This window comes from Conger conger, chromosome 9, assembly GCF_963514075.1.
Source record: "Conger conger chromosome 9, fConCon1.1, whole genome shotgun sequence".
In the NCBI taxonomy this organism is placed as follows: domain Eukaryota; kingdom Metazoa; phylum Chordata; class Actinopteri; order Anguilliformes; family Congridae; genus Conger; species Conger conger.
The window spans coordinates 428,550-572,728 of record NC_083768.1 but is presented as its reverse complement, the minus strand read 5'-3'; the positions used below and the strand labels follow the sequence as shown (position 1 = coordinate 572,728).

Sequence of the window (144,179 nt, the reverse complement as noted above, 5' to 3'; positions counted from 1 at the left end):
TGTGGGATAGAGGGGTGACAAGGCTCAGAGGACAGACTGTCTACTCATGCTGGTAGAAGGGCGATACGTTGGCCAACGCCCAACCCTGCTGCTGCCCAGCGGGGCCGTGAGGTTGTTGCTGTGGTGTGAGAGCGCTTGTTTGCGTGTTTGTGTAACAGGTCATTCAGAGTCGAATCAGCAACGGAACGGTGGAGCCCCCAGGGCCAGCTGCAGTGGGGAAGAGGCAAAGATGACAATCTAACCTTCTGTTCTCCCAGGACAAACACGCTCAGAGAGGAGCATATGTGCAACTGATGAAGAGAGGACTAACACTGAGGCACAAGACCTGGAGCCCACTCCACGAGTTTCTTGAGAGGCCTAACACAGAGCTCTCTAGAGCGGCCTAACACAGAGCTCTTTAGAGAGACCTAACACAGAGTGTTCTAGAGAGGCCTAACACAGAGCACTCTAGAGAGGCCTAACACAGAGTGTTCTAGAGAGGCCTAACACAGAGTGTTCTAGAGAGGCCTAACACAGAGCACTCTAGAGAGGCCTAACACAGAGCTCTCTAGACAGGCCTAACACAGAGCACTCTAGAGAGACCTAACACAGAGTGTTCTAGAGAGGCCTAACACAGGGCACTCTAGAGAGGCCTAACACAGAGCTCTCAAGAGAGACCTAACACAGAGCTCTCTAGAGAGGCCTAACACAGAGCTCTCTAGAGAGGCCTAACACAGAGCTCTCTAGAGAGGCCTAACACAGAGCTCTCTAGAGAGGCCTAGTGCCGAGTGTTCTAGGGAAGCCTAACAAAGATGTTGCAAGTTTCTTCCAGACAGAATCCAGGATGGACAGTCTGTGTACACATGCTGTTGAGTCATAAAACAAAAAACTCCACTTCACATGACCTTTGTGTGCATTTATAAATCCATTATTTTACAGTATAATTGCGTAAGGAGGCTAGCCAGCCAAATAAAGTTGCACCAGGTACGACCTTTTTTATGTCCACTTTTCTGTGCAACTAGCAAACAGTATCACCTGGTGGCCAAGCAACGTAATTACAGGATCTCAGTGCACGAGGGCCAATGAGGGTGATGTATGTCGTGCGTGAGTTTGGACTGGTTTGGATAATATAACACACAGACACTATAATAAGCAGTTAATGTAAAACAGTACATATGATGGTACATATTTGTTTAGCACTTTTTAAGTATCCATAAAAATAATAATTTTAGGATATCCTCTGTCAGACACCTCTCAGCTCTAGTATGAGGGGTATGATCTTGGCTCTAGATGCTCTTGGAGAAACGCAGGGTCTGCTGTATTTTGTGTTACTCAGTGGCGTTCTAGAATAAGTAAGAAATCCAACAATCCGTGGCACTTACAGGAATGCCCCTTACTTCCAAAGGAATCTGCTAATTATGTACAAACAATTATGATCTGAAGTACTCTACAGGCACCTAGGAAGTCTAAACATAAATATTTCGTAAAATAAACAGAAAAAGAAATGGCAATATCTGTTAAACAAATCCAGTAATACATAAAAATAATAGTGAGAAAAATAAGTTCATAAATAAATAAATAAATAAATAAACAAACACGCAGACGAAGGCCTCAGAGGAGTTGATCTCCATTTTCACCACTAGATGGCAGACCTGGCATTCTCCTGCGTTTCCGGCAGCGCAGACGCTTTGAAACGGGAGCGAGACGGGTGCCCCGGCGGGTAGGAGCAGCCCTTCGGTCAGAGAGAATTAAAACACAAGCTATCCTGATGCGTGAGAAACCGTGCAGCTCTGCGTATAAAGTAAATAATTGCTCCGCGTATTGTACCTTGATGAACCACATTTAGCCTACACTACGTCTTATTACATTACACATTACACATTACACTACATTACTGATTTCACTAAGCAGGAGCCAATCCCCCCTGGAGCAGTATCGGGTTAAGGGCCAGCATCCCCATCACTGCTGGATTTTTTATTGCGTCTAGGAGGAAGAGCGCCCCCTAATGGCCCACCGTCACCTCCTCCAGCATCAAATCTGCTTCCCAGGTAAAAGAGACAACTACTGGTATAAAAACCTGTGTCCAGCCAGTTTCTGTAGTTATTTTACCCCAATAGTGTATTTTAGGGCATGTGTTCAACATTCTTTGTCAGGAATTAATTTATTTAATCTCAGTTTGGGGGTTATCTACGTTTCCATATTAACAACAATAGATATTAATTTCATATTTAATATTAATATCAGTAAGTGTGTGAGTGTGTGTGTGTGTGAGAAAGTGTGTGAGTGTGTGTGTGTGTATGTGTGTGAAAGTGTGAGTGTGTGTGTGTGTGTGTGTGAGAAAGTGTGTGAGTGTGTGTGTGTGTCTGTGTGTGAAAGTGTGTGAGTGTGTGTGTGTGTGTGTGAGAAAGTGAGTGAGTGTGTGTGAAAGTGTGTGAGTGTGTGTGAGAAAGTGTGTGTGTGTGTGTGTGAAAGTGTGAGTGTGTGTGTGTGAGAAAGTGTGTGAGTGTGTGCGTGTGAGAAAGTGTGTGAGTGTGTGTGTGTGTGTGTGTGTGTGAGAAAGTGTGTGAGTGTGTGTGTGTGTGTGTGTGAGAAAGTGTGTGAGTGTGTGTGTGTGTGAGAAAGTGTGTGAGTGTGTGAGAAAGTGTGTGTGTGTGAGTGTGTGTGTGTGTGTGAAAGTGTGCGAGTGTGTGTGTGTGTGAAAGTGTGTGAGTGTGTGTGTGTGTGTGTGTGTGTGTGTGAGTGTGTCTTTGCCATTTCACACCAGGGGCGTCGGGTGCGACACGTGTCGTGATGATGGACACAAGTGAATACGAAAGAGCAAGTGCCTAAAATACAAATAGGTCTATATGCAGTCTTCTTTCTCCAAAACACACTACTGCCAGATTATGTGGCTTAATGTGTTGGAATGGAATTCAAACTGGTATTTGGAAAACAAACTTTAGTGACCATCAGTCAGCACAGGCTGTCACCAAACCCACAAAAAGTGAAAATTAGGAGCCATTTTAACTTCATTATCATCAGTTAGACAGAGACCGCCCCCTCCCAGCCCGTCAGGCAAAACGGCAGGTTGTGTTTCTCTCTCTCACAGGCTGGGGGATTCATATCATCTTCAGACCTGTGGCAGGAGACAGCATCCACACGCGTGCAGCACGCAGAGGTGACCTTTCCTTCCCACGGTAAACACGCCCTGGCCTTCCCCAGCTGCATGGGCCCTGTGCCATTCAGATACATGTGTGTTACGGGATATACATAATTAATTTGTTGTGCAAAGAAAAGCGAATGTTTAACCCCCCCTAGGGGGCGCCAGACATAAAAAGCACAGTCCAACGATATTATTTGTGGGATATTTTTCTGCGAGAGACGGGGTGCTCTCTGAGAGACGGGGTGCACTCTGAGAGAGACGGGGTGCACTCTGAGAGAGACAGGGTGCTCTCTGAGAGACGGGGTGCACTCTGAGAGATGGGGTGCACTCTGAGAGACGGGGTGTTCTTTGAGAGACGGGGTGCACTCTGAGAGACGGGGTGCACTCTGAGAGAGACGGGGTGCTCTCTGAGAGATGGGGTGCACTCTGAGAGAGATGGGGTGCACTCTGAGAGACAGGGTGCACTCTGAGAGAGACGGGGTGCACTCTGAGAGAGACGGGGTGCACTCTGAGAGAGATGGGGTGCACTCTGAGAGACGGGGTGTTCTTTGAGAGACGGGGTGCTCTCTGAGAGAGACGGGGTGCACTCTGAGAGATGGGGTGCACTCTGAGAGAGATGGGGTGCACTCTGAGAGACGGGGTGGTCTCTGAGAGACGGGGTGCACTCTGAGAGAGACGGGGTGCACTCTGAGAGAGACGGGGTGCTCTCTGAGAGAGACGGGGTGCACTCTGAGAGACGGGGTGCACTCTGAGAGAGACGGGGTGCACTCTGAGAGAGACGGGGTGCACTCTGAGAGACGGGGTGCTCTCTGAGAGAGACGGGGTGCACTCTGAGAGAGACGGGGTGCACTCTGAGAGACGGGGTGCTCTCTGAGAGAGACGGGGTGCACTCTGAGAGACGGGGTGCTCTCTGAGAGAGACGGGGTGCACTCTGAGAGAGACGGGGTGGTCTCTGAGAGACGGGGTGCACTCTGAGAGATGGGGTGCACTCTGAGAGACGGGGTGCACTCTGAGAGAGACGGGGTGCACTCTGAGAGAGACGGGGTGCACTCTGAGAGAGACGGGGTGCACTCTGAGAGACGGGGTGCACTCTGAGAGAGATGGGGTGCACTCTGAGAGACGGGGTGCTCTCTGAAGACGGGGTGCTCTCTGAGAGAGACGGGGTGCTCTCTGAAGACGGGGTGCTCTCTGAGAGACGGGGTGCTCTCTGAGAGACGGGGTGCTCTCTGAGAGAGACGGGGTGCACTCTGAGAGAGATGGGGTGCACTCTGAGAGAGATGGGGTGCACTCTGAGAGACGGGGTGCACTCTGAGAGAGATGGGGTGCACTCTGAGAGACGGGGTGCACTCTGAGAGAGACGGGGTGCACTCTGAGAGATGGGGTGCACTCTGAGAGAGATGGGGTGCACTCTGAGAGAGATGGGGTGCACTCTGAGAGAGACGGGGTGCTCTCTGAGAGACGGGGTGCACTCTGAGAGACGGGGTGCACTCTGAGAGAGACGGGGTGCTCTCTGAGAGAGACGGGGTGCACTCTGAGAGAGACGGGGTGCACTCTGAGAGAGACGGGGTGCACTCTGAGAGAGACGGGGTGCACTCTGAGAGACGGGGTGCTCTCTGAGAGAGACGGGGTGCACTCTGAGAGACGGGGTGCTCTCTGAGAGAGACGGGGTGCACTCTGAGAGAGACGGGGTGGTCTCTGAGAGACGGGGTGCACTCTGAGAGATGGGGTGCACTCTGAGAGACGGGGTGCACTCTGAGAGAGACGGGGTGCACTCTGAGAGAGACGGGGTGCACTCTGAGAGAGACGGGGTGCACTCTGAGAGAGACGGGGTGCACTCTGAGAGACGGGGTGCACTCTGAGAGAGATGGGGTGCACTCTGAGAGACGGGGTGCTCTCTGAAGACGGGGTGCTCTCTGAGAGAGACGGGGTGCTCTCTGAAGACGGGGTGCTCTCTGAGAGACGGGGTGCTCTCTGAGAGACGGGGTGCTCTCTGAGAGACGGGGTGCTCTCTGAGAGAGACGGGGTGCACTCTGAGAGAGATGGGGTGCACTCTGAGAGAGATGGAGTGCACTCTGAGAGACGGGGTGCACTCTGAGAGAGATGGGGTGCACTCTGAGAGACGGGGTGCACTCTGAGAGACGGGGTGCACTCTGAGAGAGACGGGGTGCACTCTGAGAGATGGGGTGCACTCTGAGAGAGATGGGGTGCACTCTGAGAGAGATGGGGTGCACTCTGAGAGAGACGGGGTGCTCTCTGAGAGACAGGGTGCACTCTGAGAGAGACGGGGTGCTCTCTGAGAGAGACGGGGTGCACTCTGAGAGAGACGGGGTGCACTCTGAGAGAGACGGGGTGCACTCTGAGAGAGACGGGGTGCACTCTGAGAGACAGGGTGCACTCTGAGAGAGACGGGGTGCTCTCTGAGAGAGATGGGGTGCACTCTGAGAGACGGGGTGCACTCTGAGAGAGACGGGGTGCACTCTGAGAGAGACGGGGTGCTCTCTGAGAGACAGGGTGCACTCTGAGAGACGGGGTGCACTCTGAGAGAGACGGGGTGCACTCTGAGAGATGGGGTGCTCTCTGAGAGAGACGGGGTGCACTCTGAGAGAGACGGGGTGCTCTCTGAGAGACGGGGTGCACTCTGAGAGACGGGGTGCACTCTGAGAGAGACGGGGTGCACTCTGAGAGACGGGGTGCACTCTGAGAGAGACGGGGTGCACTCTGAGAGAGACGGGGTGCACTCTGAGAGAGACGGGGTGCTCTCTGAGAGAGATGGGGTGCACTCTGAGAGACGGGGTGCACTCTGAGAGAGACGGGGTGCACTCTGAGAGAGACGGGGTGCTCTCTGAGAGACAGGGTGCACTCTGAGAGACGGGGTGCACTCTGAGAGAGACGGGGTGCACTCTGAGAGATGGGGTGCTCTCTGAGAGAGACGGGGTGCACTCTGAGAGAGACGGGGTGCTCTCTGAGAGACGGGGTGCACTCTGAGAGACGGGGTGCACTCTGAGAGAGACGGGGTGCACTCTGAGAGACGGGGTGCACTCTGAGAGAGACGGGGTGCACTCTGAGAGAGACGGGGTGCACTCTGAGAGAGACGGGGTGCACTCTGAGAGACGGGGTGCTCTCTGAGAGACGGGGTGCACTCTGAGAGATGGGGTGCACTCTGAGAGAGACGGGGTGCTCTCTGAGAGAGACGGGGTGCTCTCTGAGAGAGACGGGGTGCACTCTGAGAGAGACGGGGTGCTCTCTGAGAGATGGGGTGCACTCTGAGAGAGATGGGGTGCACTCTGAGAGAGACGGGGTGCACTCTGAGAGACGGGGTGCACTCTGAGAGATGGGGTGCACTCTGAGAGAGACGGGGTGCTCTCTGAGAGAGACGGGGTGCACTCTGAGAGAGACGGGGTGCACTCTGAGAGAGACGGGGTGCACTCTGAGAGACGGGGTGCACTCTGAGAGAGACGGGGTGCTCTCTGAAGACGGGGTGCTCTCTGAGAGAGACGGGGTGCACTCTGAGAGAGACGGGGTGCTCTCTGAGAGAGACGGGGTGCACTCTGAGAGACGGGGTGCACTCTGAGAGAGACGGGGTGCTCTCTGAGAGAGACGGGGTGCTCTCTGAGAGAGACGGGGTGCACTCTGAGAGAGACGGGGTGCACTCTGAGAGAGACGGGGTGCACTCTGAGAGACGGGGTGCACTCTGAGAGAGACGGGGTGCTCTCTGAAGACGGGGTGCTCTCTGAGAGAGACGGGGTGCACTCTGAGAGAGATGGGGTGCACTCTGAGAGAGACGGGGTGCACTCTGAGAGAGACGGGGTGCTCTCTGAGAGACAGGGTGCACTCTGAGAGACGGGGTGCTCTCTGAGAGACGGGGTGCACTCTGAGAGATGGGGTGCACTCTGAGAGAGACGGGGTGCACTCTGAGAGAGACGGGGTGCACTCTGAGAGAGACGGGGTGCTCTCTGAGAGACAGGGTGCACTCTGAGAGACGGGGTGCTCTCTGAGAGACGGGGTGCACTCTGAGAGATGGGGTGCACTCTGAGAGAGACGGGGTGCACTCTGAGAGAGACGGGGTGCTCTCTGAGAGAGACGGGGTGCACTCTGAGAGAGACGGGGTGCACTCTGAGAGAGACGGGGTGCACTCTGAGAGACGGGGTGTTCTTTGAGAGACGGGGTGCACTCTGAGAGACGGGGTGCACTCTGAGAGAGACGGGGTGCTCTCTGAGAGAGACGGGGTGCTCTCTGAGAGAGACGGGGTGCACTCTGAGAGAGACGGGGTGGTCTCTGAGAGACGGGGTGCACTCTGAGAGAGATGGGGTGCACTCTGAGAGAGACGGGGTGCTCTCTGAGAGACAGGGTGCACTCTGAGAGACGGGGTGCACTCTGAGAGAGACGGGGTGCTCTCTGAGAGAGACGGGGTGCACTCTGAGAGAGACGGGGTGCACTCTGAGAGAGACGGGGTGCACTCTGAGAGAGACGGGGTGCACTCTGAGAGACGGGGCGCCCTCTGAGAGATGGGGTGCCCTCTGAGAGATGGGGTGCACTCTGAGAGAGATGGGGTGCACTCTGAGAGAGACGGGGTGCACTCTGAGAGAGATGGGGTGCACTCTGAGAGAGATGGGGTGCACTCTGAGAGACGGGGTGCCCTCTGAGAGATGGGGTGCACTCTGAGAGAGATGGGGTGCACTCTGAGAGAGACGGGGTGCTCTCTGAGAGAGACGGGGTGCACTCTGAGAGACGGGGTGCACTCTGAGAGACGGGGTGCACTCTGAGAGAGACGGGGTGCACTCTGAGAGAGACGGGGTGCTCTCTGAGAGAGACGGGGTGCACTCTGAGAGACGGGGTGCTCTCTGAGAGAGACGGGGTGCACTCTGAGAGAGACGGGGTGCACTCTGAGAGACGGGGTGCTCTCTGAGAGACGGGGTGCACTCTGAGAGATGGGGTGCACTCTGAGAGAGACGGGGTGCATTCAGCTTTCATATCAGTGGAAGAAGGGCTCTTTGTTGGCCGTTTTTTTGGGTTTGAGTGCGTTTCCCCCTCCCTCACTGGGGGGTTCCGGGACAGGTGTAGGACCAGAGTGGGCCAGCCCAGCCGAGGGGTACCCCATGCTACTGGGGAGATCACCCCCAAACCACACCCCTCTCACACTCTCCTCCTCTCTGCAATTCAAACTGGAAGGAAATGTATTTATTTGGTCAAAGTGTATTTGAGAAAAAAGTTCAATAACTGTAGTAACTGTAGGATACAAAAATAATTCCTAATAATAGTAACATATGCATTACTCATTTATTGAACATGTCATGTATTGGCCATTATCTTGTTGATATTTGAGTGAACTCAAGCTCTTCAATCAAAGAAAAGAAAGCAGCAAAATAAGGCCAATAACAAATCTAGTGGAGGACAAATCAGCGTTATCGCTTCTTCTTCTTCTTTCGTGTGTCATCATCAGATGTCCAGCTCAGTAGGGTACAGCCACGCCCTCGTCTCAGGTCCCACATCGAAGAGGCCGGCCTTCAAGGGTGGTTTATACAGGGGACAGGTGGTGACTATGTGGTCAGCGGTCTGGGTGGTTTATACAGGGGACAGGCGGTGACTATGTGGTCCACGGTCTGGGTGGTTTATACAGGGGACAGGCGGTGACTATGTGGTCAGCGGTCTGGGTGGTTTATACAGGGGACAGGCGGTGACTATGTGGTCAGCGGTCTGGGTGGTTTATACGGGGACAGGTGGTGACTATGTGGTCAGCGGTCTGGGTGGTTTATACAGGGGACAGGCGGTGACTATGTGGTCAGCGGTCTGGGTGGTTTATGCAGGGGACAGGCGGTGACTATGTGGTCAGCGGTCTGGGTGGTTTATACAGGGCACAGGCGGTGACTATGTGGTCAGCGGTCTGGGTGGTTTATACAGGGGACAGGCGGTGACTATGTGGTCAGCGGTCTGGGTGGTTTATACAGGGCACAGGCGGTGACTATGTGGTCCGCGGTCTGGGTGGTTTATACAGGGGACAGGCGGTGACTATGTGGTCAGCGGTCTGGGTGGTTTATACAGGGGACAGGCGGTGACTATGTGGTCAGCGGCCTGGGTGGTTTATACAGGGCACAGGCGGTGACTATGTGGTCAGCGGTCTGGGTGGTTTATACAGGGGACAGGCGGTGACTATGTGGTCAGCGGTCTGGGTGGTTTATACAGGGGACAGGCGGTGACTATGTGGTCAGCGGTCTGGGTGGTTTATACAGGGCACAGGCGGTGACTATGTGGTCAGCGGTCTGGGTGGTTTATACAGGGGACAGGCGGTGACTATGTGGTCAGCGGTCTGGGTGGTTTATACGGGGGACAGGCGGTGACTATGTGGTCAGCGGTCTGGGTGGTTTATACAGGGGACAGGCGGTGACTATGTGGTCAGCAGTCTGGGTGGTTTATACAGGGGACAGGCGGTGACTATGTGGTCAGCGGTCTGGGTGGTTTATACAGGGCACAGGCGGTGACTATGTGGTCAGCGGTCTGGGTGGTTTATACAGGGGACAGGCGGTGACTATGTGGTCAGCGGTCTGGGTGGTTCATACGGGGGACAGGCGGTGACTATGTGGTCAGCGGTCTGGGTGGTTTATACAGGGGACAGGCGGTGACTATGTGGTCAGCGGTCTGGGTGGTTTATGCAGGGGACAGGCGGTGACTATGTGGTCAGCGGTCTGGGTGGTTTATGCAGGGGACAGGCGGTGACTATGTGGTCAGCGGTCTGGGTGGTTTATACAGGGGACAGGCGGTGACTATGTGGTCAGCGGTCTGGGTGGTTTATACAGGGGACAGGCGGTGACTATGTGGTCAGCGGTCTGGGTGGTTTATACAGGGGACAGGCGGTGACTATGTGGTCAGCGGTCTGGGTGGTTTATACAGGGGACAGGTGGTGACTATGTGGTCAGCGGTCTGGGTGGTTTATACAGGGGACAGGCGGTGACTATGTGGTCAGCGGTCTGGGTGGTTTATACAGGGGACAGGCAGTGACTATGTGGTCAGCGGTCTGGGTGGTTTATACAGGGACAGGTGGTGACTATGTGGTCCGCGGTCTGGGTGGTTTATACAGGGGACAGGCGGTGACTATGTGGTCCGCGGTCTGGGTGGTTTATACAGGGGACAGGCGGTGACTATGTGGTCAGCGGTCTGGGTGGTTTATGCAGGGGACAGGTGGTGACTATGTGGTCAGCGGTCTGGGTGGTTTATACAGGGGACAGGTGGTGACTATGTGGTCAGCGGTCTGGGTGGTTTATACAGGGGACAGGCGGTGACTATGTGGTCAGCGGTCTGGGTGGTTTATACGGGGACAGGCGGTGAGTATGTGGTCAGCGGTCTGGGTGGTTTATACAGGGGACAGGCAGTGACTATGTGGTCAGCGGTCTGGGTGGTTTATACGGGGACAGGCGGTGACTATGTGGTCAGCGGTCTGGGTGGTTTATACAGGGGATAGGCGGTGACTATGTGGTCAGCGGTCTGGGTGGTTTATACAGGGGACAGGTGGTGACTATGTGGTCAGCGGTCTGGGTGGTTTATACAGGGGACAGGCGGTGACTATGTGGTCAGCGGTCTGGGTGGTTTATACAGGGGACAGGCGGTGACTATGTGGTCAGCGGTCTGGGTGGTTTATACGGGGACAGGCGGTGACTATGTGGTCAGCGGTCTGGGTGGTTTATACAGGGGACAGGCGGTGACTATGTGGTCAGCGGTCTGGGTGGTTTATACAGGGGACAGGCGGTGACTATGTGGTCAGCGGTCTGGGTGGTTTATACAGGGGACAGGCGGTGACTATGTGGTCAGCGGTCTGGGTGGTTTATACAGGGGACAGGCGGTGACTATGTGGTCAGCGGTCTGGGTGGTTTATACAGGGGACAGGTGGTGACTATGTGGTCAGCGGTCTGGGTGGTTTATACAGGGGACAGGCGGTGACTATGTGGTCAGCGGTCTGGGTGGTTTATACAGGGCACAGGCGGTGACTATGTGGTCAGCGGTCTGGGTGGTTTATACGGGGACAGGTGGTGACTATGTGGTCAGCGGTCTGGGTGGTTTATACAGGGGACAGGCGGTGACTATGTGGTCAGCGGTCTGGGTGGTTTATACAGGGGACAGGCGGTGACTATGTGGTCAGCGGTCTGGGTGGTTTATACAGGGCACAGGCGGTGACTATGTGGTCAGCGGTCTGGGTGGTTTATGCAGGGGACAGGCGGTGACTATGTGGTCAGCGGTCTGGGTGGTTTATGCAGGGGACAGGCGGTGACTATGTGGTCAGCGGTCTGGGTGGTTTATGCAGGGGACAGGCGGTGACTATGTGGTCAGCGGTCTGGGTGGTTTATACAGGGGACAGGCGGTGACTATGTGGTCAGCGGTCTGGGTGGTTTATACAGGGCACAGGTGGTGACTATGTGGTCAGCGGTCTGGGTGGTTTATGCAGGGGACAGGCGGTGACTATGTGGTCAGCGGTCTGCTCCGGCTCCCCACACTCACATGCTGCTCCGTCCGCCAGGCCCCACTTCCTCATAGATGTTTTGAAGCAGCCGACCCCAGTTCGCAGGTGGTTCAGCAGGGTCCATTGCCGGCGTGGCAGTTCCTCTCCTTTAATGCGGCCTCCCAGGTCCTGGATGTGACAGTGGAGGCGTGGGGCCCGGCCCACTCCTGCTTCCAGGCTCCCGCCAGCCATGTCTGTAGACAGGTCCTCAGGGATGGACCTAAGCAGCTCTTGTGCCGCCTTGTTGTATGAATGGCGGGACTTGAGTCTATTTAGAGGCAGCACTGTTGTGGTGGTGTTGTGCAGGATATGCCAGTCATGTCTCCGGGATTTCCTTGCTAGGGCGAGGGTAGCAGCCTCTCGTCGGAGGCCGGCCGGGGCAATTCCCACTAGTAGTTCAGTTCAGTTTATTCTTTGTCCCAAATGGGCAATTTGTCCGCAGCAGGACCACACACATACCACACAACAATAGGCATAACACAATACAGACAGACAGATTCTGCACAAGAAGCATAATAAATAGTACTGGCAGGTGGAACACGGGGGTGGGCTTCAGGCAGCCATTTATGGTCCGAAGAGTGTTGTTTATAGCTATGTCGACCTTCCTGGCGTGTGGGCTTCTGCAGTATTCAGCTGCGGAGAAGACCAGGGCCTGCGTGGAGATTCGAAGCACCTTGGCAGATGCACCCCAGCTAGTACCAGCGAGAGGTCGGATTAGTGAGACCCTTGATGACGCTTTGGCCGTCACTTCTTCAAGGTGTTGTTTGAAGGAGGGTGTCCTATCCAGACGTACACCAAGGTACCGCGGGGCTTGCTGGAACTCCAGGCGCTTGTTGTCGACGAATACATCCAGTTCCCTTTTTGCTTCACTGTTGTTGAGGTGGTAAGCTGCTGACACTGTCTTGCCAATGCTAAGCTGTAGGCGCCATTTGCGCAGGTAGGCTGCCAAGATCCCCATGTCCTGGTTTAGGCAGTCTTCCATCGCCTCCCATGTTGTTTGTCGCATCATGATGGCCAGGTCATCAGTGTAGCCATATTTCCGGGATGTTGTCTCAGGTGGATCGTAGATGTATATGTTGAACAACATCGGTGCGAGGACAGACCCCTGCGGAACGCCATTCCTCAGCCTCCTGAGCCTGCTGCATTGTCCATCACTGGTCTGTAAGGTGAAGCTGCGGTTCGTCAGCATCTCCATGATGAACTTCACCATATGCCGGTCGGGGATGGTCTTTAGTAGCTTTAGGTGGAGTCCACGGTGCCAGACGGTGTCATAGGCAGCTGTGAGATCCAGCAACATTACATTACATTACATTATTGGCATTTGGCAGACGCTCCTATCCAGAGCGACGTACAACAAAGTGCATACCCATAACCAGGGATAAGTGCGCTGAAAGACCCTAGAGGGAAGTACAATTTCAACTGCTACCTGTACAACAAAGATAAGGACGAGGGTCCAAAAATTTTAATTTTTTTTTTCTTTTTTTTTGAACAAAGAAACAAACAAACAGAGCAAAAGTGACCAAAGTTAATTATCCAAACACTGCTTACCTAGCCAACTAAAAATACCGATACACAAAGCAAGTCACAGAGACAACAATTAAGGTTCACAGGGAGGTAGGGAGGGATGGGGAGAGGTGCTGCTTGAAGAGGTGTGTCTTCAGCTTGCGCTTGAAGGTGGGGAGAGATGCTACAGTTCTGACCTCAACGGGGAGTTCGTTCCACCACCGTGGAGCCAGAACAGACAGTAGTCGTGAGCGTGAGGTGGAGGTTCGGAGAGGAGGAGGTGCCAAGCGGCCTGTGGAGGCTGAACGAAGAGGTCTGGCTGGGGTGTAGGGTCTGATGATTTTTTGTCGATAAGCCGGGGAAGACCCTTTAACTGCTTGGAAGGCTAGCACCAATGTTTTGAATTTGATGCGAGCCATGACAGGCAGCCAGTGGAGGGAAGTAAGCAGGGGGGTGACGTGTGAGTATTTGGGAAGGTTGAAGACCAGATGAGCTGCTGCATTCTGGATGAGTTGGAGGGGTCTGATGGCGGACACTGGGAGGCCAGCCAAGAGGGAATTGCAGTAGTCCAGGCGGGACAGAACCATCGCTTGGACCAGGAGCTGGGTCGAGTAGGGGGTGAGAAAGGGGCGGATTCTCCGTATGTTGTATAGGAAGAACCTGCAAGACCGGGTCACCGCCGCAATGTTCTCGGAAAGGGACAGTCTGCTGTCCATCACCACGCCGAGGTTCCTTGCACTGGGTGACGGCGTGAGTGTGGTATCCCCGAGGCAAATGGAGAGATCCAGATGGGGAGAGGTATTAGCAGGGATGCTAATGGCACCGTAATGGCACTTATGTATAGATATCATTACTTGTATAGGTATTGTTGTTTTTATTGGCTGTTGTTGTATTCTAGCTGCCAACAGTGGTATGCTAGTTTGAATGTTGATTGTACTCTTCAAGGGTTCTGAATTTCTGTTTGTTTACACTAGGACTCGGAACTGTACTGTCCTCTCAGGTCTACTTTTGCACTTGTTCTTGTGATTGATTTGCACTTTGTTGTACGTCGCTCTGGATACGAGCGTCTGCTAAATGTAATGTAATGTAATGGATGAATATCATTTCAGTCTTGCCTGGGTTGAGCTTTCGATGGTGGTTGTCCATCCAGCTCTGGATGTCCCTCAGGCAAGCAGAGATACGGGCTGAAACCTGCGTATCAGATGGCGGGAACGAGACGAAGAGTTGGGTATCATCCGCGTAGCAGTGGTAGGAACTCCGCAGTGCAGTGATCATAGGGCCAAGGGAGCGAGTGTAAAGAGAAAAAAGAAGCAGGCCAAGGACTGAGCCCTGGGGAACTCCTGTGGCGAGGGGCCGAGGTGACGATACCGAACCAGCCCAGGCAACCTGGAAGGAGCGACCAGAGAGGTAGGACTCAATCCAGTCCAGGGCTGTGCCACAGATGCCCGTTGCTGACAGGGCAGACAGGAGGATGGAGTGATCCACAGCAACACTACTCCAGCCTTCTCTTTTTGCTGGAAGTTGTCCTCAATATCTTGAGTGAGCAGTGTCACCTGGTCGCCTTGTTTGGCTTTGGAAGAGCTATGACAGCAGCACGGCGCCAGATCTTCGGGAGCTTGGACCTCCGGAAGCATGCTGAGTATAACGAGCAGAGCCATGCGGATGTTTTTGCACTCTGGTGGGTCACAAACTCAGGGTAGATGTAATCATGGCCTGGTGCCTTCCCTTGTCTGAGTTTGCTTATGGCCGCCTGGAGCTCAGCTGTTGTGAAGTCTCGTGACAGGTTAGCATCCAAACTGGCTGCCCAACACAAGGAGGATACCTTGTGTGATGTTGTGCGGGCAAAGTTTTTATCTGCACCCGGGAAGCAGCTGGGACACGATGGCACTTGGGGGCCCATGTTGTTCTGCCTGTCAGCTGGTTGTTGTTCTGCCTGTCAGCTGGTTGATTGTCCGCCACGCCTTGCGACTAGAGTGGGTGAAGTCAATTGACTCCACAACTGCAGTCCACCTTGTCCTTCGGGTGGCGTCCAGCTTCTGCAGGAGTGCCGTTGCAGACTCATCTTCCCTGGAGCTCGCCTGCTGGTGGACATGCAGGAGGCAGCTGCACTCTTCATCCCAGCCCGGGATGTAGTTTGCGTTATAGCCTCGGGGAATGGTTTTCCTTGCTGCCCCAAGGAGTACTTCGCAGTAGGCTGCGTACCCGGTGTCCACATCGGCAGTATCTCGGTCTGGGAGGCAGACTGATTTTCTTTCCGTCTCCTCAGTGAATGACTGCCAGTTTGCCTTTCGGAACTTTTATGATGGACGGTCGATGGTGTGAGCGGGGGAACCTTTCCAGAACTCGTCTCACTGGCTTTTGGGCCGTGTGACACACAACGAAGGCCAGGTCCGGGTTGGTGTGGGTATTCCAACGTGCGGAAAAGAAGCCTGGGGGCAACAGCTTAATGTCTCTCCGTTTGGTGTTGTATGGCTGTAACCCCAATCTGTGTGCTGGCAGTTGAAGTCCCCTGCGTAGATGGCGGGTGCAGGTGCCAGGAGAGTGATGCCATGGTCAGCGTTGTTGGTGGGGGCTTGTAAACATTGACAACCGATGTGTCCTGCACTTTAGTAGACAGCCACTCGATGCTCAAGCCTGGTGGAGATTGGCCAGTGGCTCTCCAGCTAAGGTTCCTGACAAAGGTTGCAAGTCCATGCTGTTTGCTGTGGATGGACCCAGCAAGTTGGAATCCGGGCAGTTTGAGGATGTTATCACTGTCACAGTGTGTCTCCTGAAGGAGGACGGCTGCTACTTTGTGGGAGTCGGCGAGGTGGTGAGTGACTTCCAGTTTGGCGGTGGTGAGGCCCTCTACATTAAGCTGGAGCACTGACAGAACCTGGTGCTCGATGGTCAGGATGGCCACCCGTCCTGACGTGGACCTACTGTGTCCCTCCGGCCTCCTGCACCCCGGTCTGCCAGCTAGGTGATGACTGATTGGCGACATTAGTTTCGTAAGCTGGTCTTGCACCGTGTCCTGCTGCTCACAGAGGAGGCCACGCGTGTAGGCTGTCGTCGTCTCCCCCAGCGTTATCGCTAAGTAGCCTAGTAGGCCTAGATGTTAGCTTGACTCAAAAATACAAAGTGGTATGTATTGGTATGCTGGAGGCTACCGGGGCCGCGATGTTCCAGCACACTGCCAACAATACCGGGGTTTTAAATGAGTAGAAACGAGTCAACTGAAGTGCCATCAACCCGCCGTTTCCGTCACGGAGAATGGCATGTGAAGCTAAGTTCTATTCTCAGAGATCGCTCAACTTCACATTCACATTTATGTTCTGTTGTGGTTATTTTTCAGGAGGGCAGGATATTCATTTTGTTCCCCCAGCCAGCAAATATTTGTACCTTTTTTGCTTGGAAAATGTAGCCTACTCATGTTTACCCAAAGAGAACATTATTGTATTCTCAAGGAACATTTGGGAAAATTCATCCTTGAAGAACAAATCTGTCACGTTATAGTGTTGCTATAATAATATAATCATTGCGCAAATGATGAAAATAAAACATGACATCCATATATCCACATCTACTCTTTCACACTACAGAACACCCGTGATTCATCTGCCGTTCAAAGCGGCCCCAGCAGATCTGACAACCGTCACGTTGAAGTAAGAGTGAATTCCAGGGTTACCATAACCCAGCCGTTTTAAAAACATAGTATTAGCCTACCTGGTTTACTTTCAAAATCTAGGCTACATTGTAATAACGGAGGGGGAAAAACTTATTTCCTCACTTGACACATTCAACAAGAAACAATCTACCTTTTTCCCCCAAATGTCTTTGGTATTGACGTGTGTTGTATAAGACCTTGGTGTTGCCGTAGCAACAGAACACGGAGCCATTTCGCTCTTTTGTCAAAGTGTTTTTTTAGGGTTTTTTTTACATTTGTCAGTTTCAGGAAAGGATGTAGAAAGGTCAGGATATGTTCTGATTCGAACAAGAAATGGATGCATTTCCTGAAAATGTGTCTCAAAGTCATACTCTGTACAGGATGATATATCTGACATGATCTACTGTAGCCTCGGCCACACTCAGTTCTGACAGTGTTAAAATATATTTGCGGGGGTTGGGCGTCTCTGTAATGCACTCAATACAAATAAAATGCAAAGTTCTGCAGGGAAGCTCTGTTGAAAACTAATGCTATTCCCTGATGGGTCTCCAGTGAGTCAAAGCATCCAACTGGATCGGATCAATACCCACTACAGCCTCAATCACTGAAATATGATACATGAGTTTCCAAATGCCTCTTGTGTAGCCAACTTAGCCCTAAAAAATCTCACTCGGTTTTTAAATCAATTGACGAATATTCTAAACCATTCCATCGCTCTCCTTAAGGCCATATTCACATTCCACTGAATAACTTACCATGACAACCCCTCCAGGCACCATCAAAAACAACGACAGTTCGATTCAAACAGGTGATTTATACACCTACTATTTATATATAAAAATAAAAATGAACCTTTTGAGAATCAAGCCGACACCTCAGAGCTTACTATGGGTAGGTGAGCACGAGGGAGTGCTTCCGTTAGATTTCACAAAGTGAGGTGAAGCGCGTTTGAGTGCTTATTTCTGTACACACACAGAGCCTTCACTGTGGAAGCGCTCAGCAGCCTGAGTAGAGGAATACGCTCTCCGGGGGTTCAGGCCTGGGTTTGACGCGGCGCTGGACACTACTGTAGATGAGTGGGCAAGTCAGGATTGTGCTGAACGAGCCATTCGCCTCGTTCTAACGTTCTTAAGCTCTTTTCTCTTATGCTCTGAAAATCAGAATCTCCACACTTCAGAAGATACCTTTTAAACTCCGATGTACTTATTATGTGGCCTACTTTACGATGTTAAGTGTCTTTGGGTTCCACGAAAAGCGCTATATAACATACATATTATTATTTTTACTGAGTGCTACTCCGGGGAAAGAAAGATTAGAAAACATGCCTGCCTGTTCCACCCTGTTAACTCATTACAGAAGGAACAGTAAACGCCGGTAAGCAGGAAGCCGGTCCGCAAGGCTGGGGAAATGAGTAAGACTTAGTAATGCTGCAGAGATGCAGACAGAGACCGCCAGGCCTCGCATCATAAGAGAATGAAAAGGGTGCAAGCGTGGGGCATTACGTGGGGTAAGGGTTGGTGTTGAGGTTAGCGGGGTCTGGGTACACCGGTAACACGTTGAACAAACCCAGGCAGGTCGCGTCGTTGAGACCAGAAGCAGCAGACCTCTGCCCGCAGACTCGGACTGACTCACGGCCTCTCCGCTCCGGTGCGTCTGTGCTTCACGGTTGTGGAGAGCGTTCATGAAAGCGTGGGAAAAACAGAGCGGCGCTTCTTCCCAGAAATCGACCCATTTCCTGTGGAACTGCCCTCATCCCAGAGATAACGGACCCCGCGGAAGTCGGGAAACAAACGCTTCTTCCTTGATTTCGCACATTGATGAGATTTTTACTCCTATATGAGCTTCAAACTGAATGTTTTAATATCTCATTGGCTTAAAATGAACACTGGCTATAAACACTAAAAACATAGTGTCCAGTCGAAACAATAAACTTGTGTTTATGATTAGAAAGTTTAATTGTAAGCAGACCAGAGAAAGTGTTAGAAAGTATTATTTGATGATGAGCTCCTGGGAACATGCTTGCGTTCCAGGAGCAGGTGTTTTTGTCGTCAATAGGCGCTTTTTGACCAATTAAAGCAGTCGGGTAGTTAACCCACCTCACCCGGTTTCTTTTGGGACTGACTTGATTCTCAGCAGCTCCCCAGAGCGTCTCAGAATATTCATCAGTTCCTGTTAGCGGATCCTCAAAACCCTACCATTTACCTTTTATTTCATATTCTGTTTCTCTCACCAAAAAAAATTAAAAATAAAATATTTTAGCGTTCATCGATGAAAGGTATAAAACTTCTGGTTAATTGCACTGTTGCTTACTCATGTTCCATGAAGCACTACGTTATATATCCCATGTACAAAATGTGCTAACAAATAGTTCTTATGATTAAATAAAAATAATGAATGTCAGTTGTAAAGAAATATCACTGTAGATGGGATTACTCCAGAAAGGCTGTTCCGTCCTCGTTCCCGTCGTGCAGGAGGACCCAGGCGAGGTTCGGCTTTCAGGCTCTGGATGTGCAGGGCCGACCGGCACCGGCGCGTTTCTTCAGGTGCACGCAGAAAAAGATGTTTGGCATTTGATGCAGGAACTCTCGAAAGCTCTGTAACTATGGTGTGTGAAACGCACTGTAAATGAGCTGGTCTCCGCTGCAGTATCGATAATCAGGACAATCGTAATCATTAATATGGATTTTAATACGAACCCCGAGGAAGCGGCTGGTCGTCACGCAGAGAGAAACGCTTCACCGTGTATTCTGCAGGAAACGTCCATTTCAAATCTAAACTAACCGCACAGCTCCAAGATCCTCCACACACGCACAACTGAAACCAAGAACACTCGATTTCTATGGACAGGTACAACGGCAGTTAAACTAACCAACGGACTTAACGGAAAATTTGAATTCTGAGGATAAGGCGAAAAACAAAACAAAGTACACGACACATCTGCTGGTCAACATATAATGCCCTGGGGTTTCTTTATTTTTTCATTTGGAGAGAGTTCTGCCACGTTTCCATCTTCCAGGCGGGACGAAGGAACCTCCAGGATTAGGTCATGCCAGTGGACAGGGCATTCAGCTCCGCTCCCAACACCACCAGCGCTAGCCCTGCTTGGTACCGTACTCTTCACAGAAGAGAGCTCAGTTTCCAAAGGAAGGCACCGACACGAGGGCTCGGGCCACTCCGCCTTCCGCATAATTTCAGAAAGGGGGGGGGGGGGGGGGGTAAGAAGTCTGGCTGTTTTCTTTATCCTTTTCTATAAACTCAATTGATGAAACACATACAGCAATTACTGCCATTCACCTGCCTCCCTTATATCCTATTTTATCAACAAGTAACAAAAGAGAGAGAGAGAGAGAGAGAGAGAGAGAGAGAGAGGTCTTTCAGCACAAGGAGCATACAGTCATCACAAGAAAGAGGTAAAAAAAATTTTTTTAAGTTCTTACAAAAAGAAACTGGGATAAAAACAAAAACGAACAAAAAAGATAGACCGAAATTATATAAAAGCAGCAATTAAAACAAGAAATAGTGCTTAATTCAGAAGCCCCAGTGGCTTCTGGGAAGTGACTTCATCCCAGGTTTGTTACTTATCGGGACAAAGGCCTTGATTATCCTCCCTCACCCCCACACCCCCCCTCCCTCTGTATGTGTCATCATTACCTCCATGACGAGGGAACCTAGTTATGTTCACAATATACAAATGACTGAGGAGTCCATAGCTACCGAACACATTTAACTACGTCACGGGAGTCAAAGATGGTACAGTGTACAAAGAAACAAAAACAAAACAAAAAAACAAACAAAAACAAACCTGTAAACACGGCACAATAAATAGTTAAAACAGCAGGTTCCGCACCATGCACCAAGTGATGACAGCTCTTCGCTATACAAACTCACATCTCTCTCACCAGTTGCACATTTTTTTTCCCCAAGTGCAAAACATCACAATGAACAGTTTCCGTATTCAAGTAACGTATATACAAGGGGGGGGGGGGGGTCATTACTGTACATATAATAGCCATATTTATAATTTACAGACGCTTTGATACCTCTTATTAACAGTAACAAAGAATGGACAGAGAAAAGCATGAGAGATGAGCATTGCAATCGAGTCCCAACGAAGTTGCCATGGAAACAGAACGTGCCGCATTCCGTCGTCGCTTTGCATTCACAATGCTACGATGCATAGCGCCCAGGCCCCGCCCCTGCGCCCAGGCCCCGCCCCACCCCCGGGGCCCGCCCCTACGTGACCTCCATGGCCACTGTGGTGTCTGCTATGCTGCTCAGGGCTGTCTTCTCTTTCTCACGGTTTTCCCTGAGGGACGAGACACACAGACATACAGGCGTTAGACACACACGTGTTGCAAACACCCTGCCGTACCCAGCAAACAGCCACTTCCCAGAGATGCAGATCTACTTAATACAATGGGCCTGTGTAGTTTTTATTTTTTAGAAAGGAAAATTCATATAATTTTTGTTCATGAACTACTAGAGTGGCACTTAGTTTAGTGAGCCATTGAAATTATGAGTGAACACTGAAAGGCATGTGCCCTGACGCAGGCCCCCTGACGCAGGCCCCCTGGCGCAGGCCCCCTGGCGCAGGCCCCCTGACGCAGGCCCCCTGACGCAGGCCCCCTGGCGCAGCTCACTCACCTGGGCCCCAGGTCCATGTTGGGCGTGGCAGAGACCTTGGAGATCTGGCGGTTGGCAGCGGCGGCCAGCTTTAAGGCAGACGGGGCGACGGTGGTCAGAGCGCGGGGCAGGTGGCGGGCGCTGAGAGAGGCGATGGCGTTCCCCACGGCGGCCCCGGCGGGAGAGGGCACACGCAGACGCACGCCGCTGCCCATCAGAACCTGAGTAGTGGGGGCGGCGGCGCCGTGGTGACCGGCCGGCTGCGTGGGCATCGCCGGGGCGGCACTGTTGCCGTGGTTGCTGTTGCTGGAGGGATGGAAAAAGGCGGGGCCCCCGGGGGCGGGAGACTGGCTCAAGGGGGCGAGGGCAGCGGGCGTGGCGCTCGAGAGGTGTAAGCCCTTATATACTCCTGCCAGGGAAACAGACACACCGTTACACACTGAGGCCCTAAACACTAAACACCGTTACACACTGAGGCCCTAAACACCGTTACACACTGAGGCCCTAAACACCGTTACACACTGAGGCCCTAAACACCGTTACACACTGAGGCCCTAAACACCGTTACACACTGAGGCCCTAAACACTGTTACACACTGAGGCCCTAAACACCGTTACACACTGAGGCCCTAAACGCCCTAAACACCATTACACACTGAGGCCCTAAACCCTAAACATCATTACACACTGAGGCCCTAAACACCGTTACACACTGAGGCCCTAAACCCTAAACATCATTACACACTGAGGCCCTAAACACCGTTACACACTGAGGCCCTAAACACCGTTACACACTGAGGCCCTAAACACCGTTACACACTGAGGCCCTAAACACCGTTACACACTGAGGCCCTAAACACCGTTACACACTGAGGCCCTAAACACCATTACACACTGAGGCCCTAAACACCGTTACACACTGAGGCCCTAAACACTAAACACCGTTACACACTGAGGCCCTAAACACCGTTACACAGTGAGGCCCTAAACACTAAGACACACTGAGGCCCTAAACACTAAACACCAGGACACACTGAGGCCCTAAACACCATAACACACTGAGGCCCTAAACGCCCTAAACACCATTACACACTGAGGCCCTAAACACCATTACACACTGAGGCCCTAAACCCTAAACACTGTTACACACTGAGACCCTAAACGCCCTAAACACCATTACACACTGAGGCCTTATACACCGTTACACACTGAGGCCCTAAACGCCCTAAACACCATTACACACTGAGGCCCTAAACCCTAAACATCATTACACACTGAGGCCCTAAACGCCCTAAACACCATTACACACTGAGGCCCTAAACCCTAAACATCATTACACACTGAGGCCCTAAACACCGTTACACACTGAGGCCCTAAACACCGTTACACACTGAGGCCCTAAACACCGTTACACACTGAGGCCCTAAACACCATTACACACTGAGGCCCTAAACACCGTTACACACTGAGGCCCTAAACACTAAACACCGTTACACACTGAGGCCCTAAACACCGTTACACAGTGAGGCCCTAAACACTAAGACACACTGAGGCCCTAAACACTAAACACCAGGACACACTGAGGCCCTAAACACCATAACACACTGAGGCCCTAAACGCCCTAAACACCATTACACACTGAGGCCCTAAACCCTAAACATCATTACACACTGAGGCCCTGAACCCTAAACACCATTACACACTGAGGCCCTAAACCCTAAACACCGTTACACACTGAGGCTCTAAACCCTAAACACCGTTACACACTGAGGCCCTAAACACAGTTACACACTGAGGCCCTAAACACCGTTACACACTGAGGCCCTAAACACCGTTACACACTGAGGCCCTAAACCCTAAACACCGTTACACACTGAGGCCCTAAACCCTAAACACCATTACACACTGAGGGCCTAAACACCGTTACACACTGAGGCCCTAAACACTAAACACCAGGACACACTGAGGCCCTAAACACCATAACACACTGAGGCCCTAAACGCCCTAAACACCATTACACACTGAGGCCCTAAACCCTAAACATCATTACACACTGAGGCCCTGAACCCTAAACACCATTACACACTGAGGCCCTAAACCCTAAACACCGTTACACACTGAGGCTCTAAACCCTAAACACCGTTACACACTGAGGCCCTAAACAGTTACACACTGAGGCCCTAAACACCGTTACACACTGAGGCCCTAAACACCGTTACACACTGAGGCCCTAAACGCCCTAAACACCATTACACACTGAGGCCCTAAACCCTAAACATCATTACACACTGAGGCCCTGAACCCTAAACACCATTACACACTGAGGCCCTAAACCCTAAACACCGTTACACACTGAGGCTCTAAACCCTAAACACCGTTACACACTGAGGCCCTAAACACAGTTACACACTGAGGCCCTAAACACCGTTACACACTGAGGCCCTAAACACCGTTACACACTGAGGCCCTAAACCCTAAACACCGTTACACACTGAGGCCCTAAACCCTAAACACCATTACACACTGAGGGCCTAAACACCGTTACACACTGAGGCCCTAAACACTAAACACCGTTACACACTGAGGCCCTAAATGCCCTAAACACCATTACACACTGAGGCCTTAAACACCGTTACACACTGAGGCCTTCAACACCGTTACACACTGAGGCCTTCAACACCGTTACACACTGAGGCCTTCAACACCGTCACACACTGAAGCCTTAAACACCATTACACACTGAGGCTCTAAACCCTAAACACCGTTACACACTGAGGCCCTAAACGCCCTAAACACCGTTACACACTGAGGCCCTAAACACCATTACACACTGAGGCCCTAAACCCTAAACACCGTTACACACTGAGGCCCTAAACCCTAAACACCATTACACACTGAGGGCCTAAACACCGTTACACACTGAGGGCCTAAACACCGTTACACACTGAGGCCCTAAACACTAAACACCGTTACACACTGAGGCCCTAAACGCCCTAAACACCATTACACACTGAGGCCTTAAACACCGTTACACACTGAGGCCTTCAACACCGTTACACACTGAGGCCTTCAACACCGTTACACACTGAGGCCTTCAACACCGTTACACACTGAGGCCTTCAACACCGTTACACACTGAGGCCTTCAACACCGTTACACACTGAGGCCTTCAACACCGTTACACACTGAGGCCTTCAACACCGTTACACACTGAGGCCTTCAACACCGTTACACACTGAGGCCCTAAACGCCCTAAACACCATTACACACTGAGGCCCTAAACCCTAAACATCATTACACACTGAGGCCCTAAACGCCCTAAACACCATTACACACTGAGGCCCTAAACCCTAAACATCATTACACACTGAGGCCCTAAACACCGTTACACACTGAGGCCCTAAACACCGTTACACACTGAGGCCCTAAACACCGTTACACACTGAGGCCCTAAACACCATTACACACTGAGGCCTTAAACACCGTTACACACTGAGGCCTTCAACACCGTTACACACTGAGGCCTTCAACACCGTTACACACTGAGGCCTTCAACACCGTTACACACTGAGGCCTTCAACACCGTTACACACTGAGGCTCTAAACCCTAAACACCGTTACACACTGAGGCCCTAAACGCCCTAAACACCGTTACACACTGAGGCCCTAAACGCCCTAAACACCATTACACACTGAGGCCCTAAACCCTAAACATCATTACACACTGAGGCCCTAAACACTAAACACCGTTACACACTGAGGCCTTAAACACCGTTACACACTGAGGCCTTCAACACCATTACACACTGAGGCTCTAAACCCTAAACACCGTTACACACTGAGGCCCTAAACGCCCTAAACACCGTTACACACTGAGGCCCTAAACGCCCTAAACACCGTTACACACTGAGGCCCTAAACACTAAACACCGTTACACACTGAGGCCTTAAACACCGTTACACACTGAGGCCTTCAACACCGTTACACACTGAGGCTCTAAACCCTAAACACCGTTACACACTGAGGCCCTAAACCCTAAACACCGTTACACACTGAGGCCCTAAACCCTAAACACCAGGACACTCCTCCAGCCTGCAGGACAGGCGGGGGTCTGACTCACCGGAGGCCTGCAGGACGCCGTTGACCCCTGACCCCAGTGCTGGCTCCTCCTTGGCCTTCAGGAGCACCAGATGCTCAGCCGACACCAGAGCGGTGGCAGCAAACTGCGCTCCAGCAGAGTCCAGAGTCTGTGACACCAAACCCTGCAGGGAGAGAGGGGCATTAACACCAACCCTGCAGGGAGAGAGGGGCATTAACACCAACCCTGCAGGGAGAGAGGGGCATTAACACCAACCCTGCGGGGAGAGAGGGGCATTAACACCAACCCTGCAGGGAGAGAGGGGCATTAACACCAACCCTGCAGGGAGAGAGGGGCATTAACACCAACCCTGCGGGGAGAGAGGGGCATTAACACCAACCCTGCAGGGAGAGAGGGGCATTAACACCAACCCTGCTGGGAGAGAGGGGCATTAACACCAACCCTGCAGGGAGAGAGGGGCATTAACACCAACCCTGCAGGGAGAGAGGGGCATTAACACCAACCCTGCAGGGAGAGAGGGGCATTAACACCAACCCTGCAGGGAGAGAGGGGCATTAACACCAACCCTGCAGGGAGAGAGGGGCATTAACACCAACCCTGCAGGGAGAGAGGGGCATTAACACCAACCCTGCGGGGAGAGAGGGGCATTAACACCAACCCTGCAGGGAGAGAGGGGCATTAACACCAACCCTGCAGGGAGAGAGGGGCATTAACCAAACCCTGCAGGGAGAGAGGGGCATTAACACCAACCCTGCAGGGAGAGAGGGGCATTAACACCAACCCTGCAGGGAGAGAGGGGCATTAACACCAACCCTGCAGGGAGAGAGGGGCATTAACACCAACCCTGCGGGGAGAGAGGGGCATTAACACCAACCCTGCAGGGAGAGAGGGGCATTAACACCACCCCTGCGGGGAGAGAGGGGCATTAACACCAACCCTGCAGGGAGAGAGGGGCATTAACACCAACCCTGCAGGGTGAGAGGGGCATTAACACCACCCCTGCAGGGAGAGAGGGGCATTAACACCACCCCTGCAGGGAGAGAGGGGCATTAACACCACCCCTGAGGGGCAGAGGCAGGGCGGGGGGGGGCAGGGGCAGTGGCAGGGTGTAGGGTGGGGGGTCAGGGCGCGGGGCAGGAGGGCGCGGGGCAGGAGGGCACGGGGCAGGAGGGCGCGGGGCAGGAGGGCGCGGGGGCAGGGCGGAAGTGGCGGGGGGCAGCTCACCTGGATGCTGCAGGGCACGGTCGCCCCACTGCTCGGCTGCAGCTGGAGCTGGCTCTGCTCACGCTGCTGCTGGCTCTGCTCACGCTGCTGCTTCTGCATCAGAGCCAGCTGCTCCTGGTGCTCCTGGTACTGCTCAGCCGTCAGCGCTGCAGGGAGACGGGCAACGCCGCGTCAGAACAGGGCCACACACCGTCCCCCTCTCCCCTGGTGGGTCTGCAGGACCACACACCGTCCCCCTCTCCCCTGGTGGGTCTGCAGGACCACACACCGTCCCCCTCTCCCCTGGTGGGTCTGCAGGACCACACACCGTCCCCCTCTCCCCTGGTGGGTCTGCAGGACCACACACCGTCCCCCTCTCCCCTGGTGGGTCTACAGGACCACACACCGTCCCCCTCTCCCCTGGTGGGTCTGCAGGACCACACACCGTCCCCCTCTCCCCTGGTGGGTCTGCAGGACCACACACCGTCCCCCTCTCCCCTGCTGGGTCTACAGGACCACACACCGTCCCCCTCTCCCCTGGTGGGTCTACAGGACCACACACCGTCCCCCTCTCCCCTGGTGGGTCTGCAGGACCACACACCGTCCCCCTCTCCCCTGGTGGGTCTACAGGACCACACACCGTCCCCCTCTCCCCTGTTGGGTCTGCAGGACCACACACCGTCCCCCTCTCCCCTGGTGGGTCTACAGGACCACACACCGTCCCCCTCTCCCCTGGTGGGTCTGCAGGACCACACACCGTCCCCCTCTCCCCTGGTGGGTCTGCAGGACCACACACCGTCCCCCTCTCCCCTGGTGGGTCTGCAGGACCACACACCGTCCCCCTCTCCCCTGGTGGGTCTACAGGACCACACACCGTCCCCCTCTCCCCTGGTGGGTCTGCAGGACCACACACCGTCCCCCTCTCCCCTGGTGGGTCTGCAGGACCACACACCGTCCCCCTCTCCCCTGGTGGGCCTACAGGACCACACACCGTCCCCCTCTCCCCTGGTGGGTCTACAGGACCAGCCCTGCACCCAAAGCCTCCACTAGACCCTCTCTCCTGGTCTACAGGATTATGGCACCAAGCAATGCCATACATTGCTGGTCACACATTTATTCATTTCAATTGGCAGCCAAACGAAGCCTCCCTACAGAGACTTTGGTTTCAGCAGATATAGTACACACATTCCCTTCTGATCGTACCCCATCAGGGCAATCCAGGGTACTCCAGGGATTACACCCAGGGGGAAAATCCTGCCCATTTTTACGCAGAGATGAATTCCACCAAGGCCAGATGAATTCCATACAGAGCCAAATCAATTCTACAGCAAAGCAATACCCGCCCGCCCCGACCAGCTCGGCAGGAGCATTTGGGGGTTAGGTGTATTGCTCAGGGACACTTCGACACAGCCCGGGCGGGGGATCGAACCGGCAACCCTCTGACTGCCAGAAGACTGCTCTTACTGCCTGAGCCAATGAGACGACTGCTCTTACTGCCTGAGCCAATGAGACGACTGCTCTTACTGCCTGAGCCAATGAGACGACTGCTCTTACTGCCTGAGCCATGTTGCCCACATCATGCACAGGACAGGCCCCCTCACCCTGGCCCAGGCCCCCTCACCCTGCTCCAGGCCCCCTCACCCTGCCCCAGGCCCCCTCACCCTGCCCCAGGCCCCCTCACCCTGCTCCAGGCCCCCTCACCCTGCTCCAGGCCCCCTCACCCTGCTCCAGGCCCCCTCACCCTGCTCCAGGCCCCCTCACCCTGGCCCAGGCCCCCTCACCCTGGCCCAGGCCCCCTCACCCTGCTCCAGGCCCCCTCACCCTGCTCCAGGCCCCCTCACCCTGCTCCAGGCCCCCTCACCCTGCTCCAGGCCCCCTCACCCTGCTCCAGGCCCCCTCACCCTGCTCCAGGCCCCCTCACCCTGCTCCAGGCCCCCTCACCCTGGCCCAGGCCCCCTCACCCTGCTCCAGGCCCCCTCACCCTGGCCCAGGCCCCCTCACCCTGGCCCAGGCCCCCTCACCCTGCTCCAGGCCCCCTCACCCTGGCCCAGGCCCCCTCACCCTGCTCCAGGCCCCCTCACCCTGCTCCAGGCCCGCTCACCCTGCTCCAGGCCCGCTCACCCTGCCCCAGGCCCGCTCACCCTGCCCCAGGCCCCCTCACCCTGCTCCAGGCCCCCTCACCCTGCTCCAGGCCCGCTCACCCTGCTCCAGGCCCCCTCACCCTGCTCCAGGCCCCCTCACCCTGCTCCAGGCCCTCTCACCCTGCTCCAGGCCCCCTCACCCTGCTCCAGGCCCCCTCACCCTGCTCCAGGCCCCCTCACCCTGGCCCAGGCCCCCTCACCCTGGCCCAGGCCCCCTCACCCTGCTCCAGGCCCCCTCACCCTGCTCCAGGCCCCCTCACCCTGCTCCAGGCCCCCTCACCCTGCTCCAGGCCCCCTCACCCTGCTCCAGGCCCCCTCACCCTGGCCCAGGCCCCCTCACCCTGCTCCAGGCCCCCTCACCCTGCTCCAGGCCCCCTCACCCTGCTCCAGGCCCCCTCACCCTGCTCCAGGCCCCCTCACCCTGCTCCAGGCCCCCTCACCCTGGCCCAGGCCCCCTCACCCTGGCCCAGGCCCCAGACACACATCAGGCACCCTCTCTGCCTCAGGCACACATGCTCGCCTGCGCTGACCAGAGTCAGCAGAGGATGAACAGAAAAAGAATACACTGCCATACATGAGTCATTAACAGCTCCCTGGCCTGCGGCTGTTTCCTGCAAGAACCTCTCAGTCACTGCCCATTGGTCACCACAGTCTGACCAGCACCAACACCCAGACCTGCTCCAACACTACTGCTCCAACACCCAGACCTGCTCCAACACTACTGCTCCAACACCCAGACCAGCTCCAACACTACTGCTCCAACACCCAGACCTGCTCCAACACTACTGCTCCAACACCCAGACCTGCTCCAACACTACTGCTCCAACACCCAGACCTGCTCCAACACTACTGCTCCAACACCCAGACCTGCTCCAACACTACTGCTCCAACACCCAGACCTGCTCCAACACTACTGCTCCAACACCCAGACCTGCTCCAACACTACTGCTCCAACACCCAGACCTGCTCCAACACTACTGCTCCAACACCCAGACCTGCTCCAACACTACTGCTCCAACACCCAGACCTGCTCCAACACTACTGCTCCAACACCCAGACCTGCTCCAACACCCAGACCAGCTCCAACACTACTGCTCCAACACCCAGACCTGCTCCAACACTACTGCTCCAACACCCAGACCTGCTCCAACACTACTGCTCCAACACCCAGACCAGCTCCAACACTACTGCTCCAACACCCAGACCTGCTCCAACACTACTGCTCCAACATCCACTGCTCCAACACTACTGCTCCAACACCCAGACCTGCTCCAACACTACTGCTCCAACACCCAGACCAGCTCCAACACTACTGCTCCAACACCCAGACCTGCTCCAACACTACTGCTCCAACACCCAGACCTGCTCCAACACTACTGCTCCAACATCCACTGCTCCAACACCCAGACCTGCTCCAACACTACTGCTCCAACACCCAGACCTACTCCAACATCCACTGCTCCAACACCCAGACCTACTCCAACACCACTGCTCAGGAGTGTCCTCATGTCAACCGCCCAAGAAAAACTCATTTCCATCTAGCACTGGTAAGTTGACTTCTATCCATCTTGGAGCTGTATTTCTTTACCTTATCTATTGTTTCATGTGTTGCTAGTAGCCTGACATACCATAGCTTACCAAGTGATTCATTACGTGAACTAGATATGATGGTTCTGGCTAGAGACTGACCCTTTATGCGATAACTGTACCTGTGTTTTGAAGTTGTTACCGCAACCTTTGATATGCACTCATTGCATGTTGTTTTGGATAAAACATTCTGCTACATAAAGTTAATGTAACTCAAGACAGCACCTGTGGTGATGTGCCACACACACACTGAACTTGCAGTGGCAGGCAGGTGAAGAGTTAAACCTCTCAGCTGCTATTAGAATGAGAGTCTGCCAGTTATGCAATCATCTCTCCCCTTAAAGGACAACAAAATAAACACACACAAAGCACCCTGGGAAATCTACATGCAGCAAGGCATCCACACCACCTCCCAGCCGGACCAGACACCAGCGCCTTATGAGTGGGTGAGAAATGAAAAAAGAACAGAACTAATTTCAACTGAGTCTTCCATGTAAACGACACACGAATGCAAAACCGCCCAAAACAGAGATTCAAATGACAATGACAAGAAAAGGTATCTAACCAAGCTCTGCATCACCACCCAGAAAAAGGCTCAATTTCTCTGGAGGCAAAACTAAACAGAGAAAACTGAGGCAGGGGGCTTGAATCAATGAACAGAACGTAAAACCCGAATTTCATGCTCGGATACAGTTTCCAATTACACTCTTCAAACACCTCCTGACATTCCAAATCAGCTGTCCTTTACCAGCTGCCGCAAAAACTGAAAATGGACGACCCCTTCCATGAACAAACGTAAGAACAGACTCACCAGGGACGGGCGTGGGGGCCCCTCGGCTGGGAGCGGGGGCCCCTCGGCCGGGAGCGGAGGCGCTGGACTGGGTCCCGGGTTGGGTGGAGGACAAACGGTATCCGCGGGAGTTCCTCCTGGAGGCGTGCCTGCAGTCTGAGTCGTGCAGTGGGAGTGTCCGGGGCCTGAAGTGTCTCCAACGACACGCTTTAATGTTCAACAGTATCTGTCTGAGGTCCACAGAGGCGGCTCTGTCCGAGGTCTGCTGTGTTTCTGAGGTACCGCCCAGCCGGCCCGCTGGCGAGAGGGGCGGGGAGGCCAGCATTTCCGGATCCAGCCCATGAAATACCTGCTCAAAGTCCGAGTGCGCTCTGTCCAGCAAAACCCTGCGGGAGGGCAGAGGGGGTCAGTGCACAGGACAGCTTCTGCAGCGCTCTGGGGTTACCAACCATCTACAGTTTCTCTGGGGTTACCAACCTTCTACAGTTTCTCTGGGGTTACCAACCTTCTACAGTTTCTCTGGGATTACCAACCATCTACAGTTTCTCTGGGGTTACCAACCATCTACAGTTTCTCTGGGGTTACCAACCTTCTACAGTTTCTCTGGGATTACCAACCATCTACAGTTTCTCTGGGGTTACCAACCATCTACAGTTTCTCTGGGGTTACCAACGATCTACAGTTTCTCTGGGGTTACCAACCATCTACAGTTTCTCTGGGGTTACCAACCATCTACAGTTTCTCTGGGGTTACCAACCATCTACAGTTTCTCTGGAGTTACTAACCATCTACAGTTTCCCTGGGGTTACCAACCATCTACAGTTTCTCTGGGGTTACCAACCATCTACAGTTTCTCTGGGGTTACCAACCATCTACAGTTTCTCTGGGGCTACCAACCATCTACAGTTTCTCTGGGGTTACCAACCATCTACCGTTTCTCTGGGGCTACCAACCTTCTACAGTTTCTCTGGGGTTACCAACCATCTACAGTTTCTCTGGGGTTACCAACCATCTACAGTTTCTCTGGGGTTACCAACCATCTACCGTTTCTCTGGGGTTACCAACCATCTACAGTTTCTCTGGGGCTACCAACCTTCTACAGTTTCTCTGGGGTTACCAACCTTCTACAGTTTCTCTGGGGCTACCAACCTTCTACAGTTTCTCTGGGGTTACCAACCTTCTACAGTTTCTCTGGGGTTCTACACACCCTCCACCCGAGTGAGGGCACACTCACCTGCCCCCCCGGCCCACGCGTCTCCGCGCCAGCCCCACGCAGCGGTGAGGTACGGTCAGAGTGGTGAGGCAGTATCTGTAGCGGGAGTGTCCAGGGCCACCGCCCACGGGACTGTCCCAGGGCCAGCTGCCGCTTTGGTCCAATCGAGACTGCCAGAGAGAGAGAGACGGGGGTCAGGGGCCAGGGGTCAGTGCCAGAGAGAGAGAGAGGGGGGTCAGGGGCCAGGGGTCAGTGCCAGAGAGAGAGGGGGGTCAGGGGCCAGGGGTCAGTGCCAGAGAGAGAGAGGGGGGGGGTCAGGGGCCAGGGGTCAGTGCCAGCACTGGGCATCTCAACACCCCGTCAGATCTTACCCGCTTTTTCAAACGGGAAAATATTTCCTTTTGACGTGAGGTGCAGCACCAAGCACACATCTGTACCATGATCTGGTTTTCATTCACCACAGACTACAGAAATAATTCCAAATCGGTAGAACAAATGTTTCATATAATATTTTTTACTTTACTTCAATATTTACAAAATACGTACATGAAATACACTGAAAGAGGGAGTGATTTGGGAGGTACTCAGTGAAAGAGGGAGTGATTTGGGGAGGTACTCAGTGAAAGAGGGAGTGATTTGTGGAGGTACTCAGTGAAAGAGGGAGTGATTTGGGAGGTACTCACAGTGAAAGAGGGAGTGATTTGTGGAGGTACTCACAGTGAAAGGGAGTGATTTGGGAGGTACTCACAGTGAAAGAGGGAGTGATTTGGGAGGTACTCACAGTGAAAGAGGGAGTTATTTGGGTGGTACTCAGTGAAAGAGGGAGTTATTTGGGTGTTACTCAGTGAAAGAGGGAGTTATTTGGGTGGTACTCAGTGAAAGAGGGAGTGATTTGGGAGGTACTCACAGTGTGGTATTGACAGCCTGCCTTCCGTCGGAAAGCGAAAGGACCGTCTGGATCGTTCTCCTCCTCCGCGTCAGAGGAGCCTGAGAGCATCTGTACGGGAGAGGAGAGGAGGGGGGAGAGTCAGAGAGGAGGGGAGAGAGTCAGAGGGGAGCAGGGAGAGTCAGAGGGCGCGGTCGTGGTGCGGGACTCACCTGGGGCTCGTCGTCAGAGCTGGGGAAGTCGTACTGGTTCAGGTCCTTGGCGTTGAATATGGAAGGTCCCGAATTTGGGGTGGAGGCGGATAAAGGCAAGACTTTGGGCTTCTTCTCGTATTTCCTCTTCGTCCTCACGACTTCCGTCTTCTCCGGCTGGGAAGCAGACAGTGCACGTTACAGCAGCGAGTGATCGGACGCACAACGCTGGCAGTCATGCAACTGAACACCGACTCAGAAACATGAGACATAATCAATGTGGGGGTGAAAACTTGGAAGACGATATAATGGCACACTAAAACCGCAAACAAAACGCCCTGAAAATTCTTAATAGCACAAACCAAACATCAGCCCAATCCATGGGTTTTTGATGACAGGCCCAGCATGTGCAGCTTTGCTTTGTATCCTTGTGAGGACAGGCCCAGTGCGTGTACTTTTCTGGGTTGTGAGGACTGGGTTTGTACCCTTGTGGGGACCGAGCCAGTGTGTGTACCTTGGGTTTGTACCCTTGTGGGGACCGAGCCAGTGTGTGTACCTTGGGTTTGTACCCTTGTGGGGACCGAGCCAGTGTGTGTACCTTGGGTTTGTACCCTTGTGGGGACCGAGCCAGTGAGTGTACCTTGGGTTTGTACCCTTGTGGGGACCGAGCCAGTGTGTGTACCTTGGGGCTTGTACCCTTGTGGGGACCGAGCCAGTGAGTGTACCTTGGGTTTGTACCCTTGTGGGGACCGAGCCAGTGTGTGTACCTTGGGGCTTGTACCCTTGTGGGGACCGAGCCAGTGTGTGTACCTTGGGTTTGTACCCATGTGGGGACCGATCCAGTGTGTGTACCTTGGGGCTTGTACCCTTGTGTGTACCTTGGGTTTGGACCCTTGTGGGGACCGAGCTAGTGTGTGTACCTTGGGTTTGTACCCATGTGGGGACCGATCCAGTGTGTGTACCTTGGGTTTGTACCCATGTGGGGACCGATCCAGTGTGTGTACCTTGGGTTTGTACCCTTGTAGGGGCCGACCCAAATGTGGGCGTACTTTGGGTTTGTAGTCCTTCAGCTCCATGTGGTCCTGGTGGCGGTACGGTGAGGGGATGATGGGTACGGTGTAGAGCGGCTTCACCAGCGCCCTCTGGGCCAGGACCTCCGCCATTATCTCACCGCCAAAGTCCGCCATGCTGTGCCTGCAATGGCGGAAATCACCATGGTGACCAACCTGCCATTCATGTATCCATGTAACCAAACTGACATCCATGTACCCGTGTCTCATATTTACACTTAAAACCTCACATAACTGCCATGTCTCACATTATAACCAAGCAGCAGACTCGTCACTTTATTCCCCTTCTCATATAATTTGCAGAACACAGTGTGACTTAACACCACAGGTGAGGAGACACAGCAATTGTTAAAGGCAGATTTGAAGCAAAATTCTCCAGCAATGTTGGCAGGAAATGTTCTCACTGACCACATTATCAGTTGGATATTGAGCCAAGCCTGAAGTTACAGAGAGGAAAGCTAGTGAGGCAAGCTGTGCTCAGTGTGAGGAGAGCTGTGCTCAGCGTGTGTGCTCAATGTGTGGAGAGCCGTGCTCAGTGTGTGCTCAGTGTGAGGAGAGCTGTGCTCAGTGTGTGTGCTCAATGTGTGGAGAGCTGTGCTCAGTGTGAGGAGAGCTGTGCTCAGTGTGTGTGCTCAATGTGTGGAGAGCTGTGCTCAGTGTGTGGAGAGCTGTGCTCAGTGTGTGTGCTCAGTGTGTGGAGAGCCGTGCTCAGTGTGTGTGCTCAGTGTGAGCAGAGCTGTGCTCAGTGTGAGGAGTACTCCGCGATGGTTCTGCATACATTAGACCGCATTGAATGGTTTGTCAATTTATGTTCCCCGAAAAATAAAGTGTGGTGTGCAGCCACAGGCAGTAGATTAGTGGGTGTGTAGGTTAACAGGCGTTCGGTTAGTGGGTGTAGGTCAGCGGGTGTAGGTCAGCGGGTGTAGGTTGGCGGGTGTGTAGGTTAGCGGGTGTAGGTTGGCGCTCACCTCTTCTCGATGATCTCCAGGGTCAGGTGCAGCAGCTCCCTCTTGCTCTTCTCCCGCCTCTTGATCATCTCCAGGATGGTCACGGCCCGGCTCAGGTCCCGACGGAGCTTCAGCATCTTCTCGTACGACGCCTCGTCGTTCTTACGGTTCTGCCGACAAAACGCCGTCAAGTTAAAACAGCCGTCGCTGCGACCTCACCTCACATACAAGGGTTTGTAAGATTGTAATATGCTAACCTGAGTGTTTATAAGCATGTAATAGGGTACGCTGCATGCTTATAAGCATGTAATAGGCTACCATGTGCATTAATAAGCGTGTATAGGCTACCTTGCGCGTCTGCATCTTCTCGGTCCTCCTGCGGAAGGCCACGTACGGGTCGTTGGTGCTGGAGCCGTCGCGCTTCTCCTGTTTGACGGTGGGGATGAGGGAGGCGCTCTTGCAGGTTTTCCGCTTGCGGGTCCAGTACTCGAACACCTCCCGGATCAGCTCGTCGTCCTCCTTCAGGAGCAGCTTGGCCTCCGGCAGAGTCACCATCTGAGCAGGGAGGAGACTGGGTCAACCACACAGCGCTTAGGGCCGGGTCAACTAACCCCAGGAATGGGTAACAGGGTTGTGTCTGTGGGTTTTACCTGCTGCCCGCTGCCCTTCTCCAGCCGGTCGATCATCTCCTCCAGCTGCAGCGGAGTCAGCTCCATCTTCTTCTTCAGCTTGTTCAGAAACGCCTCGTCCTCCGAGTCCAGGTCATAGTCCGGCTGCTCCGCATCCAGACTGAAAGCTGCAGAGAAGAGCGATACATCAACCCTATATACTAACCCTATAGACTACCCCCATACACTAACCCTATACACCACCCCTATACACCAACCCTATACACCACCCCTATACACCACCCCTATACACTAACCCTATACACCACCCCTATACACCACCTCTAAACACTAACCCTATACACCACCTCTAAACACTAACCCTATACACCACCTCTAAACACTAACCCTATACACCACCTCTAAACACTAACCCTATACACCAACCCTATACACCAACCCTATACACCACCCCTATACACCACCCCTATACACTAACCCTATACACCACCCCTATACACCAACCCTATACACCAACCCTATACACTAACCCTATACACCAACCCTATACACCAACCCTATACACCACCCCTATACACCACCCCTATACACTAACCCTATACACCACCCCTATACACCACCCCTATACACCACCCCTATACACTAACCCTATACACCACCCATATACACTAACCCTATACACCACCCCTACATACTAACCCTATACACCACTCCTATATACTAACCCTATACACCACCCCTATATAGTAACCCTATACACCACCCATATATACTACACCTTTACACTAACCCTATACATCACCCCTATATACCAACCCTATACACCACCCCTATAGACTAACCCAATACACTAACCCTATACACACCACCCCTATATACTAACCCTATATACACTAACCCTATACACCACCCCATACACACTACCCCTGTACACCACCCCTATATACTAACTCTATGCAAGCCTACATGCTAACCTGTCACATCACCCCTTTTTCAGCCCCAAGCCCAATATGAAGAGTCTCCACCCAAGCCCCAGGGGGTTTGGCTTTGGTCAAGAGAAGTTGGTCATTTAGTACGGTTTTAACCCCTTAAATACGAGACCTACACATCAGCCCCATACATTATGCCCAAGCACTACCCCCATACATTACGCCTTCACACTCACACACTGAGTGGAGATCAGGTTCAGGGATAATATAGTACGGTCAGAGGATTGTTTTCAGTTCTGCACTTAATTATTCAATCTGCCATAATGGTTTATGCAATTAGACACTTTAACAGTTTCTTGGCAAGCTGAGCACCACCATCTGAAGACCATTCCTGAGTGTTCACAGTGACCTACAAGCCATCAGAGACTGCTGTACACAGCCAATCAGCTTCAGAGCCAGGGGAGAGGGTAGAGCCAGAGCTAGACATGGCCACACCCGGAATCAGCAGCTTGAACAAGGCATTGTGGGATATGATCCTGGATTGTCTAGTTCCAGGGTTAAGCCACACTGCTTCCATGCTAAATTATCAGAAAGAACACCTCAGCCTAATTCCACTCTAGAAAACATGAAAACACAACACACAGCAATGAGAAAGTGTACTGAGGCAGACAGCACCTGTAAGGGTCAGGTGAGGGAAACCGTTTCCACTTTAAATAAACGCCAGAGAGAACAAACCATCCTTTACCTTCAGATACATGCTGAAGCAAAACAGCCCCAAATTGCAGCCTATTTCTAACCTCCAGACAAAACTAAATAGTGCAATTAACAGTGCAATTAACAGTGCTCAAAGTAAGGAATATTGATAACTTGTACTCCATAAAGCCTGGATCTAAATATGGATCTTTCTCCTTTACCAAGTCAGATTTAATAGAGATTGATTTTTCCAAGTGCTGCACAATATTCTCATACGTTCACACTTAAATAAAACCATAATGGCAGCGTGTTTAACGGTCGATAGTCACTCGGGGCTTTGGTCGCCCCAACGCACACGTGGCCTCTCCTCTGGGCCTGGTGTGGTGAGCAGAGAGAAAAGCTCTTTCTGGATCTCATCTGGAACAGTGAGAGACGTGTGGTGAAGCATGCAAAACCTAATCACTGGCAAATTCGCTCATTCCAGCCAATGGACCTGCTTCAACCACGTCTGACTTTCATTCTTAACGCTCCACAGGTCCAAGCCCAAACCAGTCAATAACATTCCTGGGTCTGCAAATATAGATCCTTAGGGCAAGTATAATTCATTTGTTGCACAGAGTAAAAGCCCTTTTAAAATTTAAAAGAGAAAAGCCTTTTAAAATCTGCAGTCTGTGGGAGCCTGCACAGCTTCAGTGTCTCATTACTGCTGGGCGGCAGCCACAGGAAAAAGCACACGCTGTGTTAGCAAACAGCCTGCTGCCCCACTGCCCCAGTTACCCCACTGCCCCAGTTACCCAGACTCAACTCTACTCCTGCAGATGGACAAGACACACAACCATAACCAACCAATCTAAAAATCTGCTGCGGTTACCCAATCATAAACCAGCACCTGCCATGGTTACCCAATCATAAACCAGCACCTGCCATGGTTACCCAATCATAAACCAGCACCTGCCATGGTTACCCAATCATAAACCTGCGTTTGCTGCAGTTACCCAAACAGAAACCAGCATTTGCTGAGGTTACCCAACCAGTGGTTTACCACAGTGCAGTGTAACTACATGCGTATTCACGCATGAAGAGAAAATGATTATTCTGTCAGTCGTCGGGCGGAGTAACTCACGCTGCAGGTGAATGAGCTGCTTGGGCATGTGGAACTCCCCGGGGTAGAGAGACTCGTAGTACGCGATGTTGCTCTCTGCTTCGGGCACGGGGATCACCATGCTGTCTCTCTTCTCCCCGTAGACCTGCTGCGCCGAGATGGCTCTCTGGAGATGGTGCTCCTGCAGAGAGAGGGAGGGTTAGAGAGCAGGTACGTGCACCCGCACGCTCACACACACCCGCACGCTCACACACACCCGCACGCTCACACACACACGCACGCTCACACACACCCGCACGCTCACACACACCCGCACGCTCACACACACCCGCTCTCTCACACACACCCGCTCTCTCACACACACCCGCTCTCTCACACACACCCGCTCTCTCTCTCACACACCCGCTCTCTCTCTCACACCCGCTCTCTCACACACACACCCGCTCTCTCACACACACCCGCTCTCTCACAGACACCCGCACGCTCACACACACCCGCACGCTCACACACACCCGCACGCTCACACACACCCGCTCTCTCACAGACACCCGCTCTCTCTCACACACACCCGCTCTCTCTCTCACACCCGCTCTCTCACACACACACCCGCTCTCTCACACACACCCGCTCTCTCACAGACACCCGCTCTCTCTCACACACACCCGCTCTCTCTCACACACCCGCTCTCTCTCACACACCCGCTCTCTCACACACACACCCGCTCTCACCCGCTCTCTCTCACACACACACGCTCTCTCTCACACACACCCGCTCTCTCTCACACACACACCCGCTCTCACCCGCTCTCTCTCACACACACACGCTCTCTCTCACACACACCCGCTCTCTCTCACACACACCCGCTCTCTCTCACACACACACCCGCTCTCACCCGCTCTCTCTCACACACACACGCTCTCTCTCACACGCCCGCTCTCTCACGCGCCCGCTCTCTCTCACACACACCCGCTCTCTCACACACACACCCGCTCTCTCACACACACACCCGCTCTCTCACACACACACCCGCTCTCTCACACACACCCGCTCTCTCACCCGCTCTCTCACACCCGCTCTCTCACACCCGCTCTCTCACACCCGCTCTCTCACACCCGCTCTCTCACACCCGCTCTCTCACACACACCCGCTCTCTCACACACACCCGCTCTCTCACTCACACCCGCTCTCTCTCACACCCCTCACACGCCCGCTCTCACACCCGCTCTCTCTCACACCCGCGCTCACACACACCCGCTCTCTCACACACGCTCTCACACACCCGCGCTCACACACACCTGCACGCTGGACATCTGCACAATCATGTACCTGAAACCCGTTCAAATACACACGCAAACATACATCAGACATACATCCAAGTGTGTTCACAGGATTTACAACCCGCGGATCACATTACTGAAAAAGTGTTCGGACTGCATACCAGCCATGAGAAATGCAGTATCCTGTGGCTGCCACGTGCACATTATGGGATGGATCTGTCAGCAGAAGGCCGGTGACAGGAGACGGTGCATGCTGGAGTGTTTACATTGAAATCAGATACCAGTAGAATCGCCATGACTACGGCCCTTACAGAAGCCATAACTCACACCAGGTTTAGCATCTCCTGCACACGCGTTTCTACAGCTATGGCAACCAGGTGCTCCGCATGGCAACCAGGTGCTCATGAATACCTCTGCACCACCCCGGTGCCCGTTTTACTGCAACACTTCCAGACACTAATGAACACAGCTGCTGAATGGTGGCCTAGTTATACAACTTTCCTTGCAGGACAGACACCATACATCAAAGACACCATATTCTTCTCTTTGCCACTATTGGTTCCACTCACACAGCATGTAGCACATTTAAAAATGGACAGGGCTTTCAAGTCACGCAAATAAAATTATTCCACAAATGTGCAGAATGAGAAGAATAACCTGGAGAAGTAGGCCCAGCCCTGGGGTTGAGCCCCTCCCTGCTTTTTCACTCCCTCTTCACATCATGCCTTCTTTTTACAACATGGAAACAAACACACAGAAAGTACCAATAAGGGTGTTGCCCCCTGTAAACTTCCAAAACTTCCAAGGCATCGTCAATCCAGACTCACTGAAAATGCAATTGGTAAAAATTAAATCATTCTTTCCCCATCAGGTTCCTTTTTGCTTTCAATAGCAACTTGCTTTCCAGCTGCCTGACAGCAAAGATTTAACAAAATGCCTACATAGCTTAAACCCCTTCTCTTAAGGAGGAGGATCTGTTGAGAATGGAATAATTTGACCATTTAAGTGCAACATTTAACTGTCTGTGGACTGTAGCCAATGGGCCTCATTTCCCAGGCATAAAACCTGCAGACACTGCGGCCCCCCAGGACTGGAGTTAAAGCCCATAGGGCTAAGGTTCAGAGAGGGGTTAGCCGGTAGGGCTAAGGTTCAGAGAGGGGTTAGCCGGTAGGGCTAAGGTTCAGAGAGGGGTTAGCCGGTAGGGCTAAGGTTCAGAGAGGGGTTAGCCGGTAGGGCTAAGGTTCAGAGAGGGGTTAGCCGGTAGGGCTAAGGTTCAGAGAGGGGTTAGCCGGTAGGGCTAAGGTTCAGAGAGGGGTTAGCCGGTAGGGCTAAGGTTCAGAGAGGGTTAGCCAGTAGGGCTAAGGTTCAGAGAGGGGTTAGCCGGTAGGGCTAAGGTTCAGAGAGGGGTTATGTAATGTAATGTAATGTTATGTAATGTAATGGTTAGCCGGTAGGGCTAAGGTTCAGAGAGGGGTTAGCCGGTAGGGCTAAGGTTCAGAGAGGGGTTAGCCGGTAGGGCTAAGGTTCAGAGAGGGTTAGCCGGTAGGGCTAAGGTTCAGAGAGGGGTTAGCCGGTAGGGCTAAGGTTCAGAGAGGGTTAGCCGGTAGGGCTAAGGTTCAGAGAGGGGTTAGCCGGTAGGGCTAAGGTTCAGAGAGGGGTTATGTAATGTAATGTAATGTTATGTAATGTAATGGTTAGCCGGTAGGGCTAAGGTTCAGAGAGGGGTTAGCCGGTAGGGCTAAGGTTCAGAGAGGGGTTAGCCGGTAGGGCTAAGGTTCAGAGAGGGGTTAGCCGGTAGGGCTAAGGTTCAGAGAGGGGTTAGCCGGTAGGGCTAAGGTTCAGAGAGGGGTTAGCCGGTAGGGCTAAGGTTCAGAGAGCCCTTGCTGCAGAGCCCTGGCACACTGTAACCCCCAGCATGGACACAGGCTTTTATAACCAACAATACGAGCAGAAGCAGCCAATAGCAACATGACTAAAAACAAAACATGCAGCCTCACATCCGAGCGCGCAAATGCTCTGTCTCGTGAATGAAAAGCTATTTCATGGTTCAGACAGGTGACACCGTTTGCTTTAGATGAAACCTTTTTTCAGTCTCTGGCGAAAGCAGTCAAGCTTGAGTTACTATTGAAGGCATGCATTTAATTCATCCGGTATTTAATCTGAAGCGCAGTGCAAAACCTATCTGGATTCTAACAATTAATATTTGAAGAATACAAGCAAAGACCTAGAGAGTGAAAAAACAGCACTGCAATGCACCATAACCAGTCTTCAGAGACTAACAGGATGAAATGCACTGAAAATATTAATCTGAAAAGAAATGCAAAAAGTATGAAGATTGAGCACAGGCATGAGCATGTATGGACCACAGCCAGCCGTGTTAAAGGTGAATCCAAAAAGCGCCGCTATAATAATAAAAAGGTGTTCTTTAGCTGATGCTTTCATCCAAAGCGACTTCACTAGACTAAGCAGGGGCCGACCCCCCCCTGCAGCAATGCAGGGTTAAGGGCCTTGCTCAAGGGCCCAAAGCTGTGCAGATCAGCCGACACCGGGGCTTGAACTAACACGCTTCCGGGTCCGAGTCAAGCACCTTAGCCACTTGACCACAGACTGCCCCACCACACCAGGCAGACTCAACAGTCTCCATCCCGGGGTACACAGACCAAAACCTTTCCCATAACTCACTTACTAACCATACGAGTAGAATACATTGAACATGTATTGTACACAACATAATTCAAAGCTATGATTCCTTATGTGATTCCTTAAAGCGAAGACATCTGCTATATGAAACACAGCACCATACACATCCTCTATATGAAATACAGCACCCTACACTCCTCTATATGAAACAGCACCCTATACATCCTCTATAAGAAACAGCACCCTACACATCCTCTATAAGAAATACAGCACCCTACAAGTCCTCTACACGCAATACAGCACCATATACATCCTCTAGCACAGCATGAGATTTGCAGGGTCTGAAAGGATTCCTGAATAATCAAGAATAATTGCGGTACAAACCAGTCACACTCAACGCGGAGACAGGTGCGTGCTTATGCGACAGAGCGCACCTGAGAAGCCTTCTTCCCTCACAGAGGTTTGAGTGGAAATCCATTAAAGTCCAAACCGCAGCAGCAGCAGCGGGGGAATCCAGAGCAGGCCAGGAACGTGGCTCGTTTCTGATGTTAATGAGACAATAATGCCACTGTGGACTGATTCAGAAAGAGCAGTCATGCATTCCTGAATTATACACAACCTAATTCAGCTCCACACTTTTCCATTAAGGGTCACTTTAATGAAAAATACTCAAAACAGCTCCAGCAAAAACATTACCAGCTTAAATGAAAATTATTTTTGCTGCTAAAACACACATTAATTTTTACGCCTGCACAAAAGCCACACTCAGTGTAAAGGGACATCTGTAAGGTTCTCGGGTGTAAATCAAAGCCCTGAGATTGGGCAAGCTCATGATGGCGCTGCTGAATACTGTGCAGATGGTGGAAAGGAAGATTCTCCAGGAGGTCATATTATCGGTTAGTATGAGGGACAGCCCAGGTTCATCCACGACCCACTCCTGGAGCACCAAGAGCCAGCAAGAGTGCACAGTGGGCACAGCCACTGAAACAATCCGCAAAGTTAATAAAAATGTCCTTGAGGTCGCAGAAATGTCAGACTGTCCCCAGGAGCACCACGATCCAGATCCCAACCCATCTGAGCACGCTCTGGCTTCCCAGGGTGCAACCTGCCATCGAGCTAAGCCTTTCTAAAGGAGTGCAAACGACCCAAATCCACTTTACCTCTGCCGAAACGACAGATTCATTTTCTACAACTACCCCGTTCTCCGAGCAGCGGAGTGATGCAATGGGATGCAGCACAGCCCAGACACCGCTCCACACAGCTGGAGCGCAGGGGTCACGAGGTCACCTTTCACATTACATTACAGGCATTTAGCAGACGCTCTTATCCAGAGCGACGTGCAACGAAGTGCAAATTGAACACAGGAACAAGTGTGAAGAGGACCCGAGAGGACAGTGCGGTTCTGAGTCCTAGCGTGACCAAACAGATACAATTGGAACCCTTGAAGAATACATCAACTTCAGAAATAGCATACGATGGTCGGCAGCTAGAATACCCCGAATACATCAATACAATATCTAATACATTACAACAATATCAATATATGACTATATATAAGTGCCATTATAATCTATGGCATATACTAGGCCAATCATAGTGGTGAGGTAGGGAGGGAAAGGTGCAGCCTGAAGAGATGAGTCTTCAGTCTGGGTTTGAAAGTGGTCAGAGACTCTGCTGTTCTGACATCCACAGGAAGGTCATTCCACCACCGTGGGACCAGGACAGACAGCAGTGGTGACCGAGAAGAGCAGGTGTTGCGAGGGGAACGTAGGGGTCTTGCTGGTGTATAGGTCTTGATAAATGAATATATACAGGAGCTGATCCCTCAACAGTCTGTACTGTACCGCCAAACCGCTAATTCACATAACCAGGAGTCTCACACACAGACAGACACTGGTTCAGGAGGCAAGAACAGTCGTCTGGCAGTCGGAGAGGTGCTGGTTTGAACCCACCTCGGGCGCATCAGTGTCCCTGAGCAAGACGCCTAACCCCCAATTGCTGAGCTGCGACTGACTGACTGCTGACTGTTCAGCTGCCCACGATGCGCGGTCACACGGATGGGTGTGATGCAATCACTCAAACCTCTCCTGGAGCAGAAGGCTCTGGAAACTTAATCCCTGTGTGTACAGTTCCGTCACCCAGTAAACATCTGTGAGTTCAGAAACTACTGCCAAATTCATTCAGAACAACTCTTCAGCTCAAAACTAATACTACAGTGGACAATGAGAGCTTCAGTATAGATGCAATCATGGGTCAATGAGGTTCACCGGGCACTACACATTTAATTGACTACATTGTACGGTCAGTGGATATTTTAACAGTACGACTGAATTAACTGGCAAGATGATTTAGCAGAGGCGAGGTCTCAACTAAACAAGACTTCAAATATCCTCCAAGGAGTTTGGCAATCGATCACCTCCACAAAGTTGGCTTCATATCTGAGATATTGTGTTGTGTACATCAGACAACCAGGCCATGTCCAATTTCCTGAGTGTTTGCCTAAATCACCATTTATAATCGTGTCTGGAATGGAAGACGCAATAAACAGCACTGTACAAATTTCATAAAATCATGGGATGCAGACATGAAATCAGTGCACTGGACCTTTAAACTTTAAAGCGCAGCGGTTCCCAAACCAGTCCGGAGCTGAAGAGACCATCCACACTGCTTCTCTTAACTGGGCAGTAATGTCAACCTGAGCATTAAAAATAAACTTACTAATTTCCCAAATAAACTTATGTCCCAAACAGTAAAATTGTGACCATTTTCAAATCTGATAAAAAAAAGTAGACCAACAGGAAAATGCTTAAAAATGTATTTATTAGTCCCATTACTATTGAAATCAATGCTATTTGGCCACCATCTTGAAAACATTCAAAACCATTTCAGATGACAACAAATGTGTTATGATAAAATTTGATTGGGAAGTAGATTGTCCAACAATGTGCATTTCAGACGTGTCCATAACGCAATGGAACGCAATGGCGTCACATCCATAACGCTGGTATCTCCTTCGATTTTTCTGAGAAATAAATATTTTCAAAATTGGTATTTTTATGTTCAGCCAATCCTCCTGCATTAGACTTCGAAATTCACAGAATTTATATAGTGTATAGTCTTCCCAAAATACCTTTTTACATCACATCCATAACGCAAGTTATTTGTCATATATCATTCCCCTCCCCCTTTCCCCACAGCCAAATGGGTGCTATGATAACATGCATTACCATATTTTATCATGCAAGAAGAGTAATTTTCTGAGGGATTTTATTTGTCATCTTGTGTCCGAATGGCACATCCATAACATTGGTATTTCCCAATTACAGTTACTGAAATTATGGTGTGAGGTTCCGTCCTGAAACTGGAGAGGTTTATTTGTCCTGAATCTGATTTCAACACCAGGTTTAACATTATCATTCATAATTCAGGAATTGCAATCAAGGTTGGATAGAAAAGCAGAATAGACTGAGTTACTCCTGAACCAGGGCTGGGAACCCTACATGATAAATGTTATACCTTAAATAATATTACAATGTCACTCAACTCATCTTTACAGCCACCTACTGAGTACCCATGAGACGACTATAATCACCACACTGTTAAAGTTCCTTTAAGTGCGGCAGCAAGGACTACTAAAGCGAGAAACCAAGAACAGCAAGACCTATAAATTCAAAGAAACTGTCAGTTCTGCATCAGATCAAAATTGGCGCGATCTGTGCACCACTTAAATAGAAGCACACCTGCCAAAATAAAAACAACTAAAGTAACATTAAACCATGTGGGCTTTCCTGAGCGGTAAAACGCAAACCGCCCTTTACAGCTGGGAACTAGGACCAGCAGAACTGAATTAACCGGTCTGGCCGGCTGCGATCTGTCTCGCATCAACAATTACAGTCATTAAAATATACTGACCAAAAGGCAAACCCCTCCAAAGACCCTGGTCAGAACAAAGCCTGCCCCATTCTCCTGTACTGGGGCAGCTGCAACAGGTGGCCCACTGACAGTCTACAGGGGAGCCTGTGCCTAACACGGGTCTACAGGGGAGCCTGTGCCCAACACAGGTCTACAGGGGAGTCTGTGCCCAACACAGGTCTACAGGGGAGCCTGTGCTCAACACAGGTCTACAGGGGAGCCTGTGCCCAACACAGGTCTACAGGGGAGTCTGTGCCCAACACAGGTCTACAGGGGAGCCTGTGCCCAACACAGGTCTACAGGGGAGCCTGTGCCCAACACAGGTCTACAGGGGAGTCTGTGCCCAACACAGGTCTACAGGGGAGTCTGTGCCCAACACAGGTCTACAGGGGAGCCTGTGCCCAACACAGGTCTACAGGGGAGCCTGTGCCCAACACAGGTCTACAGGGGAGTCTGTGCTCAACACAGGTCTACAGGGGAGCCTGTGCCCAACACAGGTCTACAGGGGAGCCTGTGCCCAACACAGGTCTACAGGGGAGCCTGTGCCCAACACAGGTCTACAGGGGAGCCTGTGCCCAACACAGGTCTACAGGGGAGCCTGTGCCCAACACAGGTCTACAGGGGAGCCTGTGCCCAACACAGGTCTACAGGGGAGCCTGTGCCCAACACAGGTCTACAGGGGAGCCTGTGCCCAACACAGGTCTACAGGGGAGCCTGTGCCCAACACAGGTCTACAGGGGAGCCTGTGCCCAACACAGGTCTACAGGGGAGCCTGTGCCCAACACAGGTCTACAGGGGAGCCTGTGCCCAACACAGGTCTACAGGGGAGCCTGTGCCCAACACAGGTCTACTGTTGCACAGGAACCAACTATTTAAAAGCTTAAAATGCTTCTTTCTGTGAAACTGCACAGTGACAGAAGACCGGGGGGGTAAATAAGGGACTGGTTATGGCACAGAACAGGAAAGATTCACCTGTGCTGTTAATATGCAGAGGGACATAAAATGTGAGAATTACGAGCAGAGTGGCACATCAGCAGTGTCTGTCCTGTTGGGCACTAAATGCTGGACCACTGAACACAGCAAATTCAGCCTTGGACAAGGCACAATAAAGAGCACTTATTCTAAAAATAGGATTAGTCCCCATGACCTGAACCCCATGTCCCTTTAACATTAACTACACATTTGAAAACCAGGAGGTTGGCATTTTGGCCATCTTATGCCAATTAGAGTTGTTTGACAACAACCTAAAAGCAATCCTGAACTAATGTAAATCTGGTCAACCACTATGTAATATGGTTCAGTCACTACTGATTTCACTAGCAGGGAATATGGTGTAATATTTGAAGGCAGTGAGGCCATTTGATGAGAATGTTTATTTGGACAATGGGTAAGGTGTTCTGTTGGTAATAAATGGGAAAGGAGAATGATTAGAATGGTACATGTTTCTGACACGTTATGGAGCACACCGGGCCACATGGCAGTAGAGTACCCGTGGGAAAGTGACAGGTCACTGGGTTCGTTTGCACCAGGGCGCAAGCAGTCACGTAAATGCTTCGGAAGGTCCAATTAGAAAGTTCATCGGTCTGAACACTCAGTCTATCAGACCCCACCCCCCTTTCAACCCTTCTTCTGAATCTCCACGAACGCACAAATTTTAAGACTAGAAACGGTAGCTATTAACATCGCGTGACATTAGACCCTACGCATATTCGAATGCATGCTTCAAAGGAAAAATAAATGAAAACGAACAAAAACTAACCGCAAAAAATAAATGTCCTGAGTGAACTAGGTAGCGAGCTAGCTAAGTTAGCCTTACTTAAGCATAAGGCGATAAAGTGGTCCGAGCCATTTTCAGGCAGGCTATCCAGAATTACAGCGCGACCACATGGCACAACTTGCTTTCGTTTAAAAAAAATATTATTCAAGTCAGTTTACCAATTGTCCACAAATAAGGTTACGTATAAGGTTAAGGCATAAACAGTAAGTTGTTAGCCAGTTAGCTGGAGCTATATCTAAACACGCATGTCGACTGATCTGGCAAGCTAGCTACACTGTCACAAGTTAGCTAGTCAATTGGCTAGCTAGATATGACGGGATGCTATCTAACAGCTATAGCTATAGCTAATAACACACAGAAGTGAGTTACCAAGCATTGGGATAAGAGCATCTAGCTCTAGACTAGCTAACATTAGCGAGCTAACGTAGATAAACTTGCCGCTATCCGAGCAACGTTAAGCTTTCCACTCCTGCTTATTTGAATGACAACTGTTAGCTAACAAAACTAGAACATATTCTAAAGGGGTAAACTAGAAATACACCCTTAACTTAAAAATATAGTTTGTGATTGAGCAGGCATTTACTACAGACACGTGCGCTACCCAAAGCAACTGCAGCTAGCTGTCATCGCAGATGCACTCGGACATTAAACTCATGAGCGCCCCCTGCCCTCGCTTCATTGCACCTGCACAAACACAAGGCCCATCCCAAAGCAAAAAGAAAGGCAACAAAATGGCGGATTCGACCGTGGTCACGTGACTCCTTTGTACTTTGAAAACCAGTTCTACGCAACGCAAATGGCTACAACCAGTCCGAAGTACATGAAATGGAACCAGTGCAGTCTTATATTTCAGAAAATGACATTTAATTCGACGTAGCACGGCGACAAAACGGCAAACTAGCAGTCTTTCTGGAACATGAAGAAATGGCGGCCATTTTGTGCAAACTTGCGCAGACAAGAGGGGCGCCCCTCATATCGTGAAAATGTGGCGATATCAATAAATGCAGGCTTTTGAACTGTATAACGTACCGATTCCTCCTCTTTCTCCATTCCAGTCGGCATCTGCGGTACTGCCCGGTTAATAGAGGCATATTCGTGCAGGTCGGGTAAGTCCTCGCAGCGGAAGACGGGTAGTGGCTTGGAAGCGTCCAGCGCCCGTGCCCGAAACGACAATTTACTCATTTTTATAATTCGAGATGCAGCATAAATCTATCCGATCCCCTAAAATTCACAACTGATCCCGTTTCATTTCTCATGGATGGGTCTGTTGCGTTCTCCAGGAGTCTATTGATCGATTGATAAAAATATGTATAAATGGCGAAGGCGAACGGAGCCGGGAAGGCCCGGATCTTGGTCGCTCTCTCTCGGTCTCTTTTTTCAGTCACTCCGCTTACTCTCCCCGGTTCAATACGCCATGGCCAACATGGCGGACATTAAAAACTCTCTACTCTCCGTTCGCTCCTAGCGGCCCAACCCCCGATAACACAACAGCCATTCCCACACGGTCCCGCGCGCGTGCGCGTTCGCGGCGCTGGGGGAGGGGCGCGCCTCCCACGAACAGAACCAGGCTCGTTCACTACCATCAAATTCATAAACAGTCCGGCTCTGCTGACAGTGAGCACAGACGCCCCGGCCGCCAAAGTCTTTTCAAATTGAAATATTTAACTGTTTTTCAGAGATTGAATTCCCCCAATGAACAAATAAATCTGGCGTGGCTGTCAAATTAAAATGCGCGTTGACACAAATTGCAAACTTGATGGCCAAACGGACAGCTGCCAGTAGAATAACGGGACATGGCTACCTTCTTGAAAGTTTCGCTTGCTACGTGATACTATAAATGCATCTTGCTGTAGTATACACTTACAGACAAGCCAATTAGGTTGTGAGCATATTTAATCTCCGGTAATTGTGGTAATCCACCTGACTCAATTACAGGATAAATTTAACAATATTCCCATATAGATAGAATTGTAGTTTGAAAATTTTAAAAACCAATATATAATTTCGTTTCTGCCAACAAGCATCAGACAAAATTACGTCCAAGAAACAGGTTGTAATTGCCCATCCTTTGAAAACGATGCCCTCTTCTGGTATAATTTAGCGTTGCACGGGACATTTAATTTGTGTGTCAATCATCGAAACAAAGCTATTACCAAAAACAACAGTGCAGCCCAAATAAAAAGAACCCGTTGGTGCCCTTTCAACATTCTTACAGAAGCTCAAGTGTACAGATCATTGAAAGAACCATGCCACTCAATTATGGTTCCCTAAATATAGGAAACTTGCATTTGGTGCAGTTAGTAATTTCCAAATACATAAATAAACAACAAAGTTCAGAGGCAGTCCAACATTCAGACTTAAACATATTTAGTCTTTGATAACATCTTCAGGACCAGTTAAAGTCTACACTATTTAGACAGCAGAATTTAGTCCACAACATGATACTAAATAATTACAACATTACAACCTAAAACCTACAACCTAAAAAATATTGAAAAATTGAAGGATGATACACTTCCTGTTGTCCAGAATTTGACATGATTTGCTTCCTGGATGTGGACAGCAAAGATTATGAAGGAGAAAAAGATATCCAACACAGTGGGCCACCACCAACAGTCGAGATGCACATATTCTTTCTCTTCTTTCCTTCTACTTCTTATAACCAAACAAATCAATTTTCTCTCAAGAGGTCATCCAAGAGCAGGTGCCCAGGACTCATTTGGGACCACCACAGGATTACGGTTGGCTAAACATTAAGAAATCCTTTCAAATAGAATGTTTAGCATTTTTATAACCAAATAAATAGTTAATGGCTACAAGCCTCAGATTCATTACATATTTTATGTACACACACACAGACACACACATCCAAAATCAAACCATCTATTTGATACAAAAATCTAACCTGAAACCAACCTCCTTTGCTAACTCATCACGGCCAAATGCAGGGGTTAAAGCAGTGGAGCCACAGTGCCTGGTCTCCTTTCAATCGGCTTCCAATTAACACCCCTGGATAAAGGTGTGGATTTTTAAAATTAATAAAACCTGCAGACCCTGCGGCCCCTCCAGGACTGGAGTTAAACCTGCAGACACTATGGTCCCCCAGGCCTGGTGTTTGTCACTTGTAGTGGTCTCATAATAAATGCATGCTTATATAACTATATTCTCTTCAATGTTGGTCAGAAAAACTATTCTCAATAGTAAGTGTGCAGAACGGTCAGTGCAGGCTCAAACAAGCATAACAGGAAGTAGATCAGACTATTCCCACCCAAACAAGCAGATGCCCAGCAGCATAGAACACAGGAACAAGTGACGTACCGATTCCTCCTGGAGCAGACTGGCCCTCCCATGGTTCCCCCGTCTGTCCAAAAATGCAGGAGTTCAATGAGAACGCTCCGCTCCATGGCTGCAGTGGAGAGAGATGGAAAGGGGCTATAAATGAGGCATAGTAACTAAAGCCCTTCTGAACAGGGCGGCCTGTAGCGTAGTGGTTAAGGTAAATGACTGGGACACGCAAGGTTGGTGGTTCTAATCCCGGTGTAGCAACAATAAGATCCGCACAGCTGTTGGGCCCTTGAGCAAGGCGGGAGGATTGTCTCCTGCTTAGTCTAATCAACTGTACGTCGCTCTGGATAAGAGCGTCTGCCAAATGCCAATAATGTAATGTAATGTAATGAACACAAACAGAGGGAGAGTGATTTCCCACTGTCATTGCTTCAGGACATTATGAATCTCCAGACTGCAATGAGTTCTACCCAGGCTAGTTTTGTTTAGTACAAGACTTTTTGGAGCTGAACATTGAGGCCTAATATTACCCGAAATATAATCTATATTTCCAATGTAAGATCTCACCAGAAGATGTTGTCATACACCAGCGACCCCTGCTGGTTGGGGAGGTGCGTGCGGCCTGCATGTGGAGTTTGACTGGCTGTCACTCACCCCGTCACAGGACGAGCCTGCCACTAGACTACACGAACACAAAGAAAATCGAGAGCTATGTACTAATGCAAGAGGAATGCAACACTCCGGCTGTTTCGGTTTAAAGTGACTGTAAAGGTAAATCTGGCTTCAAACTACATTGAATGGCATTATTATGGTATGCATTAAGCATCAGCAAAATCTGAGTAATCAAACGCATAGCAATATCACCTTATATCAGTCTAAACATTTCCATCTATGCCGATTCGGGGAATAAATGGGTGGAGTTCAATAATGACCAGACTCTGAGCTATTGGATCAGGGTTCTTGATGATTCCCATAAATTACAGTTCATCTTGAGACACCAATTCATATATCACCAACAACATTGGATGAAAGTAAAAATCTAAACAAACATAATTATTTGCTGCAATCCCAGAATTCCAATGCGTCAGATCTGAACAGCTTATGTTAGGCAATAGCCTACTCAGTTGCATCTCACATACGCCAATTCAGAAACATTCCGTAGCCTAGCCTATATGGCGCTTCATATTAAGTTATTGTTCAGTGTTCACAATCACTAGTGCTGAAATAACGGCCATGCTTATTTAGAGTTGGTTGGTTTATGTACAAACAAATATACATTACATTTCACAATCTGGGTAGGATGCTATGCATGATTATAACGGCACACAAATTTGGCTAAATATTTTGCATAACTGGGGGAATTAAAGTTCCCTGCCATCTCCAATTTCTGGATCTGGATGGGGCCAGATTTTGTGGGCTGGGTTTTCATAGTATGTGGGCGTGAGCATGATGATGCACCCAGAAATATGTAGAGACTTCCGTAAAAGCACATTGTTCTACACTTTGTCGGGGGAGTGCAGGGTCGCTATTTCCCTCTGGCTCCATAATGTGTACGCATGGGTTAAAGTTTCCGTATTTTTTAAGCTTTCATAAATCCCAATTTATGCTTAGAAAGTGGCGTACATAGCGGTTATAAACGAGGCCCCAGGACTCCGAAGGGTTTGCTCAAGGTGAGGTTTCTAAGTGAAGTTCACAAACTGGCCTGGACAGAGCCCATGACAAACGCCTACACCCACACCGGCCACTACATAACCCTAACCCCCCAACACACCCCACTACATAACCCTAACCCCCCAACACACCCCACTACATAACCCTAACCCCCCAACACACCCCACTGCATAACCCTAACCCCCCAACACACCCCACTGCATAACCCTAACCCCAACACACCCCACTGCATAACCCTAACCCCCAACACACCCCACTGCATAACCCTAACCCCCAACACACCCCACTGCATAACCCTAACCCCAACACACCCTGCTGCCTGCACCCACACCGGCCGCTGTGTGCTGAGCCAGGTGGACTGTAAGGAGAGCAGGAGCTCAGTGTGTTTCAGCTGGCCACACCAAGCCTGCAAGATACAAGCATGTCAAACTGGAGGAAGAAAACTAAAGGCTAAAAGAACAGAAATGATTAAAGAGACAGGAGTTCCAGGGCTTACAGTTGTGCCTACAGCAGCAGGCAGAGGAGGTTGCGTGTTCAGGAGGAGGTTGCGTGTTCCGGAGGACGTTGCGTGTTCAGGAGGAGGTGTGTACAGGCGGAGCCATGGTCAGAAGAGGAATATACAGTTGAGGCCAAAATGATTAGCCCCCCAGGAATTATGAACATTTTCCTAAAATTCTGCCCGATGCTTGCATTATTGCTAAAGCTTGATATAATCAAACATTCACCAGTGCTATTTAGTAGCTTTTGGTACATTTTGGAATGTAAAATACATTTTTAGGCTTGCTTTATATCAAATATAGTGAAAAATGGGGTGGTCAAAAATATTAGCCCCCATGTGCATTTTTGCTTTCAAAACACATACAATCAACCAATTAGCTTTCAAACCACACCTGTGCAGTCAATTAGCTTCCCAACAACACCTGAGTATTCAATCAGCATTGAGCTTTACTTAAGGGACTCCAAAGAACAGGGCACTTGAACACACTGAGAGGGACTACTCTTACTCACCATGCCAAAGACAAAGGAAATCAGTCTTGAGCTCAGAAAGAAGATAGTGGAGGTTCATAATAAGGGGGAAGGCTATACTGCCATTTCCAAGCGTTTTACAGTGTCTAGAACAGCTCTACGTTGCATCATTGCTAAGTACAAGGTGACAAATTATCCATCATCACCTGCTTATCCGGAGTCGGGTCGCGGGGGCAGTAGGCAAAGACGGGTATTCCAGGCGTCCCTCTCCCCAGCAACGCATTCTAGCTCCTCCTGGGGGATCCCGAGGCGTTCCCTGGCCAGGAGAGATATATAATCTCTCCAGCGGGCTCTGGGTCTCCCTCGGGGTCTCCGCCCAGTTGGACGAGCCCGGAAAACCTCCAAAGGGAGGCGCCCGGGAGGCATCCTGATCAGATGCCCGAACCACCTCAATTGGCTCCTTTCGACGCGAAGGAGCAGCGGCTCTACTCCGAGCTCCCTCCGGATGTCCGAGCTCCTCACCCTATCTCTAAGGCTGAGCCCGGCCACCCTACGGAGGAAGCTCATTTCGGCCGCTTGTATACGCGATCTCGTTCTTTCGGTCACTACCCAAAGCTCGTGACCATAGGTGAGGGTTGGGACGTAGATCGACCAGTAAATCGAGTGCTTCGCCTTCCGGCTCAGCTCCCTCTTCACCACAACGGTCCGGTGCAACGCCCGCATTACTGCTGACGCTGCACCGATCCGCCTGTCGATCTCACGCTCCCTTCTACCCTCACTCGTGAACAAGACCCCGAGATACTTGAACTCCTTCACTTGGGGCAAAGACCCGTTCCCAACCCGGAGGGAGCAATCCACCGTTTTCCGGCAGAGAACCATGGCCTCGGACTTGGAGGTGCTGACTCTCATCCCGGCCGCTTCACACTCGGCTGCAAACCGCTCCAGTGCGTGCTGAAGGTCACGGTCCGATGAAGCCAGCAGAACCACATCATCCGCAAAAAGCAGAGATGCGATTCTGAGGTCACCAAACCGGACACTCTCCTCACCTCGGCTGCGCCTTGAGATCCTGTCCATGAATACCACAAACAGGACCGGTGACAAGGGGCAACCTTGGCGGAGTCCAACACCCACCGGAAACGTGCTTGACTTTGTGCCGAGAATGCGGACAAAGACTCCTATGATACGGCCACACAAAGACCCAGTTACCTCGCCTGGAAAAGGGAAACCGGGGCCCCCTGCTGGAGCCAGACCCGGAAGGGGAGCTCGTCCTTATCCCATGGGGCCCGGCCGGTCACGTGGGGTCGCCGCCCTGTGGGCTCACCACCTGCAGGGGTCGGCATCGGAGTCGGGTGCTTTGCCCAACGGGCAGTGACAAATTATGTAAGAAACAAACCTGGGCATGGTCGAAAGCGCAAGATTTCAAGAACTCTGGAGAGGAAAATAGTCAGAGATGTCAACAAGAAGCCCCGGACATCTGCCAAGATGATTGTTGTTGACCTGGCCTCTTCTGGAGTTAATGTTTCTAGGAACACAGTTGCGAGGGCTCTTCATCGTGGTGGGCTTCAGGGCCATCGTCCCAGAAGAACCCCTTTACTCAGAGCGGCACATCAGAGCCAGACTGAGGTTTGCCCGTGAACATTTGAAAGGTAAAGATGAGTTTTGGAAGTCTGTCCTTTGGTCTGATGAGACTAAACTGGAACTGTTTGGGCACATGGATGTTGCTTATGTTTGGCGAAGAAAGGGCGAGGCCTTCAACCCCAAGAACACAGTTCCCACAGTTAAACAAGGTGGTGGGAGCATCATGCTGTGGGGCTGTTTTGCAGCCTCTGGCACAGGGAGCCTTGTTCGGGTGCATGGCATCATGAAAAAAGAAAATTATATTGACATTTTGAGGGATAATATGAAGAAATCTGCTCTTAATCTAGGTTTAGGTCATCGCTGGGTCTTCCAACAAGACAGTGATCCAAAGCATACCTCAAAATTGGTCCAACAGTTATTAAAGGACACCAAAACCAAGGTCCTGGAGTGGCCTGCACAGAGCCCAGATCTATTGAGAATCTGTGGTGGGTGCTCAAAGTGAATGTCCATGCTCGGAAACCACGCAATGTGGACCAGCTAGAACAATTTGCAATGGAAGAATGGGCCAAAATCCCTCAAGAGACATGTGCCAACATTGTGAATAACTACTCTAAGAGGTTGTTGTCTGTTGTGGCCCAGAAAGGGTACATTATTGACTATTAATGGCCAGGGGGCTGTGTCATTTTTGCCTTTTCTTGTTTCAACTCAGTGCATCAATAAAATATTCTAATCAAACTTAGTGGGCATTTTCTCTTTGATATTTTGGAAACAAACAAACTATAAACACTTGTTGTTAATGGTCATTTCCATGGAGAAATCAAAGGTTTTGTCTGATTTCACAAGGGGGTCTAATAATTTTTGCCTCAACTGTATATACTATATTTATACACCAAAATATATTCAGTATCATTTCACTGAAATCATTCTTCCAACAGAGCCTTCCAGGCACTGAACCGACCACAGAACATAGCACCAACACCGGGGGTCACGTGACCAAAATCCACAAGGAGGCCATACTCTGCACTAAAACACCTGAATCCGTTCAGCAAGACCTGGATTGGACTGATGACTAGCAGAGGAGCTTTTCATTGCTGGGTTAGAACAAAAGCCAGCCCTCACAGCCTCCAAAGCTGGCGTTCTCCCATGTGAAGGGAGACCCTGTACAGCACACAGCCCCTCGGGCGTGTCAGGCCAGGCTGTGACACAGCAGGACTCCTCCACATAAAGGGGCAGTGGATAGCACTGTCGCCTCATCGCCGGAAGGTCCTGGGTTTCAATCCTTCAAGGACACCAATTCATGCTAAATGCCAGAAAGGCCCTGCTCTGCATGTGGGCCAGTTATGCTCATACTGCTGCTGTTCTCTCCTGACAAAACTCATTTCATGGGCACCCTAACACCAACCCCCCAAACCCTCCCAACACACCCTAACACCAGCCCCCAACCCCCCCCCCCCACAACACCCCCCTGCCAAGTACACAGAGACTCAACACATTTAAACCATTCAGACCGAGAGAGAGACATTCTTAAGTGAGAACAATGGTCAACAGACCACAGCCAATCGTCTACAGACCAGAGGCTTAGGAGTATCAGCATTACCAAATGTATCTGTCCAGTGACAATTTTGAAAAGACAAGTTAAAATCATTCTAAGTATACCCACTTAAAAATGTGCACACAAACTGCAGATAATTGCTATGGTTAGTAGGGAGAAAGAAAAAAAAGAAAAGAAAAAAAGACATTAGTCTGGCCCCTCCCATCCCTAGCAAATTAAATCAGCCTTCTAAAACAAGACAAACGACAATTAGGGCCGTTTTTGTTTTGTGGAAAACGTAACCCTCAGACAAAGACCATAACGACCATAGGTTTTAGTTGTCCTCCGTTCTCATCAAATGAAATTGGGTCAGATTTTAAGGCACGCAGGAGTTGCAGCTAACGCAGTGTGGGGGAGGGGCTATTCTACATGTGGGACATCTACGGACACAGACAAGCGTTTTAAACGGGGTTCATTATATATCAGTCTTATGAAAGAGATAAAATAAGTCAAACTGGCATTTGCGGTATTATATTGCACCGCCTCAACATCGACGTTCAAGAAATTAAGACTATTCGAAATCCAGTATTTTACATTCCAACTGTACATTTGTGATTGCATGCAGAGTAAATTTATGGGAAATGGCAACACCGACAGCCAATTCCACCTGACATATGATTTTCAAGAAAAGGGAAACGGCTCGCCTCGCACTGTAGAAAGCCCCGCCTGTTTCAAACACTGTATCAACTACAATTAGATCATAGGCGTCAAAGGTAGCTCTGGGGCATCCCCGAAATAATGAGGAAATTCACACAAAGAAAAGTCGGTTACAGTAAAATATCAATCGGTGGGACAACAAAGACGTATCTGTGCATAAATCAAAGGGTTTTAATATTTTTTACGAGTTATTTTAAGCGAGTTAAATGTGGAGTTTAGGACCACAGCGCCACCACCATCACAGATCACGGCAAACAAAAAGCAGGTCTCCCATCGTGCGCAGAGCTCTACAAAAAAACACAACGAAACAACTGACAGTATTTCAACCACAATCCGGGGGAAATAAAATGGATACCTGCGATTAGGTGAGCACGTAAGAAAATGTCAAATAAAGGACCGCCGCATTCTATGTTTGACACAGATCTATCATCCCGTTAAAACCATAACTTAATAAGCCAAGCTAAATATGTCAACCCCATACTTGTAATTCATACAAAAAATAAACGTAACTAGATCCCTATACCGTCATCCAAGCTAATTTGCTTTGATACATCAGACTATGTAAACATTTTTTTTGTCAGAACGAATATCTCTAGTCAAATAAAGCCGACAGCTTTCACAAAGAATACTATTTGAAACAGTGCAACGTAGCTACGCATTTTGCGTTGCTGGCAAATAGCTTCCTAGCTAGCTAGCTATCGTTCTCCTATTGAAAAAAGTCCAACAAGATGGGTTGAAGTTTTCCTTTCTGTTAAAATGTAAACGTTGGTTAAAAATCTAATAGGCCAAATAATTCAGATGCATCCAGATTAGCTTGTTTCAAATACCAAAATGAAGAGAAGTTACTTTGTTCTAAAATTTGCGAGAAAAATCAAGGATTGACGCGACACCATGGGCGGAATTAGCTGGCTAGCTTGCTAACAAGCTAGCTACGTTCTCAACCAAGATAAAATACACTTACTGGTTCATTTAAATTGTACCATTATCACGGATCTTTCAATTACACTAAAACGGTTGGCTACTTCGTATTACAGATTTTTTTAAATGAACTTACCAGTAAAACCACCAGGTTGCACGACGGCCATCCAGCTCAATATGACTAGGCTATCCAAAAGACAGGCGGTATTGCTAGCGAGTTCGTGTTTAGCAAACAACAAACGCCATGCAGCAAAATGATCGCGAAACATTTTCCTGGGTTTTCCTTTAAACGTATAGGCAAGCCTATACCCTCCCACTGGCGGTCGGAGCGCCTGTCCATATCTGTGTGTGGTAGGAAATGGAGCTCAGAGGAAAATAAGAGCGTTATTTCAAGTAGATTAAAAGCCGACCAAGGCAGAAGAAGACTCCGGTATGGGGTTAACAACTTTGCGATGGCAAACAGACGCTTTGTGATTGGACGGCGAGTGGCACCAATCACCTGTGGAGAGGCCAGGGTCGATGAGCTCATCGAGCAGAGAAAGTTCTGTTGTACAAAATACCGTCCAATACAAACAGTGCCGGGGCTCGTCAGTAAATAGCGTACCGTAAGCACAGGCAAGAGGCTGTTTAGTAATACCGGCGGACAGGAGGATGATTCTGAGTGTGAAAGTCTTACTCGATAGATACAAAACCAAATGGCAGAGATTCTGGATTTAGTCGCCTTATTATATCAGAAGTCAGTTACTGTGTCGTTTTTTAAATATTAACAATAGAGCTTTAGATTAAAAAATGTAGCCCATGATAGACTAATAAATAAAGAATAATCAATAAAAAACGAATAATGATTAAAATAATAATAAATACTAATGGATAACATCCATCCATCCATCCATTATCAGCCGCTTATCCGGAGTCAGGTCGCGGTGGCAGTAAACTAAGCTGGGTGTTCCAGGCGTCCCTCTCCCCAGCAACGCATTCCAGCTCCTCCTGGGGGATCCCGAGGTGTTCCCAGGCCAGGAGAGATATATAATCTCTCCAGCGGGTTCTGGGTCTACCTCGGGGTCTCCACCCAGTTGGACGAGCCCGGAAAACCTCCAAAGGGAGGAGCCCAGGAGGCATCCTGATCAGATGCCCGAACCACCTCAATTCGACACAAAGGAGCAGCGGCTCTACTCCGAGCTCCCTCCGGATGTCCGAGCTCCTCACCCTATCTCTAAGCCTGGCCACCCTACGGAGGAAGCTCATTTCGGCTGCTTGTATACGCAATCTCGTTCTTTCGGTCACTACCCAAAGCTTGTGACCATAGGTGAGGGTTGGGACGTAGATCGACCGGTAAATCGAGAGCTTAGCCTTCCGGCTCAGCTCCCTGTTCACCACAACGGTCCGGTGCAACGCCCGCATTACTGCTGACGCTGCACCGATCCGCCTGTCGATCTCACGCTCCCTTCTACCCTCACTCGTGAACAAGACCCCAAGATACTTTAACTCCTTCACTTGGGGCAATGACTCGTTCCCAACCCGGAGGGAGCAATCCACCATTTTCCGGAAGAGAACCATGGCCTCAGACTTGGAGGTGCTGACTCTCATCCCGGCCGCTTCACACTCGGCTGCAAACCACTCCAGTGCGTGCTGAAGGTCACGGTCCGATGAAGCCAGCAGAACCACGTCATCCGCAAAAAGCAGAGAAGCAATTCTGAGGTCACCAAACCGGACACTCTCCTCACCTCGGCTGCGCCTTGAGATCCTGTCCATGAATATCACAAACAGGACCAGTGACAAGGGGCAACCTTGGCGGAGTCCAACACCCACTGAAAACGTGCTTGACTTTATGCCGAGGATGCGGACACAGCTCTCACTTTGGTTATACAGGGACCGGATGGCTCGTAACAATGACCCCGGTACCCGATACTCCCGCAGTTCCCCCCGTAGGGTTCCCCAGGGGACAAAGTCGAAAGCCCACAAAGTCCACAAAGCACATGTGGACTGGATGGGCAAACTCCCATGACCCCGCCAGCAACCCCGATAATTGGAGCAGACCCTCCGGTCCCCCTTCTTGAAAATGAATTATCTAATTAATAACAATGAAATATTAATAAAATAAAAAGAAAAATAGGACAGATTTTAAGGTCCTGCTTCTAACTTTTCAAGCTCTGCAGGTCTTTCACCAGTTTACTTAACTAACCTGCTTTTATCCTGTAAGCCCACAATGCAATCTGTTCTGAAGATGCAGGCTTATCCTGTAAGCCCACAATGCACGCTGTTCTGAAGATGCAGGCTTATCCTGTAAGCCCACAATGCACTCTGTTCTGAAGATGCACGCTTCCTGTAAGCCCACAATGCCACTGTTCTGAAGATGCAGGCTTATCCTGTAAGCCCACAATGCACTCTGTTCTGAAGATGCAGGCTTCCTGATAGTCCCAAAAATACCCACAAATTTTTTTCAATTGACGGGTGGAAGAGCTTTCTCATACAGAGCCCCACTACTGTGGACCACCCTTCGAAAATGTATAAGGGAGTCAGACACAGTCTCAATATTTAAATCAAGATTAAAAATGCACCTTTACAATCGGGCATATAATCAGTTATAGCTTGGTGGGGCGCCATCATCAGTAGTGATGGAGATGGGTGCTACATGAGGCTAGTGGTTACTTAGAAATCCACACATGCCCGGTGGCACTGAGCATGCATCAACGGTGCCAGTGGGGTGAGCTACAACCTTCGTAGCTTACGGGGTAGGTATGTGTGGTACATGCATTCTGTTCTGTGCATGAGGGAATCTTATTTTGTGCCTAACATCCACCTTTGTTTCTTTTTCCTGCCACCCTCTGGAGCTCATGGACCACTCAAATCGTGCCCCTGGACCCCGCTCTAACATTGTGGACTGCGGCAGCCCTGCTCCTCCCTGCTCCAGCCCTGCTCCTCCCTGATCCAGCCCTGCTCCTCCCTGCTCCAGCCCTGCTCCTCCCTGCTCCAGCCCTGCTCCTCCCTGATCCAGCCCTGCTCCTCCCTGCTCCAGCCCTGCTCCTCCCTGCTCCAGCCCTGCTCCTCCCTGATCCAGCCCTGCTCCTCCTCCCTGCTCCAGCCCTGCTGCTCCCTGGTCCAGTCCTGCTCCTCCCTGATCCAGTCCATGCTTCAACACATCCTGGAGCTACAGATTCATCCCCCTCCCTTCTGAACTCCAGACATAACTGGACACCAAGAGAAAGTTCCCCATGAGGTACGGTAAAGGACTGGAAACGAATTTCAGACAGAAAGACCCCCTCACAGATACCCCCTCTCTGCATGCTCACTTGTTTTTCAGTCTGCAGGCGGTTTGGGTTTTCCACACAGCTGTGCATTTGGGGGTGGGGGGGTGTACTGTGTTTTTTGTGGAAGCAACTGAAAGCCTTTTTCAAATTGAAGCTTAAAAGCAGCTCTGGGGTCAAGGGTCAAAGGCACCTGGGTGTAAAGCGGAGCCTCTTAAAGTCACAGGGACCCTAACCCAACCCCCCCCCCCAGAACATTCTGTAAACGGTTGATGTCAGGCCCCAATCTGAGGTGATCTGTGGCCATCGACTTGTGATCATATTACAGTGTGCAGTGCAGTGCAGGGAGGGCAGTCTATAAAACCAAGGTTAATATGCACTAAACCGCCCGCCAGACTGACCAGACATGCATGATGACAATTATACCCATTTTCTTGCTCTAGGGCTCACTGGATTAGATGCTCTTCTGTCTCATGCTGTGTGTGAGTTACCGAAACAGTAATTTGCATTTGCAGTAAAACCCCTTTCTTACAGTCCTTTACATACGGTTTACAATGACTGTTACGACAGGGGTAACCTGCAATGTAACCACACACAGACATCTCAGATCTGATCTCCATATGGTGCTTTCAGAAGACAAAGATACAGGACATTCAGAACGTGCTATGAATCAGACTGCCCAGAGAACGCTGCACTGGGTCACGTGACCATGGGGAGCAATGCCACCTAGTGGATTGCATGAGTATCGCACCACTCTCAAGCCTTTGATATTTGATATTAGAGGTCAACAACAGAACTGACAAACAATATTCTTCTTTAAGGAACTGCAGTCTTCCACAGACTATGACATTGATATACAAAATATTTTGATATTTAAATGTTAAAGCAAAAGGGTGTACCAGTTGATTTGCATACTGCATTTGTTATGAGATAATCTGTAAAATTGATGTGGCTCAAACCAGAACATGTATTCACAGGTGCTTTGCTCCTGATGTGTGAACATAAACATATTTACAGACCAGCACATGCCTGTTAAACAGAGACCAGAAGCTGGAGGGGAAAATGTGCACGCTGTCAAGCTGATAAAAAAGAAGAGCATTTTTTAGTTGAGAAAGTTGAGAACCCAGAAAACATCTCTCCCTTTCTCACACGCACACACGCTCACACGCACACACGCACACACGCTCACACGCTCACACGCTCACACGCTCACACGCTCACACGCTCACACGCTCACGTTGCTTCGAGGAAGCAGTACAGCACACTTCCTGTCACAATGAAGCTACTTTCCCAGAAACACATTATACCCAGAGGAAGCCTCTGAAAAGCATGTTACTGTTTATTCAAATTAACCATGTGAAAACTGACAGGCACAGCTAGATAAGTTAAAGGTAAAACAGGTAAGATTTTTGTGTTAAAATATTGTTACAAACCATTGTAAATCCCTTCCTATCCTTGAAAAAGGCTCACTGACATGTTGACTCACCCTCTACCTGTGTTTATAGTCCTTAAATATAGATTTCAAAATATGCAGTTGACAGGCTGGCGCTCTGTACCAAAAATGTATAGCTGTACAATAATTCAAGCTCATTAGTTGAAAATTGGTTCTAATTTCCACAGCCAATGGCATTTCAACTTCAGTGTGTTCACAGAGAAGGGGTGGGATAAACAGTGTTGTGGTTTGAGCGTGTTTGTTGCTGAAATTCCTCTCTTGACCATTAGATGTCTGAAATGACCTATTGGCACCTAGAAACAGGTATTTGAGCCCAGGATGAACAAATTACATTCCACAGTTCCTGCAGAAACTGCATTTTTAATGTCACCCCACAAGTTTTCAATGGGGTTGAGGTCGGGGGATTGAGCTGGCCACTCCATGACCTCAATCCTTTTTGTCTGGAACCAAGATGTTGCTCGCTTACGTGTTTCTGGTTGTTGTCTTGTTGAAACACCCATTTCAGGGGCATTTCCTCCTACGGCAACATAATCTCTTCCAAGTATTTTGATGTATTCAAACTGATCCATGATCCCTGGTATACGAACCCAACACCGCAGTATGAAAAACATCCCCATACTATAATTTTTGCGCCATCGTGCTTCACTGTCTTCAGTGTACTGTGGCTTAAATTCAGTACCCGGGGGGTTGTCTGACGTACTGTTGACGACCACTAGACCCTAAAAGAACAATTTTACTCTCATCAGTCCACACAATGTTACGCTATTTCTCTTTGGGCCAATCGATGTGTTCCTTGGCAAATTAACTGATTCTGCACATTTTTTCCAACAATGGTGCTTTACGGGGGCTTCTTGCTGATAGCTTACCGTTGATCAGACGTCTTCTGACTAACAGCACTTACAGGTAATTGTAGATCATCTTTGATCTTTCTGGAGCTGATGAATGGCTAAATCTTTGCCATTCTGACTATTCTTCAATCCGTTTTAGCAGTAGTTTCTCGTTTTCTTCTGCTTATTTTGGGTCTTTGTTGCCATTTTATAGCATTTGAGATCATTTTAGCAGAGCATCCTATCATTTGCTGTGCTTCACATGTTTTCCCCTCTCCAATCAACTTTTTAAGGAAATGACGTTGTTCCTCCAAACAACGTTTGGAACGGCCAATTTTACTTAGCAATATATTTAATAGCTGTGTGAAACATTTGCTTTGACACAATTATTTGGAATGCGTCTTTAATTTGCAAGACACATTTTTATTGCATGTGAAAATGAAAATGTCTCTCTTTCTCCCTCTTGACTTCTGATTTCAGGCCTGAAGAAATGGGTTTAAAATAGTCTGTTTCTCTTTCACACCCACACTCAAAGAATATTCAAAAATAGTGAGTCAAACATTCACAAAAACAAGGTAATTTGTCATTTTTGGCATTTATTTAATAAATAAATTTCAGAAACAGTTTAGCAAAAAAGTGAACAGAAGGCTGAAATAAAAAGGCACTTTAAAAAATGATGGTGACATGTGCAGCATGAGGCTGGAATACGTTCCCTTAGCAGTGGTCGTTTAACGGAAAACAGTGACGCGATTTCAGCTTTCACAAGGAAGAAACCCCGACTGAAAAGCAGTAAGGTGAAAAAATAAAGTACAAAAAAAAAAGTTACTTTTTGTTTGACAGTGGTTATTTTTTGGCAATGTTTAACAGGAAGTGAGAGACCTGAGTTCTTTTGAAATTAAGCTCCTTGGACTGAGTGCTACCCTCCATTACCGTCAGAAAAAGAACAGAAATAACATTTCTATCCCATTTCGAATGTCTTTATATCAAAGACAGGAGTCACCTCTTTACTTGTCCCGACTTTCATTGATTGTTTTACTCAACACACAAAAATACAAAAAAAAGGAAAATATCATGGCTGCAAAACCCCATACTTCTCATACTAAATATCAGGTTGATTTTAATCGAAGCGTAATATGAGTAATATGCTAAGTATGTGATTTCAGATGTAGCCCATCTCTTTACTTCCCGTCCCTGAACACTTCCTGTGTGTCACTTCCTGTCCCTGAACACTACCTGTGTCACTTCCTGTATCCTGTGACTGAACACAGAATCCATTAACACTATAGAAACAGCAAGCTATCACTACAACATCTTTGAACATCCACTCCTAGATCTTGTGGAGCACTCATAAAACAGCTAAAAGAAACAAAATGGCTCTCACTGCCTACATGGGTCCCATGAATTAGGTACAACCTGAACATCACTGATCTTGCCAGTCCAGTGGCAAAATGTTCAAATTACATATTAAAAACAAACAAAACAAACAAAAAAAACACAATTTAAAATCCAAGTTTATACATACAGTACATTTATCAAAAAATGCATAGAGGAGCGAAACTATTGTTAGTAAAACGGAAAGAGTGGCCAATCGCATTGCTATTGTATGGTGACTATAAAAAACAAACCAATGAAAATGGAAGTAAAAAACCCTCCCCTCCCTCAAATTGCACCCCCCCCCCCCCCCCCCATCCCACCGCATTCAGTCCCACCGTGACTCATAATCGCACCCTTAATTATTTTGCATACAGTGTTGTAAAGAGGGCCCTGGGGGCATCACTTGCCCTCGTATTTGGGATTGACCACAGTCGTCACCGCGCTTTTGTAAATGGGGTTCTCGCCCTGCAAGAGAAACAGAATTGACTGGGTTAGCGGCCTTTTTAAAAACCCATCGTTCAACTTAAGACTGGACACACTCCACGCCCATAACACTCCTGAACACACACCACACTTGACATGCGTGTTAAGTTACACATCCCACCAGCAGATCTGGATACCTGCTCGTTTCCAGGGGGACAACGTAAATCTCACGGACTGAATCCCTCCCTTTGCGAGTAACACTGAAAGTGGCACGGCCCTTCAGGAAGAGGGTCCCTCACGCCACACCTAAACCTTCAGTTGCCATGACAATCTAAGTAGGGCGGGGCCCCACATTGACATCATTCTGAGTTTAGGTAGGATAAGGATAAGGCCATACACAGCAGGGATATGGGTCAACACCCTTTCCCTAAAAAAGGCTAAATATCCTGTGCTGGTGTGGGGGGCCAGAATGGAATGGTAGAAAGCAAATGTAATGTAAATGTAACCACAAACGCACACAAAGAAAGGCACATGCAAGAAAAAAACAGAACCACAGAGAAACAGACTTATCAGAGCCAGGATTTACAGCCGTAGTTTGGGTTCTGGAACTTATTAACGGGACTCCTGTAAATAGGACTCTCGTGCTGAAGGAGGTGGGGGCAGGAAAGAGGGATGGAGAGAGGGACAGAAAGATGATAGACATATGAAAGAATGAACAGCAGTGACAGATGACAGGGTGGAGGAGAGGAGAGCATTATCGTGTTGGTTTACAGAGCTCTGTCGGGGGAGAGCCTGGTGAGTTTAATTGCCGAGTTTAATTTCAGTTCAGTGTGAGTGAGTGAGGCAGAGATAATATTACAGCCTCGCTCAGTGTGAGTGGCAGGGTCTCTGAGGCAGAGATAATATTACAGCCGTGCTCAGTGTGAGTGGCAGGGTCTCTGAGGCAGAGATAATATTACAGCCGTGCTCAGTGTGAGTGGCAGGGTCTCTGAGGCAGAGATAATATTACAGCCCTCGCTCAGTGTGAGTGGCAGGGTCTCTGAGGCAGAGATAATATTACAGCCGTGCTCAGCGTGAGTGGCAGGGTCTCTGAGGCAGAGATAATATTACAGCCTTGCTCAGTGTGAGTGGCAGGGTCTCTGAGGCACAACTGGTGAGAGAATCAGAGGGTTTCTCTCAGGCGTATCCCAGAAGCCTGTGCTCTGACTCTGCGGGGTGCAGTGGGAGGAGCCTGAGCCCCCAGTGCACGGCATTGGCCAATCTGAGTTTCCGCACAGACAGGTCTGTGTGTGTGGAGGAGTGAGCAACAGGATGATTCAGTTTCCAGATTGCTCACACACACAGCTGCTGCTTGAGCCCCACCCTCTCCAATTTCCATGTCTAAAAATGGACATGCAATAGCGGTGCCTGAACAGTAGGGGTAGCATTACATCATAGACATGCTCACTGCCTGGCCTTCATTTAGGAAATGCAGCCATATATGACCATGGCTCACTTTGTTTAGTTGTTCATTACCAGTGTAATAACGGTGTGGCAATTTTAAATGGAAACCAAAGCCTGAAGCTGACTTAGTCATACCGCGAATGAGCTGGAAATGACTAAAGGTTCTGGGAATGATCGTTTGGATCGTTAGAACGAGGGGGTTAGGTTTTATGTTGTTGGGATTACTCCCTCTCAGTTTTATACCCAATACCTCGGTACTGAGACTCCTATAGGCCAGTGGCAAGAGGTGTTCCCACCCTCGCTCAACCCCCAGGAATACCACAAATGTGGTAACCAATCAGCACATCTAACCATTCAGTGCCCTGCAGTGGACAAGTGCTATGTCCTTGCCCCCCAGACAAATTTACACCGCGTCTTGTCTGTTCTGCTGGTCTGGCGGTCTTACCGTGTCCCACTTGGCGTTCATCTTCTCCTTTTCGAACCTAGCGAACTCCCGGCGATCATGGATGATCATGAGCAGCTTCCAGATGAGCAGCAGCGCAAGGCCGATCAGCACGATGCCAGCCACCACGCCCGCCACAATGGGGATGATGTCAGGGCCTGCCGGGCAGTCTGTCACAGGGAAACAGCACAGCATCATGGGAAATGTAGTTAAAACCCCAGAAGGACATGCTTATTTCTGGGGTTTGATGACTTTTCAGGAAGAAAACCACCGTTTGGTCCCAAAATTATGATGCACAGCATTGCTTTAAAAACAAGGGGCAGCTTTGTTGACATTTTCCTTCAATAACAACAACCATGTTCAGAATTGCACTAAACCGTACACAGTACACTTAGGAGACGGTACATTTACAGGACACAATAGTGAGGAAGCGGATTCAGTCAACCTAGAAGTTGCCAAATAGGATCCCCTTCCTGGAACATTATTTTCCCAGAATGCACCATTATTGAGATACTCCACCCTTTATGTTCTTAAAGGCTTTCCCCCCCAGAAAACACCTCCCCAGTAAACATCTCATGTCATGGTGTCACTTAAGGCCTTTACCCCAGAATACACAACCATACCAATCTTTTCTGCCACATGGACTTCCTTCTCTGTGTTGTTCTTGACTGCGTAGGTGTAGTAGAACCAGCAGTCGTTGGCATCCCGCTCCTTACAGTGCACCACGGGGAAGCTCTGCACGGGCTGGGGCAGTTTGTCCTGGTCCGAAACCTTGACCAGCTTGAAGTCACTGCACTCCTGTTCGCAGATGTCTTTCTTCTCACCCGTCCCAAAGGCCCGGCACTCCACACATTCCCTGTAGAGTAGGGGGGACAGGGTTGGGATAAACCTGCAGATCTGGTCGGAAAGGTGTAACAGGTGAACTCCTTCCAGAAGGCCCAACCACCATAGGCATGACCCGGTTAACCTGGTTGACCCACCCCTGTCCTCATCAAAGGTACTTCTCAGTGGTGGTGGTGGTGGACTATGGAACTGCCAGTCAGCTGTTGTTAAGAACACAAACTTCATCACTGTCTTTCCAAAGACGAAGTTCCTTCACTTCCTGGCTCTCACAGAGACATGGATGACTCAACCATAGCAGGTCTGGTCTGCTTCCTGGATGAACTGGACACTCTCCTGAGCTCCCTCCCAGAGGATGGTACACCTGTAATCCTACTGGGTGACTTCCACCTCCCACCCAGCTATCCAGGGTCCTCCAGTCCTTTGCCCTCACCCTGTCCCCATCTCCTGCCACCCACAGGGCTGGTCACCAGCTAGACCTTGTGTTCACCAGGAGCTACTTCACTCCCCAACGCACGGTGCCTTCCCTCCATGTCTCAGATCTTTGTTTCCTTCTTGTTCTCCTACCCAAATTCACCACGCCACTAACACTATGCTTCCTTTCAGAAGGTATCTCCTCAAGCTCTCTTCCTCATCTCTTCTGCTCCCTCTGCACTCTCATCCTGCCACTTTCATTACATTACATTATTGGCATTTGGCAGACACTCTTATCCAGAGCGATGTACAGTTGATTAGCAGGAGACAATCCTCCCCTGGAGCAATGCAGGGTTAAAGGCCTTGCTCAAGGGCCCAACGGCTGTGCGGATCTTATTGTGGCTACACTGGGATTCGAACCCCCAACCTTGCCTGCCCCAGTCATTTACCTTAACCACTACGCTACAGGCCGCCCCACTTCTCACCAAGCAGACTGTCGATTTTGCTAGCTCTGCTTTTAACTCATGCCTCTCCCACTCTCTTAACCAATTTTGTCCTCATTTCCAATCCACAACCCAAGCACAACCATCAACCCCCTACCCATGGCTGACAGAATCTCTCCGCTCGAGAGGAACCTTACTGCGGGCTGCTGAGAGGAAGTGGCGGAAATCGAGATCCTCTGATGACTTGACCTCATATTGCATCTTGCTGGAAGCCTTTACCTGCTACCACATGAGCAAAAACCTAATTGCTTCAGTCTAAAACCTAAAATTCAGTGCATTTGTGCCTAACCGCCATTAACTATTTACCTACTTCCCTTCCCTCCTCATCCCTCCCTCCTCACTGCTGCACTGACCTCCTTCATGATGCTGGAACCCAGACATACTTCAACTTATCACAAACCATCGCACAACCACCTGTACCCTTGACCCCATCCCATCAGCTTTCCTAAAGACTATATCCAGTGAGCTCCTTCCTTATTGGTCCTCTAGCATTAATGGATCCCTTGCCTGCAGCACTGTTCCCTCAAGCTTGGATGGATCCCTGTTACCTGCCTTAAGAAACCTAGACCCATCTGATGTTAGGAACTAATCAAGAGTTGCCAAGCAACTCTGGAACAAACTGTGCTTAACCAAGTGTAATTCTTTTTCCAACAGAGAGGTGCTACCAAATCACCAAAGTGGGGTCCATCTCTGTACCTCATCCCCTTCTTACAGGTATCCTGCAGGGATCTGTACTGGGGTCTCTACAGTTTTTCATACAAATCTCTTGGTTCACTCATGCTGATGGTACACAACTTTTCTTCTCTTCTCCACCCTGTGCCACACAGGTTAATAGGAGAGTATCTGCCTGCCTGGCCAACATCTCAAAAAGGATGGCCAGGCATCACCAGGAGCTCAACCTCAACAAGACAGAGCTCAACAAGCTTCTAGTGAACCATACTGTAGAGAATGGACTTGGCCTATAATTACCATGTGAAATGGATACTGTATAATGTTTGTGGCTGAAGACAACCAACCCTTTATGCAAATTGTACCTTATCTGACCTGCGTTATGTAATTGTTGTAGATGGCCTTTCATATGCACTTATTGTAAATAGCTTTGGATAAAAGCTTCTGCTAAATAAGTGTAATGTAATGAACAGGGGTCTCCGGTGAGCAGGTATGGGTGTCACAGGTAAACAAGTGTCCAGGAGACACTCACTTGTGCTGGGTGCAGACGCTGGGGCAGGTGGGGCAGATTTCGCAGGTGGGGCCCTGGAACTTGGGGTCGGTGCACTTGCAGGTGCCGCATTCGCAGTTGCCCCGCCCGTTGCAGATCTGCTTGTTGGAGGCCAGGCAGGTGGAGGTGTCCAGGGAGCAGTCGCAGGCACTGCCCGTGTAGTTTGCGTCGCAAATGCAAACACGGCATTCACAACGGCCATGACCTACAGGGGGCGCCAGGGAGACACTGAGCCGAACCCATACACACATCATCTTCATAGACATTGCCGACACCACAAAAATGCATCAAACATTCAACAACCTCAACAGTCAAAGCATTCAAACACTTGAACAAGCTAAACACTCACCCTCATTCAGACACTCAGCTCTCACATCACTCCAAGGAATGTGAAATCCATGTAACAGCAGCACGCTAGACAAACAGGGAGGCTGGACTCACCTCCACACAGCTTGTTGCCAGAGCGGTCACAGTTGAAGTCGTCACACTCGCAGAACTTCCCACTGTAGCGCTCATCTGGGTTCTCCCTCTTATTGCACTCACACGCCCCACAGATACAGTGGCCGTTGTTGCTGCAGATGTCCGTGCCGTTGTCACGACGACAGTTGGCATCCAAGTCATCGCTGTTGACATCCTCAGTGCTGCACTCACACTCTCTGCCAATGCGCCCTTCGTTACACCTGAGACAAAATGGTGGACTGCCTTACCACAACTGGTTCCGGTGTCACAATAGGACTGAGCATGTCCTGCAAACTGGTCCTGGTGTCACAATAGGACCAGGCGGGTCTTGCCTTAATCAACCTGGCTCTGAAACATCCAACCAAACCCAAATGGGTACCTTTGAAATCTATTCAACATGTGATGGAAGCCTGAAGCCGAGGCATTTGGACATTAATGGACCGATGGACACCACTTGAGCCCTTCTCCAGAGGACTCACCTGCAGGCCCCACACTCAAGCCCTTCTCCAGGGGACTCACCTGCAGGCCCCACACCCGAGCCCTTCTCCAGGGGACTCACCTGCAGGCCCCACACCCGAGCCCTTCTCCAGGGGACTCACCTGCAGGCCCCACACCCGAGCCCTTCTCCAGGGGACTCACCTGCAGGCCCCACACCCGAGCCCTTCTCCAGGGGACTCACCTGCAGGCCCCACACTCGAAGGTGCCGTTCCCGCCGTTGCAGCGCTCGCTGTTGGGCACGCCCTTGCTGTGGCACTCGCACTCGCAGATGAACCGGAGGACCAGCTCCACCTCCTCCGTGAAGCCCTGCGGCTTGATTTTGATGACCTTGGCCTTTCCGTGCTCCGGACACTTGTTCGCCTTGATGCTGATGTGGAAGGACACCTGCGAGACACGGACCAGGACTTGTTTATGTGCTGGTGTACAGACGGCAACACAAGCATACAGACACACGCCGTTGCACAGAATGTTGCTGGTTCAAGCCACAGTGTAGCCACAATAAGGTCTGCACAGCTGTTGGGCCCTTGAGCAAAGCCTTTATCCCTCCAGGGGGATTGTCCCCTGCTCAACCAAGTAGCACATCATAAATTATATGCACATGCACCCACCTCATCTCCGATGGAGATGTTGGAACACTTCCTGCCGTTTTCCCCCTCTCCGATCACGCCGTTCTTGCAGTGGGACTGGTACGTCATGGACACCCCCTCTGGAAGCTTGCTGTTCTCCAGGATCACCTCTGACGACAGAGACTGAAAAGCAAACCAGTCAGTGTTGCCATGCCATTACTCCCTTAACCCTTATGGAAAGACAAACACCATCCTACTCTCAAGGGCAAACAACCCTATATGCATATTTTATTCTTTTTTCCAGAAACTCTAGAGCAACTTAAGGTCCATCATAACAGGACAAACACCATGCTTACCACCAAGCTGTGAAAATAAACCCAATGACCAAGGGCAGTCAAGGTCACCATGGCCACATATTCAACCCATAAAAAATGAACAGCAGGAAATACTTTGAGTGTTGCTAACCATCAGCTGAGCAATATAAATGTCCCCCAATCATCTACTACAGTCCCCATTTCCAAACCCCCAATAATCAAAACAGAACATAATCAACGTCAACTGCACACGCTGAAACTTTGGCATTAATCTTTCAAGATGACTGCCAAAATTCCTTAGGAACCAGGGTAAGCACTTCTAAAGGATATTCAACGATTAAAGGCGGTTTAAGAGTTGCGGTGTGGCTCATGGGACCTACTGGCTTGGGACCAACGCTCGAGAGCCTCTCCCGAAAAAGTGAGACCTGAGGCGAAGATGCCCATTCTTTTATGGCTCCAGAGTCTGGTTTTGGTTTCCAGCAGTTACCCTGGCTCCTCTGGCTAGTGAACTGTACCGACCAGTACTAGTTCACTCAGAGATGGGACCACAGTAAAATGTTTCCCATAGAGACAAGAGCAGCCATTAAATGTAGCCCAAATGCCAGATTAGGCAAACAACTGTGTTGATGATCTTATAAAAATAAAAAGAGGAAAAAAAAATAAAATAAAAAATAAATAAAAAATAAAAAACATATGGCCCTCAGGGTTCACCACCCCTGCACTAAACGCCAATACTTGAGCAGCTCACTAACATGCCCCAGCGAGTCAGTCTCTTTCCTTTCAACCTCAACCATACAAGTATGAACACAACTGGCACACTCAATACCTAAAATACCTAAAACATGGTTGATGACTTAATTTAAGAGGCTTGCATACATTTGCACAAATTTGTCAGAGCATGTACATGCATGTGTACACAAAAGTTACACTAAAATACAGAAAATAATACAAACACAATACAAAAGTTTGTATAGTTTAAAACTGAATCAGAATTTCTAAGGGCCCAAAACTACTTTATATTTGTGCACAAACATGATGGCAACTTGTGTACAAAATATGGCAAAGATATCAAAAGGCATTTCCCAAAACTTCACTCAGATGTCCTCAAGTGTCCCCAAATCTCTCCAAATACAAAACATCTGCATATCTTTTTGTCCAGACACAGGAATGGTGAGCTTATTTTTCTATTAAAATAGATTTTTCATAGAAAATGTAAAGAAAATGTACCTTCACATGGGCTAGAGTGGGGGTAGAGTGGATGGGGTTAAAGTTATAAGACACTGGTGTTGTGAGGGACACCAACAACTGGATTCAAAAGTATTTTTTCCTGTGCTGGGATGCTGTTTTCTGAGCGTATTGACTGCTTCATACTCACATTGTATGCTTCAATGATCAGGTTAATCACATTGCTGGAGTTTGAGGAAAGGGTCCCCACTGCAGACTTGGGGATCAGATTCTTCAGTTCCTGGAGAGGTCAGCACACACACGAATCAGACCAGTAGTGAAAGATAAGCTCTCTTCACTGTGCATCTATTGTTCAAAGATCCTTTCGGGCCATTCAGCAGGACTTCAGTTCCTACCTTGTAAACGGCCTGGAAATCGTTGGTGACTGCAAAGATTGTCTGAATGTTGTTGTCACTCAGTTTCTGAACCAGATGGGCGATTGAAGGGTAGTCCTGATAAGAAAATGGAGAAAACGTCAGTACTTTTATTCAGACATTAGTACAATCATAATTAATAATACACCAGACATCACCCCAGCTCCCAGTTCTCAGTTTTTTTTTGACAATATCCCACCTTGGATTTAATCCAGCAAACATATTCCTTAAGCACAGCCCCACAAGCTGAGGTTCAATATGGAAGTAGTACTGACTCATGGTGTAAACGGTGAGTACGTACGTAGTAGTGACTCGGTGTAAACAGCGAGTACGTACGTAGTAATGACTCGGTGTAAACGGTGAGTACGTACGTAGTAGTGACTCATGGTGTACATGTTGTTCTCCAAATGACACTTCCCATCGTTGGGCAGCACGATCCCCCCTAGTTTGCCGTCTCCAGCGAAGTGGAAGCCAGCATCGGTTGAGAAAACCAGGAGGCGGGTCACATTTCTCCAGCCAATGTGATTCTGTGGGGGGAGGAGTCAAGAGAAAAAACTTAAGACCTTGGTCAACAGGGTTATAAATGTACAAAAGTCCAGCAAGAAAGCGAATGGAAGCCATCTCCTACAAATACCCATAGAGCCAAAACCGCATTACTGTACAAGTACATGGCACACAGAACCAGCCAGTAGAAGAAAGTGGGCCAAAATCTTGCAATTAGAAGATAACTGTTGCATACATTTACACAGCTGTTGCTTTACTGCTGGGGTTCCGGTTAAGTTCAAAACTGAGACTGAAGGGTATAGTAGCAGCTCGCCACCTGATCATTGAACCTGCAGCCTCTCAAAATCAAAGAACATTTCCCCTAAGCCTTGTACTGCAGTAGACCTACTTTTTTTCCAGAATCTGTAACAATACATGCAACCTCCTGAATCACAGAAGCTGTTCCATAACCATTAGCCTATACTGGCTGCCATTTTGTTTCTGTTGTTTCTTTTTTAGTTTGGTCCCGGGAGCTGGCACCCACCCCACACACGGCCACTTGCATAATGGCGTCAAAACCGCCCTCGGGGGAGTCCAGGTTCCCGGAGATCTGCTGCTGGCTGACCAGCCGGTTGAACTGCTGCCCATCGCTGGTGAGCTTCAGCACGTTCTTGTAGCTGAAGGGGCTGGTGCAGTTCTGGTCGCTGGTGCAGGGGTTGAGCAGCTTGGCCGGGGTGGTGCTGATGTAGGGCATGACCGTCTTCTCCACAAACGACCCGAAGCCTGGAGGAGGCAGGACACCGTGGACATGCGTTCAGCCAGGCGAACAATAGTCAATGTAAGCAGGCTTTACATTGGCAGCACCACCCTGGAAATGTGATTGGTTGATTGGTTAGTCTATCCAGAAGAATTCTTACCTATCCTGAAATCGGACGTGATCTTTTTCATCTCTCGCATCAGATCCGTTCCCAGGTTTTTAACATTCTCCAGATCGTCCTTCATGGAGTAGGAGAGGTCCATGAGGTAGTACAGGTCAATGGGGTAGTCCTCTGCCCTCTTGAACTTCAGGTTAAAGGCCTGAGCCTCACCTGGAGAAGTGAAGTAGAACACCTTTCAAGCACATGCTAATTTCTTACAACAGTGGCTACATAACTTAGTAAGCCGATACCTACACCCAGAAAAAGGCTCTCTCAGTCTCCACCCTTCAAGGGCAAAATGTCTGCAGACTTTGTTGTTCACTTTCAATCAGCAGCTAACTTGAGCCTTGGAAACAATGTGTGTGCACTTCATTCAACCAGTTACTTAAACTAAGTGCTTAAGAGCTGGAACACAAAAGAAAGCAGACGCTGTCTCCTTCCAGGACTGGAGTTGGGCATCCCTACCAGATCGGAGGTTGAGGGTGATCTTCTGGGGCTGGATCTGAGTGATGTCCTCGGGTTTGACCTTCTCTGATGTGTCCTTTCGGTCGGTGACTGGTTTGTCTCTGTTTATTGTCAAGCTGCCGCGGGGATTCTCGATGTCCACCACATTACAGCCCTTCTTCCGCAGCGACTCAAGCTCATCACAGCGTGCCGATGTGGGCTCCCCCTGCTTCAGGAAATCCTGGAACAGGAGGCAGTGACAGGTCAGGGTTCAGCTCACAGGTCAGGGGTCAGCTCCAGTTCAGTTAATATTCAGAAAACTCCTTACATCATGGTAACTTTTCAATTAACCGAATCTCAAGGTCTTATTCCTCAGATCTGATTTGCACAATTTCAATGGAAATGACCCTCAACTGTGGATGTGGTTGGGTTTTCTATCATTTCCTGAGTAAATTCAGATTGTAAGACTGTTGTCTGGCCCTGGGGGGTGATTTGGCTACACTGCAGAACATTTGCTTCCGTTAATAGCGGTTGAATAGTGGAAAAGCCATTGATGCATATTTTTGCTGAGTTGAAATAGGGGAATTGATGCATGTGCTAATATGCTTATCAGATGTTTTACTGCAAGTTTGATGACAAAACTGCCCCTTTCACCCACAAAACGTTTTAAGCCTTGTATCTGTTGAATCATCAGATTTCTTTACCCTGCTGTCTGATGCTGGCATGACGGTCTGTAATCTCCTGTGTCACAGGGCACTTTGTCTCTGAATCAAACGCTTCCATACAGAGCCTTCTCGTTTAACCACCAATGCCATTTGTCCACTGGTGCAAAATAACTAGCATTTACCACAGCTGAACTCTCATTACAGCAGGCTAGCGGTAAACAAGGGCCCTGTAGCAACAGCAGAAGGTCTTTATTGCTGTGCAAAACACTAGGCTTCCTGTTGTGTCTGTTACACAACCACAACAAAGAAAAACTCAAACACAAAAAAACATGCTCAACACGTAGTGTTTTTGTGTAAAACTAGCTTAAGTGTTGTATAAACTAAGAGTTGGTTAACATTTCACAGACACTGATTATACTTAGTCTTGGACTGAGTTGAGTGTTTTTATGGAGAATCTCCATTCAGAATAGAATTTAGACCAGGACTAGACTTAATATGTTACATATTAATAGTTTTTTTTTATTCCATATTTTAATAACTTGTCATGTACATTTTGAATAAGGGGGAGCCCTGGAAAGTTTGGGTGTGAGCGGGAAAATCAGACACCCTCGGGCCTAGGGGTACAGGACTGCAGAAAGCAACGGTAATTAGCCCCCACCATGCCCTTTCATGGGCTCTTGGCTGGGCGGCCCGCGAGGCCAGGCAGGTTCTTACACGATTAGCTAAGGATTCCAAGAGCCTGACTTATCAGAGACGGGAAAGCCAAATGAATCAGCCCTTTAAACAGGCACTCACAGCCCTTTAAACAGCCATTCACAGGCTTCCTGATTTGGGTTTCAGCAGCTCTGACCTGACAAACTAAATAAAACATTTAAACATTTATGTTAGAAACTGACGAGGGTTGTAGGCCTCAAAGAACCATGACCCTTTAATGTCGTCACCAAGAAAAAAAAAAAAAAAAAGCAATGGAGCAATTATGACGTGCTCGATCAAACAGACAAGCAGAACATTGAAGGGTTAAAGTATTCAGGGACTTCCGTTTTCTGAAAGGACTGACTTAAGGCCCTGGGTCCCGGGCAGGACAGGGCATGTTATCTGGGAAATCAGTTAAGTCTTTGAGACAGGCACAGCAAACGTCTTGAGTGTGTTGTGGGTTGTGTGTGTGCACGTGTGTGTGTGTGTGTGTGTGTGTGTGTGTGTGTGTGTGTGTGTGTGTGTGTGTGTACAATCAGATTGTGAGATTTAATACAAGGCACATTCCTGTTCCACCAGAAGCAGAAGACACGCGGTCTGGAGCATACTTACGGGATCCGTGCACCATCCACATTTCTCCCCCACCTGAATGCATTCTCCACAGGACTTTGCGTTGGCTTTGATGCAGTAACTCCCCTCTGAGGACACAAAGAGCGATGCCCTGAGTGACAGCAGCACTGTCCAATGCAGTCTCACCCTTTACAGTGGATCCCATTAGCTGTCCAATCAGACACTGCCTCTTTGCGAGACAGGCCCAACATTCCAGAGGCAGTATTTATTGTCAGTTCGTACAGGAGCAGAGATTAGAGGCCACCTGAGACAACATCGCCAGTCTGTGGAGACGGCACAGAATCCTGGCAGCTCATTCTCCACACAACCCCTCCCCCCGCAAACTGGACCAGGCACAAACACTCCTCCCCCCCCAAACTACACTAGGCACACAACCCCCCTCCCCCCGCAAACTAAACCAGGCACAAACACCCCCCCTCCCCCCGCAAACTGGACCAGGCACAAACACCCCCCCACCAAGCTACACTAGGCACACAACCCTCCCCCCCCCCCAAACTAGACTAGGCACACAACGCCAACAAACTAGGCCTCTGATCACTACAGTTGTTGGGCAGATAGGGGATATTAACAGACCAAATTCACTGAAACCAGGTCAAACAAACTGTGGAAAACCAACGGAAAACCATCTTACCTTGCTGGGCATGGCCGTGACAGATGAGTAATGATAATGTTGATATCAAAAGCAGCTTCAAATCCATCTAAGAGAAGAGACACAAAGAGAATAAATAATTAGAGAAGCTCAATTAGCCCTGCGGGGGGGGGGGGGGAGGGGGGGAGGGTTGGACTATGGGAGAGAGTGCAGTACGGCTAAAGAGGAAAGAGGATATGGTATGAACTGGGACACAGTACACCAACTGTACCATTGACAGCCTATGGGAGACCGTATACCAACTGTACCATCTACAGCAGGGGTCTCCAACCCTGGTCCTGGAGAGCTACTGGGTCTGCTGGTTTTTGTTTTCACCTTAAAATCAGTACCTGTTGAGACCCAGGTAACCAGGTGAGGTGAGTTAATTAATTAAATTAGAGCAGTTGATTATAGTTCATTGCAGGGTAAGAACGAAAACCAGCAGACCCAGTAGCTCTCCAGGACCAGGGTTGGAGACCACTGATCTATAGCCTATGAGACACTGTACACCAACTGCACCATCTACAGCCCATTCATAGCAAAATGTCATTGAGGTAGTGCCATAGTATGATGTCATAACCCAAAAGCTTGATTGCTTAAGCTGAACATTAATTATGCATTAAGCTCGTTAAGCATTTGGACGAGGGATTGTGCTGTGACCAATGATCTCTGTGGTTAAATGATCTGCACAGATCAAGAGCTCAGCTATGTACATTTACCTGTTATAAAGCCATTTGGTTTCTCATTGAGCTTGTGGATCAACAGTTATTAGTAGAGAACAGAATCTGCTAGTCTCACCCTCATGCACAACAGCTGACAGAGCAAACATTGATATTGTCAGCTCTCCTCGATGCAAGCCACTTGCCAGCTTTGGCCGCACCCATGAGTCCCTCTCTCTCTCTCTTGCTCTCTTTCAACTGCTCTCCTTTTAACTAGCCAATCAGAACATGCAGAAAGACTGTCTGTAAACATACAGGAAGCTGCAGAAATGAGGTGTGAAAAATGTGGTGTGTCCAAAGATACCGTGAGAACTTCCTGTGACTACAGAGCAAAAGCCTCACTGGCACTGAGCTCCTGCCACAGCTTTGGGAAGAAAACCGAGCCAGACCCTCACCGTCACACACGAGACTAACCATGTCCTCACCGTCACACACGAGACTAACCATGTCCTCACCATCACACACGAGACTAACCATGTCCTCACCGTCACACACGAGACTAACCATGTCCTCACCATCACACACGAGACTAACCATGTCCTCACCGTCACACACGAGACTAACCATGTCCTCACCATCACACATGAGACTAACCATGTCCTCACCGTCACACACAAGACTAACCATGTCCTCACGTCACACACGAGACTAACCATGTCCTCACCGTCACACACAAGACTAACCATGTCCTCACCGTCACACACGAGACTAACCATGTCCTCACCGTCACACACGAGACTAACCATGTCCTCACCGTCACACACGAGACTAACCATGTCCTCACCGTCACACACAAGACTAACCATGTCCTCACCATCACACACAAGACTAACCATGTCCTCACCGTCACACACAAGACTAACCATGTCCTCACCATCACACACGAGACTAACCATGTCCTCACCGTCACACACAGGACACTAACCATGTCCTCACCATCACACACGAGACTAACCATGTCCTCGCCGTCACACACGAGACTAACCATGTCCTCACCATCACACACAAGACTAACCATGTCCTCACCATCACACACAAGACTAACCATGTCCTCACCGTCACACACAAGACTAACCATGTCCTCACCATCACACACGAGACTAACCATGTCCTCACCGTCACACACGAGACTAACCATGTCCTCACCGTCACACAGGACACTAACCATGTCCTCACCGTCACACAGGACACTAACCATGTCCTCACCGTCACACACGAGACTAACCATGTCCTCACCGTCACACACAAGACTAACCATGTCCTCACCGTCACACACGAGACTAACCATGTCCTCACCATCACACATGAGACTAACCATGTCCTCACCATCACACACGAGACTAACCATGTCCTCACCGTCACACAAGACTAACCATTTCCTCACCATCACACACGAGACTAACCATGTCCTCACCATCACACACGAGACTAACCATGTCCTCACCATCACACATGAGACTAACCATGTCCTCACCATCACACACGAGACTAACCATGTCCTCACCGTCACACACGAGACTAACCATGTCCTCACCATCACACACGAGACTAACCATGTCCTCACCATCACACACGAGACTAACCATGTCCTCACCGTCACACAGGACACTAACCATGTCCTCACCGTCACACACGAGACTAACCATGTCCTCACCATCACACACGAGACTAACCATGTCCTCACCGTCACACACAAGACTAACCATGTCCTCACCATCACACATGAGACTAACCATGTCCTCACCGTCACACACAAGACTAACCATGTCCTCACCGTCACACACGAGACTAACCATGTCCTCACCGTCACACACGAGACTAACCATGTCCTCACCGTCACACACGAGACTAACCATGTCCTCACCGTCACACACAAGACTAACCATGTCCTCACCATCACACACAAGACTAACCATGTCCTCACCGTCACACACAAGACTAACCATGTCCTCACCGTCACACACAAGACTAACCATGTCCTCACCATCACACACGAGACTAACCATGTCCTCACCGTCACACACAGGACACTAACCATGTCCTCACCATCACACACGAGACTAACCATGTCCTCGCCGTCACACACGAGACTAACCATGTCCTCACCATCACACACAAGACTAACCATGTCCTCACCATCACACACAAGACTAACCATGTCCTCACCGTCACACACAAGACTAACCATGTCCTCACCATCACACACGAGACTAACCATGTCCTCACCGTCACACACGAGACTAACCATGTCCTCACCGTCACACACAAGACTAACCATGTCCTCACCATCACACAGGACACTAACCATGTCCTCACCATCACACACGAGACTAACCATGTCCTCACCATCACACACGAGACTAACCATGTCCTCACCGTCACACACGAGACTAACCATGTCCTCACCGTCACACAGGACACTAACCATGTCCTCACCATCACACACGAGACTAACCATGTCCTCACCATCACACACGAGACTAACCATGTCCTCACCATCACACAGGACACTAACCATGTCCTTACCGTCACACAGGACACTAACCATGTCCTCACCGTCACACACGAGACTAACCATGTCCTCACTGTTACACACAAGACTAACCATGTCCAAGGAGCAAAGGAAAACAGGAAACAGGAAGTGATGCAAGCATAGAGGCTTCATGAAGCTACAATTAGCAGTCAGTCTGAAAGTAATCTGTGAAACAAACTTGATTGGACCAATAAAAAAAAATTGCACAGGAAGCCATGATTGGTTAAAATCAGTGAGTCACAAAAACAGAAACATCACCAGCACTCCGGGACCAGGGTTTCCTTCCCTTGACCTAAACACTGCTTCTCTACCCTTTCACTCTGGCTGGGAAAACAAAGACTATCCATGTGACATATCAGTGCTTCTCCAGGATGGGACACATCGGCCTGTGAGCCAGGAAGGGCGTCAGCCTCACCGACGGCCTCAGGAAAAAGAGAGAGGAGAGAAGGATGAGAATTCCTCTTCTCTGCAGAGCTGGAGCTGTGCTTTTAGGGGCTGTAGCTGATGGCACACGCCTGACAGAGTCTCGCTCCATGTCTGTTCCAACATTCCTGAAAGGCCAAGCCTTTCCGAGGGGAGGGGGAGGGAACAGCGTGCCGTCTGCTGCCATATTCGGTCAGACATCTCCCAAACCCCCACCCCCTCCAGTCCAACTCCACCCTCCGCCTCTCCTGGGCTTTTAGGCCAGTTTGCAGTTTCCTCTGGCCAGCCCGAAGCTTGTCAGCAGCGCTTTAAAAAAACCCCCAAACATCACTCAAACTCCGGAGGGCTGGGTGGGGTGTTCAGAAAGTGCTGATCCCGTTTAATAATGAATATAGGCATAGGAAACCCGATCTGAGATCAGCACTCCTCTAAAATGCTTTCTGACTGCAGGCCAGAACCTGACTGCAGCAAAAAGGCCAAAAAGGCAAAAAGGCCCTGCTCCACAACTCCAGCGCAGGAATCCTGCAACCGTCCTGTGCAAAAAGGGCCACACAAACACGACAGAATCTAACAACAAATGTGCTATAGCTGCAGTGTCCCCACTTTACTTTTCTGGGTAAGTTATGGTCATCTAGCAGAAGCGACATTATTGTGTCCAGGGAAACTTACACAAGTTTTACATAGTATCCAGTTTTGCAGGTCGATGCTAACTGAAGCAATGCAGGTTGAGGAACCTTTGGGTTACAGGCCCAGTGTCCTACAACACTACCCATAGGGTATCTCCGGACCACAGAGCCATGCCGATGCAGTCTCTGTAATGCTAAGGGTCCGCACAGTCTGCCCAAAACCCATCGACTCTGCAGGTGTTAAACATGGTTGTGAGCAAAAGGTCCCTTTTCCTCACTACTTTGATTCATACCACAGGTTCCTGTGGAATTTTCCGGATGTGAGCTCACAACCTCCTTCACAACCGCCTTAACCCTGACTGCTAACCCTAAACGTAACCTGGACTCTAACCCTAAACTTAATCGAAAACAGGACTCTTCCTCCATGTTTCCATGGCAGCCGTGTGGAACTGGCTCCCAGACATAACCTCCCAAAATGGCTGCCCCTCTGCTCCCAGGAGAGAAGAACACTCAGTCCTCCCCCGTCTTCCTGAATGAGGAAATCCAGACACCCCCATGACATCATCATCAGCCGTTTAACCAGGACCAGAGGCTTGCTGACGTAGATAACCGAGCCTCTCTCCCTCTCCCTATCTTGGGCTCTATCTGTCTCTCAGTCTCAATATCTCCATCTCTCCCACTCTCTGGGTCTCTCCCTCTCCCTCTAGAATACCAAACAGCCTCTGGTGTTTGGGGGGGGGGGGGGGGGGGTCTCTGTGGTGACTGTTATGCTCATTAAACTGAGACAACGATGAGCCAATGGGCTTCACCACCCACAGACCAACCAACAGTCCAATCAGACCAGTCTTACTGGTGCACGGTGAAGAGCACCTCCACCTCCTACTTAAAGACTCAGCCGGAAACAGCGCCATTGTGTGGTTTCACTCCTGAGCTTGAGGCCACAGCCACCCACGCTACGGGGGAATAGGGTTTCTGGGAAGGCCCAGGGACAGCTTTAGAGTGCTCTTCACACTGAACACCAGCAGACAGTGTAGCCCAACAAGACCCTAACCCAACTCCCCCAAACCCTAACCCCAACTCAACTCCCGATAACCCCACTCGCCGTAACCCAAACTCACAAGGTTTTCGTTCAACCCAGCTTTGTGTGAATGCTGAAATCCAGATTATGGCAGTGGCAAGAAATAATGTTGGGGCTCTTCTGTGAGAATCTGCATCAGCATCCTGTATATCCTCTGGAACGAAGCAATTGGTCAACACCCCGCAACCCAGCCCACCCAAACCCTAGCCCAGCCAAACCCCAGCCCACCCAAACCCAGCCCATCCAAAGCCCAGCCCACCCAAACCCCAGCCCACCCAAACCCAGCCCAACCCCGACTGGTCAAACATCCGCTGAAGGCTGGAGCAGGAGATAAGGCCTCAGGCCTGCCGCGCCCCGGTGGCCCTGATAAGAGCCAGGGCTCTCAGGCTCCACAGACTCTACAAACTGCTCTGGGTTCTCTGCAGTCCGACGGAAGTGGCCTGCAGCGGGAGTGCACAGGTAGGTAATTCAGTTTCCTTCCTATTTACAGAACGTATGCAGGGTATTGGCTGTGCGGTAAAATTTAACATTTGCACCACTGCTTTGAATTCAGGCCATCTGTAGCATTGAGCCAGTTAATTTAGCGAATTGAAGCCACTTATGTACATTCTGAAGTTTTTGTTTAAAACTGTATTTCTTTACAGGAAAAAGTGCTAAATTTGGACTGCAGACCCTGCCGATAGCTCAGAGCTTTAAGTCTACTCCCATGCACCATGCATGAAGTACCAAACGATAACAGCAGCTTCAACGCTGCAGAGACTTGAGCAGCACCTGAACGAGACTTTAGTGGGGCCGTATTGGGCAGGGAGACGCGGGGGCCGTATTGGGCAGGGAGACGCGGGGGCCGTATTGGGCAGGGAGACGCGGGGGCCGTATTGGGCAGGGAGACGCGGGGGCCGTATTGGGCAGGGAGACGCGGGGGCCGTATTGGGCAGGGAGACGCGGGGGCCGTATTGGGCAGGGAGACGCGGGGGCCGTATTGGGCAGGGAGACGCAGGGGGCCGTATTGGGCAGGGAGGCGCGGGGGCCGTATTGGGCAGGGAGACGCGGGGGCCGTATTGGGCAGGGAGACGCGGGGGCCGTATTGGGCAGGGAGACGCGGGGGCCGTATTGCGCAGGGAGACGCGGGGGCCGTATTGGGCAGGGAGACGAGGGGGCCGTATTGGGCAGGGAGACGCGGGGGCCGTATTGCGCAGGGAGACGCGGGGCCGTATTGGGCAGGGAGACGCGGGGGCCGTATTGCGCAGGGAGACGCGGGGGCCGTATTGGGCAGGGAGACGCGGGGGCCGTATTGCGCAGGGAGGCGCGGGGGCCGTATTGGGCAGGGAGACGCGGGGGCCGTATTGGGCAGGGAGACGCGGGGGCCGTATTGGGCAGGGAGACGCAGGGGGCCGTATTGGGCAGGGAGACGCGGGGGCCGTATTGGGCAGGGAGGCGCGGGGGCCGTATTGGGCAGAGAGACGCGGGGGCCGTATTGGGCAGGGAGACGCAGGGGGCCGTATTGGGCAGGGAGGCGCGGGGGCCGTATTGGGCAGGGAGACGCGGGGGCCGTATTGGGCATGGCGCTCTGGGTCCTCCATCATCCCCCAAATGACAGAGTGCGATGATCAGACTCACTGTAATGCCAATAAAACTTAAAAAGGTACAATAGATCATTTTGGACTTCTAACGGTCAAGAGAGGAATTGCAGCAACAAATACGCTCAAACCACAACACTGTTTATCCCACCCCTTCTCTTTGAACCGGCTGAAGTTGAAACGCCATTGGCTGTGGCAACTAGAACCAATTTTCAACCAATGAGCTTGAATTATTGTACAGCTATAGATGTTTTGGTGTGTGCTGGCCCGTCAACTGCATATTTTGAAACCCGAATTTAAGGACTATACACACAGGCAGAGGGTGAGTCAACATGTCAGTGAGCCTTTTTCAATGCTAAGAAGGGATTTACAATGGTCTTGTAACAATATTTTAACACAAAAAACAGAAATAGGATATATATATATATATATATATATATATATATATATATATATATAAATGGAAGAAAGATAAGAATTGGAGAGAGGATAGAAAAGCGATAAAGAATGAGGTTGAGAAAAGGGAGAGTGACTAAGGCAGAATGGAATAGAGACCATAAGTTCTAATAAACAGGGTTTTGTTGAGGGCACAGATCCAGGTGAATGAGTCATATTTACACTGTGGATAAACACTCAGCTCCATGGCTTTCTATGGTCAGAGCTGCTCTGCAGCTCTTAATCCGCCTGCAAAAATACAGCCGCACTTTCAAAACTTCAGAACATTATCTGGCATAGGAAATACATATTTGGACCTCAAACTGAAGTTATTTAACTCAGTCAGGGAAAAAATAAGCCACAATAATGGTGCTGCCTGGTGTGAAGCAGAGGGCAGGGGACTCTTGGTTTAAGCCCAGAACTCAGCGTTCCCATGACCCAGGCACTCACACGAAATCAAGCACAACGCAGGCCACGCCCCTACTCAAAGAGCACAACATCTCAGCCTGAATAATGCATGAGCCATTATGCAGGCCAAGAAAAAATAATTCTGCAGACGACATCTCTCACATAGTAACTTGTTGCAGTGGGTACCACTGCCGCATCACAGCAAGGAGGTCCTGGTTCGAATCCCGGTCGGCCGGGGCCTCTCTGTGTGGAGTTTGCATGTTCTCCCCGTGTCTGCGTGGATTTTCTCCGGGTACTCCGGTTTCCTCCCACAGTCCAAAGACATGCAGGTCAGGCTGATTGGAGAGTCTAAATTGCGTGTGAGTGTGAGTGAATGGTGTGTGTGCCCTGCGATGGACTGGCGACCTGTCCAGGGTGTATTACTGCCTTTCACCCATGCTGGTATAGGCTCCAGCCCCCCTGCGACCCTGTTCAGGATAAGCGGGTTAAGATGATGGATGGATGTGAACACAGACACCACTCTGTGTGGACTTATTGGACCTTTAACAGTTTACACCAACAGACATATGGCTGATGAAATATGAAGAGCTTTGAACTGAAGCTCACCATCACTGAGACTCCTGCTGGATAGAAACATCACATGAGGCTGTGGTTCTCTGGTCTCAATATTAGAGCCTTAAACATCCTGCTGTCCTGCAGATGCATGGAATGAGCTCATTGTGATCCATAGACATGCAATCGTGTGTGAATTTATATGCCAGAGACAGCAGTACTGATATGCAGAGTCCTTTTGCAAAGACTGAAACACTATTCATGAATGAATGCACAGAAAACAGATGCATTTACATCTAATGAATTTAACCCCACACCATCTATACGTCTATAACTGTCTATATGCAAAACCAGACGATGCCATACAAATGTTTAGAGCACACACGCTCATGCATCTCTTCAGTACCTATAAGGTGCAGTACTCCACAAACAGGTCTCCTTTTTCAAAATATCGTACAATAAATTGATTAGATCTCAAGCCAGGTAAGAACACAAAATTAAAGGCAAGGGGCAAAGGTGAAGAGTAGACTAACATATCACTCACTCCAGGACATGGACACAGCAAGCACACACCATGGCACCTGAAAACACAGCGTAGATCTGGGGCAGACATAGCGAATACACTGCACTGACCAATACAGTCTACTGATAATACACTGCACTAGCAACCATGGCTAATACGCTGCACTAGCAACCATGGCTAATACGCTGCACTAGCTAACATGGCTAACACAGTTCACTCAGGACAGGGGTTGTACACTTTGTTCCACATTCACTCCCTGATGACTGTTGCGAGTCATGGCAGGAGGTGCATCATGCAACGCGCTGATGACTGAGTCCGTGACTTTCCTCCTGGCCAATCAGAGGAGCCGAGGCCTGCGCAGGCCTGTTCAGACTGGCGCTAGAGTTCTGGTGAATGTACACACTGCACACACACTACAGGAGAGGAGTACAGAGTACAGTGTGTGTCTCACAATCTCATAATAAATTACACTGGGCTAGGCCTGTGTGCAGCTGCAGTGAGACCACATGCCCAAGCCACGGGACAGAAACACATCAGCAAAAGTCAGAAAATTCCATCTGCGAATTCAACAGGACGCATGACCACACACATGCGTGTCTGCAGTACTGCAACTCATAAAACACAGGAGGAAACAGACAGCAGTCTCAAGCTTTCTGCAAAACAGCTCCAGAGGATCAGTGAGTGAAGTGGACACATGCAGAACCCATCAGGGGGGACCGGCCCTGATCTCTGGCCCACGGCCGAGATCGTCCCATTGTGATGCCCCAGCTGCTTCCACACAAACACACCAAGATGTCCATCCAGGGAGAGGAGCCAGCTTCTGTCTGCAGAAGCATCGTGCCTGTCGCAAAGCACTTCCGTCTTTGTGAGGTCGAGTTAAAAACAGAAAAAAAAAAAAAAAAAAAAAACAACATACAGATGAGTTTCTTTCACTTCTCTTTTAAAACCACTTTCCTGATGAAACAGGAACCCCTCACCAAGACAACCTCGGGTTGGGAGGGGTGTGGGGGGGTTAGGGTTGGGAGGGGTGTGGGGGGGTTAGGGTTGGGAGGGGTGTGGGGGGGTTAGGGTTGGGAGGGGGTGTGAGGGGGTGTGAGGGGGTTAGGGTTGGGAGGGGTGTGGGGGGGTTAGGGTTGGGAGGGGGTGTGAGGGGGTTAGGGTTGGGAGGGGTGTGGGGGGGTTGGGAGGGGTGTGGGGGGGTTAGGGTTGGGAGGGGGTGTGAGGGGGTTAGGGTTGGGAGGGGGGTGTGAGGGGGTTAGGGTTGGGAGGGGTGTGGGGGGGTTGGGAGGTTAGGGTTGGGAGGGGTGTGGGGGGGTTAAGGTTGGGAGGGCTGTGGGGGGGTTAAGGTTGGGAGGGGTGTGGGGGGGTTAAGGTTGAGAGGGCTGTGGGGGGGTTAAGGTTGGGAGGGCTGTGGGGGGGTTAGGGTTGGGAGGGGTGTGGGGGGGTTAGGGTTGGGAGGGGTGTGGGGGGGTTAGGGTTGGGAGGGGGTGGGGGGGGTTAGGGTTGGGAGGGGTGTGGGGGGGTTGGGAGGGGTGTGGGGGGGTTAAGGTTGGGAGGGCTGTGGGGGGGTTAGGGTTGGGAGGGCTGTGGGGGGGTTAGGGTTGGGAGGGCTGTGGGGGGGTTAGGGTTGGGAGGGGTGTAGGGGGGTTAGGGTTGGGAGGGGTGTGGGGGGGGGTAGGGTTGGGAGGGGTGTGGGGGGGGTAGGGTTGGGAGGGGTGTGGGGGTAGGGAGGGGTGCGGCTCCCAGCCACAGTGTTCGTAGCATCCACTTCCTGTCAGGAAGGGAAGTGTCTCCGGGGGAAGAATGACTAACTACATAAGAGAAAAAAAAATACAAAAACAATGTCCACGATCTGTCCCATTTCTGTTCACAACAGGCCTGGACTTCCTCCCATTTTTCAGCATGTCAATTTGTTCTGAAACTGAACCCCACAAACACACAAGCACAAAATAAAAATACGAATATTCTAACTAATTAGCAAAACTTGCAGGCTTGATTCTCAGCTGACACACAGCCATTGTAGCCTATCTGTTTTGGAACAAAACAGGAGATATTAAAGTTATCTTGGATAAAAGTGCCAGGATATGAATTGGCCAATCTCGATAAAGACTGAAGTCTAACTGTAATGAAAAATCTGATCCATTGTTTTCTATATTAATATTTTGTTACAAATTATATAAATGAATGACAGTCTCATCAAGATGGGTCAGCTCATTTCCTTTGCTCAGTCTGTCGTTGACGTGGTTTAGACAGAGGGCATTATGGGCACGCAGGCCGCACCCGGACAGGTGTAGTGCAGTGCTGATGTTAACAGTAGAACTCAAAATATGATGTTAGAACATAAACTTATCACCATATCACCACTGAAGGTGCATTTAAATGTAGAATTGGCCAGGTACACATCTGCGAAAGGGGCAGCCTAGTTGCTAAGGTACAGGACTGGAACCCAGAAGGTTGGTGGCTCAAGCCCCGGTTTAGCCATAGTAAGATCAGAGCAGCTGTTGGGCCCTTAACCCCACAGTGCTCCAGGGGGGATTGTCCCTTGCTTTGTCTAATTAACTGTAAGTCACTTTGGATAAAAGAATCAGCAAAATAACTGTAATGCGGAAGGTTCAGGGGTCAGCAGGAGGTGAGTGTAATGGGACTGGGGGGGGGGGGGGGGGGGGTCAGCCCCTAATGGAGATGAAAGGAGAGGTTCCACACCTGTTCCCCATCATCTTTACAGCTGTGTGCTGTGGGGGCCGAGTGTAGGCACCCTGCTGTGTGACTGTGACTGTGTGTGTGCGTGTGTGCGTGTGTGCGTGCGTGACTGTGTGTGACAGTGTGTGTGCGCGTGTGACTGTGTGTGCGTGTGACTGTGTGTGTGCGCGTGTGTGACTGTGCGTGTGTGTGACTGTGTGTGTGCGCGTGTGACTGTGTGTGACAGTGTGTGTGCGCGCGTGACAGTCTGTGTGCGTGTGTGCGCGCGTGACAGTGTGTGTGCGTGTGTGCGTGCGTGACTGTGTGTGACAGTGTGTGTGCGTGCGTGCGTGAGTGTGTGTGTGAGTGCGTGAGTGTGTGAGTGTGTGAGTGCGTGAGTGCGTGCGTGACTGTGTGCGCGCGTGACTGTGTGCGCGCGTGACTGTGTGCGTGTGTGACTGTGTGTGTGTGTGACTGTGTGCGCGCGTGACTGTGTGCGTGTGTGAGACTGTGTGCGTGTGTGAGACTGTCACACGCACAAGGCGACATGGCTCAGGCAGTAAGAGCAGTCGTCTGGCAGTCGGAGGGTTGCCGGTTCGATCCCCCGCCCGGGCTGTGTCGAAGTGTCCTTGAGCAAGACACCTAACCCCCAAATGCTCCTGACGAGCTGGTTGGTGCCTTGCATGGCAGCCAATCGCCGTTGGTGTGTGAGTGTGTGTATGAATGGGTGAATGAGAAGCATCAATTGTACAGCGCTTTGGATAAAGGCGCTATATAAATGCCAACCATTTACCATTTAACATCAACCCGACCAGAGAAGATGACTGAAAAGAGGAGCAGACAGGGAGGGTCACTTCTCATTCCACACCAACTTCTGCTAATCACAATAACAGATTAAATCGGTCTCTCCGTGGGCTAGTTTCACAGCCACAGACTAAGTTTAGCCGGTTTTCTACAGAGAACATTCATTCAATGTTGAATTTAGCCTTGGAATAGGCTTTACCTTTACCTTACTCATACCTTGTGAATTAAACCATGGGTTAATTCACAACTGACCTAAGATCAGTTTATAAACCGGTTTACATCAAACAGCAACATAGAATAAATAAATGAAAATACTGATCATTCCTGGGGGTTTGTGAAGATGCACACACTGATTGGAGACCAGTGGGAGAGTGCAGGCAGGAGTGTCATTTGTGCAGTATGGGGGGGCTGTCAGACTGCACCATAATAAATCAGATGAGTAACAGCCCCTCCCCTCCACCCCACCCCCAATCCCAGCACTGAGGTCACATCAATTCAGCTGGCATGATTCACTGCCCCCCCCCCCCCCCCCGCCCCTTCAATTATACCCCCTCCCATCAAGCCCTTCCATTTCTATAATTGCCCTGGGTCTTGGGGGGGGGGGGGGGTATTCTCTCTGTGCAGAAGGGTACAGGGAGGACAGAGAAAGCCTTATGAGCATTAGCGAGGCGTACACAGATAGCTCCTGAGGTTCAGCTGCCCATGTGAATGTGTGTGTGTGCGTGTGAGAAACGGTGTTAGACCACAGATAACCGCACCGGGGGAAACCCGCCCTGGACTCAGACAGACACGGAGAACAAAATGTGTGAAAACGCGGCCAAAAAAGGGGGGGAAACATTCGCCACCATGGCGTTACACTATAGACACCTCTAGTGCACCAGCAGTATAGAATAAAAGGTACTTATGAATACCCAGACAGAACATTACTGTACTTCCAGTGTACAATCGGGAAATGTGTTGCAGAAAGAACCAAAATGTCCCTTCATGGTACCCTTATTTCTGAGTGTATGACCTCAGGGGCAATGTTAGATTCCTGCTGATTCGTTATTAACTGGAAACCTGTTACGCATTCAGTATAATGGAGTCACCCACAATATTTACACACAACATCCCCAGCAAACAGCTGAACTGACAAACTTTACACTGCTCATCCCTCCCTGACCTGGTGAACTTATCTTCTTTATCAGCCTAAAATCTACAGGGCACATCATCTCATCACATGACCTTAATCTGCTCTGAGGGTGCCGTGGGGTGGCCTGTAGCGTAGTGGTTAAGGTAAATGACTGGGACACGCAAGGTCGGTGGTTCTAATCCCGGTGTAGCCACAATAAGATCCGCACAGCCGTTGGGCATCTTGAGCGAGGCCCTTAACCCTGCCTTGCTCCAGGGAAGGATTGTCTCCTGCTTAGTCTAATCAACTGTATGTCGCTCTGGATAAGAGCGTCTGCCAAATGCCAGTGTAATGTAATGTAATGTTCTGTGTGTTGAGTGTTGAGGTGCTCTGTGTGTTGAGTGTTGAGGTGCTCTGTGTGTTGAGTGTTGAGGTGCTCTGTGTGTTGAGGTGCTCTGTGTGTTGAGTGTTGAGGTGCTCTGTGTTGAGTGTTGAGGTGCTCTGTGTGTTGAGTGTTGAGGTGTCTGTAGTAAATGAAGTCTACAGATCAGCTCTAGCGCAGGACTCTGGGGCAGGACTCCGGGGCAGGGTAAATACCATGCCCTGTGGCTACGCTCCATAAGCAGGAAGTGACACACCTTACTGCACTCACATCACAATGCTATCTCCACAGGTGAGCCACACATCCTGCAATCACACACAAAGGACTCTGTCTCACACACTCCAACACACACACACACTCTCACACACACACACTCTCACACACACACACTCTCACACTCACACACACACTCTCACACACACACTCTCACACACACACTCTCACACACACTCACCCCATGTTATATTTACTCCCCTGTGTAGTCAGTTGAAAACCAAGGTCTTCAGCATTACTGCTGGCCACATGAACATAATGCAGTGAGCATATGCCCAGGCTCACCCCATCTCACCACAGCACACCGCGCCCTTATAAAGTCAACTTGGATTAAGTCAGCCAGCGCTAACGCTAATGCTGAAAGTTCACAAACCACTCTGCAGACAGGCAAGCCTAAAGGGCACTCTGGACAAATGAAACTCAATCTGAAGTAGGGTGCCCATTATAAAGTATTTAAGAACTCTTCCCTCAGTTCATCTCAATGGTAAAATTCTGAAAAGGCAAACGAGCATAAAAAAAGAGATAATGATGCTCACTCATTTGTACAACAAGGTACTGTGCATCTTTGTAAACAAGAATAACAAGGGCCCGTTACGACTTATCCTCCATTTTGGTTTTGTAAACGGGCACCGTTTGAGGCTGTGAGGTTGCAGGCAATAATGTAGTGGTTCTGGGCCACAACCATCACTTTTTTTTTTGCACTTTGGGAAACAGCAGTATTCTTCTTTAGGGCCACCAAAACCCTATTCCGGCTTTGCATGCAATACTGTCGTGGGAAAACTTGACGCAAAACAGCCTTTTATAATGGTGTCTCTTCCGCATGTACCGGGGACACAGTAAAAGATTCCACTGATTCCATGTTTTCCATTTTTCAAACTGTGATTCGATTTCCACACAAAATGTACTGCAAGTCGTCCGTAACCCTTGAAAGATTTCCAGTGCATCACAGCCAAACATCACTGCAATGTGAATGACGTCATAGTGGACACAGCTGACATTTTCAACTTGGTCAGTCGAGGAGAGCGCGTGGTTACAACCTAATCCAAAAGGCTACACGCGTTAACCAAAATGACCACTGCTCACCGTGTGGCTGAACATCCATTGTTCGCGGAACACCTCGTATCTCTCACTTTGTAAACGTCTCACTTGCTAACTTCATTCGGTATAGCCGGAAGGCCATTCTTCTAGCCTAGTGCTCCTCTGAACTACGGGCCTTTTGTTCCCAGTCACAGGCTGGAGATTGTCTTAGTTGAATTAGTCCTTCATATAATTTTCCTTTTTCAACCTAAAATATAGGGAACCTTTGATATAATGTTTTCCCCTAATGTAGCCCGTTAAAAATAACGGTTTTGGTAATAGCGTTTACCGAATTTCGCCCGATGGGAAATCGCTCTGTGGCGACTCGTTGGCTTTACATTTCATTTCAAAATGAACCATGTCCTCTGAGTTCACTGTACCATTTCCAACAGAGGCACTCCCTTGTAACAGACTCGTCTAAACGTTAGCCTACTAAACGCACGGTATTGGCAATCCTGTCTATTGTACGACCCTCTTAAAACTTGAAGCCTAGGAAATGTCTTAAGTTTATCGAAGTGAATGTTGTAAATCACAGTGTTGATGAACACAATCTAACTTTTCCCCAGATCAAACAATGGCGTGCGAATAGTCAACACTGCAGATACCCTATAAACTACAATTCCCAGTCTGACGGCAACAAAAGTAACAATATCTATCTAGCATCCACAATCAGTAGATTCGGTGCTAGTGTCACGTTCAGCAACAGAAAAAAACAACGAAACAGTACAAACTGAAAATAAAGCGACCGCTAATTTTGTTCCCACAACCCCGGGGCAGTAGATATTTTGGGCCTTGACAATAGGAGACGGGGTCTAAAACATCGGCTCCTTGTCAGAGTTTCTAACATGCACAGACTCTTCGAAATCAAGGTAAAGTTGTACTGTATGCTACTACAAATGAAAAGTACGATGTAAACCCCAACTTTAACGTTCGCCCCATGCATCAGGTCCCCACACCCAACCACATCCAGACCGCATTCCACTCTGAGGACAGGAAGATCGCGCTAGCTGACTGGACAGATAAAGGGGCTACCGACACGAAAAGGCAAACAATAAACTTGAAATAAAGGAAACTTCTTAAAAACGCAACGACCTGATGAAACTGCTCCCGCTCGTGAACGGAAAACAACACAATTTTTTTATTTTATAATCACTCACCTTAAAACTCGATCAGCAAAAAACAGTCCGTTGTTTTCACTTTCAAAGCAACATAGGTAGCACCTATTGTTACGAGGGCTTTACTGCTTCCAAACCAGTCTGTATATTTTTGTTCTTTAAGATGGAAACACCGGTAGCGACCGCTCGCTATATCCACTTTATAACAGACTAAGGTTACCTATTCTTGGGTGAGAAGAAAAGTCCGCTTTGAGTATTTAACGTTATAGTATCTGTCCTTTCGGTTCCAAAATAACGGGCATCTCACTGTAATAATGAAATGAACGTAACTTAAGTCTTTAAAAGAGAACTCCAGGTATGACTAAATCCTCCGCACGTATCCCCGACCGTGCTTATACCCTTTTCTCGAGTCAAGAAGGACAGACGGGAGGAGCATAAACTAAGCAACCGCAGCCAACAGCCTATCTTGACCCGCCCCCACAGGAAATACCGAAGGGCTGATGCGAGAAGGGATGGACTCATAGGAGGCATCAGCGCGCATGCGTCTGCTTTGACCAATACACCGCTGCAGTTTACTTTTCAGATAAAAAACTTGGATTGGGAGATTTGGGAGATTTAGACAAATTGCCAATTTAGCTACCAACATTGTGCTTTTAGATAAAACTAGAAGATACTGTACAGAGGATGAGAAATTATGCCATGATGGAACATATGCACATCAATGGTGGATCTTGCAGAGAAGAACACACTTGAAATGATTAACTCTTATCCTGCTCATATTCCTCAGAGAATAATTTCATGTTTAAGTCTGAAACATTGCACCATATCTAAGATTACAGGGACTTTACCAGTACCAACAACAGTAAGTGGGACCTAAACAGATCAATTAGCTAATGTGATGAACCACTACACTTACCCTGCCGCTCCACATAAGATATATGATTAGCCCTCTGGGCTAAAGACCAAGCAGAGCTAATCATATATCTCATGTGGAGCGGCTGGGTAAGTGTAGCGGTGTGCAGTGTGTGTGTCAGTGTGTGGTATGTGTGTGTGTGTGTGTCAGTGTGGGTGTGTGTGTGCAGTGTGTGTGTCAGTGTGTGGTATGTGTGCAGTGTGTGTGTCAGTGTGTGGTGTGTGCAGTGTGTGGTATGTGTGTGTGTCAGTGTGTGGTATGTGTGTGTGTGTGTGTGTGTGTGTGTGCGCGCGCAGTGTGTATGTCAGTGTGGGTGTCAGTGTGCTGTGTGTGTGTGCAGTGTGTGTGTCAGTGTGTGGTGTGTGTGTGTGTGTGTGTGGTATGTGTGTGTGTGTGTGCAGTGTGTGTCAGTGTGGGTGTGTGTGTGCAGTGTGTGGTATGTGTGTGTGTGTGTGTGTGTGTGTGTCAGTGTGTGGTATGTGTGCAGTGTCAGTGTGTGTGTCAGTGTGTGTTGTGTGCAGTGTGTGGTATGTGTGTGTGTGTGCAGTGTGTGTCAGTGTGTGGTGTGTGTGTGTGTGTATGCAGTGTGTGGTGTGTGTGCAGTGTGTGTGTGTGTGTGTGTGCAGTGTGTGGTATGTGTGTGTGTGCGCAGTGTGTATGTCAGTGTGTGTGCAGTGTGTGGTATGTGTGTGGTGTGTGTGTGTGTGTCAGTGTGTGGTATGTGTGTGTGTATGTCAGTGTGGGTGTCAGTGTGTGTGCAGTGTGTGGTATGTGTATGTGAAGTGTGTGTGCAGTGTGTGTGTCAGTGTGTCGTATGTGTGTGTGTGTGTGTGTGTGTGTGTGTGTGCAGTGTGTGGTATGTGTGTGTGCAGTGTGTGGTATGTGTGTGTATGTCAGTGTGGGTGTCAGTGTGTGGTATGTGTGTGTGTGTGCAGTGTGTATGTCAGTGTGGGTGTCAGTGTGTGTGTGCAGTGTGTGGTATGTGTGTGTGTCAGTGTGTGTGTGCGGTGTGTGGTATGTATGGAGTATTGGAAGGCTAGCCCCATAAGGTAGAGTAGAAGCTGGTGTGCAGCCCTGATATTAATGTGCACTTCTTTACTTTATGTCTCTAATGCAAACTGGCAGATAAGTGCTGAGCTGACTCAAGCCTCATACAGTCCCCTCCAAAAATATTGGAACAGCAAGGACAATTCCTTTGTTTTTGCAATGCACAGAATACATTTGGGGTCATTTGATGAACATGAAGTGAATTAATTCAGAATTCAGAATTTCAGCTTTTATTTCCTGGTATTTACAACTAGATGTGTTAAACTACTTTAACTAGAACATAGCACATTTGATATCAGACCACCCAGTTTTTTAGGTGAGAAAAAGTATTGGAACACAGTGTATTTAAGTTAATGAAAGTAAATAACTCTTAATATTTGGTAGCATATCCCTTGCTTGCCATAACTGCATGAAATCTGTCACCCATTGACGTCACCAAACTGTTACATTCTTTTGTGATGTTCTTCCAGGCTGTTACTGCAACCTCTTCCTGTTGTTTGTTTCGGGGGGGTTTTCCCTTCAATCTCCTCTTCAGGAGGTCTAAAACCTTCCACTTTTTCTCCCTAATGAAGTCCTTTGTTGTGTTGGCAGTGTGTTTTGGGTCATTGTCTTGCTGCATGATAAAGTTCCTCCCAAATAGTTTGGACACATTTCTCAATAAGTTGGCTGACAGAATGTTTTTGTAGATTTCTGAATTCATCCTGCTGCTCCCATCATGGGTTACATCATCAATAAAGATTAGTGAGCCCACTCCAGAAGCAGCCATGCAAGCCCAAGCCATGACACTTCCTCCACCGTGCTTCACAGATCAGCTTGTATGTTTTGGATCATGAGCAGGTCCCTTCTTTCTCTACACTTTGGCCTTTCCATCAGTTTGATAGAGGTTAATCTTGGTATCATCAGTCAAATTGTAATCCTGCCTTCCCATTCTTACTACTGGTGAGGGGTTTCCATCTTGTGGAATAGCCTGTATATAGCTGCGGTTAATTGAGACCTTTACCCCTGTCCTGTGGAGATTGTTTGTGATGTCACTGACTGTCTTGTGGAGATTGTTTGTGATGTCACTGACTGCCCTGTGGAGATTGTTTGTGATGTCACTGACTGTCCTGTGGAGATTGTTTGTGATGTCACTGACTGCCCTGTGGAGATTGTTTGTGATGTCACTGACTGTCCTGTGGAGATTGTTTGTGATGTCACTGACTGCCCTGTGGAGATTGTTTGTGATGTCACTGACAGATTTTTAGGGGGTTTTCTTCACATCTTTCACAATGTTTCTGTCTTAATTGTTTTTTTAATCCGTATAATAAAGCCTGCAAAAATCCTGGTGACCATTCAAAAAAGAGGACTACCTTGTCTGCACAACGTCATGGACAAAAATCCAGGAACAGTTCGAGTTAGGGTTAGAAAGAAAAACAGATCAGTCTGCTCTCTCTCTGATGCACCACGCAGGCCCGACAGTAGCTCAAGGTTAGCACTGATGAACAGATGGCTTGTCTCTCATAACCTGGCCTGAGTAAATATGTTCACTGAGATCAAACAAGCAGCTTTACAGCTCTCTAGCACCTGTGCATTCCTGCTTGTCTCCTCAATGCTGAGAAGTACAGGCAGATTCTTATCCATCATGCAATACCACCAGGGAGGTATCTGATTGGCCCCAAATGTATTCTGCAGCAGGACAACGGCCCCAAACATACAGCCAATGTCATTAAGAACTATCTTCAGTGTAAAGAAGAACAAGGAGTCCTGGAAGTGATGGTATGGCCCCACAGAGCCCTGATCTCAACATCATCGAGTCTGTCTGGGATTACATGAAGAGACAGAAGCATTTGAGGCTGCCTAAATCCACAGAAGAACTGTGGCTAGTTCTCCAACATTTTTGGAACAACCTACCTGCCGAGTTCCTTCAAAGTGTGCAAGTATACCTAGAAAGATTGATGCTGTTTTGAAGGCAATGGGTGGTCACACCAAATATTGATTTGATTTAGATTTTTCTTCTGTTCATTCACTACTTCTGTTCATGCCTTTTGTTAATTGATAAAAAATAAACTATAAACATTTCTTTTTTGAAAGCATTCTTATTTTACACAGTACTGTACCTTGTTTGCTGTTAATAGTTTAAAATTAACCAACCAATCAAATTTTATTTATATGGCACATTTTTACAAAGAATTCACAAAGAGTTTCACAGTAAGCTTGACATTATACCAGCCTAAACCTCCCCAAAGCACTCCAAAGGTGAGGTCACAAGTTTCACACGAGCTGTTATTCTGAGAGAAAGTTCCGCTGGAGGTAAACATTCAATGGCGTCACTGCGGACCAGCACGGCTTAAAGAGGGAAATGGTAAAGACGGTTAGTGCGGTCTACTGCGCGAGCCGCAGCCTGGCCTCATTGTGGTGCGCGCTGGTCCGTTCGCGTGAAGTGCGCAGGGCGGGACACAGGGGGCAGCAGTGAGCACACAGCCTCGCAGGAAGTCTCGCCCTTCAAATATGAGTAGCGCTTTAAATTTACTGCGCTGTTTCTCGAGCTGCCACCCCGCCAATGTGGCGTGGCTCGAATAAAGCGGAAGTTTGTTTTCCCGTCATCCGTTTCCTGGTTCGTTTTCTGTGTCAGACGCCAAATGTTTCAGTAGTTCAGCAGTTCACTTATGTTGGCGTTGTGAAGGTTCCCTTAACATTACGACCTAGATTCAGTTGAATTTAACGTAGTGGCACTATAAACTTAATTTCATTACTACGTTTCAAGGTATAATCCGTTTTAAAAAGTGCAGCCTCATGGCTCAGAAATCAAGATTGATCAGTTCCATAAATTGTGTTGAGATTTAAAGTAATAACTGTCGAACGTCAAGCGGAGCTCTGTTTGTGTGCAATAGCGCCACCTCATGGTCAGCAAGAGCAGAATGAATTCATCACTGAAACCAAAATAGACAACATTAAATATTGCAATGTTCATCAGCACAAAGGGAAATTAATGCTGGTCCTATATTTCCCACAAATATCTGGAGTTGGTTACACCAGTCAGGAAAATCATATTTTTGTCACATCGTAAAATGTTTTCAGTGTTCGCTGTACAATAGTTTGCCGGTTTTAATGACAATATATACGTTTGCCAGATTTTGGTTTTGCTTACGGACAATCTTTGGTGATTCTAATTATTTGTCCAGTGACTATGCACGGTTTTAAATCGTAAAATAAATAAAATTAATGTATAATCACTTGCTAATGGAGGTGAGACTAACAGAAACTCTGGGGATGGATCCAGTAAAGGGGTTGAGCACCTTCCGATTGCGCACTATTTATGAATTAGCAGAGCAATTGGTGGCTTTGGAATAATTTCACTAGGCCTGTAAAACTGTCAGCTTTGATTTGAAGCCATTGTATGTTGTGTGTATGTGCGCCGTCTAGTGGAAATAAGGGTGAACATACTGTCAGTCAAATCGCAGCTCAAAGTGAGCTGGGGTCTGTTATGGCAGGAGCAGACGCTGCGGCCCTCCAGGATGGGATATAATAAAAAAGAAAATATTTTGGCAACCAATACAGGGCTAGGTATATCCAATTACCATTCTGATTTGGTATTATCAATTAATCGTAAGGGGACACACGGAAGCAGGGTCGTAGGTTTCATTTCAACATTGGGGGCGGCGGCACATTAAGCGGGGGGTCTGGGGAAATTTTGAGCATCTGTCACTTAATTTCCTGCATTCTGGTGAATTTTTATGAACCAATTTGCTCCTCTTCTGCATCAATTTATTGTGTAAATTTATTTTATTTATGTAAAGGAAAAGTCATCATTCAGGTAGGCTACCCATATAGTGACTGTTCGATGGCTTTTAAGAACATTCCAAATCGAAATCTTCACATTTCCCTCAGTCCAGCTTCCTCATTGTTCGCCGCAAATGTTTCAGACCGTTTGCAAACAGAATGCTAACGGAAAAAAAATAAATTGTTTGCAAACTGTTTGCTGAAGTTTAACGCACCTCAGATAACTTCAGACACAAGTTATAAACTAGATAACGTTAGCGTTTCATCCGCAGATACTCTCATTCAGAAACACTGACGGTAAAACAAGCGTGATAGTTACTTACACTAGACTCACTACACTATCACGCTTCCTCAACGGTAGACATATAGCAACTGCGAGTCAGCGAGGCCGGCAGACCCAGCAAGGTTAAGATGGTATGGTCCAGTAGGGGTGTATGAAATAATTGTAAAATAGGTAAGAAGGATATCTAAGCGTTTACACCCTCTGTGCTGTTATTTTTTACCTGTATTGGGGAGGAGGTTATCATTCATTATGTTTTGGGGGGACAAATTCACCTCTTCTAAATATTGAGGGGGACATGTCCCCCCCTAAATCTACGGCCCTGCACGGAAGATTGCGGAGCCACAGGTTTCCTCTGAAACGTGCAGCTCAGCTCCCCGCAAATTGGTCAGCCAAAACATAAATAGTGTGTAAGATGTTTTACACAAACTTTCTAAACCCTTTCTAGATTATCACCCCCAGAGGTCCTGTTAATGTTCCATCCCCAATACCAGTAATCTTATATTTATTTAATCTATTTTATGTTTTGTTTCATAGTCATGGGTCAAATAAGCAGAATTACATTACATTATTGGCATTTGGCAGACACTCTTATCCAGAGCAACGTACAGTTGATTAGACTAAGCAGGAGACAATCCTCTCCTGGAGCAATGCAGGGTTAAGGGCCTTGCTCAAGGGCTCAATGGCTGTGCAGATCTTATCGTGGCTACACCGGGATTAGAACCACCAACCTTGCGTATCCCAGTCATTTACCTTAACCACTACGCTACAGGCCACCCCAGAATCACATTAGATTCTGCTTATTTTTTTTAATAAGCTAAACCAACACAAATACACAGTACCAAACCTTGGACTCACCTTGCCCTTTTTGACTTTTTCTGATTAATGTTTTATTTCCTCTTGTTTGTCATCAAACAAATGACATGAGCTCAAAGTGCAGATTCTGAGCTTTAAGTCATCAAGGGTCCAAAGTACTGTGTGCTGCTGTCCGATATGCAGGAGATACTACAATCTGTCCTTCCATCAGGATCATTTTAAATACCCGTTTGAAGTGTGAAATAGAGGATATTACTCTGATGTGATATGGAATCTCATTCCAAAGTTTGGTGTATGTGTGAAAAAAAGATATATTGCCCGTAGTTGTTTTAGGCTGGTACAGGATTAAGTGCAAGTGAAAGTGATCTGGTGATGTGTTCCAGTCTTGTGTTGTGTCTTAGAAGTAGCACAGTAAATGATCGAGGGGAGTGATTGTTCTGAATCTGAAAGTAAGATTTAATGGCTCAATTAATCGTGTAGTTTTGGAAAGTCAAGACGTTGGAATGTGAAAGTGTAATGCAATGGTGAGTCCAGGGAGGAAGATTGCTATGGATCTTACAGGCTCTATTGTATAGTCTTGCTATTGGTTCAATGATTTCCTTTGAGGTGAGGGACCAGATTGGGAGACAGTATGATATTGTTGAAAGAATGATTGCATGTAAGTATGTGTCAGAGACCGTGTAGGTAAGATAAGGTCTGATTTTGTTAAAGACATACAGTTTCTGGTTGGGTTTCTTCATTAGAATATGAATGTGACTATGGTAAGTGAGATGTGAATCTAGGTGTTCACCAAGGTATTTGTATGTTTCTGTAGTAGTTTTTGATTTGTATTGAATTTATAGAATTGGGTCAGATATAGCTTTAGATGTTACATTACATTATTGGCATTTGGCAGACACTCTTATCCAGAGCAACGTACAGTTGATTAGACTAAGCAGGAGACAATCCTCCCCTGGAGCAATGCAGGGTTAAGGGCCTTGCTCAAGGGCTCAAGGGCTCAAAGGCTGTGCAGATCTTATCGTGGCTACACCAGGACTAGAACCACTGACCTTGCGTGTCCCAGTAATTTACCTTAACCACTACGCTACCAGCCGGAGAATGGAAATACATGCCTAATGTTAACTGTGAGGTGATTTGTTCTGTTTTCCTAATGTTAACTGTGAGGTGATTTGTTCTGTTTTCCTAATGTTAACTGTGAGGTGATTTGTTCTGTTTTCCTAATGTTAACTGTGAGGTGATTTGTTCTGTTTTCCTAATGTTAACTGTGAAGTGATTTGTTCTGTTTTGCTAATGTTAACTGTGAGGTGATTTGTTCTGTTTTCCAAATGTTAACTGTGAGGTGATTTGTTTGTAACCAGTCAGGCAAAAAGTGAAGATCCAGAAGAAAGTTTTCAGTTCATGACATCAGTAGTTATTTGATGACAGTCTATACTTCCCCAAATAGAACATACTGATCTTGTTGGACAGACATTTGGGAGTGGCGTGTTTGTACAACAAGATCAGTTTGTAACAAGATCGATCATGGACAGTCTGTACTGGGGGATCTCTGTGTGTCCGCTTCACTCTCTGGTCTTCTGAAGAGGGATCTCTGTGTGTCCGCTTCACCCTCTGGTCTTCTGAAGAGGGATCTCTGTGTGTCCGCTTCACCCTCTGGTCTTCTGAAGAGGGATCTCTGTGTGTCCGCTTCACCCTCTGGTCTTCTGAAGAGGGATCTCTGTGTGTCCGCTTCACCCTCTGGTCTTCTGAAGCTGTTCTCCAGGACGCCCATAACTGCTGCATATTCATGCATTTTCATGTCCATGCCTTGACACAGCCTGGAGTTCCAGATGTAAGTATAGGACTAAAAATCCTCATTCAAATCATGTGGTTTTGAATTGGTCAAAGACCTAGTGGCAGAGGTTTGAATTGGTGGCAGTTTGTTAACAACAACAACGACTAACAGATACCTACAGTATGAGAAGTGAGTATAATCCGGGTATTATCACTACAGGATGCTACATGAACATGGATTAGAGAAGCCATGGGTCTACAGTTGTGTTCAAATAAATAGCAGTGTGTTAAAAAAAGTGCAAATATTTTTTAATAGCTTTTAGTTCCATATTTCAGATGTATTGGAAACACACATTCAATTCCAGATCAAACAATCAGACATTTTTATCTTCAAACTCAAACACTTACTGTACAAACTGAAGACATTAACTTTACTTGAAATTACTGAACAAATATTTAGTTGCATAACCATTGTTTTTGATAACTGCTGCGCATCTGTGTTGCATCGAGTCGACCAACTTCTGGCACCTAGAAACAGGTATTTCAGCCCAGGATGAACAAACTACATTCACAGTTGATACATATGTACATATGCACTTATGTATAGATATCGTTACTTGTATAGGTATTGTTGTTTTTATTGGCTGTTGTATTGTTGTATTCTAGCTGCCAACTGTGGTATGCTAGTTTGAAAGTTGATTGTACTCTTCAAGGGTTCTGAATTTCTGTACGTTTACACTAGGACTCGGAACTGTACTGTCCTCTCAGGTCCACTTTTGCACTTGTTCTTGTGTTTGATTTGCACTTTGTTGTACGTCGCTCTGGATAAGAGCGTCTGCTAAATGCCACGTAATGTAATGTAATGTAATGTAATATGTTTTGATACATAACAATTTTTGCTGTTTGCTTCAGAAACTGCATTTTTAATGTCACTCCACAAGTTTTCAATGGGGTTGAGGTCGGGGGATTGAGCTGGCCACTCCATGACCTCAATCCTTTTTGTCTGGAACCAAGATGTTGCTTGCTTACTCGTGTGTTTGGGGTCATTGTCTTGTTGAAACACCCATTTCAGGGGCATTTCCTCTTCAGCATACGGCAACATAATCTCTTCAAGTATTTTGATGTATTCAAACTGATCCATGATCCCTGTTATACGAACCCAACACCATAGTATGAAAAACATCCCCATACCATGATTTCTTCACTGTCTTCACAGCATACTGTGGCTTAAATTCAGTACCCGGGGGGTTGTCTGACGTACTGTTGACGACCACTAGACCCTAAAAGAACAATTTTACTCTCATCAGTCCACACGATGTTACGCCATTTCTCTTTGGGCCAATCGATGTGTTCCTTGGCAAATTTTAACCGATTCTGCATATGCCCTTTTTTCAACAATGGTGCTTTACAGGGGCTTCTTGCTGATAGCTTAGCTTCAATCAAACATCTTCTGACTGTAACAGCACTTAATTGTAGATAATTGTAGATAATTTTTGATCTTTCTGGAGCTGATGAATGGCTGAATCTTTGCCATTCTGACTATTCTTCAATCCGTTTTAACAGTAGTTGCTCGTTTTCTTCCACGTGTTTCAGGGTTTGTTGCCATTTTAAGGCAAATGAGATCATTTCAGCTGAGCATCCTATAATTTGCTGCACTTCTTTATATGTTTTCCCCACTCCAATCAACTTTTTAATCAAATGACGTTGTTCCTATGAACAATGTTTGGAGCAACCCATTTTACTTAGCAATTCAGAAGGAAATATATTTTATAACAAACATTTGCTTCCCTTCTTCTTTAATAAAGGACAATTAATGACACTCTTTAGCAGTACTGCACTCTCTCCCATAGTCCAACCCCCCCCCCCCCCCCCCCCACTGCAGGGCTAATTGAGCGTCTCTAATTATTTCTTCTCTTTGTGTCTCTTCTCTTAGATGGATTTAAAACGGCTTTTGATATTGACATTATCATTACTCATCTGTCACGGTAATGTCCAGCAAGGTAAGATGTTTTTCTGTCCATTTGGTTTGAGCTGGTTTTAGTGAATTTGGTCTGTTCATGTCCCCCATTAGCCTGAGACCGGAGGTCCTGGTGTAGTTTGCTGAGGGAGGAGCATCTGATTGGACAGCTAATGGGATCCACTGTAAAGGGTGAGACTGCATTGGACAGTGCTGCTGTCACTCAGGGCATCGCTCTTTGTGTCCTCAGAGGGGAGTTACTGCATCAAAGCCAACGCAAAGTCCTGTGGAGAATGCATTCAGGTGGGGGAGAAATGTGGATGGTGCACGGACCCCGTAAGTATGCTTCTGCTTCTGGTGGAACAGGAATTTGCCTTGTTTAAAATCTTAATATCTGCATTTAATCAGTGTAGTCCTTATAGATTTGGACAATTGGTACAATTTCTGTTCTTTTGGTCCAACAGTCCAGCACATTGGATGTGAAATGAAACAATAAATGTGAGGTTTAAGTACACCCCCTTTAATTTGAGGGTATTTACATGCATGTAGGAATCAACCTTTTTTTATACATATTATCCCCCATTTTATGGGAGGACTACTTATTTAGAAGTAATTGGACAGTTGGCATCTCAGCTGCTTCTGAATAGTGAGTTGTATTCAATCGGTTCCTTAGTGCAGGTATAAGCAAGCTTTCAGGATCTAATCTTGCTTCTAGGCTTTTGATTGCCTTTGGAGTCTGTAATGGCATTTGTCAACATGAGGCCCAGCGTTGTGTCAATGACAGTCAAGAAAGCCATTATGAAGCTGAGAAATAAAAATAAAAAACAGTCAGAGATATGGGCTGAGCAATAGGCTAAAAAATAAGAAGAAAGAGAGCACTGCTGGTGCTGATAGGAAGACCTAAACCGACGGAATAATTCTCACCATAATGAAGAGAAATCCCCAAACAGCTGACAGATCAGAAAACACTCTTCAGGAGGCAGGTGTGGATGTTTCTCAGAACTACTCTCCTCAGAAGAGGTCACATTTACATAAACACATTTACAGAGGTCATAAACTAATTTACAGAGGTCATACACACATTTACAGAGGTCATAAACTAATTTACAGAGGTCATAAGCTAATTTACAGAGGCTGCAAGACACACCCCACTACTGCTCCCTTTCTTCCAAACAATTGTTTTTCTGCTCAGCCTCTCTAACTCTGTTATGCTCAGCCTCTCTCAGGCCTCTCTAACTCTGTTATGCTCAGCCTCTGTCAGGCCTCTCTAACTCTGTTATGCTCAGCCTCTGTTAGGCCTCTCTAACTCTGTTATGCTCAGCCTCTGTTAGGCCTCTCTAACTCTGTTATGCTCAGCCTCTGTTAGGCCTCTCTAACTCTGTCATGCTCAGCCTCTGTTAGGCCTCTCTAACTCTGTTATGCTAAATGACTCCAAATGCAATCAGAAGCCTAGAATGAAGACTAGATACTGAAAGCTGTCTTATGCCTGCACTAAGGAAGCGATTGAATACACCTGACAATTCAGAAACGGCGGACAAGCCAGCTGTCCAATTACTTTTAGTCCCCTAAAATGAAGGGGAGACTATAAAAAAGTGACGTGATTCCTACAAGCATCCCAATGTTTAGTTGGGGAGATGTACTGTGCTCTGGATTATGCATGCTGGTGCATACACAGAAGTATCTAAAGCAGATCCAATGAGCACCAAACCAAAAATAATTACATTGCATCTTCAATGAAATATTTAATCTAAATACGAGAGTTCTCCTGAATGAAATTGAAATTGAAGTAATAAGTGAAAAGTGCCCATCATGTGAAATGAAGAGTTTTCCAAATTAATGATAGTACTTCCCTCTAGGGTCTTTCAGCGCACTTGTCTCTGGTTATGGGTATGCACTTTATTGTACGTCGCTCTGGATAAGAGCATCTGCCAAATGCCAATAACATAACGTAATGTAATGCGCTGAAGTTCAGTGTACTGATTGAACTGAACTGGAGCTGACCCCTGACCTGTGAGCTGACCCCTGACCTGTCACTGCCTCCTGTTCCAGGATTTCCTGAAGCAGGGGGAGCCCACATCGGCACGCTGTGATGAGCTGGAGTCGCTGCGGAAGAAGGGCTGTAATGTGGTGGACATCGAGAATCCCCGCGGCAGCTTTAAGATAAAAAAGAACAGGCCCTTCATCAACTACGAGGACGCCAGGAAGCTCGGGGCCTCTGATACAACTCAGATCCAACCTCAGAAGATCACCCTCCACCTGAGACCTGGTAGATCCATCCCTATCAAAACAAGCTTTTTTAAAATTTATGGACCACTTGTTGAGGAACATGCAGTTGTGCACATGTACATTTAAAGGTACAATGGGTAATTTAGGACTTACAACAACAAACAAACACAACACTGTTTATGCTTCCCACAGTCTATGAATATAATGCGTAATATTAATCATTATTATACAGTTCAGTGTTCTCGTGCACTGTTTTGGAAAGCTGACAGTGGCAAATGCAACAGAGCCTGCCGTCTTTTGTAATGTTCTAGTAAGAAAATGTTTGCCGAAAATGTGACTTTATGAAATCTTGACTTTGGTGTGCTACACAACACTATTTTTATTTTTTGTCTTTTTGAAGTTTTCACTTTAGCTAACCAACTATATCGTGAGCAAGCAAGTTATTTGGCTACGTAACTAGCTGGCTGTATAAATAAGATATGATAGTCGACCACAATGATGCAACTGTAACTAACAGTTTGAGAGAAATAAAGGTTTAGCTAAACACGAATTATTGAACATGTAAAGAGACAAAAGGAATTTATAGCTACCCAAATTACACTCCAGACAAGTGATCACTGAAACTCTATACACTATTGCTTATCTAGTTAGAAAACAATACCAGTTCACTATAACAAGCAAATTAGCGATTACTTGTACTTTTTCAATGATCGGATGGGATTTTACAATGGTCTTGTAACAATGTTTCAACACAAAAATCATACCTATTTTAACTTTTTTATAATTCAACAGACACTTTTAATCCACAGCGATTTCCAAGTACATAAGTTCCTCAACAAGTGGGAAAGCATGAAATCCATAAATAGCAAAACACTAGCGCACATGTATTGTTTCCAAACCCCAAGTTTGCTGCTGATTGAAAGTAAATAAATCTGCAGACTTGATGCCCTCCAGAACTGGAGATCCCTTGTCTGGGTGTAAGCATCAGCTTACTGAGTTATGTAGCTACTGTTGTGAGAATTCTGCATGTGCTTGAAAGGTGTTCTACTTCACTCTTCCAGGTGAGGCTCAGGTCTTTAACCTGAAGTTCAAGAGGGCAGAGGACTACGCCATTGACCTGTACTACCTCACGGCTCTCTCTGACTCCATGAAGGATGATCTGGAGAATGTTAAAAAGCTGGGAACGGATCTGATGACAGAGATGAAAAAGATCACGTCAGATTTCAGGATAGGTAAGAATTCTTGTGGGAGACACCATAGATTGTGATATGGGCAATGCGACATCCGCTAAATTCAAGCTAATGTTTGCCTGTCGAGTGCATCCCAATTCAAAGAAAATGCATCTTCCTTTTCCCCCACTCCTCTCCTCCCTAGACTTCTGGAAAGGAGACAATGTGGTACAGGAGGAAAGGAGGACACATCTTTTGAGTATTGGGATGCACCCCTTGTTGAACGCATGTCCGCTGTGTCCTGCCTCCTCCAGGCTTCGGGTCGTTTGAGGAGAAGACGGTCATGCCCGACATCAGCACCACCCCGGCCAAGCTGCTCAACCCCTGCACCGGCGACCAGAACTGCACCAGCCCCTTCAGCTACAAGAACGTGCTGAAGCTCACCAGCGATGGGCAGCAGTTCAACAGGCTGGTCAGCCAGCAGCAGATCTCCGGGAACCTGGATTCCTCCAAGGGTGTCTTCGACGCCATTATGCAAGTGGCCGTGTGTGGGGTGGGTACCGGCTCCAGGGATCAAACTAAAAAAGAAAGAGTAAATAGAACATGTTGTCCCCTACCCCATGCACCACCTCTGATTTCGCCTGACGAGTAATTATGTGCAACATATTGCTAGACAGCAATTTAACTTTTGGGGAATTCTACTGACTGGTGCTGTGTGCCTTGTACTTATACAGCCATGCAGTGTTAGCTCTCTGGGTGTTCGTGGGAGATGGCTACCCTTTGCTTCCTTGCTGGATTTTTGTACATTGGATTACCGTGTAGGCAGGAGTCTTCTCCAATCACCTCTGGCTCCTGTTGTCAAGTGTTTTCTCTTGACTCCCCCCCCCCCCACAGAATCACATTGGCTGGAGAAATGTGACCCGCCTCCTGGTTATCGCGACAGACACCAGCTTCCATTCCGCTGGAGTCGGCAAACTAGGTGGGACCGTGCTGCCCAACGATGGGAAGTGTCATTTGGAGAACAACATGTACACCATGAGTCACTATTACGTACGCATTCACCGTTACATTACGTTACGTTACATTACGAGCGGGGGCGACATGGCTCAGGCGGTAAGAGCAGTTGTCTGGCAGTCGGAGGGTTGCCAGTTCGATCCCCCGCCCGGGCTGTGTCGAAATGTCCCTGAGTAAGACACCTAACCCCCAAATGCTCCAGACGAGCTGGTCGGTGCCTTGCATGGCAGCCAATTGCCGTCGGTGTGCGAGTGCGTGTATGAATGGGTGAATGGAGAAGCATCAATTGTACAGCGCTTTGGATAAAGGCGCTATATAAATGCCAACCATTTACCATTTACTTGTATGTATGTACAACAAGTCATTACATGGCCATCAATGGTGGGGGTGAGTATGGGAAGGTGTTTTAGTTGATAATGCTAGGTTTACCGGGCTCAAAGCAGCCAACCCCCAACAGAGAGCAAATCTCCTCCCAGGATTGCCTTCAAAAATAATAATGGAAAAATAAAAGCAAAATAACAAATAATTTGCTAATGGAACTGGAGTGCAGAGGGGCTTAACAAAGTCAAAGTCAGTGTGTGCAAATGTGGAAGAGCATGAGAAATACGCTAGGGTGAAGCAAGGGTCAAAATCTGATCCACAAAATAAACAAAAAAACAGGAGTAGTTTGTGCCACAGGTAATTCTTGATTTGCTTCTTTTTTTTTTTGAAGGGGGTAGGGTGCATTTTTTGCCTGTGCTTCTAGAAGTCCATGGCCTGGCATGACTATGTACTTATGTCAGAATAATTGCAGTACAGACTGATGTCTGATGTCTGAATTAATACACTGAATTAATACACTGAACTTTTCTCCATTTTAATTTCAGGACTACCCTTCAATCGCCCATCTGGTCCAAAAGCTGAGCGACAACAACATTCAGATAATTTTTGCGGTCACCAACGATTTCCAGGCTGTTTATAAGGTAGGAAGTGAAGTCCCACAGAATGCCCCAAAAGGATGGAATTTTGAACAATAGATGAACAATGAATATAGTCTTTCACTACTGGTCTGATTTGTGTGTGCTGACCTCTCCAGGAACTAAAGAATCTGATCCCCAAGTCTGCAGTGGGGACCCTTTCCTCAAACTCCAGCAATGTGATTAACCTGATCATTGAAGCATACAATGTGAGTTTGAAGCAGTCAAACGCACAGAAATACCATCCCAACATGGAAATACCATCCCAACCAACACAGAAATACCATCCCAACACAAAAACAACCTTTCTTAATCCAGTTATTGGTTTCCTTCACAACAGATTCATGCCAATGTTTTAGTTTGTGGAACTTGAGGTTGATTATGTTCCGTTTTGATTAATGGGGGTTTGGAAATGGAGACTGTAGTACATTTACATTTTTGTCATTTAGCAGACGCTTTTAATCCAAAGTGATTTACAAGTGCATAGGTTCTTCCACAAGTTAAAGCATCACATCCATAAATAGTAAAATACACATGAAGTGTTGTTCTAAACTTATAGTCATCATAAGTGCAATTCTTTTTTATTTTTATTTTTTATTTTTTATTTTTTTTGGGGGGGGGGGGGGTTAGACAACAGGGAGGGATATCAGAAAGGGGGGCGGGACATCATATTCATAGTAGATGATCCTGGGACGTTTCTATTGCTCTGCTAATGGTTAGCAACACTCAAAGTATTGCCTGCTGTTCATTCTTCATGAGTTGAATATGTGGGCATGGTGCCCTTGGTCATTGGGTTTGTTTTAACAGCTTGGTGGTAAACAAGAGATTCTGGGAAAAATAATAAAATAAGCATATGAGGTTTACCCTTGAGGGTAGGATGGTATTTGTAAGCATATAGGATTTGCACTTCAGAGTAGGATGGTGTTTGTCTTTCCATAAGGGTTAGGATAGTAATGGCATGGTAACACTGACTAGTTTGCTTTTCAGTCTCTGTCGTCAGAGGTGATCCTGGAGAACAGCAAGCTTCCAGAGGGGGTGTCCATGACGTACCAGTCCCACTGCAAGAACGGCGTGATCGGAGAGGGGGAAAACGGCAGGAAGTGTTCCAACATCTCCATCGGAGATGAGGTGGGTGCATGTGCATATAATTTATAATGTGCTACTTAGTTGAGCAGGGGACATTCCCCCTGGAGGGATAAAGGCTTTGCTCAAGGGCCCAACAGCTGTGCAGATCTTATTGTGGCTACACCGAGGCTTGAACCAGCAACATTCTGGATGTGACGCCCCCCCCCCGGCGTGTGTCTGTATGCTTGTGTTGCCGTCTGTACACCAGCACATAAACAAGTCCTGGTCCGTGTCTTGCAGGTGTCCTTCCACATCAGCATCAAGGCGAACAAGTGTCCGGAGCACGGAAAGGCCGAGGTCATCAAAATCAAGCCGCAGGGCTTCACGGAGGAGGTGGAGCTGGTCCTCCGGTTCATCTGCGAGTGCGAGTGCCACAGCAAGGGCGTGCCCAACAGCGAGCGCTGCAACAGCGGGAACGGCACCTTCAAGTGTGGGGCCTGCAGGTGAGTCCCCTGGAGAAGGGCTCGGGTGTGGGGCCTGCAGGTGAGTCCCCTGGAGAAGGGCTCGAGTGTGGGGCCTGCAGGTGAGTCCCCTGGAGAAGGGCTCGAGTGTGGGGCCTGCAGGTGAGTCCCCTGGAGAAGGGCTCGAGTGTAGGGCCTGCAGGTGAGTCCCCTGGAGAAGGGCTCGAGTGTGGGGCCTGCAGGTGAGTCCCCTGGAGAAGGGCTCGAGTGTGGGGCCTGCAGGTGAGTCCCCTGGAGAAGGGCTCGGGTGTGGGGCCTGCAGGTGAGTCCCCTGGAGAAGGGCTCGAGTGTGGGGCCTGCAGGTGAGTCCCCTGGAGAAGGGCTCGGGTGTGGGGCCTGCAGGTGAGTCCCCTGGAGAAGGGCTCGAGTGTGGGGCCTGCAGGTGAGTCCCCTGGAGAAGGGCTCGAGTGTGGGGCCTGCAGGTGAGTCCCCTGGAGAAGGGCTCGAGTGTGGGGCCTGCAGGTGAGTCCCCTGGAGAAGGGCTCGAGTGTGGGGCCTGCAGGTGAGTCCCCTGGAGAAGGGCTCGAGTGTGGGGCCTGCAGGTAAGTCCTCTGGAGAAGGGCTCAAGTGGTGTCCATCGGTCCATTAATGTCCAAATGCCTCGGCTTCAGGCTTCCATCACATGTTGGATAGATTTCAAAGGTACCCATTTGGGTTTGGTTGGATGTTTCAGAGCCAGGTTGGTTAAGGCAAGACCCGCCTGGTCCTATTGTGACACCAGGACCAGTTTGCAGGACATGCTCAGTCCTATTGTGACACTGGAACCAGTTGTGGTAAGGCAGTCCACCATTTTGTCTCAGGTGTAACGAAGGGCGCATTGGCAGAGAGTGTGAGTGCAGCACTGAGGATGTCAACAGCGATGACTTGGATGCCAACTGTCGTCGTGACGGAGGCACGGACATCTGCAGCAACAACGGCAACTGTATCTGTGGGGCGTGTGAGTGCAATAAGAGGGACAACCCAGATGAGCGCTACAGTGGGAAGTTCTGCGAGTGTGACGACTTCAACTGTGACCGCTCTGGCAACAAGCTGTGTGGAGGTGAGTCCAGCCTCCCTGTTTGTCTAGCGTGCTGCTGTTACATGGATTTCACATTCCTTGGAGTGATGTGAGAGCTGAGTGTCTGAATGAGGGTGAGTGTTTAGCTTGTTCAAGTGTTTGAATGCTTTGACTGTTGAGGTTGTTGAATGTTTGATGTGTGTTGTGTGGTGTCAGCAATGTCTATGGAGATGATGTGTGTATGGGTTCGGCTCAGTGTCTCCCTGGCGCCCCCTGTAGGTCATGGCCGTTGTGAATGCCGTGTTTGCATTTGCGATGCACACTACACGGGCAGTGCCTGCGACTGCTCCCTGGACACCTCCACCTGCCTGGCCTCCAACAAGCAGATCTGCAACGGGCGGGGCAACTGCGAATGCGGCACCTGCAAGTGCACCAACCCCAAGTTCCAGGGCCCCACCTGCGAAATCTGCCCCACCTGCCCCAGCGTCTGCGCCCAGCACAAGTGAGTGTCTCCTGGACACCTGTTTACCTGTGACACCCATACCTGCTCACCGGAGACCCCTGTTCATTACATTACACTTATTTAGCAGAAGCTTTTATCCAAAGCTATTTACAATAAGTGCATATGAAAGGCCATCTACAACAATTACATAACGCAGGTCAGATAAGGTACAATTTGCATAAAGGGTCAGTTGTCTTCAGCCACAAACATTATACAGTATCCACTTCACATGGTAATTATAGGCCAAGTCCATTCTCTACAGTATGGTTCACTAGAAGCAAGCCATGATACAATCGATATGGTAAAGAAAAGTAGTTCCAAGATTTTTACAAATTCAGTGCAACAGATGAAGATACAAAGTATAACAAAAGAGGAAAAAAAAAAAAAAGAAGCATATTCAGGTACTCCTGCAGACTAGTTTTTAGAGGTTGTCAAGGTGCTGTCTAACTATATGCATCTTCAGAATGCAGTGGAAAATGGGCAGTGAGAAGTTCTTAGAGGAATGGGGAGGTTCTTCCATCACTGGGGAGCTAGGGTGGAGAAGCTCAGCCAGGACATGCGAGAGCCATTCACACGGCTGGCAGGATGTGCAAGTCACCCTGTAGCAGCAGAGCAGAGTGGTCGAGATGATGTGTAGGGCTGAATTATGTCCTGTAAATGGTAAATGGCAGGCATTTATATAGGGCCTTTATCCAAAGCGCTGTACAATTGATGCTTCTCCATTCACCCATTCATACACACACTCACACACCGACGGCGATTGGCTGCCATGCAAGGCCCCGACCAGCTCGTCAGGAGCATTTGGGGGTTAGGTGTCTTGTTCAGGGACACAGCCCGGGCGGGGGATTGAACTGGCAACCCCCCGACTGCCAGACGACTGCTCTTACTGCCTGAGGGTGCAGCATAGGCGAGAGTCACACTTTTGCGACTAGCAGCCAGTGGAGTGGCTTCAGCAGGGCGTGACATACGAGAACATGTCACAAGGTTGAAGACGCGTCTGGAACCCATGTTCTGGATGAACTGTAGTAGCTGGATGGTGTAGGCTGATAGATTTCAACCTTCAGAGAGCTGCAGTAATCTAGCTGGGAGATTAACATAGCCTGGACGAGTAGCTGCCTGGATTATGTGGTCAGGTATGAATCCTCCTGATGTTCTGCAGAAGGAATCGGCAGGACCGTAATATTGCTGCGTCATGCTCGCTTGAAGTCCAGCTGGTTGTCCCTGTCCACTCCCAGGTTCTTGTGTGAAGCAGCCACTGTCGTACCATCAATGGTGATGGTGAGTCCTTGTTGTAGGGATGCTCTGAGGGATGAAGGGCAGCTCTGTCTTGTTGAGGTTGAGCTCCTGGTGATGCCTGGCCATCCTTTTTGAGATGTTGGCCAGGCAGGCAGATACTCTCCTATTAACCTGTGTGGCACAGGGTGGAGAAGATAAGAAAAGTTGTGTATCATCAGCACGAGTGAACCAAGAGATTTGTATGAAAAACTGTAGAGACCCCAGTACAGATCCCTGCAGGATACCTGTAAGAAGGGGATGAGGTACAGAGATGGACCCCACCTTGGTGATTTGGTAGGACCACTCTGTTGGAAAAAGAATTACACTTGGTTAAGCACAGTTTGTTCCAGAGTTGCTTGGCAACTCTTGATTAGTTCCTAACATCACATGGGTCTAAGGTAGGTAACACAAGCTTGAGGGAACAGTGCTGCAGGCAAGGGATCCATTAATGCTAGAGGACCAATAAGGAAGGAGCTCACTGGATATAGTCTTTAGGAAAGCTGATGGGATGGAGTCAAGGGTACAGGTGGTTGTGCGATGGTTTGTGATAAGTTGAAGTATGTCTGGGTTCCAGCATCATGAAGGAGGTCAGTGCAGCAGTGAGGAGGGAGGGATGAGGAGGGAAGGGAAGTAGGTAAATAGTTAATGGCGGTTAGGCACAAATGCACTGAATTTTAGGTTTTAGTCTGAAGCAATTAGGTTTTTGCTCATGTGGTAGCAGTTAAAGGCTTCCAGCAAGATGCAATATGAGGTCAAGTCATCAGAGGATCTCGATTTCCGCCACTTCCTCTCAGCAGCCCGCAGTGAGGTTCTTCTCGAGCAGAGAGATTCTGTCAGCTATGGGCAGGGGGTTGATGGTTGTGCTTGGGTTGTGGATTGGAAATGAGGACAAAATTGGTTAAGAGAGTGGGAGAGGCATGAGTTAAAAGCAGAGCTAGCAAAATCGACAGTCTGCTTGGTGAGAAGTGGGGCGGCCTGTAGCGTAGTGGTTAAGGTAAATGACTGGGGCAGGCAAGGTTGGGGGTTCGAATCCCAGTGTAGCCACAATAAGATCTGCACAGCCGTTGGGCCCTTGAGCAAGGCCCTTAACCCTGCATTGCTCCAGGGGAGGATTGTCTCCTGCTAATCAACTGTACGTCGCTCTGGATAAGAGTGTCTGCCAAATGCCAATAACGTAATGTAATGAAAGTGGCAAGATGAGAGTGCAGAGGGAGCAGAAGAGATGAGGAAGCAGAGCTTGAGGAGATACCTTCTGAAAGGAAGCATAGTGTTAGTGGTGTGGAGAGTTTGGGTAGGAGAACGAGAAGGAAACAAAGATCTGAGACATGGAGGGAAGGCACTGTGCGTTGGGGAGTGGAGTAGCTCCTGGTGAACACAAGGTCTAGCTGGTGACCAGCCCTGTGGGTGGCAGGAGATGAGGACAGGGTGAGGGCGAAGGACTGGAGGACCCTGGATAGCTGGGTGGGAGGTGGAAGTCACCCAGTAGGATTACAGGTGTACCATCCTCTGGGAGGGAGCTCAGGAGAGTGTCCAGTCCATCCAGGAAGCAGCCCTGGCAAGTGCCCTGCTATGGTTGAGTCATCCATGTCTCTGTGAGAGCCAGGAAGTGAAGGAACTTCATCTTTGGAAAGACAATGATGAAGTTTGTGTTCTTAACAGCTGACTGGCAGTTCCATAGTCCACCACCACCACCACTGAGAAGTACCTTTGATGAGGACAGGGGTGGGTCAACCAGGTTAACCGGGTCATGCCTATGGTGGTTGGGCCTTCTGGAAGGAGTTCACCTGTTACACCTTTCCCACCAGATCTGCAGGTTTATCCCAACCCTGTCCCCCCTACTCTACAGGGAATGTGTGGAGTGCCGGGCCTTTGGGACAGGTGAGAAGAAAGACATCTGCGAACAGGAGTGCAGTTACTTCAAGCTGGTCAAGGTTTCGGACCGGGACAAACTGCCCCAGCCTGTGCAGAGCTTCCCCGTGTTGCACTGTAAGGAGCGGGATGCCAAGGACTGTTGGTTCTACTACACCTACGCCATCAAGAACAATGAGAAGGAAGTCCATGTGGTAGAAAAGAAGACTGGGTAGGATTGTGTATTCTGGCAGAAAGGCCTTAACTGACACCCTGACATGAGACGTTGAGATGTTTACTAGGGTGGTGAGTTCAGGGGAGGAAAAGCCTTTGAAGAATTGCACTCTCAGACCATCCCCGTGTACTACACTTTTTTACATTTAAGCACCAAAAATGATTTGAGCACCAACATGCTTTCCCCCCAGCTTTTCCCTCCACATGGTATTATTTCAGAAATGCCGTGGATTAAAATGTTTCATAATAAAGTAGGCATACAAACACATTTACAGCAAAAAATGTATCTCGATTGTAATTACTATTTAAGAGCTTAGGCAGGGGAGTATCTGATTACATGTGCATTCTGGGAAAACAGAGCCTGTTTTCATTAATCTGAAGTGATTTTCAGGAAGTGGCAGGAAGGGACACTAGTTTGGCAACTCCTGGCCCTTCAGTGCAGTGTCTTCAGAATGCAGTGTGTCGGAGGATTTAACTACATTTCCCATGTTGTCTTGCCCTTTTCCCTTTATGACAGAGTGTCCTTTTGGGGCCGCATAGTGGACGACTGCACCACGGACTAGAGGACGACCAGCAGGAACAGACCAGAGGACGACTGGTTGGGCTGTAAGAGCTGAAAAATAGTGATATCAGACCTGTGTGACAGGCCCCTCATATGCGGTAGAAACCTACAAATATCTAGTAAGATTCTTGTGGTTCAAATATTAATGTGTTCTTTATTGGATTTTACTTAATTCTTACATTATTCAAGTCATGACTGATATTATTCATGTCATGTTTATGACCACCTTACTATAAGAAAGCATGCATTAATCCATAATGGCACGACTCCACTTGATGTGCAGCATTGGTATACACAATATAAATGAAATTGCAATGAAACAGTCTCTTCAGTTATTATTATTGGGGTTGAAAGGCTATTCAGGCTATCACGCAGGCACAAATGGAGATATGGAATACTGAAACAACTATTTGGGCAAAGACTTCCACATGTTGAATTTTGTATGACCACATATACAGTAGGGATGGGCGTGGTTAATCGATTATTTTATTTGTTTTATTATTATTAAATCCTGTGATATACCGGTGGCTATAATTCGTTTTTTAAACATTTAGAAAAACGGGTAGTTTGTAGCCTACAGCAGTGGGGTCATAGAATTTCAGAGTAGCCAAATTAACATGATTGCGGCGTCACCGACTCAAACACACAGTGGAGTAGGCAATGGCAAGGAACATTTTGAAGAGGATAATCTGTAAAAGTGTCAGCGTAAATATGTCGCATCAAACATAGGTTCAACAACTACGTGATATAATGTGAACAGATCCAAAATTCCAAGAACCGGGTAAACGGTAAGATATTTTAATTCTGGTTCAGTTTATTGGTTCCTAAATGTGCATTTTCACTCACGCATGTTTCTAATAAAAGGCCTTGATTGTATGATTGCAAAATTCCACTTTGAATATGTCAATTTGTCATACACATTAAATGTCTTAATTATAATGTCAAAAATTATTAATTATCATGTGGTGGGTCCACTAGCGGTTTCCCAATTTAACAAGACTTCAAGACAGAACATCAAAATGTAAGAATCATAAATATGTGCCTGAGCACACAACAATAAGGTCCTGGTTTCCTTCCAGTAGTCTACTCCTGTTTCCTCCCACAGTTCAAAGACATGCAGGTTATGGTCTACAGACGAACATTTGCTCATTAGCTAACTCTGGAACATTTACATTGATGTGGAAACTGAGAATGTTAATGTACACTGTCCCTGGTCAATTAAAAAAAAAAGGAAAAAATAAAAATGTGCACAAAAATAATGCACACCAACATGATGCGTCTCGGCCAATCAAAATGCCGTATTTGCCCTAGGTGTTCGTTTATTTATCAGTGCTGTGGTTTAAATACGGATCATACAAGAATAGGTCCGGTCCATTGTCTGGATTGGTCCGTTTGCGTTCCAGCCGTGCCAGTATCCACGATATAATCGAAGTTATCATCATCATTTCGCCGCTGGTAGTAGCCTACCAAAGTAAAATAAAATGAGTGAGCTTAAAGTGTCATTTGATTCGGAAAGCAGTAGGAACGAAAAATAAAATAAAAATACAACTTTGGCAACATTCTCGGATCTAAATACCTGCAAGACCACCAAACTCCTGAAGCAAATGATGACTCATAACGACTCTGAGTTATTTCAATAATTGCACCTTATCTGGCAGTGTCCCGATAAACGTCTACAACAAAAACAAATTACAAGCCCAATTCCAAAAAAGTTGGGATGCTTTGTAAAATGTAAATAAAAACAGAATGCAATGATTTGCAAATCTCATGAACCCATATTTCAATCAGAATAGATCATAGAAAACATATCAAATATTTAAATTGAGAAAATGTACCATTTTAAGGAAAAAATAAAGTAATTTAGAATTTGATGGCAGCAACACGTCTCAAAAAAGTTGGGACGGGGGCAATGAAAGGCTGGAAAAGTAAGTAGTACTAAAAAGAAAGGAACATTTAGCAATTAGGTTAATTGGCAACAGGCCAGTAACATTGTAAGGTGGCGAGCAGGGCGGAGAGCCAGGGGCGACCAATGCTAGAACCCTTCTAGATTAGTAGACAGAGATCGGGGTACACAGCCTCGGGAAGACTTCTCCCGGAAAAGAAATTAACAACACAAATCTTATAAAGGGGAAACAGAAATATCCCAAAAACGGTTATGGGAAACAGAAAACAACCCTTAACAAACAGGGCGAACCAATAACTCAGGATATGTGCCAATCGCTGGGCACAAATGGTCACAGACCAAGAAACAAAAATAAAATACAACCTGGCGAGAAAAAGACCAGGCGCGAAAATAAAAACCTCGAGACGCAGCTTGGGACAAAACGCAAACCAAAATACATGTCCCGGGGACACCGTCCCTCTACCGCCGACTCACACGAGTCCAAAGAAAAACAAAACCCTTGAGGAAGGCGACAGCACATACACACTCTCAGCTGAACGCCTTCCTTACCTTTTCTCATAAATTCTTTTTAGCGAATAAACCACCAACACCGAACCTGACTCGTATTAGTGCAGAGTCTACCAGGTGCTTTTACCGGCTTTGTGTCAAGGGCGTATGGTTGAACACAAAAGCACTGAAAGATAGTACCCGCTGGTCTTAAATACTCTCAGGAAGGTAATTCCCCTGGTGCTAACAAGGAACAGGTGGAACCAATGATCCTTGGCCCTCTTGTGGCAACAGCGGGAATAACCTCCCACCATGACAAACATGATTGGGTATAAAAACAGCATCTTAGAGAGGCAGAGTCTCTCAGAAGTAAAGATGGGCTGAGGATCACCAATCTGTGAAAGACTGCATCTACTAATTGTGGAAATACAACTTAAAATTACAGTACATAATGTAATCATAAGATTAAGAGAATCTGGAGAAATCTCTGTGTGCAAGAGACAAGGCCGAAAACCAATACTGGATGCCCGTGATCTTCGGGCCCTCAGACGGCACTGCATTAAAAACAGGCATGATTCTGTAACAGAAATCACTGCATGGGCTCAGGATCACTTCCGGAAATCATTGTCTGTGACCACAGTTTGCCGTGCTATCCACAAATGTAAGTTAAAGCTCTATCATACAAAGAAGAAGCCATATGTGAACACGATCCAGAAACGCCGTCGTCTTCTCTGGGCCAAAGCTCATTTAAAATGGACTGAGGCAAAGTGGAAAACTGTTCTGTGGTCAGACGAATCAAAATTTGAAATTGTTTTTGGAAACCATGGACGCCGCGTCCTCTGGACTAAAGATCATCCGGCTTGTTATCAGCGCTCAGTACAAAAGCCTGCATCTCTGATGGTATGGGGGCGCATTAGTGCCTATGGAATGGGCAGCTTGCACATCAAGGCACCATCAATTCTGAAAGGTATAGAGAGGTTTTAGAGCAACACATGCTCCCATCTAGACAACGTCTTTTCAGGTAAGGCCTTGCATATTCCAGCTAAACCACATACTGCATCTATTACAACAGCATGGCTTCGGAGAAGAAGAGTCCGGGTGCTGAACTGGCCTGCCTGCAGTCCAGACCTTTCACCAATTGAAAACATTTGGCGCATCATGAAACGAAAAATAAGACAAAGACCCAGGACTGTTGAGCAGCTAGAATCCTATATCAGACAAGAATGGGACAACATTCCTCTCCCAAACCTCCAGCAACTGGTCTCCTCAGTTCCCAGACGTTTACGGACTGTTGTTAAAAGAAGAGGGGATGCTACACAGTGGTAAACATGGCCTTGTCCCAACTTTTTAGAGACGTGTTGCGGCCATGAAATTCAAAATTACCTTATTTTTTCCTTAAAATGGTACAATTTCTCAGTTTAAATATTTGATATGTTTTCTATGTTCTATTCTGAATAAAATATGGGTTTATGAGATTTGCAAATCATTGCATTCTGTTTTTATTTACATTTTACAAAGCGTCCCAACTGTTTTGGAATTTGGCTTGTACTTGTGGGTGTCAGTAACGTCTGGTGCAACGTATGTACGCATTAATGAAACTAGCAAGCAAGCTAACGTTAGTGCAGTGAGGATACATTATTGCAATAGCGTTGCTTAGCTAAGGTTAGTGCAGTGGGGATATATTATTCAGACTAACGTTCACAATACCGTTGCTTATTAACGTATTATTTACGACTCGCTGGAACAGTACATTTTACATGATCCAGTCCCTGGTCGAACAGAAACGGGCGCTAGGAATATATGCGTCTGAATACGATCTCACTGACAATCTCATAACTAGCCAGTGGACGCTGCTGGAGAAGACGGCATCTGTTCTGGGTCCATTTGAGGAGTTGACGCAAAGAGTCATCTCTTCAGATGCTATGGCTGCAGACGTAATTCCTGCGATTACTGTGCTGCGGAGATTTCTGTCTAGAAAGACCGAGGAGGACGACGGCATCAAAACTATGAAGGGGACATTGTCTGCAGCTGTCATGAAGTGATTTTGCGATGTGGAAGGAAACCTGCTCTACAGCCTAGCAACTTTACTCGATCCAAGGTAGGCCTACGTACTCGGTGTGTGTGTGTGTGTGTGTGTGTGCACGTGCGTACAGAGCAGTGAACGCTAGGATTTCATGCAAGTTGCTTCTTGGCTGGAATTATTTTGTGGAATTCCTAAATGCCCACATAATGACCCTAAATGTTGTCTGTTTTAGATATAAAAGTGTGTTTTTCTCTAACACCAACACTGCTGCAAATGCCAAGGAGATGCTGTTGATTGAGCTGCAGAGGCTGACTACAGAAGAGGACAAGCAAGAAGCTCACAGCCAGTATGAACCACCTACCAGAAGACCACGCAGGGACCAGGCCAGCAGCAGTTTAGACTGCATATTTGATGAAATTGCAAATGAGCAAGCATCAGCAGCACTGACCCCAGCTGCTGTAGGGGTTACTGCACAATTGGAGACATGCCTTGGGGAGGCCCCAATGGCCTCCACTGCAATACTGGGAGGTTAACAAAGTGCGGTTCCCTTCTCTAGGCGGCACGGATGGTGCAGTGGGTAGCACTGCCGCCTCACAGCAAGGAGGTCCTGGGCTCGAATCCCCGTCGGCCGGGGCCTCTCTGTGCGGAGTTTGCATGTTCTCCCCGTGTTTGCGTGGGTTTCCTCCGGGTACTCCGGTTTCCTCCCACAGTCCAAAGACATGCACGTTAGGCTGATTGAAGAGTCTAAATTTCCCGTAGGTATGAGTGTGTGAGTGAATGGTGTGTGTGCCCTGCGATGGACTGGCGACCTGTCCAGGGTGTATTCCTGCCTTTCGCCCAATGTATGCTGGGATAGGCTCCAGCCCCCCTGCGACCCTATTCAGGATAAGCGGGTTAAGATAATGGATGGATGGATGGTTCCCTTCTCTGGCCAAAATGCAGATACCTCTCAGCACCATGCAGTAGTGTTGAGAGCGAACGGCTGTTTAGCTCAGTGTCACATATTGTGAATGAAGGCAGAAACAGGCTAACACCTGATCATGCAGAGATGATTCTGTTCATCAAAAAAAATCTGCCTCTCACTTTCCCCAAATATGCATATGTCATGTTGGGAGGTAATTCCCGTGGTGCCCGCCAGAGGGCCTAGGATAATTGTTGACACCTGTTCCTCATTTGCGCCAGGGGAATTATCTCCCAGCTGAGTATTTAAGGCCAGTTCCGACCAGCCTTCAGTGCTTTTGTGTACTGTTCGCTGTACTTAAAGCCGGTTATGCACATGGTAGACTCTGGTCTGTTAAGAGTCAGGTACTGTGCAGGTGTGTGTTTTCTAAGCCATACAATCTAAAAGAGAAAAAGGTAAGGAAGGGGTTCGGTTTAGTTGTGTAGGACACCGACGCCTTCCCTAAGGGTTTTCTATTTTGTTTGGGGCTCGTGTGAGCCGACGGTAGAGGGACGGTGTCCCCGGTTATTGTATTTTTCTTTGTGTTTATTCCTGAGCTGTGCCTCATGGTTTTTTGTTTCATGCCTAGCTGTTTTTCGCTAGGTTGTATTTTTATATCTGAACTCTCGCTTAGTAATCCTCAGTGCTCGCCTTTTAAGCATTAATACTGGTTGGAACACTCGCCCTGTTTTCAGAGGGTTGTTTTTATTTTCCTCAGCCGTTTTTTGGGCTCCATTTCTGTTTCCTTATTAAGAATTGCCTTCGGGTTTGTTTTCGTTCCTCCCCCCTGTTTCGGGAGTAGATTTATTTTCTGTTCTACAAATCCCTACACTCCGCCCCTGGGATCTAGGAAAGGTTCTTATTCGGTCACACTTGGCTCTCCGCTCAACCCCCTCCTGACAGCATAGCCTAGTTCAGAGGTGGCAACATTGTCATAGTCATTTGACAAAATAGTGTGTTGCTGATTCATCTTGTTATTACACACACACACACACACACACACACACAGAGAGAGAGGAAGATGAATAGTGCCACATAGGTTAAGTGATTGTTTGTGTACTTGAAAGCAGGAGACTCTTTTGATCCTTTTGTAACTGAAATGTGCTAATGAGCTAATCCAGTAATAGTTTGGCTCACTTTTTGTGAAGTAGACTGTGTTGTTAACTATGCAGCAAATTGAATTGCCTATCAGGTTATATTTGCATTTTGTCTAATGTGATGACATTGTCTCTTTGAAGGCTTTTTTGTTAAAACCAGAAAGCTCTGTTTATTTTTGGCTTGGAATAGCCTTCTGTTAATTTTGTACTACAGGCTTGACATAATCTGCAGAGAAGAAAATAAAATCTGCCTCCAAATTAATTGCACTTTCATAGAGACCAAATTTAAGAAGTATCGGTATCGGTATTCGGTATCGGCAAGTACACAAATAAAAGTACTCGTACTCATATCGGTTTGTAAAAAAGTGGTATCGGTGCATCCAGTGATAAGGCTTCACCGGTACTATCTATTATTGGCATTTGGCAGACGCTCTTATCCAGAGCGTCGTACAACAAAGTGCATACCCATAACCAGGGATAAGTTCGCTGAAACACCCTAGAGGGAAGTACAATTTCAACTGCTACCTGTACAACAAAGATAAGAACAAAGAACAAAGAAACAAACAAACAGAGCAAAAGTGACCAAAGTTAACTATCCAAACACTGCTTACCTAGCCAACTAAAAATACCGATACACAGAGCAAGTCACAGAGACAACAATTAAGGTTCACAGGGAGGTAGGGAGGGATGGGGAGAGGTGCTGCTTGAAGAGGTGTGTCTTCAGTGTCTTGGAGCCAGAACAGACAGTAGTCGTGAGCGTGAGGTGGAGGTTCTGAGAGGGGGAGGTGCCAAGCGGCCTGTGGAGGCTGAACGAAGAGGTCTGGCAGGGGTGTAGGGTCTGATGATTTTTTGTAGATAAGCTGGGGAAGACCCTTTAACTGCTTGGAAGGCTAGCACCAATGTTTTGAATTTGATGCGAGCCATGACAGGCAGCCAGTGGAGGGAAATAAGCAGGGGGGTGACGTGTGAGTATTTGGGAAGGTTGAAGACCAGACGAGCTGCTGCATTCTGGATGAGTTGGAGGGGTCTGATGGCGGACGCTGGGAGGCCAGCCAAGAGGGAATTGCAGTAGTCCAGGCGTGACAGAACCATCGCTTGGACCAGGAGCTGGGTCGAGTAGGGGGTGAGAAAGGCGCGGATTCTCCGTATGTTGTATAGGAAGAACCTGCAAGACCGGGTCACCGCCGCAATGTTCTCGGAGAGGGACAGTCTGCTGTCCATCACCACGCCGAGGTTCCTTGCACTGGGTGACGGCGTGAGTGTGGTATCCCCGAGGGAAATGGAGAGATCCAGATGGGGAGAGGCTTTAGCAGGGATGAATATCATTTCAGTCTTGCCTGGGTTGAGCTTTAGATGGTGGTTGTCCATCCAGCTCTGGATGTCCCTCAGGCAAGCAGAGATACGGGCTGAAACCTGCGTATCAGATGGCGGGACTGAGACGAAGAGTTGGGTATCGTCCGGGTAGCAGTGGTAGGATAACCCATGTGCAGTGATCACAGGGCCAAGGGAGCGAGTGTAAAGAGAAAAAAGAAGCGGGCCTAGGACTGAGCCCTGGGGAACTCCTGTGGCGAGGGGCCGAGGTGTCGATACCGAACCAGCCCAGGCAACCTGGAAGGAGCGACCAGAGAGGTAGGACTCAATCCAATCCAGGGCTGTACCACAGATGCCCGTTGCTGACAGGGCAGACAGGAGGATGGAGTGATCCACAGTGTCAAAGGCAGCAGAGAGATCTAGAAGAATGAGGACAGAGGAGAGGGAGGCTGCTCGTGCGGCATGGAGTGACTCACTGACGGAGAGGAGCGCAGTCTCTGTCGAGTGGCCCGATCTGAAGCCAGACTGATGGGGGTCTAGCAGGTTGTTGTTAGAAAAGAAAGAAGAAAGTTGAGTAGAAGCGGCTCGTTCAATAGTTTTAGAAAGGAAAGGAAGAAGAGATACCGGGCGGTAGTTCTGGATGATGGAGGGATCCAGAGTAGGCTTTTTTAGCAGCGGAGTGATGTGGGCCCTCTTGGAGGATGCCGGAAAACAGCCGGATGACAGGGAGGAGTTGACAAAGGAGGTGACAAATGGGAGAATGTCAGGTGTGATAGTTTGGAGAAGAGAAGAGGGGATAGGGTCAAGGGCACAGGTTGTAGGGCGGTGGCAGAGCAGGAGTTGAGAAACATCAGAGTCTGTAAGGGGGGAGAAAGTGGAAAAGGAAGGGATGGGCCTAGAGGGGGGGAAGGGCACAGTGAGGGGGGCGGTGGTTGTAAAGGATCTACGGATGACTGTGACCTTCTCATCGAAGAAATCAGCAAAGTCATCAGCAGCAAAGGAGGACTGAGGAGGAGGAGGCGGTGCATTGAGGAGAGAGGAGAAAATAGAGAAAAGTTTCCGGGGTTAGAACCGGAGTTCTGAATTTGTGTTTGAAAGTATTTTGCTTTGGTGGCAGTGACAGCGGAAGAGAATGCCGCCAGGAGAGACTGGTAAGTCGTGAGGTCTGAAGCGTCTCTGGATTTCCCCCACTTCCTTTCCGCTGCGCGGAGGCTGGCCCTGGAGGTATGGAGGGTGTCAGATATCCAAGGACTGGGAGGGGATGTGTGAGGTGGCTTTGAGACAGGCGGACAGTGAGAGTCAAAGGCGGAGGAGAGAGATGAATGGAGGGTGGCAGATGCAGAGTTAGTGGGGAGTTTGAAGAAGGATTCAAGAGGGGGGAGTGAGGCGATGACGGTGCTGGCAAAGGAAGAGGGTGAGAGGGAGCGGAGGTTACGGCGGGCTGAGGAAGTGTGGGTGGGAGGAGGGGGAGGAGGATGGGGAGGAAGAGGGAGGGAGAATGAGATGAAGTGGTGATCAGATGTATGCAGAGGGGTAACCGTGAAATCGGAGCATGAGCAGTTCCTCACAAAGACAAGGTCTAGGACATTGCCCGCCTTGTGGGTTGGAGGAGAGTGTTGGAGGGAGAGGCCGAAGGAGTGGATTAGCGGTAGGAAGGCAGCAGCCTGGCAGGCTTCTAGGTGGATGTTGAAGTCTCCAAGGAGAATCAGTGGGGTGCCATCCTCAGGGAAGGAGCTGAGAAGGGTGTCTAGCTCATCAAGGAAGTTTCCCAGGGGCCCTGGAGGACGGTAGATAACTGCAATGAAAAGGTTAGTAGGGTAGGATACTGCAACAGAATGGAATTCAAAAGTGGATATGGACAGGTCAGAGAGGGGGAGAACAGAGAATTTCCACGAGGGGGAAATGAAAAGACCAGTACCACCGCCACGGCCGGAAGGCTGGGGAGTGTGCGAGAAGGAGAAGGAGGATGAGAGGGCAGCGGGAGTGGCGGTGTTGTCAGGTGTGATCCAGGTCTCTGTGAGGGCAAGGAATTGTAGGGACTGGAGGGAGGCATACGCAGGGATGAAGTCAGCCTTCCGAGTGGCAGACTGGCAGTTCCATAGTCCCCCTGCGACAGCAAAGTCCTCACAGAGGGTCAGCGGGGGGTAGCTGAGGTTCGAGGGGTTCCAACGCCGTGGAGGCCCACGTGGAGGCCCATCTGTCAAACTTTGAACATATGAAAATAATCACCACCTACCATCCAATCAGAATCAAGTATTCAGCCTGACCGTGATATAAAATCATAGACATATATACTATGTATAAAGCAGTATTAAACAGCGGATAGGTCCGGTCCATTGTCTCTGTTGGTCAGTTTGCGTTCCAGCCGTGCCAATATCCAGGATATACGGAGTATAGGGAATGTTCACGCATCTTTTAATAGATCACGTTATCTACTTTGTAACCAGAATTTATGTAACTTAATGGTACAAAGGGTCAAGAGAGGAATAGGAGCAACAAACACCTTCAAACCACAACACTGTTTTTCCCTCCCCCTTCTCTGTAAACGCACTGACGTTGAAACGCCATTGGCTGTGGCAATTAGAACCAATTTTCAACCAATGAGCTTGAATTATTGTACATTTATACAATGTTTTGGTACAGAGTGTCAGCTGTCAACTTTATATTTTGAAACCCGAATTTAAGGACTATAAACGCAGGCAGAGGGTGAGTCAACATGTCAGTGAGAAGGGATTTACGATGTCTTGTAACAATGTTTTAACACAAAAATCTTACCTATTGTACCTTTAACATTATCATCATCTTGCTGCTAGTAGCCTACCTAAGTAAAACAAAATGATTGATTTCCTTCTTGGGGATTTAGAAAGGAGTTGGAACAAAAAAAATACAACTTCCTCAGATCCAAATACCAGCAAGACCACCAAACCCCGGCAATGCAAATGGTGACTCGTAACGACTCATGGCAGTGTCCAGATAAACGTCTCCACCAAAGATAAATTACTTGTGTGTCAGTGTCGTCAGGTGTAACGTTAGTGAAGTGGGGATAAATTATTGCAATAGCATTACTTAGCTGATGTTAGTGCAGCAGGTATACATTATTGCTAGAGGCTAATGTTAGCAATACCGGTGCTTAGCTAGTGCAGTGTGGATACATTATTGCTAGCTAATGTTGCTAAAGCTAGTGCAGTGGGGATACATTATTGCTAGCTAACATTGCTAAAGCTAGTGCAGTGAGGATACATTATTGCTAGCTAACATTGCTTAGCGAGTGCAGTGGGAATACATTATTGCTGGCTAACGTTGCTTAGCTAGTGCAGTGGGGATACATTATTGATAGCTAACGTTGTTTAGCTAGTACAGTGGGGATACATTATTGCTAGCTAATGTTGCTAAAGCTAGTGCAGCGGGGATACATTATTGCTAGCTAATGTTGCTAAAGCTAGTGCAGCGGGGATACATTATTGCTAGCTAAAGTTGCTTAGCTAGTGCAGTGGGGATACATTATTGCTAGCTAATGTTGTTTAGCTAGTACAGAGGGGATACATTATTGCTCGCTATCGTTGCTAAAGCTAATACAGTGGGGATACATTATTGCTAGCAAACATTGCTAAAGCTAGTGCATTGAGGATACATTATTGCTAGCTATCGTTAGTAAAAGTAGTGTTTAGCCACTCCATTTTTTCACTTTGTGGATAGCTCAAATTTATTTATTTTTATACTTTGTTTTTGCTTTGTGAACATACGTTAAAAAAAGATGTTGAGTTTGCCCTTTGCCCTTGGTTGTAGGGTAAACACTTTTATTTTGTTATCTACATTTTTTTTAACCTTTTTTACTTTTTCCACCGACAGCTGACCTCCCTTACAATGGCAGCATAGGCTACGTTACTACTGTAACATGTTGATGGGAAATTAAAACTGCGCAGCTGCAAGCTCACAGCAGAGACGAGGTGCAAAGCACTGCAGCACTTCTGATTAGAATCAGAAACGTCACCTTTTTTTTGTTACTTTTGAAACAAAATGAACTGAAAAAATGGGAGACCTCCTGGGAAGACGAGTGGCTGCTGGAAGAGGTGTTGGTGGGCCAGTAGGGGGCGATCTTCCCTCTGGTCAAATTATCCCCAATTCCCCAGTGCAGTGATGGGGATACTGTGCTGTAGGAGATGCCTTCTTTCGGATGAGATGTTAAACCGTGGTCCTGACCCGGTGTGGTCATTAAAGATCCCATCACACTCTTCACAAAGAGTAGGGGGTTCCCCAGTGTCCTGGCTAAATTCCCAACCCTGGCTCTTTCAACCTGCCACCCAAGCATTCTCTGATTCAATTGGCAAAAATTGTTCTCTCTCTCTCTACCTCAGCTGGTGTGTGGTGAGTGTTCTGGCGCAAAATGGCAGCTGTGCATCACCCAGTTGGGTGCTACACATTGCGTCTGCGTCTGCAGGTTTAACCACAGTCCTGGAGGGCCACAGTGTCTGCAGGTTTAACTCCAGTCCTGGAGGGCCGCAGTGTCTGCAGGTTTAACTCCAGTCCTGGAGGGCCACAGTGTCTGCAGGTTTAACTCCAGTCCTGGAGGGCCGCAGTGTCTGCAGGTTTAACTCCAGTCCTGGAGGGCCACAGTGTCTGCAGGTTTAACTCCAGTCCTGGAGGGCCGCAGTGTCTGCAGGTTTAACTCCAGTCCTGGAGGGCCACAGTGTCTGCTGGTTTAACTCCAGTCCTGGAGGGCCACAGTGTCTGCAGGTTTAACTCCAGTCCTGGAGGGCCACAGTGTCTGCAGATTTAACTCCAGTCCTGGAGGGCCACAGTGTCTGCAGGTTTAACTCCAGTCCTGGAGGGCCACAGTGTCTGCAGGTTTAACTCCAGTCCTGGAGGGGGCGCTGTGCTGCAGGTTTAACTCCAGTCCTGGAGGGCCGCAGTGTCTGCAGGTTTAACTCCAGTCCAGGAGGGCTGCAGTGTCTGCAGATTTAACTCTAGGCCTGGAGGCCGCAGGCATAAGTTTCAAGCAATTTAAACTTTTTGTGTGAAAGACCCATTAGTCATCTGCACTCACCTGAATGGACAGCTATTCTATTATACTCTACTGATAGTTATAGAGTTAAAACCCACCTGTGACATTTCTAGCCAATCAGAGAGCCCAGTGGTGAGTCGCAGTGGCATTACTCTTGCACATTAAAAAGCCTGTTCTTTATAAAACATTTATTTCATCTGATTCTTTGGAATGTAGTAGTCGTGTATCAGACTCGGAGACAAGGACAGATACAGGGAAATGAGCTGACCAATACGTCAGAAATACAAACATTTTAAAGATTTTTAAGGCCTTGCTGTTTTTTGTTTTTTTTTACTTTTCCTACAACAGCAAATTACAGAAGCAGTATTGAAAATAAAACCATATATTTCTTTTGTAAAAACAAATCTGGCAAAAGTTTTATGACAATACAAAATGATGTGATAACATACCAGTTAGCTAAATGGCAACATTACGATAGGAAATTTGTATACCTTATCAATAATGGAAACATTGTACAATTCAGAATTATAACAGGTCATCTGAAACAATATCAAAAGAATGAACTGTAACACTCTTTTTTTTTTTCTTTTACAAATTAATACTATGAACACAAATCATTTTTTTAAATATATCCTTCAGTGCAACATTGTTTTTTAAATTTCACGCTACAGTGTCCCTTTCCCCAAAACTAACAGACTAAAACATTCAGGGTCCTGTCAAGTCTGTCACTGATTATACACCATTACACACCAGTAGAGGGAGCATCATTAGGGAACAGCATGAGAGAGTGGAACATGATACCCTGGAATGAGGACTGTGGATTGGAGCATGGGGTTCTCCTGTGGGGGCTCTTGTTGAGTCTCTCACATAGTTCTGATTTCACAATGTTTCTGCTCTGCTCCTGCTGGCCTGTCCATGACAGCTCTACCTTTACAATACATATTACAACTGGAATCTGGTTACAGGTGAAGTAACTGGACAGCCAATCACGCTTCGGGAGGAAACACTTTATCCCAAAGTCCAATCTTCCTGGGGCAGTCCGTTCGGTCAGATGCAGGAAAAAAAGAACTGAAATGGCTGTTTTTCCCAAGACTACATTCCCTCCTGCTGATCCTGGACTGATTCAGGGAATCGGGATGATTTCAGACTCTGGCATCATGGCGTGGGCGGACAGGAAGTGGCGGAAGTCCACTCAAGTCAGAGGCTGTTTGGGACCCAGACGACGCTACGACGAGAGTGCGGAGAGCTTACTGTGCAGCTGTGCCGTGTTCCCGGGTCTCTTTCCGTTTACAGTCACCATGAAACGGGCCTAAAGCCAAACTCCTGCAGGGTTCAGAAACAGGCCTCAACCCAAACTCCTGCAGGGTTCAGAAACGGGCCTAAAGCCAAACTCCTGCAGGGTTCAGAAACGGGCCTAAAGCCAAACTCCTGCAGGGTTCAGAAACGGGCCTAAAGCCAAACTCCTGCAGGGTTCAGAAACGGGCCTAAAGCCAAACTCCTGCAGGGTTCAGAAACGGGCCTAAAGCCAAACTCCTGCAGGGTTCAGAAACGGGCCTAAAGCCAAACTCCTACAGGGTTCAGAAACGGGCCTAAAGCCAAAGTCCTGCAGGGTTCAGAAACAGGCCTCAACCCAAACTCCTGCAGGGTTCAGAAACGGGCCTAAAGCCAAACTCCTGCAGGGTTCAGAAACGGGCCTAAAGCCAAACTCCTGCAGGGTTCAGGAGTGGATTCCTTAGCCAATCAGTGAGTTAAATGAAGCACTAAAGTGCTGAAACAGTGAAAATCAGCAGACCCTGTGGCCCTCCACAGCTGGGAGCATGAGCTGCCTGGTCCACTGGATACACACACACATACATACACACACACACACACAGACATACCTACATACACACCACATACACACACATGCATACACACATGCACAGACGTACATACATACACACCACATACACACACACACACACACACACACATACATACACACCATAGACACACACACACACACACACACACACAGACAGACATACACACAAACACCCTACAGCTCCTGATACAGTACAGTGGATGAGGACACACACCCACACACACACACACACACACTCACAGTAAAACTGGAATGTAAAATAAAGAAAAGGGAGTTTCACATCATTCTTGCGGTACTGGTCTCCAGGGTATTCCTGAATGGTAGTCACATGGGCACCCTTTAATTGCTCAGCTCGGAGACATGCCCTAGAATCCCCTGCTCTGATTGGTGGAAGTGACAGCCTCAGAGACCGTTGCCCACCTATGAGCCGTGGGTCAGGGTTAAAAAAGTGAAATTATTTTCAGCACGCGACAACCGTGCTGTGAAACAAAAGGACAACTCCTTCTTTAATTTAAAAAAGGGATTTCGAATATATTAAAACCTCTGTACATCAGGGGGTCCCCGCAATCGGAGAGTCCTGCTTTTTCTTGACCAATAGCGGATCTCTCCTGTAGTTTTAGGGCACAAGGAATACAGCAAAAGAATGAGCGTTGAAGCGGACAGACACCCAGTAAAGGCACCACACGCAGGGCGGCACGCCCCCTTCAGGCTGGAGTCACACACACGCCCTGCAGGGCGCACACACACACCACGTCCAGCAGAGGGAGACACACACACGCATTTGTCCGTACGGTTCATTTCGCGGGTCAGACAGAATAATATCTGTAAAACATTTTTCAAAATAAAATAATTTCCTTCCAGACAAAAAAAAAGAAAAAGAAAAAGATAAATACTTTGTTTGAGTAGCTTCAGTAAAACATTTTCTTGATTGGCCTCGATACCAGCATGTGATTACTGACACGAAAAACAGTCAAACGAGGAAAGGGGAAAAACTGAACTGAAAAAGAAAAAGAAAATAGCCATCTTACCCTGCACTTTTCAATTTTATACAGTGTCCCCTAGTGGCAGGTTTCTGTTACTGCAGCTCCTGAGAAAAGCATGATGGCTCAGTCACTACCTCCTTTCCTTCCCCAGGAGGCTCAGCCTGCGCTCCCCCCCCCCCCCCCTCCCACACCCTCCCCCCCTCCCTCACGCCTCGGAGTAGGACTTCTGTGAGTTCAGTTTGCCCTTCTTCAGCTTGACCCCGTCCACCAGCTCGAAGTTGTAGTTCTCGAGTGCAGAGAGGTTGCGGTCTGCCACGCCGCCTTGCGAGCAGGCGCAGTACAGGACGACCCCGCAGATGGCCCCCAGGAAGACCCCCAGGGCGCTCATGGCGATGATGGTGATGAGGATGGGGTCCAGCGTCTTCAGCATGTTCCCAGCACTGCCCATCTCACCACTCTCCAGACTGCCTGAGTAATCTGCCGCTGCAGGGACACAGAGCACAGCCAGGGGGCGCCATGCACTTAACACACAGGTCGCTTAGCCAGAGAGACTCACACACGCGCACCTAACAGCAGAGTTAGAGTCTAATAAGAGCCACACGCTGTGTTCAAGACTGCATACTAGCATACTACTCAAATTACTACTAAATTTCAGGCTGATTTTCATTGAAATGTAGAATGAGTGTGAGTAGAGTGCGGTTTTGAACACAGCCACAGTCTGGGCTGATGACTCAGAGCTGTGTGATGGCGGGATCTGTTTAAAAGTACAGCTTTCATCTTTTGTATTGATGTACTGCTGGGAAGTCTCAACATTCTGCAGCCTCATTTGGGCCAACATTCACACTGACCAATCGCATGCAAGAGACACGGTGATTGACCAATCGCGTGCAAGAGACACGGTGATTGACCAATCGCATGCAAGAGACACGGTGATTGACCAATCACATGCAAGAGACACACTGATTGACGTACAGATGCTGTTGTCTTCTGGTTCCGGCTGAGTTTCCTCTGTTGGAACATCTGGGTCTGAGAGGGATCAGGGATCAGAAATACACAATGAGACCTGTGTGGTGTCTATGGTCATCTCTCCCTGCTGGAAAAATCAGCTAAGACCAGCTGGGATTCTTATCTGATTTAAGGTGGTTTAAGTTGTGTTGTCGACACTTCTAGCTGGTCAAAGCTGGTCTGTGCTGCTCTAAGCTGGTTCAGCTGGGAGAGTAAGCTGGTGGACTAGCTGACTACAGGCTGGTCAGCCGGTGAACAGCTGGTTGACTTGCTAAAAGTGTGGAAAACAGAGCTTTAACCAACTTCAAGTTTCGGCTGCTCTGCTCAGCAGGGTCCATGATGTCCCTGTGTTCAGCAGGGTCCATGGTGTTTAACAGTAAGACATTGATGATGTTCCTGTGTTCAGCAGGGTCCATGGTGTTTAACGGTAAGACATTGATGATGTCCCTGTGTTCAGCAGGGTCCATGGTGTTTGACAGTAAGACATTGATGATGTCCCTGTGTTCAGCAGGGTCCATGGTGTTTAACAGTAAGACATTGATGATGTCCCTGTGTTCAGCAGGGTCCATGGTGTTTAACAGTAAGACATTGATGATGTCCCTGTGTTCAGCAGGGTCCATGGTGTTTAACAGTAAGACATTGATGATGTCCCTGTGTTCAGCAGGGTCCATGGTGTTTAACAGTAAGACATTGATGATGTCCCTGTGTTCAGCAGGGTCCATGGTGTTTAACAGTAAGACATTGATGATGTCCCTGTGTTCAGCAGGGTCCATGGTGTTTAACAGTAAGACATTGATGATGTCCCTGTGTTCAGCAGGGTCCATGGTGTTTAACAGTAAGACATTGATGATGTCCCTGTGTTCAGCAGGGTCCATGGTGTTTAACGGTAAGACATTGATGATGTCCCTGTGTTCAGCAGGGTCCATGGTGTTTAACATTAAGACATTGATGATGTCCCTGTGTTTGGGGGGGGTTCGTACCCGTGCATTCGGCCTTGTGGAGACCGTCCAGGATCCTGATGTCATCCACAGCGATGTCTCCCAGGCTCGGAGACTCCATCACGCCCTCGATCACCACCTGCAGCACAGCAAGGGCACTTACTCACACTGCTGTGATCTCCCGCTCACTAACCGGCCTGATAACTAACCTGGTAAAGTGTGGTGTATAATGTAGAGTAGTGTATAGTATGGTGTACTATAGTACCTGATAAGGTGTAGTAGAGTAGTGTATAGTATGGTGTACTATAGTACCTGATAAGGTGTAGTAGAGTAGTGTATAGTATGGTGTACTATAGTACCTGATAAGGTGTAGTAGAGTAGTGTATAGTATGGTGTACTATAGTACCTGATAAGGTGTAGTAGAGTAGTGTATAGTATGGTGTACTATAGTACCTGATAAGGTGTAGTAGAGTAGTGTATAGTATGGTGTACTATAGTACCTGATAAGGTGTAGTAGAGTAGTGTATAGTATGGTGTACTATAGTACCTGATAAGGTGTAGTAGAGTAGTGTATAGTATGGTGTACTATAGTACCTGATAAGGTGTAGTAGAGTAGTGTATAGTATGGTGTACTATAGTACCTGATAAGGTGTAGTAGAGTAGTGTATAGTATGGTGTACTATAGTACCTGATAAGGTGTATTAGAGTTGGGCATCAGCACGCGGGCCTCTCTCCAGCGGTTGCCCTGGTGACCGCTCAGGGTCCAGAGGAGGGCGTCGGCCCGGCCATCCTGCAGCTCCTTTCTCTGTTTGACACGCAGGGTGCCCACGTGCGACCCGAACATGTGGTACCAGAAGGACACGCACAGGTCCGAGCCCGGCCCACTCACCAGGGGGCTCACCAGCCGGCCCACTTCCTTGCCCTCCTGCAGCGCAGGCATATAGATGTAGTTCCCCGACCCGCCTGCAGAGGGAGACATACAAGTACTGTGAGGCTTTTAGCAATGTTCCACTGTCCAGAGTAGATTATAACGTACATGTAAACACACACACACACACACACACACACACACAGTGCACACACTCATTTTACCTGAGTGGTCTGTGCTGGGGCGGGTGTTGACGGCCGGCGTGCCACTTGATTGGACGAGCCAGAGGGCGTTGACGTCTCTCTCCGGGGTCCAGCCACACAGCGAGGGCCTCGTGGCCCAGCCGAAGTCACACGCAAACCAGAGGTAGTCTGTGGAAGAGCCGCTCAGTTTGCTCATCACCCGTCATCACAGCTACTCAACCCATCAACACAGCACATCACAGCTACTCAACCCGTCAACACAGCACATCACAGCTACTCAACCCATCAACACAGCACATCACAGCTACTCAACCCATCAACACAGCACATCACAGCTACTCAACCCATCAACACAGCACATCACAGCTACTCAACCCCTCAACACAGCACATCACAGCTACTCAACCCATCAACACAGCACATCACAGCTACTCAACCCATCAACACAGCACATCACAGCTACTCAACCCATCAACACAGCACATCACAGCTACTCAACCCATCAACACAGCACATCACAGCTACTCAACCCGTCAACACAGCACATCACAGCTACTCAACCCGTCAACACAGCACATCACAGCTACTCAACCCATCAACACAGCACATCACAGCTACTCAACCCATCAACACAGCACATCACAGCTACTCAACCTATATTTCCACCCCCCTCTCTCTAGATTCTGGTTTTGCTGACTGGGTTGTTGCAGAAATGCTGCAACGTTAAAGTTAGCAAAGTAACTTAATTTGTACATTGCTCAATCCTGCAATGATTAACATTAGTCGAGTCCATAATTTAACATTTAACATTTAGCCTAAGGTCGTATATGTATTTCACTGGCATTGCATTCAAATTAGCCAAGGAAGCTGCTAATTGTCCCAGCAGTTACCTTTAATTAAATTTGTTGGTTCATTTGCTGGACTGGTTTTCTGCTGTAAACTCAAAAACCTTATGAAATAAACCTTATGAAATGGGAAGTATAAATTGTATCGCTTAACAAAGAGGAAGTGACAAAATATGTGTGTGGACGTTCAAAAGTTTTGTCTGTTTAGTTTTATCAACCGCAGGAGGAGTTACAATAAGAATAAGTAAGCCTAAATCCAAACTCCTGCAAGAGTAATAAGAAGCCTACCTGCAATAAATAGAAATATACTGTTAATTTCCTTTATAATAAAGAAAAATAGAAAGTTGAAAGATAAAACAAAAGCTAAGATTTTCAAACATAATTGCATAAAAACACAGTGAACAACACATTCAATGTGTTCTCCAAAGTAAAATCCAAAGTATTGTATGTAAAATATCTGTCTAATGGTGCGTGTGTGTTGTGTGCGTGTGTGTGTGTGTTGTGTGTGCGTGCATGTGTCTACGTGTGTGTGTGTTGTGTGCATGTGTCTGCGTATGTGTTTGTGTGCGTGTATGTGTGCATGTGTGTTTGTGTGCATGTTTGTGTGTGTGCGTGTCTGTCCGTGCGTGTTGTGTGTCTGCGTGTGTGTTGTGTGCATGCGTGTGTGTGTTTGTGTCCGTGCGTGTGTGTGTGCGTGTGTATGTGTGTGCGTATGTGCGTGCATGCGTGTGTGTGTGCATAGATTATATATGCTTGCATGTGTATGTCTTAAGGTGAGGAAGGGCCCACAAACAAATCCTGTGTCTTTGCACCGGGGCCCATCCTAACTAGCTGCCTATGTACAGATATCTGCATGGATATGAGTTATCTGTTCGGATCTCTGAGTTTGTGGGGTGAGAACTGGGCAGGTATGAGATAAAAATGGTGCACACCAACCGGTATGCTGTGAACATGAGAAGACTTCAGACTCATCATCAAATATGACAGGTATGACCGTTATACAGTGTGTCACTTCACCTGGTCTGGGCAGGAGTCTCATGACTGCAGGCTACAGGCCGCTATTCACCATTCTTTTGGGATCGCACTGGAGACCCAGAAGTAACTCTTATATTTTCCTCAACCATCTCCCACCATCCACTGTCACCTATCAGCGTAATCTACGCCACATGTCTACCTCCACCCTCTTGTCTACAATCCTCTCCTCCTTACCATCCGTGGAGTCTTTCTCTCGACTGTCTCCCGATGATGCTGCTACAACCCTCATGTCCTCCCTCTCATCTTCCTTTGACTCTCTGTGTCCCCTCACCACCAAATTAGCCCGGGCCTCCCCCCCAATCCTTGGCTTTCTGATGCTCTACGATGCTAATGTTTAGAACAGCATTCCATGTGTATTTTCCTAGTTATGGATGTGATGCTTTGACTTGTGGTAGAACCTATGCACTTGTAAGTCGCTTTGGATTAAAAGCGTCTGCCAAATGACTAAAATGTAAATGTAAAATGTACGAGCTGTCCGAAACGAACTGTGGGCAGCGGAGAGCAAATGGAAAAGGTCCTGTCTCCCCAGTGATATGGCTTCCTTCCATGCCCTCTTATCATCTTTCCATTCCTCTGTCTCTCTAGCTAAATCTTCCTTCTTTCACTCGAAAATGAACGCGGCCGCCTCTAATCCCCGCAAACTGTTTTCAACCTTCTACTCCCCCCCCCAACCCCCTCATCACTCACACCCGATGACTTTGTCTCCTTTGAAAAGAAGGTTGACGCCATTCGTAATTCCTTCTCCCCACCCTCTCCCCCTGCTGACCCTCCTACCTTCCCCAACTCCCTATCCTCCTTTTCTCCCCTCTCTGACTCTGACACTTTGAAACTCCTCACATCTCACCGCCCAACCACCTGTCCTCTTGACCCCATCCCCTCTCCCCTTCTACAATCTATCTCTAATGACATTCTCCCTTTTCTCTCCTCTCTAATCAACACCTCCCTCTCTTCCGGCACCATGCCCTCTTCCCTGAAGAGGGCCAGAGTCACTCCCCTGCTCAAAAAACCTACTCTTGACCCCTCTGCTCTGAAGAACTACCGGCCTGTCTCTCTTCTTCCCTTTCTCGCTAAAACTCTGGAAAGGGGCGGTCTGCTCCCAACTGTCCACTTATCTTCTCCAGAACAATCTCCACGATCCCAACCAGTCCGGCTTCAAGAGTGACCACTCCACTGAGACTGCCCTGCTCGCGGTCACTGAGGTACTCTGCCAAAGCCAAATCCCTCTCCTCTGTCCTCATCTTCCTCGACCTGTCAGCCGGCTTCGATACAGTTAACCATGAGATTCTGCTCTCATCGCTGACTGGGATGAGTGTCACAGGGTCTGCACTCGCTTGGTTTTCCTCGTACCTCTCTGGTCTTTCCTACCAGGTCACTTGGAGGGGCTCAGTCTCTGACCCTCACTCCCTACAAACTGGAGTCCCGCAGGGCTCAGTTCTTGGTCCTCTCCACTTCTCTTTATACACCATGTCTCTTGCAAATGGTTTTGTTATCTCGTCCCATGGCTTTTCTTACCATTGTTATGCCGATGACACCCAACTCTTTCTTTCCTTCCCCCCCAATACCCAGTTCACCACACAGATCTCTGCCTGCTTGGCTGATATCTCAGCGTGGATGACTTCCCACCACCTGAAGCTTAACCTTGCCAAGACTGAGCTTCTCTACATCCCTGCTAAGTCCTCTCCGACAATCAACCTCTCACTGATTGTTGAGGACTTTGTAGTATCCTCCGCCCATACGGCCAAGAATCTTGGGGTGACTTTTCATAACCGCCTCACCCTGGCTCCACATGTATCCTCCACTGCCAGAACCTGCAGGTTCTTCCTCTACAATATTCGCTGTATCCGTCATCTCCTGAAGGAGAAAGCCACCCAGCTCCTAGTCCAGGCGCTTGTCATTTCCCACCTGGATTACTGCAACTCCCTCCTAGCCATCAAGCCCCTCCAGCTGGTCCAGAATGCTGCAGCCCGCCTGATCACCAGTCAGCCCAGGTTGGCTCATGTCACCCCACTCCTCATTGGCCTCCACTGGCTTCCTATTGCCGCACGCATCCGATTCAAGGCCCTAGTGTTGGCATTTCAGGCTGCTAAAGGGACTGCCCCACCTTACATCCAATCCTTGATCACTCCCTACTCCCCAGCTAGACCACTCTGGTCTGCCAGCTCTGGTCGCCTTATGGTTCCCTCTCTACGAGCACCTGGTGGTCGAGCTGCACCACACCTTTTCAAACTGTACCTTAGTCCTCCCTCCTGATCCCCCCCCCCCCCCTTTCTGATATCCCTCTTGTCTAACCCAAAAAAAAGAGCCTATGCACTTGTAAGTCGCTTTGGATTAAAAGCGTCTGCCAAATGACTAAAATGTAAATGTAAATGTAGTAGTATTAGCCAGTGTAATTCTGGTTTGAAAAGACATGGCTGCTACAGGCAAATGAACATGGCCATAAATGCAGGTTTGAATTAGGCACGGCCTGGATGTGATACCGGCCCATTTGTTCATTCACACACTAAAACAGGGCCTAAACACCATGAGCCACAATGTCAACAAACACCGTGAGCCACAATGTCAGGAACACACTGCACATTCTGCTGACTGATCGGCCAGGGAAAGACAGGGAGGATGCAGTACTTTTTCCAGCCAGATGGTGACAGTGTTTACCCTGACCTTGAACATGATTCATGAAATTGCAAAAAGATGTGTTTATTGTATGCAGTTTATTATTGTACAGCATGCCCTTTTGCTTAATACAATATTTTATTCAGCACTCCTGGTCAAGAGTCATACATCTGGAGATCACAGATGGTCATGCTTGAAAGTGAAACACAGATTTTATTGTTTAATGTTCTAAAAACAGCATATCTGTGCTATAATAGACCACACTTGGAGTACTGTGTGCAGTTCTGGTGTTCACCGTGGGCAGGGGGTGTTGGGGGCGGTGTTCTCGGTGGGGTGGGGGGTGTTGGGGGCGATGTTCAGAGTGGGGGGGTGGTGTTCTCACCTGGGACAATTTCCACCTCCAGTGTTGTGGGATCGGCCACGGTGCTGACATCTGCAGGGACGCACAGATTCTGCAGTCAGGCACTCTGGAGCTCAATCTAGGAATGCTACAGTTGTATTTGTATATATATTGTATTTGCATTTGTATTAATCTTGGTACTGTGATTACTGACCTAATTACTTACAGACATGGCCTATTTACCACGTGTGCTAGTGGCTCTACACCTGATTCCATGTGAATTCTACCTTGTCCAGCCTGTTGCATAGGTTGTTCCAAAGACCCTTGGTATGTAGTTTTTGTATGTCGCCTCGGATGAAAGCGTCAGCTCAGTGAAATGAAATGTGATGTAATGGAGGGGAATCTCCCAGAATACCAGACACACGTCAGGGAACATCCCACACTTCATCAACCACACCACAGCGTAGAGAACAACCGCACTGTCCCAGGACACCACCGTACATATGGGGGAGAGAGGGAGAACGAGAGAGAGAGAGAGAGAGGGATGGAGAGAGGGATGGAGAGAGGGAGAGAGAGAGGGAGGGTTCTTGGCGGGGGCAGAACCTGTCATGGCGTCCTGCTCCTGAGTCTCACAGACCGCTTGCTCCGGGTCACACTCGTCTGCGAGCACCGTGATGTCATCAGGGGGCGTGGTCTCAGGGGGTGGGGTGGTCAGAGGATCTGAGAGAGGGAGAGAGGGAGAGGGAGAGAGAGGGAGAGGGAGATTTTTTTCAGCCATGAACCCCAGCCTCCAGTCCAGGAGAGCTGCACCATCGGTAGTTTCTGTGGTTTCTGTAGTTTCCAGCTCAGCTCTAAACTGCCGTCTGAATTCCTGAGGCTGTGCTCATGGAACTGCTCTCCCATTTCTTGGCTCAGAAAATGTGTTCAGAGATGAAACAGCCCCCCTCCACCAGAACAGCAAACCTCTCTTTACAAGGAAGCTTGTACTTGCTTTTTATAGTGTATTGCTTTTTTACTGTCTTATTTTTCATAGTATTTACATTGTTGTGTATTCTTTGCTTTGCTGTCTAAATAGAATGGCATTTAAAAAAAAAGAGAACTCTCAATTGGCCTCTCTGATTTATCTGTCCATCTATCTATCGATAGCATCTATACATCCCTGCTCTAGCTCTGTCTGTCTGTACCTCTGTCTGTAGTCCTGCTCTAGCTCTGTGTGTCTGTAGTCCTGCTCTAGCTCTGTCTGTAGTCCTGCTCTAGCTCTGTGTGTCTGTAGCTCTGTCTGTAGTCCTGCTCTAGCTCTGTGTGTCTGTAGTCCTGCTCTAGCTCTGTCTGTAGTCCTGCTCTAGCTCTGTGTGTCTGTAGCTCTGTCTGTAGTCCTGCTCTAGCTCTGTCTGTCTGTAGCTCTGTCTGCAGCTCTGTCTGCAGCTCTGTCAGTACAGTGCTCTGCTGCCCCTGCTGGTCAGGCCTCACCTTGCAGCTCACAGCCCAGGAGCTCCAGACGCAGGCCGAGGCCGGCGAGTGAGGCCTTCTCCGGATACAGCCTCAGGAAGCGCGTGAGCAGGGGAGCGAAGGTCCGCATCTCTGGCGTGTCGTAGTTCTGGTTCCCCTCGAAGAGCTGCAGGAAAGGGCAGGGGTCACATGGGAGTGAAGACTCCTGCTCAGGTTAGTTCAGATGATTGCCCAGCGATACTACCAGAAGAGAACTACAAGCGAAACATGTTTCTTCCCCCGGTTGAAGCAGCTTTAATGAGTCTTACCGGAAGATATTCATATCTGGACATTTTTCACGAATTGTTTGGAATTTTTCTTCAGGGCAAAGGAGATGTAAATAACGATCAGTGAAAACAGACTGCATGACAAGTGCCTGTGTCTGGCAAAGGAAATAGGGGACATTGATGGAGATCTGAGCTTCAAGATAAAAACAGCTGTCCAGTGATCCCAGCGATCCCAGTGATGTGTACTGTTCACCCATTGACACGCTTAGGTAGATCTACCCAGGAAAATGTTTTGGATTTGTACCAAATCAATTGATCAATTTATCAAAAATATGTGATTTTAGGCATATTCCACACAGACACAGGGAGAACATGTAAACTCCACACAGACATGGGGAGAACATGTAAACTCCACACAGACACGGGGAGAACATGTAAACTCCACACAGACACGGGGAGAACATGCAGACTCCACACAGACACAGGGAGAACATGTAAACTCCACACAGACACGGGGAGAACATGCAGACTCCACACAGACACAGGGAGAACATGTAAACTCCACACAGACACGGGG

At 48.6% G+C, this 144,179-nt stretch overlaps 4 protein-coding genes across 9 annotated transcripts in view; 1 reads left to right on the top strand and 3 right to left on the bottom strand.

Annotated features, from left to right (window-relative positions):
* Positions 1-19,693: 19,693 nt before the first annotated feature.
* On the bottom strand, positions 19,694-59,572 carry LOC133137194 (enhancer of polycomb homolog 1-like). Of its 4 annotated transcripts, XM_061255302.1 has the most exons (15): positions 59,267-59,572; positions 51,783-51,870; positions 38,880-39,039; positions 36,156-36,301; positions 35,854-36,060; positions 35,527-35,675; positions 34,493-34,682; positions 33,510-33,665; positions 33,319-33,408; positions 32,433-32,581; positions 31,220-31,584; positions 26,702-26,847; positions 25,499-25,640; positions 21,400-21,787; positions 19,694-21,061 (listed from the first exon to the last, which is right to left on the bottom strand). In XM_061255302.1, exons 3-15 carry the CDS (start codon positions 38,977-38,979, stop codon positions 20,989-20,991), a joined length of 2,301 nt encoding a protein of 766 aa, XP_061111286.1. In that variant the 5' UTR covers positions 38,980-39,039; positions 51,783-51,870; positions 59,267-59,572; the 3' UTR covers positions 19,694-20,988. The 4 variants fall into 4 exon arrangements, with proteins under 4 accessions (XP_061111286.1, XP_061111287.1, XP_061111284.1 ...); XM_061255303.1 differs by lacking the exon at positions 51,783-51,870; XM_061255300.1 differs by lacking the exons at positions 51,783-51,870; positions 59,267-59,572 and adding an exon at positions 49,494-49,937.
* Positions 59,573-66,350: 6,778 nt separating this feature from the next.
* On the bottom strand, positions 66,351-95,959 carry LOC133136282 (integrin beta-1-like). The gene is made up of 16 exons (XM_061253625.1): positions 95,566-95,959; positions 79,212-79,278; positions 78,563-78,648; positions 76,614-76,833; positions 76,149-76,319; positions 75,776-76,014; positions 75,120-75,275; positions 74,731-74,826; positions 74,526-74,615; positions 72,879-73,019; positions 72,452-72,654; positions 71,755-71,993; positions 71,296-71,518; positions 68,961-69,193; positions 68,341-68,507; positions 66,351-66,494 (listed from the first exon to the last, which is right to left on the bottom strand). The coding sequence occupies exons 2-16, from the start codon at positions 79,276-79,278 to the stop codon at positions 66,429-66,431; spliced, it is 2,397 nt and encodes a 798-aa protein (XP_061109609.1). The 5' UTR covers positions 95,566-95,959; the 3' UTR covers positions 66,351-66,428.
* Positions 95,960-103,786: 7,827 nt separating this feature from the next.
* Positions 103,787-118,754, top strand: LOC133137187 (integrin beta-1-like). 2 transcript variants are annotated; one of them, XM_061255285.1, is made up of 15 exons: positions 103,787-104,166; positions 106,042-106,108; positions 106,316-106,401; positions 108,115-108,331; positions 109,353-109,523; positions 109,775-110,013; positions 110,355-110,510; positions 111,341-111,436; positions 111,550-111,639; positions 112,418-112,558; positions 112,796-112,998; positions 113,817-114,055; positions 114,293-114,515; positions 117,637-117,870; positions 118,390-118,754. In XM_061255285.1, the coding sequence occupies exons 1-15, from the start codon at positions 104,122-104,124 to the stop codon at positions 118,433-118,435; spliced, it is 2,253 nt and encodes a 750-aa protein (XP_061111269.1). In that variant the 5' UTR covers positions 103,787-104,121; the 3' UTR covers positions 118,436-118,754. The 2 variants fall into 2 exon arrangements, with proteins under 2 accessions (XP_061111269.1, XP_061111271.1); XM_061255287.1 differs by lacking the exon at positions 103,787-104,166 and adding an exon at positions 104,222-104,298.
* Positions 118,755-134,248: 15,494 nt separating this feature from the next.
* The window catches only part of LOC133136879 (neuropilin-1a-like), a 54,897-nt gene continuing 44,966 nt past the window's right edge, over positions 134,249-144,179 (bottom strand). The window contains exons 10-17 of one of the 2 annotated variants that reach the window (XM_061254710.1): positions 143,358-143,502; positions 142,491-142,607; positions 141,930-141,980; positions 137,079-137,225; positions 136,675-136,949; positions 136,029-136,125; positions 135,016-135,069; positions 134,249-134,526 (exon numbers count right to left, since the gene is read on the bottom strand). In XM_061254710.1, coding sequence (XP_061110694.1) covers positions 134,249-134,526; positions 135,016-135,069; positions 136,029-136,125; positions 136,675-136,949; positions 137,079-137,225; positions 141,930-141,980; positions 142,491-142,607; positions 143,358-143,502 — 1,164 coding nt within the window. The remainder of the gene's footprint in view (positions 134,527-135,015; positions 135,070-136,028; positions 136,126-136,674; positions 136,950-137,078; positions 137,226-141,929; positions 141,981-142,490; positions 142,608-143,357; positions 143,503-144,179) is intronic. The other variant, XM_061254711.1, reaches the window with a different exon arrangement.

Excerpts from the sequence above, each read along its gene's own strand:
- LOC133137194 (XM_061255300.1), bottom strand. The coding sequence starts at position 49,646 with ATGAGTAAATTGTCGTTTCGGGCACGGGCGCTGGACGCTTCCAAGCCA. Across the intron at positions 33,409-33,509 it reads GCTCTGACGACGAGCCCCAG|ATGCTCTCAGGCTCCTCTGA; the intron begins GTGAGTCCCGCA and ends TCTCCCGTACAG. Across the intron at positions 26,848-31,219 it reads GGCCCCCACGCCCGTCCCTG|CGCTGACGGCTGAGCAGTAC; the intron begins GTGAGTCTGTTC and ends GTCTCCCTGCAG.
- LOC133136282 (XM_061253625.1), bottom strand. The coding sequence starts at position 79,278 with ATGGATTTGAAGCTGCTTTTGATATCAACATTATCATTACTCATCTGT. Across the intron at positions 76,320-76,613 it reads CACCCTCAACCTCCGATCTG|GTGAGGCTCAGGCCTTTAAC; the intron begins GTAGGGATGCCC and ends TCACTTCTCCAG. Across the intron at positions 71,994-72,451 it reads TTCGAGTGTGGGGCCTGCAG|GTGTAACGAAGGGCGCATTG; the intron begins GTGAGTCCCCTG and ends ATTTTGTCTCAG.
- LOC133137187 (XM_061255285.1), top strand. The coding sequence starts at position 104,122 with ATGCATTTTCATGTCCATGCCTTGACACAGCCTGGAGTTCCAGAT. Across the intron at positions 110,511-111,340 it reads ACACCATGAGTCACTATTAC|GACTACCCTTCAATCGCCCA; the intron begins GTACGCATTCAC and ends TTTTAATTTCAG. Across the intron at positions 112,999-113,816 it reads TTCAAGTGTGGGGCCTGCAG|GTGTAACGAAGGGCGCATTG; the intron begins GTGAGTCCCCTG and ends ATTTTGTCTCAG.